A 144,179-nucleotide genomic window follows, 5' to 3' on the forward strand; every position below is an offset into this window, starting at 1 on the left:
TGTTACTATTCACTATAGCATTTAATTGTAGTGTTCTATTCTGTAAAGCTTTCATAATTTGTTCCTTAATTCTCCTGAGGAGTGGAATAGCTGGGTGATAGAGTATGAACATTTTTTAACTCTAAAGAGAACTTTCGTAATGTCTAATAAAACACTTGAACCAATTTATAACTTCTGCTCACAGAGGTTGAGAGTTCCTGAGGTTTCATATCCTCAGAAACACTTGATATTGTCAGACTCTTTCATTTTTGCTCATGTGATGGAGGTGACATGTAATCTTATTTTGGGCACGATATTTATTTACAGACTGAAGAGGGTTTTTGTTTTGTTTTGTTTTGTTTTGTTTCCAAAAGGATCTTTGAGGTCAGTGGTTCTCAAAGTGTGGTCTGGGGACGCCTGGAAGATCCCAGAGTCACCTTCAAGCCATCACTGAGCTCACAACTATGTCACAATAGCACCAAGACATTATGCGACTGTTTAGCTCTCATCTTCTCACAAGTGCGTAGCGGAGTGGCTACCTGACATGAGATACTGCAACAGATTGTGTGATGAGATCCAGCTGTCTTCAATTTAGCCAGACATTAAGGAGATCTGCAAAACATGGAAAGCAATGCCACTCTTCCAACTACTTTTCTCTTGGAAAAAATGATTATTTTTCATTCTTTGGTTCAACCACTTTATTAGACATTATCAAACTTCTCTCTAAAGTTAAAAGTGTCCATATTCTACCACGCAGTTATTCCACTCCATGGGAGAATTAAGAAACAAATTATGATAGTTTTAAATAATAGAATACTACAACTAAAAAATACGTTAACATATTGGGTTTTTATTGTTCTGATATGAATTAATAAATATTTCAGTTTTCATTTATTATGTGGTAAGTATCACTAGATAAATATATAAACAGAAACTGTTTGGGGTCCTCAGTAATGTTGAAGAGTGGAAAGAGGCCCTGTTGGAACCAAAAAGTTTGAAAGTCACTGATATAGGGCATACCCTTTTGCTGTCATTTCCCATTTAAATTAATGACAGCCGACTTTTAAAGGGTGCCTCCCTCCATGGGCCATTATTACTGCCTGAGGGTCACTTTTCCTTTGACCCTGTAAAGCGGGTGCTATGATGGGCCCCACTTGAGGGACAGTGAGCTGAGGCAGGGGGCAGCTGGGCAGCACGCCTGAGGTCAGGCACTGGGACTGGAGTCCAGCCTGGCTGCCTCCAGAGGCTCCCCTGCTTTTCACCATCACCACCATGTTTGTTCCTCCCTCTTTACCAGCTCCAGCTTTCTTCCCTTTGTCATTCTCTCAGTCAGCCATCTTGAAACCATCTACTCATCTTTGTATCACCCTCTCCTTTTTCCTTGACATGATCTGAATTTTCTTCCCAAGGCAGCAGAGAAGCGAGGGGCTCAGAGGCTGGCTTCCTGGAGCTAGAACTGCACTAAGTGTGGTCAGGCCCCAGGCTTCCAGTCAGCAGAGCTAGGAGCCAAGGGAGAGTCACAGGATAGAGGCCTGGAAACTGACACCCTCCCTCTGCCCCCAAATGGGCAGAGCTGAGAAGGAAAATATTTGCTACACAAGTTCTAGAAAGAGAGATTACGAAGGCCTAGGAATGGATTTCTTTGCCTCAGGCCAATAGGTAGGGAGGAAGTGTTAACATGAGACATCTGCCTATTAGTCATGTCTATCTCTTAATCTCTATTCCTACTCACTGACTTGCTTCATTCAGCAAATACAATGGTTTAATAAGTGGGTTGTGACTGCATAAAATGACAACTAACATTTTTTGGTGTGAAAGGACTCAGGTGCCTAGAAATGGGGCTGAAGAGGACAAGCCGACCCAGCTCGTGAAGCACTTTGTAACCTGAGTTTGGATTTTACATAAAAGGCTTTAGCAAGGGAGTTCCATGCGCAGATACGCTCTTTACAAAGATCCTCTGGCTGCAGAGTGGAGAATGGATTGAAAGGGAACAAAGTAGGAGGCAGAAAATAATGGGGCCTGGAATTACCATGGGACTAGTAGGAATGGATGAAATCAAGCGATGGAGGGGCAGGACACAAAGATCCAAATGTTTCCGGTATGCCAAGAATTTTGGCCATAGCCTCCTAACTAGATTTCTCATCACCAGGCTTTTTTCCCTCCCAATCAGCCCTGAGGATTACCACCAGGCTGAGTAAGCGTCCTTAAATACCACTTACATCTGAAACTAATATAAAATAATATTGAATATCAACTATAATTTTTTAAAAAATAGTCATGGGAATATAGAGTACAACATAGGGACAAGTATAGTCGATAAAAGTCAAATAACTATGTACAGTATCAGATGGGTAATAGACTTATTGGGGTTATTGTTTTGTGAAGTATATAAATGTCTAATCACTAAGTTGTTTTGTACACTTGAAACTAAACACACACACATATATACGTACATACATAAAATAAAATAAAACAAAATAAAATAAAAATACCACTTACCACATTGAGGAGTACCAGACAGATGACTGATTAAGTGCATTGGCTCTATAGCCAAACAGCCTGAGTTCAAATCCTACCTCAGCCACTTTACTGTGCCCAATTTCCTCATCTAAAAAATTAGAGACTGGGGAGAAGATCCAAGATGGCAGAGTAGGTAAACATGTACATGTTCCTTCCATGAACACATTAAAATTACAACTAAATTATAGAGCAATCAACCTTGAGAACCATCTAAAGTCTAGCTGAACAGAAGTTTTATAACTCAGGATATAAAGAAGTCACATGAAGACTGGTAGGAGGGGCAGAGACGTGGAACGGGCTGGCCTCAAACCTCCATGTGACAGTTGAGAATCAGGAGGGATATCTCGACCATGGAGGTTCCCCTCAGAGGAGTAAGAGACCCTAGCCCTACACCGCCCTCCCGAGTCTAAAGTACTGATTCTGGGAAGAGAAGCCCTCACAACACCTGACTGTGAAAAACAGTGGAGATTCCAACCATCTGGGTAGGGCGAAAGGCTGTGGGAAACTCAAACATACACTTACACGATCTGTGCATGGACTCTCTCTCTCCCAGACACTCACCTGGGCTTCTGTGGAGGGACAGTGACTCAGGAGGCATTGGAGGCTAAAGGGTGGTAGACTGAGGTATGTGGCTCTGGGCAAGGGCTGGAAGACAGTTGACACCTTCCTTGTATGGGATCCTTCTCCTGTGCAGCCAGCAGGCAGCCGGCAGGCAGAAGCCATCTTTCCTGTGTTGAGCCCTCCCCCCATCACGGCAAAATCTGAATCTGATTGGTCTGTTGAGCTCCGCTGGCCCACCCCTCCCAACCACCCCAATGCCAGAGGCAATTCCATGAGAGCAGCCAGCCCTGCCCACAATGCACTCTTTCTTAGAAAGCTGTTGGAGTAAACGGGCCCCAGGTGGGTGGTGACTGGCCTCGGTGTGCTCTGAGACATTTGCTGAGTCGCTCCAGGCTCAGCACTGGCACCAAACCAGAGTCTACATTAACCTGGTGACCACAACTCTTCCCACTCTAGTGACTCCCTGAACTCCCTAAGACACTGCCTCACCCAACTCATGTTCCACATGAGGCTTCATCAGTGGCTGAACCTTAAGGAAGCCAGCAGGTGGCAGCAGGCCTTGGGGTGTCCTGTTTTTTTTGCAGAGCTACCTCACGCCCCGTACTAGTGGCAGCTATCCTTGGTCCACAGTGTGGCCTCTCCCACATGCCTCCAAGTTTAGAGAGGCAGCAAACAACCACAGATCACTTTGTAGCTCTACCAGGTAGTCCCCAGCCAGCCACAGGCCGTGGATGACCTGGGCCTGCACTGGAGTCCCTCCCAAGAGGCCCCAGAAACAACATACTTGAAGGTTAGCTTCAGACCACAGCGCAGCACTACTAAATTGGCCCCACAAGTGGCATACAAAAAGGGTGGTCTCAACAGGCACCAGAGCCCACTGGGGTGGATCCCACTCAGTGGAATAAGCCTTCTGCATAGTAGCCCATAAGCTCTCAATGTGGCCAAACCCCACAGCCAATCAGCCTGAGGACCAAGGCCACCCACAGATGTGCTAATAGCAATCCAGGTTCAACTATCACAGGAGAGTACATACAACCCACACAAGCGACACTCCAGGAGGACCCAGAGCAAGTGACCAGGGAGACTGTGCCAGGACCCCACAGGGCACCTATTACATAAAGCCACCTGACCAAGACTGACAGACATAGCAGATTTACCTAATATAAAGAAACAAACACAGAAAGGCAGTCAAAATGAGGAAACAAAAAACTACACCCCGAATGAAAGAAAGAGAGAAAACTCCAGAAAGAGAACTAAGTGAAATGGAGGTAAGCAACCTACCAGAGACAGAGTTCAAAACAATGGTTATAAGGATGCTCGAGAAACTTAGTGAGAATTTCAACAGAGAGAGCAAGTATTAAAAAGGACATAGAAACAATAAAAAATGACCAGTCAAAAGGGAAGAATACAATAACTAGAAGGAATCACCAGCAGACTAAATGAAGCAGAGGACTGAATCAGCGATTTGGAAGACAAGATAGCAGAAAACATAAAAGAATCCAAAAAAATGAGGATAGTTTAAGAGACCTCTGGAACAACATCAAGCATAACAATATTCACATCATAGGGATACCAAAAGAAGAAGAGAGAAAGAAAGGGATTGAGAACCTATTTGAAGAAATAATGACTGAAAACTTCCCTAAGCTGGCGAAGGAAGTGGACATATAAGTCCATGAAGTACAGAGAGTCCTAAACAGGATGAACCCAAATAGGACCACACCTAGACACATTATAATTAAAATGGCAAAGGTTAAAGACAGAGAGAATCCTAAAAGCAGCAAGAGAAAGGCAACTAGTAACTTATAAGGAAGCCCCTATAAGATTGTCAGCTGATTTCTCAACAGAAACTTTGGAGGCCAGAAGAGACTGGCACAAAATATTCAATGTGATGAAAAGCAAGACCCACAACCAAGGGTACTCTACCCAGCAAGGCTATTATTTAAAATCAAAGGACAGATAAAGAGCTTCCCAGACAAGAAAAAGCTAAAGGAGTTCATCACCACCAAACCAGTATTATAAGGAATGTTAGAGGGACTTCTTTAAAATGGAAAAAAAAAAAGATCAAAATTATGAATAATAAAATGGCAATAGCTACATATCTATCAACAATTACTTTCAATGTAAATGAATTAAATGCTCCAATCAAAAGACATAGGAGGGCTGAATGGATAAGAAAAGAAAACTCTTACATATGCTGCCTACCAGACACTCACTTCAGATTGAAAGACACACACTGATGGAAAGTAGAGGCATGAAAAAGTTATTTCATGAAAATGGGGAAAAAAATATCTGGGGTAGCAATACTTATATCAGACAAAATAGACTTTAAAACAAAGTCTACAAGAGACAAAGAAGGACACAGTAATCCCACTTCTGGGTATTTATTGAAAGAAATCCAAAATGTTACTTCGAGGGGACATGTACATCCATATGTTCATTGCACCATTGTTTGCAACGGTCAAAATGTTGAGGCAGCCTGGGTGTCCATCAATGGAAGAATGGATAAAGAGGAGGTGGTGCATATAGACAATGGAATATTGCTCGGCTATGGAAGGGAATGGGTACTGTTCCATGCAGCAGCATGGATGGACCTGGAGAGTACTGTGCTGGGTGGATTGTCAGACAGAGAAAGACAGATGCAACGTGATTTCATTGATATGTGGAATCTAAAGAACGAAATGGACAACAGCAAAGCCAGAAATAAACTCGTAGATACAGAAAATATTTTGATTGTTGCCAGATGGGAAGAGTGTTAGGGGTGTTGGTGAAAAAAGAGGGATTACAAAGTATGAATTGGTTACTACAAAGTAGTTATGGATGGGGATGTAGGGTATAGCATAAGGAACATAGTCAATAGTATTGTAATAACTATGTATGGTGTCAGATGGGTACTAGATATGTTGGGGTGATAGATGGGAGGGGGTAGGGAGTCAGGGTGAAAAAGGTGAAGGGATTAAGAAGTACAAGTTGGTAGTTACAAAATAGTCATGGGGATGTAAAGTAAAGCACAGGGAATATAGTCAATAATATGGTAATAACTATGTATAGTGCCAGGTGGATACTAGAGTAGTCAGGGGAATCACTTCTTAAATTGTATAAATGTCTAATCACTATGCTGTACACCTGAAATTAATATAAAATAATGTTGAATTTCACCTATAATTTAAAAATTTAAAAAGGAGAAAAGGCAAAGGGGAATAAGAGGTCCAAATTTCTAAGTATAAAACAAATAAGTCATGAGGATGTCATGTACAGCATAGGGAACACAGTCAGTGATATTGTGATAGCTTAGTACTGTGTCGCATGGTTTCGGGACTGATGGTGATCACTTCTTTACGTATATAAATGTTGAATAATTGTTGTGTACCCCTGAAACTAATATAATATTGTATGTTAGCTATATTTTTAACAAAAATCTTTTTTAAAAATGAGAGACTGAAAATAGTGTTTCCATCACAGGATTGCTGTGGCATGTATTGCGTATGTCAGAGCACTTATAACATTACCTATGTGTGGTAATCCTTCTATGGAAAATTAATTACTATTATGGCATTCTTCCATTCAGAAACCTTTACTAGAAAACATCCTGTTTTCCATTTGCTAGCATTCCAAGGCCTAACTCCCTAGATCCTTCATAATGCAGGCCCACCACACTACTCAGCCTCGTTTAATTCTGTTCCCCTATATTGTCCTATAAATATACCAGATACAGCACCTTCGTGCCTTGCTCATGCCGTTTCCCTCATTTCAAATGCCTTTCTTTCCTCCATCTACCTTCCGCAATACTTCTGTCCCTGAAATGCTCATCACCACTTCTAGAAAAATGACTCCAAATGCAGTGACTGGTGACCATACCCTGTATAATCATTTCCCCCCCAAGCAGGACAGCATGTCATTCTGACCAGGAGGCTATCATTCCAAATAACTCACAAAGCCACTCATGCTCGTACCTGTCACTGCTATCTAAATGCTAAGCACTCATAGAAGGCCCAGAGCATAAACCTGTCTTTACCATGCTTCGTGGAGCACTATAAATAAAAGCCCATAAATAAAAAATAACTGTGGTGCAAGTTAACTTCTCATCGGGAATATCAGCTATGAAATATTTAGAGGCTCTCTTGGGTTATTAAACAAAACCAATGTTGTGTGTTAAAAGGAGATAGTACCAAAAATATATGAATTAACTGACCAAACTATGTTTTAGGGGAAACAAAGTCTTACCCTAAAGCATATGTATACTTTTCCACTTCACGTCCCTTTGTTTTTATGGCTTTATTGAGGAATGATGGACAAACAATAGACGGCACAAATTAAAGTGCACAACTTGGTAAATATCATGTTCTTTCACCACAAAGCATTAATAACAATCAGCACTTGTACTAGAATGCTTAAAATTCTCTTACGTGTTCCAACATGATAGTGTAATGATAAAATCCAAGTTTGTCTACACTGAGGCTTTCCACACCTATAAGTTACTAACTAATTCACCTACAAATTCCCCTTGGTTGGGAAAATGTGTTCCAGAATTTGAAATTCAGAAACAAAAAGAATTTCTTTTTTTAACGGAAAATGATAGCTTTGCATTTTAAACCAGTACACTGGAGGTACTTAATTTGCTTTGAGCTAGAAATAAAAGATTTGCTCTAAATTGGGCCGCTCCTTAACTATGGTATCTCTATAGATTGCACTCAGTTCAGTAGAAAGAGTGTGTTGAGAGACAAGAAAACTTTCCTCCATGTTCTCAGAATGGTTCACAGAGGTTAAGAGTGGGAGAGTGCATGCAAATGGCATCATGTACCACACCCTGGCAAATGTTTACTTTTTATTGACTCACTTATTCAACCAACATTTACTGAGCCCCTGCTTTTTACTGGGCTGGGCACCCCGACCCCATCAGCAGCTTACAAACTATAGGAAGTTAGCTGCTAGGGGCTGGGAAGGAACCCAGTTACCATTTACTCCACCATGATGGCCCAGTCTATATGTTTCGGTTTTTGACTCAGTTTCCCAGATTCTTCTTAACTTCTCAATATTTTCTCACTGAGAATATTCCTTCTGAAACTGAAGTATTTCCTGGAGTTCTAGCCTGCTTGGATTAGGCCCAATTGCCAACATCTTTCCCCAAGAACTGTCTCCTGAGCCCATAACTGCAGGCTAATGCCCAGTTGCGAATGGACACGTCATCCAAACCTGCCTGACGATTAAGAGCCACCTTGGGCACTTGTCAGAATTATAGATTCCTAGACCCTCAGAGACTCTGGGAGAAGGGAGGCTTTCCAGATGAGGAAAGTGAGGCTCTGAAAAGATGAAATTATAAACTCAAATCCACACATGCGAGTGCAGAGCCAGGAGCAGAACCCAGCTTTGTTCCATCCCACCTTCTTCTGCGTTATAATTAGAAAATGAGAGGGTTATAATTAGAAAATGGGGCCATATTTGCTTTAGCCCCACCCCCTGTCTTCCATCACAACCTCCTATTCCACTTCCTGGATTCAAACACTTTTTCAGTTTCAAGAATGTATCCTGGGTCACAAACTCAAATACCCACGACAGACGGAAGATCGCAGTAAATGATTGAAGCAGGACAGGTGGCAGGGCGTATGCAACATCTGCCCAGGGCAGGGACTCTGGAAAACTAGAGTCCTTCCGCGACCAGGTTACTCCGCTGCTGGTGCTACTCAGCTCCCACCAGCTGTGTCCCAGGGGGAATGTGCGCCCAGCTTCACTGAAAGATCTAGATTCTCAGGTGAAATCTCAAAATGTCACTCCCATGATGACATTATGCGACGTAACACTCCATCCGAGGGACTTGAGACAGAAAACCTGTGGCTGGCCTTGGAGAAGCAATTGCTGCGATGGGAACTGCCTATGGAGAGCGCCACGTGGCAGGAAACTGCACATGGTCTCTGGGCGCTGAGGGCTTCCGTCCTGTAACCGTGAGGAACTGAATCCTGCCAACAACGCTGTGAGCTTGGAAGAAGATCCCACGTTCAGGGAGGCCTGCAGCCCAGCAGCATCTTCATGAGTCCTCTAAGAACTTGAGCAGAGGACCCAGCCAAGCCGGGCCCAGACTCCTGAACAACAGAAATGGTGAGATAATAACTATGCATTATTTTAAGCTAGCAAGGTTGCAGTAATTGCTTTTACGGCGACAGAAAACCAATGCACCCTCCCAGGCCTGCACTTCTTCAAGAGTGCTTCCAATTCCAGAGATTCCCTCTCTCCATCTGCCATCAACATTTCTATCTCGCTGGCTGTCAAGACAGACATTAATTTGGCAAACTGATTTCTCATTCGTGATTACCTGCCCCTACTAGGGATTTTGTAAGAGAGGACTTGGAGAAGTACTGGCCAAATCAAATGTGTAAGTGATTCACAATGATGGAATTTCAGAAAATCACACAGAAAAGTAGAAGTAATTTGGTGCCCGGAGATGGTCCCAGTGGGCCTCCAGCCTTACTTTAGGTCCTTATCTAGAATAAGTCCTGCCCACAGCAAAAACCCTGAACAGTGGAACCAGAAGCCAGAGACGGCACTGCCACTTATGCAGAAGACGTACTGGGGACAGCTTCTGTTTTCTTTTCTGAAAAATAGGGGCGAGACCTCCCCTGCCTGCCTCAAAGGGCTATTGTGAGGACCATGCCCGTTGGTACATGAGTGTGAGATAAGAGGAAATATAGTATATTGGTCTCTGCCCCTGGTTACTGGCACAGAGCTCCTGAAACCCTGGTAATTTCCTGGATGATAGGAGTGTCTGTTGTTCTACTGAGGCTACTCTTAATGGGCCCCTAGATGGGGCCTAGTCACTAGGAAGACCAAGCCATGATTAGAAGCTTGGAATATTCAGCCCTACCCTCCATTCTCTTGAAAGGGGAGAAGGACTGGAAATGCAGTTAACAATTGATCCTGCCTACATGATGAAGCCTCCATAACAATCCCAATAGTATGGGGTTCAGAGAGCTTCAGGTTGGTGAACATATCCATGTGTGTACCAGGAGTGTGACACACCCCAACTCCACAGGGACAGGGGCTCCTGTGCTTGGAACCCTCCAGTCCTTGCGCTCTGTATCTCTTCATTTGTAACCTGTATCATGTCTTTTAATAAACTGGTAAATGTGTTTTCTTGAATTCTATGAGTTGCTCTAGCAAGTTAATAGAACCTGAGGAGGGGCGTGGGAACCTCCAATGTATAACCAAGTTGGAGAGAAGTTGTGGGTCACCTGAGGACCTACTGCTTGTGACTGGCATCTGAAGTGGGGGACAGTCTCAGGGTACCGAGCCCTTAACCTGTGGGATCTGACACTATTTTCAGGTAGATGGTGTCAGAATTGACTAGTTAAATTGCAGAACACCCACCTTCGGAGAGGGGAAACCCTCACATCTGGTGACCAGAAGTGTCAGAGGTTATAAATGTGACAGTCATGTAAGAATAAAGGACAGACATAGAGAGGAAAAGTCAGCTTTCTTCTACTCAATGTGAAAGCACTCTGTAAGCAATGTACATACACATACATATACATATATGTATGTATATATACATATATATTTCTTTTTTTCCCCCACAGAAATAGATTGAAGTGATGAAGTACTGTGTTTCCCAAAAATAAGACCTAGTCGTACAATCAGCTCTAATGTGTCTTTTGGTGCAAAAATTAATACAAGACCCGGTATTATATTATATTATATTATATTATATTAATTATATTAATTATATTATATATTATATTATTTATATTATACTATATTACATTACTTTATATTATATTATAGGCCTGGCCTTATATTATAGCAAAATAAGGCTGAGTCTTATATTAATTTTTGCTCCAAAAGACGCATTAGAGCTGCTTATCCGGCTAGGTCTTATTTTGGGGGAAACACAGTAACATAGATAATTTCAGCCCAAAAGACCCCGACGCACACATTCTGACTTCATCCCTGCAACTTCAGTACTGACCTTGCCCACATCTATTGTCAGGCTTCCATTTCCTTGCCACCTCTCAGTTTCAACCAGAGGCTGACATTTAACTTCTCCCAACTTCCATGCAGCTGCCAGAGGCCAGGGGAGACTGAAATGGGGCTCCTCTCACAGCCCAGCATGTGATTAACCTGGGAGGAAGAGGCCTCCAGGAAGGTTACAGATATCTGGGGAGTCCCCTGACACCAGGCCAAAAACAGCCCCATCAAACTGCCCAGGCTCTGTGCGTAGTGAGACTGAGAACACTGAATTCTGCAAACCCAAGCAGTCAAGCCCCTGAGAGTTCTAGAACTCTCTCTCACCCGCAGGGCTCCACTGTGCCCAAATCTGTATTTCAAATGGCAGAGGTGAGCTACCACTTTCCTCTGACGTCTATATGTCTTACAGTGACATCTACATTAGGCAAGTGGTTTTTATTGGAATTACATGGAGAAGAAAAAGAGTAAGAAAAAAAGGAAGAGGAGGATTTATCCTTCGGATAGTCAAACAAACAGAAAACACATAAGAAATAATGGCTTCCCACTTTAAAGCCAGGGGTTGAAGTGAAGGATCCCATGATACATTGGAGAAGTGAAAAAACCCTTCTTCTTCAACTAAACTCAATGATTAAATTACAGAATTTAATAATAACGTAGTAGTAATAGTAAAACAGCCATAGCGATCCTAAACAATCACTGAGTTTACCACATGCCTGACAATGTGCTAAATGTTTTCCACTCATTCTGTTACTCACTCCTCACAACAACCCTAAAGGGAAGGTACCATTACTGTCCCAATTTAACAGATGAAGAAACCAAGGCTTGGTGAAGTAATTTATGCAAGGTCATGCAACTAGCAAATGATAAAGCTGGCCCTTGAGGTGAGCCAGCTATGTCTGCCTCCAAAGCCTGTGTTCTTAACCCTTGTACCATCTTGCTCGCTGAAAATGGACATGCACAAAGACGCCCCCCCCCAGAAGAGCCAAGGATGCTGACCACAAATCTGCTCCTACTACAAACTCATGGTACTCCCTTCTCCCACCCTTGTTCTTCCAAGAGCCTCATCACATATGCCTGAAGCAGGGATTCTCTCCCTAGCTCCCCAAACCTTACAATGACCCTCCCCTCCTCAGAGAAAAGATAATAGGCCCCACACAATAGCTGTTAATATTAACAGTACCATCAATATCATTGCTACTTTTTTCTCTAGGTATAAAATATTAATGATATACGTAAGTCCTGAGAGAGTCCATGGACTTTAACATTTTCAGAAAGTGAAAATTCTCTTTATTGGAGACAATTTAACTAACTCAATTTCCCCTGCAGCTTGGTGCCAAACAAACAAATGGATATCATTTTAGAATCCAAGGAAGAAGTTGATAGCTTTGTCTGGAACAATTTCCGTGGGTGGCCAGAACTTGACCCTTTTATATTATTGACGTAGTTTGCAAAACCGGATTGGATTTTGATTGTTTGGCATCTTCTTTAAGGATTTAAAATTAGTAAGCAATGGAAAATGTGGAGCTAATAAGTTTACAATAGCATTGGGAAAAAAAGCATGGATTAAAAATTATCAGAAGTTTGCAAGCTGAAATTAATATTCAATGCATTGGGAGAAGGTAAAGTTTTGGCCAAAACGAGAGTGAAAGCAATCATTGGAGTAATGCAGTCTCTGTGTGGAAGAGTAGATAATCATTTAGATGGACATATGGAGGCTATCATGCATGGGAGTTTCACACAATATAATTTGGAGGTATACTGATTATAAAGAAGGAAGGGAGGAAGAAAACAAAGGAATGAGGATCAGAAGCAAGGAAAGAGGGAAAAAGGAAGAAAGGAGAGATGAAAGAGGAAAGACAAAAATGTGGACTCTAAGTTAAATCCAACATGGGCAAGTAAAACCTGTACAACAGCAACCAAAAGATTTTCCAATTCTCACTTCATGAAATCTAGATATTAAAAAATACAAAACAAAAAATATTAGATAATATATTAGAATTATTGGTATTAGAACTTGGCCTGTAGTTCAGAAAATAATAATAGGAACGTTTAAGGCCACAAGAAGGAGTGGAAGAGCATGGTAACAGAGAATATTGTTTTGGATGATATTTTTGCTATCTAGGTAAACTAAACAGAAGTTTTCCAACTTTTGCTTTTCATAATAATAGCTATTATTTATTGAGTGCCTTGTGTGCCCATCTCTGTGCTAAACACTATTTGTAATACTCTATTTGATTGAATCTTCCCAACAAGTGTACCAGATAACCGTAATTACCCTCATTCATTCATGAGAAAACTGAAAATGACAGCTCAAAGAAACATGGGTAGTAAGAGGCAGAGCTGCTCATCCGTACCAGCTCTGTGTGACTAGGTAACCTGCTCAATCATGAGCGTCATCACCACCACCACCACCACCACCACTTATAGAGCAATTTACAGAGCACCATTTTTAATCTCCACCACAACCCCTTGAGGTGCTAACAACTGTTACTCCCATTTTACAAAATGGGAAACTGAGGCTCTGAGAGGCTCAATAATGCCAAAGGTCACCTGGGTAGTAGGTTATGGAGTTGGGATATAAACTCAGACAAGCTGACTCCATGCATTAAATCACTGCATGCTTCAGTATTCTGTACATTTCAGAAATATGACTAACACTTGAAAACATCCCTGTCAATAAATGACTTTGCTCTACTGTACTATGAACATGAGAATTAGCATCAAAATCAGGTTAAATTCAGCAACAGGTCATTTAATACAAAGACCTGTTTTTTGTGTGTTACTTTCATTTTCTCACTTTGATGGAAATATGCTGTAATGAGTCAATTGTGATAAGTCACATTAATAGTCTATAGAAATAGAAATTAAAAAGTTGTTTCTTAGTCTTACTAGAGCAACAGTGAATTAACAAATTAAGAGAAATACTGTAAACAGAAAACAGTAAAGGAGGTGGCTAGAAACCCTTTCCCTCTACAGGCTTTGCAGTATATGTATCTTTGTAGACACACACAACTTGGGCTATTTATTAGGTCTTGGTAACTGACTTGTACTTCAGGTAAATTTGCCTGGCAACAAATAGGAAAAATAATCAAGTTTGAAGAGCTCAGCTTATCTCCCCTTTTCCACTCTCTTCCTACACTTTAACTTTTACAATACATTGGTTAAGTTATAGGTATTGATCTAACAACTGAGAGGTACTCTAGAAAGAACACATTTTATAAAACATGAATTAGTGAGGATAAGATAGGCTATGCTACATTAAAACATGCGCCAGTGACTTAATACCAGAAAATTTAATTTCTTTTGCACACAGACTGCTGTGTCCATTGGGCAACTCTCCAGTCTCTGTCCTTCATTTGGGGACTCAGTAATCTGGGCTACTTCCATGTATGGCTTCACTATCTGAGGACATGGCCTTCAAGCTCACAGCAGCAGAGAAAGAGAGGGAGAGGGAAAGCTGAAGAATCACACACAGGCTCTTAAATGCTTTGGTTCATAAATGGCACATGTCACTCTGCTTACGGTTCAGTGGTATTTACCACTTATGGCCCAGAGAGCGTGGAAATGCAGGAAAGCACGTGCATATCTGGTGGGTAATGAATGCCTCTGACACAAAGAATTACATACATATTTTCTTAATACTACTACTACCACTACTACTACTATTAATACTACAACTAATAATAATACTATGTATTTATCATAACCAAAGTTCATTTTTCAAGGAACAAATTTTCGGTTTTGTTCATCAGTTTCACTAAGGTGATTTTGCTTCATTTTGTTTTTATCTTTAATCTGCCGTAAACATTTCTACTCTTTAGGGTTAATTTTTGTTGTTCTTTTTATATCTTCTTGACCTGGGTACTTTATGTTTAATCTTTCTTATTTTCTAATAAAAGTTTAAGACTATAAATTTCCCTCTGAATACCACTTTGGCTACTTCCTATAATTTTGGTTTCCTTGTTGTTTACTTTCCTTATGGTTTCTCTTTTTCTAAATAGTTTGCAATTTTACTCTGACTCCCTCTTTCTCCAGATAATTATTTAGGAATGTGCTTTGTTAATTTCCAAATGTACAGGTTTTGAGTGGTTCTCTTCTGTTGCTTGTAATTTCTTTACATCGTAATCAACTAACATGTACCTCCTATATGATATCAAAAAATGTTTAACTTGTTGAAATTTCTTTGGTCTGTTTTTTTGCTATATTCATCTTACTCTCTAAAGCAAGGTATAGAATTATCTAGGGAGCTTTTACCAAAAAAAACCTATAGCTAAAGGCTTCTTCAGACTACTGAGTCAGAATCTCCAGGGACAGATCCAGGCATTATCCTTTTACCTTCCCCTTCACACCAACCACAGAAATGACTCTCACATCACTGGCTTAAGACTTCTGCTCCAACTATTTTGTAGATTTGGAGTTTGAGGAATTGGGAGTTTGGGAAAAGATTGCAGGAGGAGCAGATTGGGTATAATGGAGATGAAGAATCCTGCTTGACGATATTTAGTGTCTGTATCTTGTTCATCTTTGTATCTCACTTGTCTTTGTATGCACAATGCCTAGCACAGAGAAGGCATGAAGAACTGTGGATGATTAGATGAATCAATAGTTACCTAAGCAACTAGGAGCGTCAGAATGATAGCTAAAGGTCTGTGTAACCGATATAAAACCCTATTTCATCTTCTGAAATATCAACGCTTAAGAAAAGGTGTGACATTAACACTGTTTTTGTATCTTCTCCCCATGCACGATGTTAAGCATATAGTAAACACTTCATAAGTACATCTTAAATGTAAGTTACGAGCACGTGTATTAGTTTCCTACTGCAACTGGAACCAATTACCACAAATTTAGTGACTTAAAGCAACACAGACTTATTATCCTAGAGTTCTGGAAGTCAGAAGCTCAAAATGGGTCTCCCGGGGCTAATCAAGGTGGTGGCAGGGCTGCATTCCTTTCTGGAGGCTCTAGGAGAGAATCCCATTTTCTTGCCTTTTCCAACTTCTACCATGTTTCCCCGAAAATAAGACCTAGCTGGACAATCAACTCTAATGCATCTTTTGGAGCAAAAATTAATATAAGACCCGGTCTTATTTTACTATAATATGAGACTGGGTCTTATGTAATATATTATTATATTAATATATTAATTTTTGCTCCAAAAGACGCATTAGAGTTGATTGTCCAGCTAGGTCTTATTTTTGGGGAAACATGGTAGAAGCTGCCAAATTCCTTAGTTTGGGACTCCTTTCCATCTTCAAAGCCATCAGTGGCAGGCTTTCCTCACAATGCCATTTTTGTTTCTAACTTTTTTGCCTCTGCCTTGCTCATTTGAGGACCCTTGTGATTACATTTGGCCCATCAGATAATCCAGGATCATCTCTTTATTTGAAGGTCAGCTGATTAGCAACTTTATTTCCATCTGCAACTTTAATTTCCCTTGCCATATAACATAATATATTCACAGGTTCTGGAGATTAAGACAAATACATCTTTTGAGGGCTATTATTCTATTCTATCACAGCATGTAAGACCAAAAAAAAAAGAAGAAATTATAATGAATGGATAAAATTAAGTGGTAATATTAACAGTAATAAGATTAGAGATACATCAAGATTGGTGCATTAGACGTTAAGATTCTGGGACAAAACAGAAAAAGTCTGTATTCGATGTTATCAGCTAATTTCAAGTGTACACACACACACACACACACACACACACACACAAATATCCTGGTTAGCTGATGCCACAGCTGGAATATCACTGCGTACTTATTAGACAGACTAAACAAGAAATGAATGGCGTGTTATACAATTTTGCGGAAAATGTTCCCAAATTGTTTTCTTCCTGGTAAAGGATTATTTTCTGGTCATTCCATTCCAGCGTTCCTATCACATTCCTGGAAGATTTCTAGGAGGATGGATACATGTCTCGATATTTGCCTACCCAGCTTTAGCGGTCACTGCTGAAGGACAGTTTAGTGACAGTCCACGTGCACTCCCGAGACAGAGCCTGCTGCCCTGATTTAGAGGTGGAGGCTGCTCCATGTCGCCCTCTTGTGCAGAGGGGTAAGAGAAATCCCTCCCTGTTTCTACCCAACCTTGGCTAAAACTCCATGGAAAACATTTCTTTCCGAGAGTGAAGTTCCCCAGAGCTTTTAGAATCCACTTTTTTCATCAATGTAAATCTACTTATTGGGAAATCTCTCTAAAACATATTACACAAAAATAATCATCATACTGAGTCAATACTGAATGAGAGGTCTTAATAGCATAAAATACATTATTCATTTCCTTGCCTTGTAAAGAGAACTCTAAATGCAATTTTAACTCTTCTTCCTGGCTGGGGACCTCAGTTCTTTGACTGTTCCATAGAGTAGATAGAATACCAATTATTCTTTTGCATGTTTATGACATTTTGAAAAAGGTTTTTTTTTTCATTATTGCTGTTCTGATTTTTTTGCCTCCTTTTGCTGTCAGTGGTCATGTTTTGATTTTGAGTTTGTCAGCGTGGCTTCCCTTAGCAGCTTCCTTCCCCTTTTCATTTGCTGTGGAGACAGTAACTAGGATACCAAGCTAGTCAGAATTGTAAGTGAAACGGGGTTAAACAGGCCTATAAAGATCTCTCTTTCAAGTGAAATGTGTGAGATTTAAGGCAAAATCCGAGTGACCTTGCACACAGGACTGCCCGTTCCATCTGGAATTCGTGACTGTTTGACATCTATTTGGCTGCTTAGTAGCTATTTTTACCTCTGCTATTTTTGTTCTGAATAGGTTAGTGTGAAATAGTTGTTTTGGCAAGATGAAATATTGCTATATTTTCCAATTTGCCAAAGCCTAGAAATGGAATAACACTTCCTCAGTCCTGGGATCATGAAAAAAGAAAAAGAAAAGTCATGACCCTTTCAATGCTTGTGGCAATGTGACATGAAATTAGGACTGCAACTTAAATGTCCATTAACAGGCGAACACGCAAACGATGGCTCATCTGTATAACGAAGTAGTAAGCAGCTATGAACTATATACCCTATACACATGCTAACTGGCAAATATGTTTAGTTGTGGGGGCAGGTGCACTGATAAAAAATGCTGCTCTTCTGGTCCCCCAGGGGACAGTTCTGATATATCTCATAAGGCTGCTCAGGAGGTACCAGCAGGATTTAGAACATCACCCACTGCCCCACTCAGTAATGCATTCTTATACCTTTCTTTCCCTGCTTCATCCCCCCCCAAACCCAGTCCTTACCTGCTTCCTGTGATCACCTCCCCAAGTCCCTGCACACAGCCTTTGTCTCTGGCTTTACCTTTGAGAAAAGCGGAAAGAAAACTGTCAAAGGAGAAAATAGTGTTTATTGTGGCTGCACCCATCTTGCAACCATGAGGGGAAGACCAAGAGAATTGTAAAGAAACTGACCCAGAACCATGGCATCATAGGATGACAGAACAATCATCTACCTCTAGACATCTTACTCCATGAAAACAATAACCCTCTATTAATTCACTTGCAGTTGGGTTTTGTGTGATTTTCAGACAACAGTGCTTCTTGGAAGTATTTTCTTCAGAGCTGACAGCAGAGGAGTAAGGCATCTGAGTGGGGAAGCTTGGGGGGAAGAAAGCCAGGCTGCCTCCAGTGTACGGAGTTCGAGCTTGGAGAAGATGCTGGTTTGAGAGAAGCAGAGACAAAAGACAAAGACAGTCTTGTGGTTTCAATTCTTCTACCAGTGAATTCCTCTTTTTGCCTGAAATAGTTGACATATATAGTTTCTATCACTTGAAAACAAAAATCCTGTCTAATTTAAGTATGAGCTCATTCTTATTTTACAAAAAAAAAACAAAAACAGACAAAGAAAAAACAGTGGCTGTTTATGTTCATGTAAGCATGGAAAAAACATAAATGGATGTACTAAATGGCTATCAGTAGTTATTACCTGGGAGAGTTGGAATAGAGGGAAGAATGTATGTCTCACTTTTACTTTTACAAACTTCTTAATGTTTAAACTTGTTATAACCAGCTTGTATCATTTTTGTAACTTTAAAAGACTAAAAACTACAGAAACTGAGATTTTAAAAAAGTGTGTTGTTTTATGCTGTTACGTTTGAGCTATATGGCAATTGAAAACCAATACACATCATTACAAACCTGAGAACCACTGCTTGCAAACCACCCAACAAACCTCAGACAACCACAAGTCCCAATGCCTACATAAAACCAGTAATAATGTGCGGAGTGAGGGCCTGATGCTGGGAAGTTGTCTCCAACTGGCCTGTGACCGTGACCGCCCAACCCCCAACTCACACACACATTACTTCCATTATTTCTCCCAAAATCCACCCCAAATAAGCCCATAGTCTAAGGTAAAAACAAACAAACATAAAACAGTGTGCTTGCCATGCAAGTGCAGCTTCAAAGAAAGCTCATCCACTCAACCCTTTCCATCCCAAGGTATTTCCAGACAGAAAAATCTAGAATTTGCACAGCTCCATGAGTCTGTGTAAACATCCTGGAGTGTTGCTAAAGGAGGTAGGAAGTATGCTGAGCCAACCTAAGCACACAGGCTGATGAGAAGGAGCCAGGACCAGAGAGGATGGGGCCATGGAAAACTGATACAGCTGGCTCAGTCACAAGCCATTTGGTAGGTGAACCAAAGCACATAATCACGGGGACATGACATTCTCAGTGGAGATGGGGTCAGCAAGTGGAGCACAGACAGCTAAACGAAGACCAGGTGACAATTCTGAGTGACGCCAGCGGAACCCCAAGTGGTGGCTGGAGGGTGGCAGTAGAATAGGCTGGGGGGGTTGGAGGCAGCGTCTGACGATAGGTGAGACCCAGAATTCTGGGCAGAGATACGGAGGCAGAAATTCGGGGTATGAATAGTAAGAGTTACACATGCATACTTACTATTAATACATGCCAAGTGCTGTAACCTCACACTTCACTTAATTCTCCCAAAAACCTTGTGAAGAGGGAAGTTTTCTCATTTCCATTTCTCAAATGAAGAAACTAAGGTAGATAGAACATACATGAATTGCTCCAAGTCACAAAGCTAATTTATTAGTCAGCTAGGGCTGCCATAACACAGTAACACAGACTGGGGGATGTAAACAACAGAAATTTATTTTCTCAGCATTCTGGAGACTCGAAGTCCAAGATCAAGGGCCTGGCAGGGTTGATTTCTGGCTTGCAGAGGGTTGCCTTCTTGCTGTGTCCTTACATGGCCTTTCTTCTGTGCGCAGGTGGACAGAGAGCTCTCTGGTTTCTCTTCCTCTTCTTATAAGGACACCATCCTATCAGATTAGGACACCATCCGTATGATCTCATTTACTCTTAATTACCTTCTTAGAGGCCCTATCTCCAAATACAGTACATTGGGAATTAGGGCTACAACATATGAATGGGGGGGATGGGAGAGGAAGACAGACAGTTCAGTTCATAAAAGCTAGTTAGTAGCAAATACAGACAGCATGACTCCAGAGCCTAGTATTCTTTGCGTGTGTTTACATTTTACTGAGGCATAAGGTAAATATAGTTCAGTGAGTTTTGAATAAATGCATACATCCTTGTGATTCACACTCCTAGCAAGAACTACACAGCACTCTTAACCATTACACTCCACCAGACTATCTGAGGACAGGAGGTGATGCCACTGGTCCATTTCATGGCAGCCAGGCCTCATCCCTGGCCCTGCAGATACAAAGCTCACTTGCATCAAGACGTACTTCGGAGCTCCCTCCCACACCCAACCGCACGCGGTTCCCGCCTGCGCCAGCCCTCAGGCTCTGCTGCTCGGCTCTGGATCCCAGGAGACAGGCCCTTGCCAGCTGTGTTTCTCAGGGTATTTCTCCCCCTCCCTCTCTGCCTAAGGCAGTGTCGCTGGCATCTCCTCTGAGCCTCCAGCTCCTACCAGGCAGTCCCACCATGGTTTCCTAACAGATGACCGTACTGCCTTCTCCACTTTGGTTAAAAAAGCACTTCCTCCCAATTGATCTCCAGTTTAGAAGTAGCAGTGGCGTCTTGCTGTTGTTATTCTTTGGGTTATGTTGCCATCCATTGTTTGGCTTCTCAGCTCTTCCATCTCCTATATAAACAGTTCTCGGCATTCAATCCCAAGTTTCAAATATTCAGCATGCTTTCTCTCTTCCTGGTTACATTCTCCTAGTACACTGATATGTCATCACCTACTTGTCAGGACAGGCTCAGAAACTGGGGCGGTTCTAGGCATTAGAGGGAGCCCCTGCACAGAGACCGAAAGGTACCGGAATTGTGAGCAGTTAGCAGAGATTTCTCTAAGAGGATACCAGAGATCGTATTTACATTTGTTCTCCACTTGTTGACATCTTGTTGGTCCATCCTGTTAGTATATTAGCACTTTGCTCCAATTCATTCATTGCCCATGGCTCACCTGGATCTCTGCAAGCTCTCAAGTCTAGAGATGCTTCTATCACCTGCTTCTTCAGCTAATGTCATGACGCGAAGCTATTAATTGGATTTGTCAAACTGCCACATATATTTTTTAAAAATGTGTTTGCCCAAATGAAGTGGCAGGAGAGAAAACAGTGAGCGAAGAGGGCAAGATGGGACACTTCAACACTGACGAACCTTCAACAGCCAGTGGGTACCCTGCCAACCAGTTGGGTGTGGGAGAGGAAGCCTCTGTAGAGGCTTAAAAGAGGCAAAATGCCTGGTCAGCTCTGACTCCAGTTTACAGCAGGCTCTGGCTAACTGTAAAATCCGTACTGAGTAGATCCCCAGGATGACGGCAGAAGGACCTCCATCTGTAGTTTGGCTGCAAAACTAAGCTTTGTCTTCCAAGAGCCTTTGACTTGAGGAGGGAGAATCGGGAGGCAGACTGCACCCACTGGCTCGCTGCCCTGTATCCGGGGACTTCTCCAGAATGGCAGTGGTTGTGAGGCAAACTTCCTCTCGTCGGCTCACACCACCTAAGTAACGAGCTGTTGGCCTGTCCTGACTGCAGGAGTAGAAGCCCCATTGTCAGAGGATAAAAACCAGCTAGTTCCCACTTCTCCTTCCCTCTCTCCATGATAGATTGCTTTAGCCAGGAGAACTGTCGTGAACCAATGGGGCAGCTAATGGGAGAAATGTAACACACACACACACACACACACACACACACACACAAAATAAATAAATAAAGGATGAAAGAATCCTGTTAGTCACAGAGCTTTTCATCTGAACCACAGAACAGGCTCTCGCTCTCTGTTAGAATAATAAAATCACAGTCTTGCACTGTATCAGCTAAGGCAAACAAAAGGAGCTCCCTAGAATGCAACTCTCCGGGGCATCTGAGTCGGATTTAGTTCTCATGGGGAAAAGCATACATTCAAAGGAGAGATGGAGTAGCCTTAAGAAAGTCAAAGAAATAAATAATCTTGCTATTCAAACGAGGAAAACACAGGCTGTGGGGCAGCTCTCCTCTGTGGTTGATTCAACACCTGGTGAACACACAGCATGGTCTCTGCCCAAGCTGGAATTTTCCCACAGCAGACCAGCACCTGCAGAGGTCCAGCAGAACGCCAGGCCTGACTTTTAGACCTTGGAAAATAGGGTGAGAAGGAAGGGCTGGAGAGATATTTGATTCCAAAGGAAAATCACAGAAACCAGAAGTTATTGTAAGAGAAGGACCTCAAAGCAGGTGGCTGGAGCTATTTTAAGGGTACAGAAATACTCTTTGTGGGAAAATGTTTAGGAAAAGAAAAAATTCAGAGTGCATGAGTATCATATTATAGGAACAAAATGTTCTCCTAAATCAAAAGCCATTATGGAATTGGTTGTTTTAATATCATGTAAGCACCTAAGCAGCAGTCCTGTGAGGTAAAGAAATATGGGTTCGGTACCTCCATTTTACCATTCTTCATCCACCCCACCCCCATCTCGCTTCACTCCTGCCTTCAGCATGCCCTTTCCCCAAAGTCACCCAGGACTCAGAATTCTCTGAAAAGAAAGTGTTCCTTTAAATTATTCATAGGACAGTGCTACTGACTTCCTATCTTTCCCTTCCCAGAAGTATTTGCTATGTAAGAATTCAGTGAAAATGAGCAATGTTTGAAACAAATAATGAATCACTGCTGGTATAATTTCAGGCACTTGTAAAGATTTCATTGGGGGTGCAGGGAGTCTCTTGCCCACACCCTAAATGATACCATGTATAAAAATATTCTATAACCTTGACTTCTTTTAGAGCACTAATTCACATTGTATTGTGTGAGACCATTATTTTTAAAATGCTGACTTTCAAAAGTTGAGATCAGAACTTTCAATCAAAATAGCCATGTGAGTAAAGAAGGCCAGCAGAAAAATATTTATGAATTTATTCCAAATTTGTGTTCTCCTCCTCATGTTTGAACTTTTATTATCAATAAAGGTACGGGAGGGGCAGCCGGATGGCTCAGTTGGTTAGAGCGTGAACTCTCACCAACAAGGTTGCTGGTTCAATTCCCGCATGGAATGGTGGGCTGTGCCCCCTGCAGCTAAGATTGAAAACAACGACTGGACTTGGATGAGCTGTACCCTCCACAACTAGATTGAAGGACAATGATTTGGAGCTGATGGGCCCTGGAGAAACACTCTCTTCCCTAATATTCCCCAATAAAATTAAAAATAAAAAAATCTTTCTTTAAAAAAAATAAAAATGAAGGTATGGGAAAGTTTTTTCAATAACCAGCAAACCTTTCTAAAACCCTGTTTGATCTTGTCACGTTTCTTTTCTACCAGTGCAAAAATAATTTTGGCAGTGTTTTACCCAAATCACACTCTGGTCCCAGTAGCGATAAAATCCATCGGATGATAGTTCTATGTCCATATTTAGAATTATAATGGATTGACATTCTCATTCCTGACTGTGGTAGACTATGGCCAAACACGGCTCCAATACAACACATGTTCTTTCATGTGTTGCCACTCCTCCCATCAATAGATGGAATCTATTATACTTCCTCTCCCCTTTAACCTGGGTTCACTTTGTGACTAGCTTTCACCAGCAGAATCTGGCAGAAGTGACTCAGTGTGATTTCTAGGCTGTGGCTTTAAGAAGCCTTAGGATTTCCATTTCACCTTCTTGGGGCCCCGAGACTTCAGGTCAGGAAGTCCAAGGAGCAGTGAGGTGCCCCACCTGACAGCCAGCCCCGGACATGTGAGTGATGCCATCGTGTATCCTCCAGCCCTACTCACGACCAGCCAACACGTGTAGAGCAAAAGCAAGCCTTCCCCACTGAGCCCTGCTCAAACTGAAGATCTACAGAATCATAAGCAAATTAGTGCTTTAGGCTACTGTGTTTTGGGTTATTCGCTATATAGCAGTAGATAACCAAAACACTGATCTTATACAAAAATGCCTAAATTATATACAGCTATCCAGAATTGACACATCAAAGATGAGATACTTGACCTCAGAAAGTGTAATCTGTCTCAGTACAAAAATGTAAAGGATTAAAGTCCAAATTATGCTCTGAATCAGAGACTGCTCCTTCAACATGCATGCTTCCCTTCTTCTATGGTGGTGGTTCTCAAAGTGTGGTCCTGGACCAGCAGTATTAACAACACACAGGAACTGGTTAAAAATGCAAATTCTTGGCCTCCTACTGAAGGAGAAACTCTGGGGCTGGGGCCCAGCAATGTGTATTTCAACAAGTCTTGCAGGTGATTCTGATGCATGCTGAAGTTTGAGAACCACTGTTGTACAGCAATAAAACTTCTGATGTTTAACTGGTATGCCGGGCCTGGATAAAGACCAGGTAAGGTGGCTAGGTAAGGCAATGATGAAGTTCTGGCCAGAAGAAGTAAGCAGAAATGGGGAAAGGGCTGTTCCCATCCCTGTCCCTTTCACCTTTATGCTGGCTGGAATTCGTATATGATTGCTAGAGCCCCAGAAACTGTCTCAGACCATGACATGATCCTGGCAAATGAAACAATGCACAGCAGAGCAAGAAGATGGAAAGAGCCTGGAACACTGATGTGATGGAGCTGTCTCGTTAGCTCTGGATTAACTTCCTGACTTCCTGAACATGAGAGAAATTTCTATCTTGCTTAAGCTCCTATTTTTTTTAAAGTTCTGCCCCTCACAGTTAAATATGACCCTAACTTACACACCACTCTGACAAAGGAGTCCCCCCTCCCATCCCCTGAGACATTCTTTGATATAAGTATATTTTCTTTGCTTGTCATAGCTAACCTTTGGATTATTTCTTTAGTTCCTTATTCACTGTCTCCCTATTTGATAGGAAGCTCCATGAGGGAAGTTTTGTTTTGTGAATCAGCATCTAACACACTTCTGCCCTCACAATAGAGACTTGGTGAATATGTACTGAATTGAATGGACAGATGGAAGGACTGATGTAGGCACACCAAATTTTCTCCACACAGTCTTTCAACAATGATAAACCAACAAGTCTCAAAATCAATCTTTCTTTTAAATACTGAACATCCAGCAAAACTATCCTTCCCTCACCTCCCACCTCGGTTCCACACTTTATGAAGCAATAGTATTAATAACCAATACTTGTATATGCCTTAACATGTGCCAACGACAAATTCCAATAGAGGCCATCCTATAACATACCTAATCAGTATTCCTCAAAACTGCCAAGGTCATCACAAACAGGAAAGTCTGAGAAACTGTCACAGCCAAGAGAGCCTAAGAAGACAAGGCTACTAAGTGTAACATAGTATCCTGGATGGACTCCAAGAACAGAAAAGGATATTAGGTAAAAACTAAGGAAACCTGAGCAAACTACAGACTTTGGTTAATAATAATGTATCAATATTCGCTCATTGCTTGTAACAAATGTACTATACTAATGTAACATGTTAATAATAGGGAACCTGGGGATGGGGTTGGGTAAGGGGAGAGGATATATAAGTATATATTATAAGTATATATTCTCTGTGCTATCTGCTCATTTTTTCTGTAAATCTAATATTGTTTTAAAACTAAAGTCTACTAGTAAAAAAAATATGCCAAAGACTTACATACATTAACTCCTGTTACATATATTAATTCTCATAAAGACTGAGACAGGTACTATGAAGAGCCCTATTTTACAGATATTTGCAAAAGAGTACATTAAGGTTGGTTTCCCCAAATCCTTGAGGTTTAAAGTATACGTTTCTTCTGGATCAAAATTTATTTGATTCAGTCATTTAAATAATGTGTATTGATTACTGTGTGTCAGCCAGAGACTGAGTTTAGGTGATTCTATGAAAAGAGTCAAAATTCAGAAGGCAGAAAGGGCTTTGTATCTGTCTGCTGAAATTTAAAAGGCACAAGCAAACATTTTAGAGTGTACAATTCTAGAGTGTAGAATTTAGAGTACAATTCTAAAATGTGTCATATTTTCATGTTGACAGCACATACACTTCTCCAACTAGAAACAACTGAGCTTGACATCTAATTATCAAGACTACTTATTTAAATATGAAGCCACCGGATGGTACATATTGTGAAGAACATATATATATATGAATCTCTCTCTCTCTCTCTCTCTCTCTCTCTCTATATATATATATATATATATATATATATATATATATAGAATATAAATCATACGTCATAAGTTATAAAGCTGATTCGGGAGTGGATTTGTCTTATCCCAAGTACCAAATAGCTAAGGCTTGATATATGAGGACAATCCCTGGTCAAAGCTTGAAAGCACACCTCAAATGAGAAAAATCGCTGTCATTGCATTCCTTTCTAAAGACATTCACAGTGAAGTACCGTCATTACTACATTGGCTACCAGAACCTTAATGTTTTCATTACAGCCTACGCTGTTGACCAACACAGACTTGGCACCTTGGCTGGTCAGGCTGAGGTTCTGGCCCATGGACTTTGACCATGGAATGCCGGCAGTACTCACGATGACGCCGTACGCACAAACAGCTTGCTGACAGTTTTTTTTTTGCAAAGTCTATGACCTATGGGGTTTGACTTCCATACTCTGAACCGTAATCAGGTAGTGTACAATCTAAACATCCAGCTGAAACAGGGAGTATTTTGCATCTGTGATTTCATTGCTTCTCGTGGTTCCCCCTCAGCTGCCTCACTACTTCCTAAAAGTTCAGTGGAGGCATTAGCTCCTTCATAATGTTTTTCTTAACCTGCTCAGTGCAGGCCATTTCTAGACACTCCCATGGCACCTTATACTGACCTCACAGGATTTGTTATAAGTCAATACAATTCAACAAGTACTGAACGAATGCCCATGAGGCACTGCTCTAGGCACTTGGGAATAATCAGTGAACAAATCAAAGATGCCTGTCATTGTGAGGAAATAAACTGTAATAAATAAGTAAATTTTATAGTATGCTATACTGGTAAGTCCTATGGGAAAAAAAGGACTTACCTATACTGGTAAGTCCTATGGGAAAAAAGAAAACGTGGAGTGGAGGGTACAGAGGAAGCTTCACGATACGGTTTTAATTAGGATGGCCAAAGTAGGCTTCAGTGAGAACACGAGATTTGTGCAGACTTGAAGAGAGTGAGAGGGTTAACTATAGATCCAGAGGCTAGAACAAGAGCTAGGGCAGAGATCCTCAGACAGGAGCATGCCTGGTGAGACTAGGAAACAGAATGGAGGCCAGTGAGTGGGGAGTATGCCCCAGAAGGGAGTAGGAGGAGGAGAGAGAGGTGAAGCAGGAAACATCACAGATTATATAAGGCTTAGGGGCCAACACAGAGACTTCACCTTTTACTCTGACTGGCGTTATGCTGGGTTTTGAGGAGAGGAGAGACATGATCTGACTTATTTTTGCAAGATTCACTCAGACCACTATGTTGAGAATAGAAATGTAGGGGGGCCAAGACAGAAGCAGAAAAACCTGTTAGGAGATAATTATAGGTGAGAGTTGAGGATGCCTCAGGCTAGTGAAGTAGCAGTAAAGGAGGGCAGATGGGAGCCAGATTCTGGATTTAGAATCCTAGTGGATTGGATTTTCGGTACAACAGAGAGAGGAGAGCCAAAAATGACTCCAGGGATTTTTGTCCTGAGAACAGGACTACAATGAATTTATCATGAACTAATGTGGGGACCACCATGTAGGAAGCAGATTAAGATGTAAAAGCAGGAATTCAGAAAAGAGTATGAATTTGGTTGTCTGAAAATATTCTGTTGACACTTGCTGGTAACATGAAATAAGCACAAGGAGAGTGGGTGTCAGTGGTTTGGAAGAAAATCTGGGATTTGGCAGAGGCGCACATTTTAGAAGTGCTACACTTCTCATTTGTAACGCTTGATATCACAGACAACATTATGGGAAAAAAACAAATCAATATCTCTAAGTCAAAAAGTGATTCTGAAGCATTAGGCTCTGAACATGGAAAAGTTCTACAAATACCTTAGACAATTTGTTTACTTTTACCTTTTTATATATGGCCTGAGAATAAAATGTAATTTTAAAAACCATCTAAATAAGTCTAAATTTTTTTCAATAAATAGAAGATAACTTTAGTGATAAGAAATCACTGTGTAATAGTTTAATGGACAATTTTTTCCTAGTGACACAAAAAATACCTTTAATTGGGTATAATGAGATACAATAAACAAAATCTAATACCTACTAATCACTTATAGTGAGTCAGGGGCAGTGCTAAGTCATATACAGAGAGAGCCAAAAACATGTATACACATTTTAAGAAAGGAAAAATCTATTAAAATTATAATACTCAATATATAACAATAGCAAAAGAAGAATACAAGTCACATTTGACTTCTGCAATGACAAGAGGTGCTCAAAGTGGTTCCCATCAGGGTCCAGACACTTCTGATTACGGCAAACTACTTCATGAGCAACTTTGACCGAAGTGTCCACTTGTATACATTTTTTTGGCGCCCCCAGTACATGGAAGTTTTCATCCTCACAATAATCATATGACATAGTTCCCATTCTCCTTCCCCTCCTTTTTTAGACAAACCTCAAAACAGTAGAGAAAACCTGTCTTCTGTGTGTCTCACACAATTTCTGTACTTTGCCATTTTCTCCCCTTGGAAAAAAGTCATCAGCCTCATGTTTAAAAATTCCTCACCTTTAAGAATTTTAAGAATGAAATCTTCAGCGTGGGTCTCCCACGCCTGCTCCATGTAACTCCAAGCACAGCTGCTATCTCTCCTGCACATGGACTTCTAATTCCAGTCTTTTGTGTCCTGTTTTGGGTTTTGTTTAGTTCCCTTGTTTTAGGTCAAAAAAAAGGAATTGAAGTTGGTGCTGGGCTAATAGGATGAGTAAAACTTTATCACTGAGGCATTTACAGTCTAACAGTCTGGGCAAATACATGAATGGCTAATATATTTCATAACACGTGATGGATGCTCTGTTCTGTGTGTGCAACAAGCTCTGACAGTGAAGGGACAACTTGGGGCAAGCCCTAATGGAAAGAAAAAAGAGGGTGTTTTTTCAATTCCTTTGGCTTCAGGGCAATTCTAGTAAACATTCCTGGGCTGTAGCTAGCCACTTAGGGTGTGTTTTGATTATAGCCCTTTCATAGCTTGCAACATGTGGGCCACAAGAGCATATGCTATTGGACTAAGATGATAGGCTGTAAGCCCTAAAAACGATTCAGTTCTGGCTTCCTGGAAAAAGTATGAGAAACTCTGACACACAATTACAAAAGCATTCTACCGGTTCCACTCAAAACCACAATTACAAAAACTGTTTAGCACTGTGCCACAGAAGCGGTATTAGTAACAGTTACAGAGTGTTATATAGTAACATATTAAATAACATTTGCAGATTACAGGAATCTATGCAGGGTAATTGTACTGGGGTGTAGGGGACCGGAGGAAAAAAGGATGTACTCAGTTCTGGAAAAAGATCGGTCCAGAGAGACTGCATGAACATGGAAGAAAAAGTCACCCTGTCAAGAACCAGGGCTGGGAGCTCCAAATTCTAGCAAATTCAATTCCATTTTGCTGACATTTATAACCCTCATTCATAGTTTGAGAGTACGTTTACTAAGGGACCTGTTATTTTATGAGGATCTCGGAACTGTGAAGGGATCTGCTCCAGTGGATGAGGATGAAACAAAGTGTTTTTCCTGATCTACAGATGCAGAACCTACTGATATAAAATCTGCTTGTGCAGAATCAGCATGGACTTGTGTCTCCCTGCTAAGATCTTTTGGCAACAAGGTATTTCCTGGAAGAAGCAACAATGTAGTTAATGCAGTGTACATAAACATACACCTAATAGTCATTTTTGATAGGTCCTTCCTAAAAATGTATGTCAAATACTAAGATACTAGAATTTAGCTGACTGGACTAGATTCCTTGCTAAGAAAAGTCTACACAAAAAAAAAAAAAAAAAAAAAAAAGGACACTGGCAGTCATGACATTGAAAATTTTTTAGGGTTCTTATGCTCATTTGTTGCCTAGGGATCTGTACAGATGAAAAGATCTATTCTCTCTTTCCCTATCATCCTTATACTCCCAAACAAGTAATCTCTTTCTAAATTCCTTATAGAAGGGGGCAGGGTGAGGAAGGGACGCACGTCTAGGTGGAAGGAGCTTTTGAAAATAGACAGCATCCCTTCTCCCATTCTATCTTGGGATGTTATTGATATAAGTGTGTTGTGTGTGAAAAAGAAAAAGAAAACTTGAGGATCACTCATCAAGTATCTGAACATACAAGTCAGATCCCTTGATACAGTTAGTTTTAGCAGATACAGTAACTCTTACCTCATAAGCTAACCATGTTTTCATAGCCTTTCACTATGCAGAGATGGGCGATGCTTTTGAGGGCGTGGTTTGAACCATTGTATCCTGTACCTGAGTTTAGGCAGTAACAATTCCTGTTAGGGCATGAGTCAGCTGTGTTGTGGCTCAATATTACCAAGACAATATACATGACTGAACAACTGAACAGAGATGAGGTAAGTTTTATCCAGATGCATGTGGACCTCAGCATTAAGAGGTCCATATTTACTTACATATTGAAAGAAATGTCAGTCTTCTGAAGAAATGTGCTCTGGTACTTCTGAAATACATCCTATGAAAAACTGCATTTTGTTTTATCACAGTAAAGCATCAGTTTTTAAGCTCCAAAACACATTTAGTTGGATGCTTTAATAAACATGGGCATAAAGCCTGACGGGAATGGAGTGAGAACCTTAAGACAGTTTAAAAAAACAAGAGAATATTTTTATATTACTAATGGCTTAGATATTTGACTATTAACATGAGTATAAAAGTAGTGCAATCAAAAATGCAGAATTTGGGCAGTACTGTAAAAAAGTACGCTTGTTATCCTTAGACAGTCAAATGTCTTTACCTTCTCAGGGTTATTAATGATGTTTTCCCATGACTTCTTGGAAAATACCACTGTTTTCTTTGGGTTCTTTCCAGGTACTTTATTGAGAGGGCAGGATGGAGGCAGAGAAGAATGTTGTAAACAGTTTTATCATGGGAGGATTGGGAATGCTGACCTCAATATGCTTCTGTTCTTTCTACATAAAATTCTCAGAATTGTGGAGGAAGAAGGATGGTCAGAAAATGTAGCATTGGTCATTTGCTGATTGTTGTAGCACAATAATTCTCAAAATATATTCAACCTAAAGCCTTACCTTTATATCCTAAATCAGTGCTTATAAAACTATCTGTGGTAAGCAACCGCATTTTAAAAATTTCCAATTCATTGCAAATTTTTGTAAACTACAGTAGAAACAAATTACTAGCAAAGTAAAAAATTTTAAAGACAAAGAATACAAGATAAAAGCCCTCAAATTTTGTATTACTGGTTTCAACAGGCATAAAATACTGTGTTAAATTGCTACTGAAGTTTAGAAATGCTTATTCTCAATTTCGGTACCCACCTTGTTGCAGACGAGTAACAAACTATTACCTACTACAGTTTGAGAACAACTGCCCTAATCACACATATACACAAACACAGGACATGTACACATCACAGCACACACACAAACACATTCAACAAAGCACAGCTAAATTGCTATCCATTTAAAAAATGATTTAAATTTCTACTAAATTATCATATAGCTTTTTAAAACTCACTTTGGACGGGGGAAAAAAAGCTGAGAAAACAGATCTCCTACACACCCTCTCCCTATCCATCTAGTACCTACTCAGAGAGGCAGCCATCTAATAATCAAACCTGTCAGAAAAGCTATCGATGCCAATCCTTCCCCCTCAACCTGACTTACCTCCTGGAGTTCTCCCCTTATTCCTCACAGCTGCTGTCCTAGGGAGTCTCTCTTCTATGCAGCAGTTCCCTTTGAGATACACTGTACTATTATTGTTCAAAATAGTTGCTGCTCCTGCTTTGAGGTTCATTATACTTCCTCACCCCATTGGCTTCAGACTTGGCTATGCCTTGTGATATCCTACCCTGTGGAAGCATTTTACATCTCTGCCATATAAAACTCAGAAATGACCATGTGACTTGCTTTGGCCAAGGACATGTGTCACCGTAAGGTGGAAGCTTAAGACAGATCTGTCATCCCTCTCTCCTCAGCATGTCCCAGACAGAGGATGCTCCATTAGCCTGGGTCCCATTACAAAGGTGACGAGGAGCAGAACTATAGGATGGACATGTTGGGTGAGAAGAAATAAACTTCTGTTGTAAACCACGGAGAATTTGGTGGTGTTTGTTACTGCATTGTAGCCGAAGCTGACAGATACACCTTGTTTCCTGGATTTTCTTTTTTGGTTTACTCCCTCATTTTGGTAATACATATTTTCCAGTAGTCTCCTGAGAAAGTGTGCACGACAGGCAAAGACCTGGTGTGTCTGAAGATAACAGAATACTGGACTTGAAATCACTTCCCCTCAGAATTAGAAAGCATTAATACATTGTCTTCTAGCTTTCAATGATGCTATTAAGAAGCCCAGTGCCGTTGTCCTTCCTAGTCCTTTGTCTGGACCTTCATCCCCTCCCAGAGGCTTTTAAGTTCTTTTTTTATAACCAGTGTTCTAAAATTTCAAGGTCATATGCTTTGATGTGGGTCTTTTTCAAGAGATTTAGATATCTCTTTCAATCGTTAACGCTCATGCCTTTCGATCTTAATGCTCATATTTTTCAGATCCAGGAAAATATCTTCAATCATGTTTTTCCCTCAAGATCCTTTATTTCTTGTCTTTAAGAATTTAGTTTTATCAAAGTTACAGATGCTCATAGTTTAAAGAGTCAACAGCCTTCTCACTGAGTATTTGCCTTCCCCAGAAACAGCCACTGTGGATTTTTTTCAGCTGATGCTTTGGAACTGACCTCCGTATCTCTACACAACATGCTTTAATTGTCGTAACTTGATATTTCTGCTTTAGGCATTACTTATTGACTTTTCATTATGGAAATGCAGATTTATTCTTTTCCTTCTCTGAATGCCCACCACATACATGCTCCTTTCACTATGTACCACAGCTTTAATTAGATTAATAGAGCATTTACATTATTTGGATCTTGTATTCTAGTTAGATTTGAACCATATAACTACAATTACTTTTCCTCTTCTGCCAAACTTTTTGTTTTCCCTGGAGTTAGTAACTATTGCTGTTTTCTTTTACTCGGTTTATAAAGCACATATTACTAATCAGAAACTCTTCACCAGTTATTTCAATCTCATCTCAATACAGTCATACACATCAGACTTCCTATTTGGTTAGTCACTTGCCTGGATAGTTGGTTTCTCTTTCAAGCTTAAAAATTTCCTTAAATTCATTGGAGCACTTTCAAATGGAGGTCCTTTCTTTGCATTTCTCAAGATAGGATAGAATATATTTTAGTTAGCAGTTTATTAGCAGGATTTATAACTTTTAAATAGCCAAATGTTCTGTAGGCCTCTCTTTGTACTCTTTCCCCAGGGCTGCAAATGGATAAAACAGGTATGGCCTCTAATTCCTGAACTCTTCTGGGTTTCTGTAGGACGGATTGGCTTTCTTCTTATTGCCATCCCTTCTGCAGGCACTTAGGAATCAGCTTCCTCCATTCCGCCAAGTCAATTACCTTTCCTCTGTCCATCCATATTCTCAATGTGTGTTGAATCTCTCGGTTGCTATAGTCTCCTTTCCTGTCTTTTGTCGTTGAGGGGCTGTACTAGAATCGCATTGCCACTGTCACAAGTACCACAAACGTCATCACTTAGAACAACATAAATTTATTATCTTATAGTTCTGGAGGTCCGAAGTCCAAAATCAGTCTCTGTGGGCTAAAATCAAGGTGTTGGCAGGGCTGGCTTCCTCAGGTCATTCTGGGGAAGATCTTTGCCTTTTCTAGCTCCTAGAGGCTATCTGCATTTCTTAGCTCGGGACTTCATCTTCTACTTCAAAGCCAGCAGAGCAACACCTCCGAATTTGTGTGTGTGTGTGTGTGTGTGTGTGTGTGTGTGTGTGTGTGTGTGTCCCGCCTCCCTCTTTCCCTTACAAGAATCCTTGTGATTACACTGGACCTACACATTAATCCAGGATAATCTTCCCATCTCAAAATCCTTAACTTGATCATATTTGCATAGTCTCATTTGCCAAATAAGATAACATATTCAGAGGTTCCAAGAATTAGGACATGAAAATCTATGGAGGACCATTATTCTGTCTATTATGGGGTTTATACTTTCCTTTTTCCTTTACTGTGGGTGTCAGGAATGAGCAAAGCAAAAAGCACGTGTTCAATCATCTTGTTTGATCTGGAGCCCGAATAGTGTGAGTCCTGGTTCCAATCACTGGGACACTTAAATCTATTTCTAAAATAGATATAATGATAGTATAGGAATAATAATCAAATAACCAAATATCACTAAAACCTTCAATACATTACATGAAATTAGGACAGGTCCCAGAAATGTTTTCATAAACTCTGAGTGCCACTGTTTGGGAGAGAATCTGGCAGAGCAGAAATGGAAAGAAAATGAATACAAAATATAAAACAGAACAAAGGAGGGAGGAAAAAGCTTTGAAGGAGGGGCATATGATAAGAATATGAAATATGCTTGTCGTATTTCAGTAATATGGGTGCTACCCATGGACTAGTGGACAAGGATCAGAGACGAGACATGAAGGCAGCATCGTACAGAAAACGAGAAAGCTAAATTTAGAAGTGGAAGTTCTCAATTCAAACCCCAATTTTCAAACTTACAGTTTGATCTTGCACAAGCCAATTAGTATCTTGGTTGTACAGCTGAGGAAACTGAAACTCCAAGAGGTTATCTCAATTTAAATGAGCAGATATATATGCATGACCCAAGAGAACCATCTTATCCCATAGCAGTTGAATGTTAGTTGAATCGGAAGCATGAAAAGACACTGACTGAAAACTAGCATTATGGCCTGGGCAACAACAACATGAAAACCCAACAGCTAGAAGGAAGGCAGACTCAAAGAAAATTATCTTTTCCATTTCAAAAAGATGGCCTAGCCTGGCCACAAGAAAATGCATGGATACATACGATTGCAGATATTCTATAGAAATGCATTCCAAAAAATTGTATTGAATTCCTCCAATATGCCAAATACTATGCTAGGCACTGAGGATATAGCCATGAAGAAGGCTGATGTTATCAGAGATTACGGTCTCGTGGAGAACGAGGCAATTAAACAAATGACAAGCAAGTGTGCTAAGTGATTGATGGAAACAAAAACAGTGTAAGTACGTAAACCAGACCAAGGTGTTTAACGGGGAGGTTGGGGAGGAGCTAAATAAGATGCTCAGAGGTAACGACACAGCCTTCAGAGCTCAGCTAGAGTAGGAGCTAGTGAAGCAAAGATGAGGGTAACACTTTGGCAGAGAGCTTCAAGGAGCCTATTCGTTTGCCTAGGAGGGTAACAAGAGTTAGCCTGATTCCTGTCACCAAGGAAAGTGGCAATAGGGCTGATGTCAGAGGAAAGAGCTCGGATGACTGTGGTACTCCAGGATGACAGACATATGTGTACATGATGGAATTATGACTCTGCTTTCTTTTCAGTACAAAGTCTCTCTTCCCCTTTTCATTCTAGAACCAAGCAGTGGAGCACCTGATTAAGAATGTGGGCCCTGGAGCCAGACTGCCTGAGTTCGTAGTCTGACTCTGCCACTTACTAGCTGTAAGACCTTGGAGACATTTCTTCATCCCTCTGTGTTTCAGCTGACTCATCTATAAAATGTTCCTCATATTAGTATTTTCCTCCCTGGGTTATTATGAGGATTAAATTAGCTAATATATCAAAAGTGTTTAGAAGAGTGCCTGGCACAAAGTAAACACTCGATAAATCTTCATTTGTTACTGCTACAGGTTTTAATTGTCAACCACCGGCCTTTTTGAAATTTCTAGGAGGATAAGAGGCAAACTTTGTTTACATGACATTGTTTTCAGTCACAAGCAAGATGAGAATGCAGCTTACCATTTGGTGCTCAAAACAGAAATTAAAAGCAACCAGAATCTTGCCGATCAGTTCTTCAGTTCTGAGGTGGGGAGATCAGAAACCTTCAGTGAGGTCCTCATCTCTTTCAGGTTATGGTGGATTCCCCTTAGGCACAGGGGATTCATTCCGAGACCCTCAGTAGACGCCTAAAACCACAGATAGCACCAAGCGCTATATATATCATGTTTTTCCCTACACATACATACACCCATACATACAGGTATATCTATGATAAAGTTTAATTTATAAATTAGGCATAGGAAGAGATTAATAACTATAATAAAGTAGGACAATTACAACAAGATATTGTAATAAAGTTATGTGAATGTGGCATTATTAAGAAAAATAAGGGTTACTTGAACACAAGTACTGCAATATCGATACAGTTGATCTGATAACCAAGACGGCTACTAAGTGACTAAAGGGCAAGTGGAGGATACGGTAAGTATGGGCTGGACAAAGGGACGGTTCCCATCTGGGCAAGATGGAGCAGGACGGCGTGAGGTTTCATCACACTACTCAGAATAGCATACAATGTCAAACTTAAGAATTATTTCTGGAATTTTCCATTTAATGTTTTCAGATCATACTTGACTGTGGGTAAGTGTAACAGTGGATTACGAGGGAGAATACTATACATGGAAGTGAGACAGAGATGGCTGGGAGCATGGCCATGCTAAAATCAGACCCCACAAGAAGGCAATACTTTGGTGGAACCACCACGATTCAGGCTGCAATACAGAAACTCAGTATTTATAGACGCATCCAGAGGTGATCAGGCTGAGGGAGACCTGTTTAAATTAACCAAATGTCAGGAGATTAATATTAAACCCAGAATTTCAACTGCATTCACTCAGCAAACATTTGAGTGTGAGCTATGTACAAGACGCTATCCTAGACATTCAGGATACAGCAGCGAAAAGAGAGACACAAGTCCCTGCCCTAGAGGGGTCAGACAACAAATACAATAAGTTAGTGAAGTAGATGGCATACCAGAAAGTGATAGGTTCTATGGAGAAAAATAAAGCAGCAAAGAGAGAAAGGGAAAGCAAAGGAGCAAAGAGAGAGGTGGGGTGTAGGGTGGACAGTTTTCATCATAGTAGGGGAAGGCCTCACAGAAAATGGAGACATCTGGGCAAAGACCTGAAGAGGTGAAGAGGACACAAAAATGTCTGGATGGTCTCTTCTGAGCAGAGGGAACAGCACATGCAAAGTCCCTGAGGAGCAAGTATGTCCAAAGGGTTTGAGGATCAAAAAGGTGGCCAACAGGCCTGAGCAGAGGAGAAGGGAAGAACAGCAGAAGTGAGAGCAGAGAGGAAATGGGGTCTTGTAGGTCTAGCTGTAAGAATTGTTCCTTTTCTGAGATGGAGAGCTACTGGATAGTTTTGAACAGAACCATGGTGTGGTTGGCTTTATGTTTTAAAGGATCACTCTGGCTGCTATACTGAGAACAGAATGAAGGGTAAGTGTGGCTGATATAAAATCCTAGTCAAAGATGACAGGGGCTTCAACCAAGGTGGTATGAGTGGAGATGGAAAAAGTGGTTGTATACTTTGATACCAAAAGGGTTTGATGACACATTGGATATGGGGGTGAATGAGTTACTGAGTTGGCTTCTGCAGTGGGAATAATGGAGTTGCCATTAACTGAGAGACAAGGCTGCAGGGAAAGGTTTTTGAGGGGACAGGCAGTGAGGAGTTCAGTGTCAGACATAATAAAATGGAGAGGTCTATGAAACATCCAAGTGGAGATGCTGAAGTACCGGATATACGTACAAGTGCGGATCTGAGACTAGGGAGTTGGGAGCATACTGACCATATCTAATGCCCTAAGATTGAATGACATCACTAAGGGAGCAGGTATAGAAATAGAAGAGGTCCAAGAACAGAGTCCTGGCATTCTCCAATATTAAGCTGTCAGTGAGCAAAGGAGATTAAGAATAGTGACCAGTAGCACAAGACAAAAACCAGGAGAGTGACGTGTACTGTAACACTGAAGAAACAAGTGTAGCAAGCGAAGAAGTGCTTCAGGGAGGAAGGAACGATAACTGTGTCAAACGCTGCTGATGGGTCAAGTGAGACAAAGACAGAGCACAGGCCATTGCATTAAGTGACACGGAGAGCACCTTTGGTGACGGCAAGAGATAACTGGAGGAGATTTAACAGAAAATGAGAGAAAAGGAAGTGGGGTTGTGAATAGAGCACTGTTTCAATGATATTTACTGTAAAGACAGAAAAAATAAATGGGGCAGTAGCTAGAGAAGGAAGCGGAAAAGGGTTTTTTGGTTATTGTTTAAGATTAATTTTAAGAAGAAATATATTAATTTACATGGGAACCATAACCGGTAAACAGACCAGGAATAGTTATAACGTATCAGTGCTTTCCTCTTCTCCGTTGGAAAACTATTTGGAAAGTTCAATTCAAATCATGAGATTTTTTTCATGAGCTTTGATAACGTTAATAGCACTGATCCCCAATTTCTAAAAGTATATGGTACATAGCAGGTGCCACTCGACATTTATTTTTAGAATAAACAAGAAAAGTCACCATAGCCTTGGGGTTAGGTAGGAAAGCAAATTAAGTCATGAGAATAAGCAGGGTTCATGGAACTTGAATTTGCAGTGAGGGTGAAAACTAGGTTCAACAGCGGAAGCAAGAGAAAAATAACAGGAAAAGGAAGCCGTGGTTAGAGAAAAGTTCTCAAATATCATCTCCTTGAAAACTTTTATAATCATCTCAAGACACCCTCCCCCTTTTCTGGACCTCTCTTGCGGCACTTAATACTATGTCAAGTTACATCCATGTGCTCTTCTCTACTCTTATCTCCCCAATATTGACCATATTTTCCAATGAAAAATTAAGTCAAAAATGGGGGTATATTCTAAATCCCAGAGACAAAAAAATGGATGCCGAAAGTTTAATATTTCTAGTTCATTTCTACAGGGTATGGAGATGCTAGAGCAGAATATGTGACATTGGGAGACTAGATTTCAAAGCTGAAGTATATCCAAAATGCTTAGTAAAATAGCTTGCCCTTGCATGAATGAATGATTGAATGAATGAGTGAACAAAGTGAAGTGAAAAGAGACCAGGAAAGAAGGCAAGAATACACGATTTACTAACCGAGGCCCACTGGACCGTCACTAGAGCACAAGTGAGCAGGGGGAGTGGGCCTGCAGTCAGAAAGCACCTAGGAAGTCAGCAAAGTAACTGTAACATAAAGAGGTACAGCCTCAATGAAGGTCAGTGTGAACAGAGCGGCAGAACATGAGGAAACTTTAAAATAAAAAATGACCATATTTGGTAGGTGATAAATATAGACTAGGAGTAAATAATGCCAAGACTTTGGTATCACGTATAGGGACAGGGTAAGAAGAAGGGCAGGGAGACGCTAAACTCAAATTTACAATGTATTTGACACAAGGGTGAGATATGCAAGTAAAATCCAGTAACAGGCAACATTTTAATTAACACAATACGTATACACAGATACCAAACACTGTTCCAAGTACGCTTCCCATGAATGATCTCATTTAATTATCACAATAACACTATGACACAGGTGCTGTCATCATCTTTATTTTACAGATGGGAAAACCGAGGGACAAGAGTGAACAATTTGCCCAGTCACATAGCCATAAGTGACTGAGCCAGGATTTGAACTGGGATTTAAAAATATTAAGGAATTTATCCCGGAAACGCACAGATATTCATTATTTATTCCATAAATATTTAATGAGCACCGCTATAGTCTAAACATTGTGCTCGTGCTAGGGATGAAAGGGAAGGGGAAAAGCTGGTGGTGAATAAGATAGACATGGTCCCCACAGGCTCAGACCTTACGTAGACACTAAATAAATAATTACAGGTATGATAAATCACAAAAGGATGTTACAATTAGGTAGGAGTGGGTGACAAAAAGAATTCCAAGTGAGGGGAATGGCATGTGTAAATAACTTGAGGTGAGAGCCTACAGTAGGGGTAAAAGAGAGAAAGGAGCCTGGAAAAAATAAGATTAATATGGCTGGAGTGCAAAGCTAGGAGGACAGCTGGGGAGGCTAGGGAGAATGACAAGCCCAGGTGGTGGTGGGCCTGGTCTCCACAAGAGCTTAGACTGTTCAGTATGCAAAGGGAAGCCACCAAAAGAATTCAAGCAGGGTAGTGAATTGATCAGATTTGTGTGTGTAAAATTACGGTTGCTGCAGCATGGCAAATGTATTGGAATGAGCCAAGAGCAATTCTGTGGGATCTGGATGGTAGCTATTTGCAGTACTTCTCGCAAGAGATGAAGGTGGCTTAGACTAGAGTGGGGTGTGGAAAAGTGGTCATAGGTATGGAGAGAGGCCACAAAGTCAACTTTTAAAGGCAGACAGGTCTAGGTGATTCTGATGTGTGTCAGAGACATCTCAGGTTTCTGGCTTGAAATGAGTAGATGGATAGGATGCCCTTTACTGATCCCAGGGCTATGGGAGGAGGGTTTTGGAGGGAATATGATATACAGGTTGAGTATGACATGTCCCAGTCATCCAATGAAACTGCAGTAATGGCAGTTGCAATATGAATCTAGAGATAAGAGCAAGATCTAGGCTTGAGTTATGGGATGGCCAGTCTTTGGCAGAGTGTAAAGTAGGTACTGGAAGAGGATGAGACCACCTAGGAAAGTGTATATGGTGGGGCTCAAGGAGAGGGCTCAGTTCAGTGGAATAATTAAGAATAATTAAGAGTTGGATAAAGGAGGAGACGCTGGTTGTTAAAAAGCAACCAAAGAGGTAAGAGGAAAACTTTGATATAAGAGCAGAGGGAAGAGTCTATCTGGATGATGGTGTGCTCCACAGTGTCCAGTGCTAGACGAAAGCCTCATAAGATGATGACTGAAGCTTGTCTGGAACAAATCAGAACTGCTTCAGTCCAGTGGTAGGAACAGAAGCTCCACTGGAGAGAGTTGAGAATTGGGACATGAGAGAACGTCCACGGGGTAAGGGACAACTTAAGTCATGGATGGAGAGGGATTTAAGGAGAGAAATCTTTTTAAAGAGACGTGAGGCTTAAACATGTTTAAATCCCAAACAGGAAAGCCAGTAGAGATGGAAAGATTGAAAATAACAGAAGGAAAGGTGGATACGCTTCAGCGCAAAGTCCCTAAGAAAGAGGGAGATGATCGACCCCGAGTGCCTCGAAGGGAAAAATGAACGAGTACCACGGAGGGCAACTCTTTGTAACAGGAAGCCAATAAGGGGTGGAGTTCAGGATCGGACCGTCTCACCAGCTTCCTAAAGACAGCTTTGCTTTAAGGGACAGGAAAGAAAATCATAAAAGACCTGAGAGCCCAGGGAGAGGGCTGCAGGGTTCAACAAAGAGGAGAATGACCTCAACATCGTGGCCTCGGACGACCTCTGAGAGAGGCGTTTCAGTAGCCGCGAGGCAACAGAAGTCACACCGTCGGGTTTAGAGCCCGAGTGGGTGGTGAAGAACAGGGTGCGGGGGGTGCAAACCATTGCTGCAGAAAACGGGCCGTGAAAAGAAAGCGACAGGGCACGATGCCAGAAAAAAGGCGGCAGGTGAGGGAGGAGGGCAGAACATTTCCAAAGTGGCGAAGAGCAACCTCGGTCAGGGCAGCTCATGGCTAGGAGGCCCTGGGGGGCCGAAGATGGCCCTGGATGCCCGCGCGGCCGGGCTGGACCCCGCAAAGACGCCGCAAGCCCCGGAGCCTCCCCACCCCACCCCCGCCACCCCCAAAATAGAACAGTGTCGCCGGCGGCCGCCAGGCTTCTCAGCTGGTTCCGAGCGGGGCCGCCAGGCCAGCGCAGCGAGGAGGAAAGCCCTCCCCCGGGGCCCCGCTGCACCCACGGCCCGCGCCTACCCCGCCCTGGGGGCGTCTGCAGACCCGCTGCAGTCCTGCCTCCCCACCTCTCACGACTCCCGCGTGCGGCCGCGTCCCAGACCCTGCGGCGCGCCTTGCACGTCCCCGCAGCGTTTCAAAGTTCCCGGGCCGGCGGCCGCAGCCAGCCTAGCGCCCGCCGCTTACCGCCGCAGGGGTAGGCCCACGCGGGGGTTTCCATCGAGTCGTCGACACCCCTCGGGAATTCCCCACCCGGCCACACACCAACCCCACTTCCTCTTTCAAATTTCCGCCGCCGGGTTTTATCGGTGCAGAAGCGCGGCGGGCGTGGACCCCTCCTCCCCGCCGCGCTGGTCCCAGCCCAGCCTCGCCGTCCTACTCCTGGCGGAAGCCCTTCGCCTCGCCCGAAAGAGCCCGAAGGCCTTCGGGAAGTTCCGCCGCCAGCGCGAGGGGCGGGGCCGTTCGAGCTCCTCCGGGCCGCACTCGGCTGTTTCCGTGCGCGGCCGCTGCGCACTCGGCACTGGGCGGCGCTGGCTGGCTCCCTGGCTGCGGCTCCTCAGTCGGCGGCGGCTGCTGCTGCCTGTGGCCCGGGCGGCAGGGAGAAGCGGAGTGTTGGTGAGTGACGCGGCGGAGGTGTAGTTTGACGCGGTGTGTTACGTGGGGGAGAGAATAAAACTCCAGCGAGATCCGGGCCGCGAACGAAAGCAGTGACGGAGGAGCTTGTACCACCGGTAAGAGGAGCAGGAGGAGGAGGCAGGAGCCGGAGAGAGCCGGGGGGACGGAGGGGGGACGGGGAGGCGCCGGACACCCGCGCTCGGGGCCTTCCCCTCGCAGGAGGGGCCGCGGTAAAGATGGAGCCTCCGCCCGAGCCCCACAACATCGCCGCCGCTCGCAGCGAACAAAGAATAATGGCGGCGGACTGGAGCCAGCGGCGGCCGGGGCGGCAGCGACTCTGCCTGCAGCCAGCGGCGGCGCTCCTGGCGGGGGGCGGCGGGCCGCGGGCGGGGTGGGAGCCGGCGACCAGGGGTGTGTGCGGGCGGCGGGCCGCGGGGAGCTGGCGCCCGCGTTCCCGCCGCCGCCGCCAGGCCGGGCGGGCGGGCGCGGAGCCGGGCGCCAGGAGCCGCCCCGGGGGAGGCCGCCTGCCCGGCCCGGTCCGGCTTGGCGCTGCGGGCTCCCATGCGGTCCGCCAGGCCCCCGCCGCCCGCCTCGCCCCCGGCCCGGCCGTCCGCCCGGGCAGCGCCGCCGGGGTGCCTGCGGGGGGTGAAGGAGGAAGGAGGCGACGGCGGAGGGCAGAGGAGGGGAAGGTGCCTGCCTGCCCGGCGGCCGCCTGGTCTGCCTGCCCGCTTCGCGCGGAGGAGCGCGGCAACGCCTGACCCGCTCTTCCCCGCTCTCTCTTTGTGCAATAAAGTTCGAAAGCAAAGGTTTCCTCTCGTCCTGTATTTTATTCATGCCCTTTCCCCCGGCTCCCACCCCAGTGGGGAAACACGGTTGTTTTCTCTGCTTAGTTGAGATGATGAGGGCTCGTGCATTTTTAGATAATTTTGACTCTGTCCCTCGCCCTCTTTTTTTTTTTTTGGAAGTCAGTAGTCATGGAAATGCATTCTTTGGGGGAGGGAGGGGGGTGCTAAGAAAAACATATTTGTAATAACTTTTAAAAAACTGTTGGGATCTTGTAAAAGGGAAGCTGGTGTTTGAAAACAGTTTCGGTTTTAACCCTTTTCAATAAGGTTATCGCTGGAGATCTATCCTTCTGAAACACTTCGTTGAAACGAGTATTAGCCGATGGACTTTTTTGCTTTACATCACTTTTTCCCCCAACCTTGCTAACCGCGCGTTTGGGTCCTCGGGATTTCTCCATCCCACCTCCTACCCTGTTGCCCACATGTTGCTATCTAAACTTCAATAATATTGATGGATACTAACTGAAAATAGGCATTTAAAAGTATCCATTATTTGTCTCGCATGAAGTATTACCTGCTACCCCAGCCTGAGACTGACAACAATTTAAGCCACAAGGCTTATTTTCTTTCCCTGTTGGGAAAAAAGCCACAGCAGAAAAGGCATTGACACATTAAAGATTAAAAGATAATTTTTTTAAAGGACCTGGAATATGACCTATTTAAGTTTGTCATACCTTCTCAAGAAGTTAGAATTTCATTCTGGCCTTAGCTTGCATCCCTTCTGCCTTCTAAAGGTTTAGTATAAAACATACTTTTGGTTGCCAGATACTGAAATCTTTTACACTCACTGCACATTTCCTGATTTAAAAGTAAAGCCAAAACGGTTACTTTTAGGTGGTGCAAAAGATGAACAGGTTGTTTTAAAAATCTATCACAGTACGATACAATTGATTAATATGTACAAAGTTTGCTGTTAGGAATAAATATTGATTGGTAAAGAACTGTCTTCTGATTTTTCTGTATCCAAGTCACTTTTCCAAAACTTTTTTTTTTTGCTGTATTGCAAGTTTAAAAAAAAACAACAACCCATCACCAGTTTGTCATTGATGGAAAACGTAAGAAGATGTAATAAAGGGTTTTTCCGTAAGGCATGGGAAGATGATTTTATTTCCAAACACAGGAAATTACACTATTGATGAAGCTATACAGCACTGTTTTTCCTTAAGAAAGATTTTCTGCAAACCAGCATATGTTGAGTACATTTTTTCGTTACTGAAAATACAGAATAATAACACTGAAATTTTTTTAAAAAGTTTTCTGATGGATTTTTTTCTTCAGCCTTATCCAAAAGATCTTTTATTTTATTTATAGATTCATAATCTGTAATTCTTAGCAGTTCCAGGTAAAACTTTTCAAACTTTGTTATATTCACTAATTGAATATTCACTTGAAGCATGATATTAAATTATACTTCTATACGCTCTCAGAGATCAGTAAAAGTCAGTTAAATCTGCTTGAACTTTTATTTTTTAATGGACACCTGTATTCAGAAAGTGAATGAATCTTTAACAAATTGAAAAATGTTAGAAAATGTTTTAAATGGGATTTAAAAATCTGGTGTTACCCCTTTTGAATAATTTTTTTTTCACGGAAGAGCCTAAGGAAAATCAGAAATCTGATCCATAAAATGGCACCCTTTTTTTTTTTTGCTTTCTGAAATTCATCTTCTTGATTAGATCTCCTTAATAGAAACTTTTGTTTCTTCGTAAATAACTAGCTTTGTCTCCTAAGACACTGGGTTTTGTTTTCTGGAGTATATATGGTTACAATAAAACCAAGTATGTATCCCCCACTTCACCTCAATTTAAAATCTTTTTCCATAATAGAAAAAACTTTTCTTGTAACAATGTTTACAGTGTATCACTGAAATTTATAATTTCATTTATTCCATAAATACCTTGTCTGATACAGTTATATACACTGTTTTGTAGCAGCCTGTGACAGTCTCATATCTTCATGAACAGTGTTACTTCCAGTGATGTCTTCTTTATTGAATAGTTAGAGCTCCAATCTGAATGTATGGATATAGTGGATAGGGAATGGGGGAAAAATGCAAGGATTTTTGTTTTTCTTACTCATGTGTGAACTCATTTCAACCACAGTATCACTTGAGACAACAGTTTATGGTAATTCAAATATTTAGTTATTATTTACTGTGACAGAGAATGTAGTTAATGGAAAGAGCGTTAGGTTTGGAATCACTTGCCATTACTGTCATGTGCCTTCCCTCAAGGAATTTTGTGACTTACGGGAAATTTCTTAATCTTTCTCAGCCTCAGTTTCCTTATTTGTTAAATTAGAATAATACCACCCACTTTATATGGTTGTGAGATTATTATAAAGTACCTCCTTAGGGACTCAGTGATAGATACTCATTTTAAGTTTTATTTTAACTTCCTAGCTGTGGGACATTGGGCAGTTTCCTCAGCCATGAATGTACAGCATCTACCTCAGAAATGTGGGGATTAAATAAGTTAATACATGTAAACTATAAAAATATTTAATGCATACTAAATATCAGGCATTTCACAAGTGCTCAACAAATGTTTCCTATTAAAATTATTCATCATTAATGTTACTATGTTTAATACAGTGGAGCAGAAGCTGCAGCAAATCAAAAAATAAATTACACTGTCTTATCTCTACCCTAAAGGAAACTTATAGGGGCTCAATGACTAATAAGGCAGAATATGTCATAAGAAAGCAATCAAAGGAAAGAGAGATCATACTTGGTAAAATAATGGAAAAGGAATATTAATAGTTTTGTATTTCCAATTTTATTTTTAATAAGTAATTCACTCAGTTCATAATTCAAAACAAAAATATAGGAAAAGTCGTGTATGTGTGTGTCACCCTCACCCCAGTCACCCAAGTGTTCTTGTCCTTTCAGAGGTATTCTATCTATACACGAGCAAATATGTATGTTTTCCTACCCCCCTTTTTATACAAAAGGTATATATACTATATATACACTAGAGTGTATATATAGTATATATAGTGTATGTATACTATATACACTATAGTGTATATAAGTATAAGATATTGTATATCTTGTTTTTTTCCACTTGATTGCTTAGCAATTGGTTTGTATCAATAAAGAGCAATTGGTTTGTATCAATAAAGAGCTTTATTATTATTACTACTATTATTAATATGAGGCATTCCACCGTATGGATCTACCTATATTTATCAACCAGTTAGTGAGCTGATTTTAGTTTTGGGTCTTATATGACCTTTTAAACTAAAGGAATCTGCCATTCTGTCTTTATTTCTTAGAATGAAATGTTTCATTAAATGAGAAATAGCATTTTGTGACAGGAATTTGTTATTTGAACTGCCTCAGTTACCTTTTTTAGCTTTAGTGCATGAAAAGGGAAATAAGCTATGTAAGAATTAACTATGAAAGTGAATTTAACTCTTGTTGAGGTTCTTACAGTCCTGAACAGACTTGTACCTCCTATTACTGTTTCAGCCCAAAAAGTCTCTATATATAGTTTTTTCTCTTGTAGTCCAGTCCTTTTTTTTAAAGCAGACTATTCTCATGGGATATTATAACCCATTAATGCTGTTTAATGTACTAGCTTTCTTCTTGCATTTATTTTTTACATATTATTTGATTTTCTAATATTTTTAGTGTAATTATCAGAGTTTTATATTTGATACCTAAATAATAGTTTCACCTATATGCTTATGTACTGAGATTTTGCTGCGTAGATAACTTCCTGCCCCGAAAGTCCTTGGTCAACCAGTTGGACCAAGTTAATACTTATTTCACCTAGAGCACAAAAGAAGTTTTAGTACATCACTTTCTTTTTTTTTGGCTTTTATAAGCAGCATTGAACTGTAGTACATTTTAAATATGCATGCTGTTAATGTATTTATCTTTAAAATACACATGCTGTGAATTTTTAAGTTGATTAAACTTAGAAAGAAAATGATACATAATAATCTAGCAGCAGGCAAACTCCCTGTCTTTCAAATAACAAATCATTAATTGAAGCTGTTGTGATGTAGCTCATTCTTTGTATGCTCAAGTTGACAGTTACATATGCTAACATTTTTAATGTAAAAATATTGCTTTACTATTATTATTTTGAGGATTCACTAGTATTTTATATGAAATATTAATATGTACTGTTTTTACCTGCTCAATACTGAAATGTTTACAAAGCACTTTTTACAGATTTGGGGAGATGGAGATAGATATTTGAATTCTGTAAAGGCTGAATATTTTCCTCCTGGAACATGTCTGGGCTACCAGGGAATTAAGTGATTTCTCACAGTATGGTGGAATCAGTGAAGATCATGAACTAAAGTAACAAACTAATAATGTGAAAATGGCTGTTTGTTTTCCTCTGCCATTTAATATATGACTATATGCTAGCTCAGTCATTATATAAGAGATTAGCCCTGGTCACCTTTCTGAAGTCATAAGAAAAAAGTACGATTTTAAACTTATTCTGTGCTATCATATCTGTAAGTGTAGGTTTTTGAGACACATTTGAAACTTGGATAAGAATTAGCCATTTGTCTTTCTTCTCGTTCAAAATGCTTTTCTCCCCTTAATATATACACACTTGTCTTGTGTCCTGTTTGTTAAAATGCTTTTCTCCCTTTAATATATGCACACTCTTGTCTTGTGTCCTGTTTGTTTTGTTTTGCATTCTTCTCTTAGCTCTGTTTGAGGTGGCCCTATAAAGATAAGTTTTGTTATATGTAACCCAGAGTTTTGCTCACTTGTCTTCTAGGTTACCAAAAAGAAGGGGGAAAAAGACTAATCATTCATATTCAGGTGTTTATCCCAAGAGATAAGTAGAAGACAGTATTTTCATCTCCAGTGATGAAAAATTACCTTTATATATTTAATCAATTCTTGAGGCTAGTTACATGAATCTCAACTTGAAAAGAAAAAAAAAAAAAAACCAGTAGGACTCCTTGGAAAACTCAAATGGCTGAGTTTCTGTTTTCTCAGGGTTCACGTAAGGTAAGAAAGGAGTTTACCATAAATGAGATGGGCTGTCTGAACAAAGATGAAAAGTCCATATTAATTTTCTTACTGCCATTGGATTAATCTAGGATCTCGGAAGAATCTAACAAGGGGCAAAGGTTTGGAGTGGAAGAGGTCCGAAGAATTGATGTTGATTCCCTCCCCCCCCCCCCAAAAAAAAAGGAGAGAAGACTGACATTTGGTGGGAGAAGAGAGAATTAAGTGGAAGTTAAAATAGCTAAGTAATGACCTTGGTAGGAGTGGAGGTGGGTCTGAAAGTTGATTTATACCAGTAGTAATAGAAAATGTCTTTCCCAAAGATTAGTGAATCTTCTCTGAAAAATAAAAGATTTCTTTCTTTAATTTTTAGTGTATTCCGATTGAGCTAGTTATCTGCATGTGAGTTTCTGGTTATAATTGTATGGCAGTATAGATGTAACTAAAAATGTTTGTTGTTTAGCCAAAGCTGAATAATCATTATTTTTGAGGATTGTTATACCTATTTGTATAAGTGATTGGCAATGGGAGACTCAGAAATATTTTGTTTTTTATCAATTAAGTGAAAATATTGCTTATTCTGAACTATTTGTACTCTTAAAGTGGTATTATTTTCTTGAAAGTATCAGTAGTAGCTTTATTGTTTGCTCTGACCAGTAATACCGTGGTTTTACTTCCATTTAACAATCTAGTCATTTATCAATGAACATTTAACCATCAACTTTTTTTTACTGTTTGTGAAATATCATAAGAAAATTTATTCAGTTAGGTATTTTTACAGGTATTAAATGAAGTGTTCTAGTTGCTATAAACAATAAAGCCTGAATATGTGGCTTCTGCCCTCAAGGAACTTACAGTATAGTAGCGATGATAAAAATAGTATAAGAGAAAATGATGTATACATGGCAGTATATCAATTTTCATTATGGTCTTGAAGGGCTATAGGAGCTTAAAAACGTAATTTGGTGAGGGAAAGTTTTGTGAAAGAATTTAAACTGAATACTTTACTGGAGAACTTGGGTAGGTGTGTATTCTAGGGAGTGGCATGGACAACAAAAAATGAAGACATGAAAGTAGAATAAACCTAATAGGCTCACAAATGGTGAAGAAAGTATTACATTAACTATAAATCCACATTATAAGGCACTCCGAATGTAAGGCAGGAAGCTTTAAATTTCATTTAAGACTTGGAGGAACAATATAAACAGGAATGATACAATAAATTGGGCTAAAATATAGATTTCCTGACTCTTAATGCTCTCTCCTTCATGGTAGATTATATTGCAGTTTAAAAGTTGGATATTGTAGATTCTTTTTTAAACACTTTCATTAAAATATTCACATACCATATAGTCTACCAATTTCAAGTGTACAGTTCATTGATTTCACAAAGTTGTGCATCTATCACATCAGTTTTAGCACATTTTCATTACTCCCAAAAGAAGCCCCTCATCCCGTAGCCATCACCCCTCAATTTCTCCATGCCACCAGCACGAGGCAACCACTAAATCTACTTTCTGTCTCTATAGATTTACCTGTTCTGGACATTGCATATAAATGGACTTACACATATGGTTTTCATTGTGATAAGTTTCTCTAACTTAGCATAATGCTTTCAAGGTTCATCCATGTTGTAATATGTATCAATATTTCATCCCTTTTATTGCTAAACAATGTTCCATTTTAAGGATATACAACATTTTATCGATGAATTCATGGGCATTTGGAGTTTTGGGCTATTATGAATACTGCTGCCATGAACATACATTTATTGCACTTGTTTTCATTTCTCTTGGTTATATATACTTAGGAGTAGAATTGCTGAATTACTTGGTAACCATGTTTGACCATCTGAGGACCTGCCAGACTGTTTGCAAAAGCTACTGTACCACTTTACATTCCCACCAGCGGTGTATGAGAGTTCTGATTTCTTCACATCTTCACCAACACTTAGTATTTTTCATGATGGCCATTTTAGTGGGTGAGAGGTAGTATCTCATTGTGGTTTTGATTTGTGTCTCTCTAATTGATGTCTAGCATCTTGTATTTATCAGCCGTTTGTATGTCTCCTTTGAAGAAATGTCTGTTTGGATGCTTTGCCCATTTTTAATTGGGTTGTCTTCTTACTGTTGAGCTGTAGTTCTTATAATTCTAGATAGAAGATATATGATTTATAATATTTTTTTCCATTCTGTGGATTGTCTTTTCACTTTCTTGGTGATGTCCTTTAGGGCACAAAAGTTTTTTTAGTGTTGATGATTTTCAGTTCATGTATTTATTTTTTTGTGGTGTGTGCTTTTGGTGTCCTATATTGGACATCATAAATTCTTAATTATTGCAAACATTTTCTAAGTATCGCTGAATGCCCAGGCAAACAAAACACCATGATTTAATGAAAAATAACTAAAGCCACTAATTCATATTTGGAGTTATATCCCACCTCCTCTGGTCTTCCCTGTATTCTGTCCAGATCTATTAGTTGGAGGAACTGATGAAAAGAAGCAAAGATAAAAATCGAAAAATAACAACTTTAAGTGAAGCATTTTAATTTAAAGTACTATATTTTGAGAATCATTTATGAGAATTTATTATAATGTTTGTTGTGGGTGTAGTGCATTTCTCATAAACTGTACTGTATTTGCGTAATTCACATTTTACAAACTTTTACCATGAAGGAAGTAGTAAGTCCTTCGTTTCTTACAGTGGCTAAACTGAGCTCTAAAGAATTTAAATAATTTACTTGCTGGTAGAGCCTTTTCCCTAGGCCAGCAATAACAATAGAAGCAAGTCTTCATCACTCTTGTAGCATTATCTCTTTGTGAAGATAATTTTCAAGGTTCTAGCTTTTATTATTTTTACTAGAATTTTTGTTCCTAAACAGTCGTTAAGGTTTATAAAAGTTCACTTGAAGGACGTATTCGAGCCACAGTCTTGAAAAAATATATTGATTTCACTATCTTATTGCTCAGGTCTGCATCAGTATAATTAGCATAAATGGGCAGCTCCTGCTTTCCTTTTTTACATAATCCATTGTATTCCTAACATTTCAAAATAATTTGTGGTTTTAAATCATTGTTATTCAACACATGTTTATACTTGCCCATGTATAATACGTATTTTATGTCTCATTAGCTTGTAAGCTCATTGAGAGAAAGGTTCTTGTCTGTTGTTTTTCTTTAAGTCCCTATAGTTTTTAGCAGAACATTTACTATGCAATGGGCACAGAAAATTTGTTTGTTTAATGAATGGATTCATTCTTGCTGGGTCACAAATTTGAAAGACAAGATTAAAAACATTGTCCGTTTAGAGTTGCACAGATTAAAGAAAGCGGACACATATGCTTTAGACAATTAAAGCTTACTGAAATTACAGATTTATTTTTTAAAAGCCAAGGAAATTAGGTTCATTTTCCATAGCTTAAAAATAAGTTTTTCTACTTTGAGTTTTTATTAATGCTGATGCTTTACCAACACTTCCTGCCTCTGAAACAAGAAATAGCATGAAATTGTATTAGTCAGAATGACCTTACCAGAAGTCAGTACCAGGTTGGTAAAAAAACAGCACATCTACCTGAAAGGTTGGACTTGATGCTGATTCTTTCAGGATTAAAGATGAAGATACCTAAATTTGAAGTAAGCCTTTTATCAGAACTATACATCAAATCTTTGTTGTTGTCTGTCATCTATCAGCTTTGTGGGTTAACCATGGCTAATTTTTAAATATAGTTCCAGTATACCTTTGGTGCCTTGAACGCTTGGGGTTTTTGTAGTAAGCAAAATATAATTAAAATGATAAACATGTTGCTTAATAGTCCATTGCCAAGTACACAGAGAATTCTTCACTTTTTATAATGTTGAAGGCTGTGGTACAGCCCTGAACAGTCTTGTAAATTCCTTACAAATTTCTTAACATCTCTACTCTCTGTATGTGAAGTCAGAGCTAAAACCAGAATTCCTGTCTTATGACTCCTACTATGACATGTGCTGTCTCACTTCAGGAAAACTGAATTTTCACTCTTTTATGTCTAATTTGTAAATAATTCACCAACAATACCATTTCAAACTTAGCTCAAAACAACTGTTAAAATAAATACTGATTTTATAAACTTATTTTTTTAAAAACACTTGGACATTCATTTCCCTTTGAATAGTGATTTTTACGTAGTCCCTCAGCTTTTGTCCATTAAATGGAATAGTAAGCTATAAATATTTAAAGGGCATAACTTTTGTGGGTCCTTACAGTTTCAGCATTGAGCTAGTTTTTGAAGCAGAACTTAAAATTTGAAGACAGTTTTACTCTTTAGTCAACACAAAAATTGCTTTTCTAAAAGTAACTATATGTAGGGGATGTATAATCCTTTTTTCCTTGAAAAAATTTCTCCAAAAATCCATTTAGTAGAACTTTATGTGTAGAAGTTTATATAGGATCACTCCTTTGAAAGGCTTAAGATGTAAAAATCTGTAAACATCATATCAGGTGGATGTTTGCAAGGAAAGAATGGTTGAAGAGATGGGATAAAATGTTATCTAAAATAATGCATAGTCATGGTTGCTGCTTTGCTAAGCAACACTTTTTGTCTCTTGGTTACCAGATATGTGAAGGCTTATTTCAGAGCCATGAAGGAAAACAATGCATATAAATTTTGCCAGTACTTAAAAAAAAATAACTTTGATTTGAGAAAGCACTAAAGTTTTCTTATTGAAAGGTACTGTAGAATTAGTCACATGTTCTAGGATGGCCGTCATAAGTCATGCAATACATTTGTATAAATCAAATAACATGTTTCTAATTCACTGCTATTAAGTATTTCCTTTCAGGACAGTGTTCTTCTCATAGCACATGCTATACATTTAAAAATAATTTTACTTAGTAAGCTTAGCATTCAGATATACTAGTAATCACAAAACTGCAGTAAGTCAAAATATAAATATTGAACTTAAAGCTTTTTCTCTGAGTTGAGTTCAATAAACACATAAACCAGGTAATTTGTTTCATTAAATAACATTGAAAAGATTTCCCTTTGCTATATGCTGCCTTCTTTTTTGGTAGTACACAGTATTAACTTCATATATAACTTTTCTTACCTTTCTCTAATATCTAGACTAGAGGCTGAGGTATGGATTTATTCTGTAATTGAGAGAGAATAGACCTTGGCAAGAGCACAGAGAAAACTTCCTGAAAACTGTCAGAAATTACTTAGCTTGATAAAGACACCAGTTTGTTTTATCACATTGTCTGTCCTGTTTTCTATTTTGTTAGGGTGTGATCAGTCTAACCTAATGTGTTCTAGTTGAAATTGAGATGTGTGTTGAGGAATGTGTGTGTATATGTGTCTGTGTGTGTGTATATATATATATATATATATATATATATACACACATACATACACACATACAAGTATATATACACGTATAACATCTGAATATGCCGTTTTGCTATCTGGTTTCAGTGAAAATATGCTATATTTAATATCAAAAGACTACTTATTATTAGCGTCAGAAACCTGGAACATTGCTAAATTGCCAGCATTGATTGCATACATCTCAGTTCTGCTAGATTGGATGTGCTTGTGTGATAAAGATAAATGATACATATTAAAGATTAACAGCCCCCAAAAAATTGTAAGGGAGAAAAAGTAAAGGGAAAGAGACAATGTAACATAATTATTGGTTTATGAAAAGCTAAAATCTGTTGTATAGCACATGAACATTTTGCCACTTTCTTTAGTAAGACATGTCGAAGGTGTTAAAGAATATTAGTAAGTCTTTCAAACAGTTACAATATCCTAAAAACAAAATAACAGGTACCAAGTAACTATGTAGAAAGTATTATGTATTGCTCATAGATGTTTCTAGACATACTTCTGCAAAATATTTTTGGTAATACATTTGAGTATGACAAAATAGTTGCTTAGTTTTACAATCACGTGCCCAAATGTGCCTTTTGCTATGGTTACCCTGGAGACTTAAGACTTCTGCTTTGGTAATTTCCTTAAATCCCTGGACTTTTGAATCAGTAAGAGTTCAGAAGGAATCTGCTTGGTGTAGGTAGGGTGCGAGGGAGGTTTTATTGTTGTTGTTGTTCCTCATTTATAATTAAGGTCATTTGCATTTTAAAGATCAGCATATATTCATATGTTGTTAGTTACAAATACATTATTTCTTCTTCCGAGTCAAAATTCACAATTCATTTCTTTGAATACTTACTCTCCTAAACTGGATTAAAATGGTCATAGATTTAAGGGATTAAAAAGTAGACTAGGCTGTGTAAGAGATAGGTTTATTTTTGGTAAACATGAAATAGAATATTTAGGATTGTAAGGACTTGGTCACTTAAAGGTCAAAATATTTGAGGAAAAAGAACACAGTGAAGATTTGCATCATTCTTTCCTTTTTCGTAATGATTGTTAGCAAAACTAATGATACGGACTTGCTTTCTTGTTTGATGAACTTTACTTAGCTTGGTAGAGGCAGATAGATATGGAAATAATGCTGCCGGAAAATTGTCCCTGACTTAGTATGTAGTTTCTGTAGACGTGCTGAGTAAGTGAATTTAAATGGTACTTTAAATCAATGAGGGTTTCACTGGTCAGCTTTTATAATCTTGAAAATCTCTCCAACATCTTCCCCAGTTTTATTTTTTACACATTTCTCACCATATGATTTATTATACATTTTACTTGTGTATTTTCCCTGCTCCCACACACTAGAATATAAATTTACAAGGGCAGAGTTTTTTAAAATTATGTTTTGTTTCTTTATCCCCAGTAACTTGAACAGTGCCTGACGTACGTGCTCAGATATGATATTGTAGTTACAAATATGTATATAATGTAAACTGTTCAAATTGAAGGGATTGTTGGTTTTAGAAAAGGGAACGAGTTATTCATTCGAATTCCCTCAGGATATATTACTATATAGGGTAGAAGTAAAATCCATTGCAATATAAAAATTCTGAAACCAGTAACTTACTTTAAGAGACATCATTCTCATTTTGCCATAGTAGTTGCTTTGGAGTGACCAACATGTATTATCATTCATTCCTTGTCTCTTTGTAATCAAAATCTGACACTAGCCATTGACTCTGTCATTTCTCGTCATAATTTAAGCCTTTTCTCCTACCGTTTTTCTTATCAGAAAAGTTCTCCTTTCTCCCCATATTTATCAATACTGTATTCATCCTCAGTACCTCTTTGGCATGCATCACTCTTATTTATTGCAGAACATTCTTTTAAATGTCGTGGAAGCTCTCATTTGATACTTTGTTGGAATATTCATGTAAACTACACTTTAAACATTAAATATCTGCTGTCTTTACTATGTAAAGGGTACAAAAGTGATACAGCCCTAGTCAGAGAAATTTCTTGAAGCTTTCTGAAATGGAAAGAAAAATTAAGAAAAAGGACTATTAAACTATAATCATATAACTGTAACATTAAACTGTAATCATTAAACTATAACAATAGTTATGATAAGCAATATAATGAGTAAAAAAGACACTGTCCACCATATGAGAGAATCTTTATTGAACAATTGGTCTTGTAACACTTTAAAAAATTACTGCTAATTATCTCAAGTTGTGTTGCATTATCAAGATTTTATATATATAAATGGTAACATTTCTGTATTTGCCCAAGTTCAAGAGGCTAGATGACCTATTCTTAGTTTCTTTTACTATATTACTATGTAGTAACAGGAAATACTTCCTTTATACATTATTAAGTGGCCTATGTAATTATGTGTGTGTGGTGTATATGCATCTTGTGGTGTCACTTCCTAGGTTCAGAGCATTTAAAATAGAAAGATCTTTTAATCCATCTCCCTTGTTTTTACAGATGAGGAAATTGAAACAAAAAGTTTGGTTTGTCCAGCGAACAATTGGTGACAGATCCAGCTTTCCACCAAGTGTAGGTTCCCTTTCTCAACTACTTAATAGCAGCATTCATTGTTTGTCTCAAAATTGGGTGAATAATACTACAGAATCACTTTGTGTTTTATTTTTCATATTAAGAAGTAAAACTCCAAAGACCATTATAGCAAAATGGTATGTATCTTTCTGAACTGGTTTTAAATTTTTTGTTTTAGGAATGACACTATTTTGTAATTTGCTATAAATTCATAATTTCCAAAGGATTATGTTAATTTTTAGGGATAAATCATGAAAATCCCCAAGTGTTAAATATATCAATCCCAAATAAATTTTTAAAATTCTAAATTATTTGAAGAACAAGAATCACAAAACTATCAAGCTAATACTAGATTTTCAGTGATTTCTGAGATCTATTCGGTTTGTAATATTCCAGGCCCAATATTTATGGAACATTCTGTGTTCAGATGTACGTGATCTTTTTATTTTATAATATTGTTCAGTGTTTTTGTTTTGCATCCCCAAAAAGCATTGATTGTATAATGATTAACAATTTCCTTTCTTCAAACAACTTTGGAAACCTGCTCTATTAATTGGTCCTGTGTCTGCATACTGCACTGCTGGCTAGATTGCTGCTGGATTAATAGAAAAATATTGTACATATGATACCACACCATCTCTTCTCTCCCCACGTGAAGATCTAAGCAAAAAGAACAAAAGTTTTCAAAGTCCAAAATTAATATACCCACATCAAATGCTAGTTTAGTCTACTTGGGAGACTGCTATTTCAGTACCCTCCAGGTGAAAACCAAAGAATAATAGTGTCAGTGAGTTTCTCATCTGATAGAGATTGTTCTTCCTTAAATTATTCTCACCTTCACTTTGAGAAAGACCTGAATTTTCTGATGAAAGACAGTATTTGTACTGTTGCTCCAGTCATTGACATCTATGCAAGCTGAGTTATAAAAATGAAGAAGGCTGTCCCCTTCTCTGAAAAAAAGATCAGTAGTCTGCCTGAGTGAAATGGTAATGCAACACTGACAGTTAACATGGGGGAGGGATCCTATCCACTGTAAATATCACACTTTGTTTTTTAAAAAAAGGAATATATTATATAGTTGGGGAGGGAAGAAATATGCAAATAGCATTCCTGTTTTGAATGTGTCCTTGTAGCTATAACTCATGTTAGCTAGTGGTTTTGTTCCTTTATTATAATATATTCATAAGTAGTTTCTGAAACAAAAAGTTGTAATGATGCCCTATACCTTAAATGTTAAAAAAAAAATTAAGTATCCCAGGTGTATTAAACAAAAACAAAAGAAATATGGTCTGTACCTTAGATTGCTTTTAATTAAATGGTGGAGTGAAACTATATGGATGACAACATACGTAAAAAAAAATGTGGCTTGAAATAAAGTCTTTTAAAAACAGTTTCATATACTCTGTCTGCAAAGGAGGTATTGTGACGATAAATTTGTATTTATCTACATTAAAATGATGACTTAGGGGTGAAGATGGAGAAAAGTATAGATTTCTGCTTTCATTTGGCTTGACTCAGTACTGTCCTCTAATGGATTCATTTACTTACTAAGATTAGGTATTTTGCTTTCACATGCCGTTTTATTTCAGACCATAAGTGTGCACAACATTTAGGATACATAAACTGTTTTGTTGTTGATGTTGCTTTCTGTTATTTTCAATGTCTTAAATGTTTTAGTTTAAAAGAACAGATTGTAAGTATACAACGGGGTGAATTATCACAAGTGATAATAAAGTTATTTCATCACTTTTTAAAAAAATTAGTTATTTTTACTCTTTGGAAATGGATAACAATTTAGGCAAAATTTAAGCAAAGATAGTAATTTCATATAAAAAGTATTGAATTTAAAATATTTTGTCAATAGGTATCTCAAAATCATGATTGAAATACAGTTTTTGGTTCATAGTTTTAAAATGTTATCCATGACTTCTGGTATTAAAAGTTTTTATGTTGTATGAGTAATGCTGAATCTTTGCAGAAGAAAAAAGATTAAAACTAAAATATGTAAAAAGTAAGGCGAAAGTCATCAGACTATACACTTCTGCTAAATTTCCCTCTACTCAAAGCTACACTAAGCTTCCCAAATCTTTTTCCATGTACACACCTTTACAACGTTTTACTTGTTTTTAACATAAATTGGGGTCTATTTTCCAGTATATTTCATGACTCACCATTTCACTCGGTCTGTCTTGGAAAGCTTGATCTGTCATTACATAATAGACTTCATTCTTTTTTATTGCTTTAATTTCTTTAATGGTCTTCCTAATGATGGATACTTGTTTCCAGTGTTTTGCTGTTATTTAAAAATTCTACAGTGAATATCCTTGAATATATATATATATATCTTTGTGAACTAGTCAATAATAAGTTTCTTATTGACTAGTACTTTCTCTGTATTATAGATGTTATTCTGTTAATTATTTGTGGCAGATATTTTCTCCCTGTGCACTTGTCTTGGTGGCTTTTGCTACATGAATGTCTTAAATAATTATGTAGTCAGGTCTGTTGACCTTTGCTTTGTCATCTGTTTCATGGATTCTGTATTTCTAAATTATTTATATTCATTTCCAAAGATATTTTCGCTTCCATTTTTAGCTGTCACTTGTAAAACACTTTTCTTTTTATAGAACCCTGTAAATGATGGCAAAATGTATTAGTATGTGATACATTCTTATGGCATGTAGTAATCACATAAGGGCCCGTGACAATTTTGATTATAAATTTTCAGAGTTACAAAATAAATGTAATAAATTCTGGAAAAGCATTGGGGTTTTGTGTTATTTATGGAATCACTATAAGTAGTCCTCACTATTAATAAATTCATTTTTGACAGGAAATATGGTAGGCATGGAATGATAGCAGTAGTACACAAGAAGTAATCCTTTTCATCGTGAATTCTCTACAGATGATCGCTTCCCCAGTTACCAGAAATTTCTCTAACCTACATGTAGCTGCTGCTGCTAGGACTTGCCCTCCACTTACTTTTTCTGTGATCCAGTGCCACATGACCCAACAGACATACACTAGCCCTTCGCAAAGCAGGATCCCAAAGTAAAAAAAGATCAGCCTTTATTAACTTAATCCAGATTTGCAGTTACAAAATTGTAAAGCTGTTTTAGTGTGTGTCTGTATAGTGTGCATACTATACATAGGATGAGGAATCAGAACACTAAAGTTTTCAGTGTTTGGGGCCTCTAGTTTGGCTCTGTGACTATTTAGCCCACCTTTCTATCTTGATATCCCACAACTTGGGCTCTTGAAACTTGGGCTTATTTTGTCCTACCACCAGTAATTTCCTGTGGAAGTAGCTTATAATTTTTCCGCTGCTTCCCTGTAGTAGGAGGGGATACCCTTATAGTAGACACCATGAAGCCAGTATCTCATAAGTCCTGTCGTCAGCTCACTTACATTCTCTACCCTCTCTCCATACCTGCTTGGTACAGTTTGAAAAAATTATAACTTCGCTGTTAGCCCTCCTCCCCTTGTTAGTAGGGGTGATTCATGGAAGAGATGAATCCTTTACATCTAGATGGAGTAATCATTAGGAAGAAATAGCAAGGGAAAAGGAAGGTGGTTTTTCTTTTTTGAAGGGACTAAAACTTTTACACTCAGCAAATTTTTATAATAATTCAGCTACATTATATTTTAACTAGATTTCTGAGTGCATTTGCTAACCTAACAACCACATATACCTATTTATAACTTGAAATTTGCCTTTAAAGTCACAAAAGCACAAAGCACAGTAGTGCTTGTAACACTCTTCCATATTATTGTAGGTGACTAAATGACCATGGAATCTGGAGCAGAGAACCAGCAGAGTGGAGATGCAGCTGTAACAGAAGCTGAAAACCAGCAAATGACAGTTCAAGCCCAGCCACAGATTGCCACATTAGCCCAGGTATAAAATACATGGAATGATTCCAAGTTGTGTCTCTTCCAGGAGGAATATGTTTCAGACGAGGGAATTTAGTTTTTATTACGGAGATATACAGAGACTGAGCAGACTACCAAAATTCCTGTTACTTAGTATTTGCCTAATTTTAGGAATGATAGTATTAATTCAGTAACTTAACAAAAATGTATTGTTAAACACTAATACCCTATTTGTAGCGACATGATTCAAAGATAATTACATTTTAATTGATGGGTAGATTGTCTATTAAACTAGAGAAGAAAACCAAATATGACTGCTTTTCTCATATCACAGATTTATTTTGGGGCATGTCAATGCAGATAATCTGAAAGGCTAAGATTACATATGCTTAAACTAAAAAATAGGATAGGCAAATAAATGGGCAAACAGGTAAATTTCAAGGATAATAGTAGTTTTTGTTTCCTGTATATTTTAAATATAATTCATAATTCTTTTATTTTGACTAAAAGATTCAATCTCTACGGTTATATTCTCTCCTTTTCCTTATGTATTTTTCTGCAAATATTTTATTAACTATTTGCATATATATGAGTAAGAAAGGTGGTTGATACAAAAACCGAATGACAAACATTAACCAGCAAGGTAAGAGAGTAATCATAGTGCCTCTTTCAGATAAAGGTTCCCAGGAGAAAATAATCCTAGCAGATTCTGTGGGATGTTGAGCTTCAGCTTCCCAAAGAGTTTAGCAGTTTTCCCAGCAGTCACTGAGCAAGAATGGGACCTTGGTAAATAGACATCTTACCACATTGAGCTGAAATGGGGGTCAAAAACTGGACCTCCAGCAGGAGTATAGTCAGAAGGGGTGGGCTGCTCTATAAGATCACCAGGCCCCACCTCCAGCCCTCAGGAGTAGAAGACGCTTGGGGGTGAAGTAACTACTCAGATGAGGTGGATGCAGGAGCACAGGAGAGCCAGGACTTCATCAGGGAAACATGCACAGATAAGAATCGGGGCTCATCCCAGCGTTCGGCTCTCCGGTAAGAAGATACGCTGCCAGCCGGGATCTTGATGGTGCCAACCCTCAACATAACCTTTCTGTTGGGTCTCACTCTTCTGTCTGGCCTGGGTGTCCTCTAAGTCTGCTAAATAATGTCATTCTGGGAATTCCTTTCCCCTACTATCTTTCTCTTGTGGAATTTGTGTTCTTGATATAGGAAAGCATGTTTTCCAGAGCTTGAGCAAGTGTGACTGGGTAAAGAATTCTTTGGTAAGAAAATCATTTTTCTTTCAAATGTTGAAGGCATTGATCCATAGTCAACTTCTAGTGTTGCTGTTTGAAAAGACTAAATCCATTTCTTATTTTGTATCTCTTTAAATTATTAGGTTAATTTTTCCCCCCTCTTCTTTCTCTGTTTTTTCTAGGATCCTTGTGATCCAGATGTTATACCATGTTTCCCCGAAAAGAAGACCTAGCCGGACAGTCCGCTCTAACACGTCTTTTGGAGCAAAAATTAATATAAGACCCGATCTTATATTGTATTATATATTGTCTTATAGTAAAATAAGACCGGGTATTGTATTAATTTTTGCTCCAAAAGACATGTTAGCGATGATTGTCTGGCTAGATTTTTTCGGGTAAACATGGTAGGACTGTTTTCTCTGATTTTCTCATCTTTTTTTCTCCTGTTTTTTATCTCTGTCTTTTTGCTCTCCTTTCTCGGAGATTCTTCAACTTCACATTCCAGCCCATCTGTTGAATTTTTTTTATTTCTGCTATCATGTTTCTAACAGTTTGTTTTGTTCTCAAAAAAGTCCTTTTGTGTTTTAATAGCATCATGTTTATGTTTCACTAAGGCAGTATTTTTCTCTTATCGCTGAGAATATTAATTAGGTTTTAAGTTTTCTTCTCCCCTCATAGATTTTCCTCTGTATAGCTTTCTTTCCCTTCCATTTGTTCTGGTCTCCATCTTTCATATTAGAAGCTCTCCTTAAATGTTTAATAATTTGTAGTTGTCTGCTCAGGTTTAATAATAGGGAACCCAAAAGCTATATTGGAAACTCTGTGGATGTTTGGGACCTAACGTCTATGAGTTGTGACCTTCACTTATGGTGACTGGCGTTCCCAATGTTGGTTAGTATCTTAAGTCTTTCTTCTGACCCTGGGTGTTGGTCAGGGTCGCCAGAGAAAGCTTTAGTAATACCCTGCTTGTATGGTAAAGGCCTAGGAGCCAAGTGTGAGAAGAAGACTGGGGTTTCGTACCCCACCTTCAGCACTGCCTGGTGTTAGGCTAAGTCAAGAGACCCTCCAGAAAATAAATCTCCAGTTCTCTGTCAGCATGGGATACATAGTTGTTCTCCCACAGGAAGTTGAGGGGATCCAATTGCTTCTCAACCAGCCTTCCTCTCCTTTCATTCCACCTTCCAGGGTGTCTTAAATCCTGAGCCTCTTAAGGATTTTGTGGTGCAAAATCAGGCCTTCTCTGCGTCTGCCTCATGAGTTGGCTTTCTGAGGTCTTCCAAGTTCAATACCATTCATCCTTCTGCTTTCCAGCCTTCAAAATTCTTAATCTTTCCCATTCTCCTATGCTCATGTGATTATACCTATAAAAATAAAATCAATTTCATAAAGTTTAATTGGGGATTCAGGAAGGAGCAAAATTGCATGCACATGTTCAATTTGTCATTATTATCAATCAGTCCTCTAACACTTAAGACATATAAAAGCAGAATGACATGATATTCAAGTATTAGGAAAGCTAGTTCCCATTTACATAATATATATATTTTTTCCTAATTATAGAATTTTTTTCCCTTGCTCTCCAAGTGCTTAATACATATATCATACATTTTTGACATAATTTCCTCTCATAATTCTGATACCTGTTATTTTTTTTTTCAGTTTCTCATACTAAAAAGGTACAATAAAATTCTCAAATCCAAGATTATTGTGATTTTATCAATGAACAGAAAAAAATATCCAGCCTAACTAGTAAAGGAAGAATATCAATTTAAAATAATGATGAGATGTGTTATTTTACTTTTGGAATTTACAGAGATTTTTTTTTTTAAGTGAAAAAGAAACAATGTTGATTTTGACTATGAGAATGTGATTTTTAAAAAATTTTTATAAGAGTTTATTTCAGCCAAACTGATGATACATGCTGAGGAACAAGATCTCAAATTCTCCCAAGAATGTAAATTTTTGGATTTAAGTAGAATTGAATAAAAGGATATTGTAGCTTCTTGAAGTAAACAAATTTGAAAACCTAAATATGTAATAATGAATTTATTAAATAAATTATATAATTTTTACTATTATGTAGTCATTAAAACCATTAAAGAAGACTGTTAATGGAATGGAAAGATATTTAATGGATTCTGAAGATAAAACAGATTCCTTGATAGTGTATTATAAAAATTGAGTGTATATATGTACCTTTAAAAAACACCTAAATCTACTGCAAAAATATTAACAGTGATTATCTCTGAGTGGTAGGAATATAAATTATTTTAAAAATATTTTATATGTCTGTATTTTATAAACTTATAATGAGAGGAGTCATGTAGAATGATCAGGTTAGAAGAGGGATTAGATTATTCATTGAGTTAGCTTATTATATTTATCCTAGAGAATACTCAGAAGAGGATATAATAATTGCTTCAAATATTAGAAGAGCTTTTATATGGAATTGAGATGAGATACTCTGGATAACTTCAAATTGTGGTTCAACGTAGGGGAAAGTATCCTTGGATTTGTCAGATATTCTGATAAACCTTACAAACAGGCACTCTATGTAACACTAATGGAGGTAGTACACAGACCACATTTTAAGAACCAGGTAAAATTAAGCAAGATTTGTAGTGGCCAGAGAGAAAGTAATTAATAAAGAAGGACTCCCTAACTGTCCAAAGATGGAAACTCATGGTTTTAACCTCTTACCTTCAGTAGGGATCTTCCCCCGAAGCTTCACAGTCAAATATTTGACTGCCTGCTAAACATCTCTGCATATTCAGATGTTAGAGCAATTCTATCATCCCACCACCACAACCACCCAAAAGTTTCTCTTTTGTGTGTTCTCTTTGAGTTGACAACATAGCCTACCAATTCTCACCCAAATGTGGGTCATCTTTGATTCATCTCTCAAGTCCTTCAACCAATCATTCATAAAGCCCTTTCTGGTCTGCCTCCTGAATTTTCATTAAATCACTTCTCTCATTCCCATCCCTGCCACATCTAGTGCCTCATCTCTCTCCTTTGTAACCTCACCTTCACTACTATATAGGCTTTCTCAATTGGTCTCCTCACCTCTACTTTTTTTTTCTTCTGAAATAAATATCTTCATACTGCCACTAAAGAGATCTGTCTAAAATTTTAGCAACCTCACTGTGATATTCAGGAGTTCCAAGCCCTTCAGTGCCTTTCCCAATCTCCTCAGGATAAAATGCAAGTTCTTTCATGTGGCACATACAAGATTTTTCATGACTAGCCCATCTAGCCCCTGCCTCCCTGTTATTTCATCTCTTCCCACGTCCTGCATCCTACAGTAACACACTTAGGTGATCACTCGCTACCACGTACAGACCATGCTATTTCTCCTCGCTTCTGCCAGTGCTGCCCTCTCTGCCTGGAATTCCGTCCAAGTTGTAATAACATGCCTAACTTGTATTCTTTGTTTCAGATTCAAATTTTTCCAAGCCCACTCTCTCAGGAGGATGGGGTACCTCTCCTCAGTGTGTTCATTTTTCTCCTCACAAACCTTATTACTTCACTGAATTATATTTATTTGTGTTCTTGTCCCCATTTCTTCACACACGTACCCCAATTCTTTCCTTGAGGGCAAGGATCTATGTCTTTCTTATTTTTGTAGTTTCAGTTCAAAGTTTCTGGCACATGGGTCCCCAAGTGAGCAAATAAAATCCCTACTATCAATTGTGTACAACACAGGAACAGTAAGTACCATCTGATAGACAGGTTTGATCTAACAGCCCTTTGTACCTGGATGTTGATTCATTAAAATTGCCTTCTTTGTTCCTCAGGAAAAAATTGGTTTCTCTTATATTTTCTCACCTCTACTCCTTTATTCTTGCAAAAGGAAAATAAATCTTTAAAATATCAACTATTACCAGTTTAGTGATTTATTTGGAAGGGGGAATAGAAATTTTCAGATTATAATACCTATTACTGCTTCATCATTAAAGAAAGGTATACTTATAATTACTTTAAAATGGAAGCTGTGCTGTATATTATAAAGTGTATATTTGTTCTAGACTTACTAGCTAAGTTTTGTCCAAGTTTGGGAGAAGTTATATATTAGAACATTTGAGAGCAGTTATGTATTAGAACATATATATTTAACACACGATATTATGAAGACTTATGTTTCTTCAATTCTAGCATATCCCTTTACCTTCAGTAAATTACTTAATCTCTTTGAACACTTGACATTTCTGTCTCTACAGTGCAGATAATCCTCATTACCCAGTCTTGATTTCTTTGAAGTGCAAAATGAGAAATTGGGTATGAAAGCAGGTGGGAAAATATAAAGCAGCATACAAACAAAGTGGTAGTTAGTGTTCAGAGGAAGTCTTATGTATTTTGATATTACATTAAAATAGTATTTTGGCTTTTCTCATTTGGAAGGAGTTGAAAAGGGGCTGGGGAAGATTTGTGGTTTTTTTCTTTTTAAGAATATTAATCATTAGTTTCTTTCACAGCGATGAAGTACTTACCTAGCAGAAAGGTCATCTTTTTGCTGCTAAAACATTGCTTTACACTGAACAAGAGTGCTCCCTAGAAGGCATCTGTGATGGTAATTTTTTTCCGTGTTCGACACCATAGGTATCTATGCCAGCAGCGCATGCAACATCATCTGCTCCCACCGTCACATTAGTACAGCTACCCAATGGGCAGACAGTTCAAGTCCATGGAGTTATTCAGGCGGCCCAGCCATCAGTTATTCAGTCTCCACAAGTCCAGACAGTTCAGGTATGTGTATAAAAAGTTCTGCATCTGCTTTCATAACTGTTTATAGCCATATCGCTCTCCTTTTATTAATTATAAAAATAGAAACATATATAGTTTAGAGTTTTTATTTTACTTTATTTAGTTTTATTTTACTTTAAAGGAATATTTTGCATCTGTGTAGTCAATGTATGTAGAGGAACATACATACACGAGAATAGACGTATAAGAAAATATCTTTCTTAAGCTGTAGAAGAATAAGAATTGATTGGGGAAAATCATTAAGTACATGGGATAAAGTAGAAATGTTTGGGAGAGACTAAGACTGATATACCTCAGTTAAGGAAAATTGAGATACAAAAACAGTAACTGTAATTATTTTCTAAACGTGCAATTGGGAAAAAAACACTTGTCAAAAATTAATAACCTTACCTAAGATACTTAAATTTAGAGATCCCATAAAGCATTTGTAAAACCAGCTATGTTTAGGGTTCTAAGTTGGAGTATATAACTTTGAAATTCAGAAAGTGCACCCTACTAGTCAGGGATTATATTACACATGTTACCTTATTCTTGGGAGAGATTGTACCTTTGGGTTGGATCCAAAGGAATTAAAGGCACATAGACCTCTGAAGGTGACTGCTCTACTTAATTGTAGGGAAGACCTAGAGCAGTATACAACAGTATACATTTGCAATGAGCTTATTGAAGAAAAAGAAAAAGATTTGAACATTCATTCAAGTAGGCCATAACCCCAGCCTCCCATTTCATATTTTTTGCTTCACAGTCTTCCTGTAAGGACTTAAAAAGACTTTTCTCCGGAACTCAGGTGAGTCCTAGGTCCTAGATTTGGAGAGAACTATTTTTAGAAAGGAAGGTGAGAAATTATTCTTTATGTCTGTCCTTTACAAACATGGAATTCAGGCTTGAATAAAAAACCCTAGAGATCTTCTAGGTCTAGGCCAAACTTGTTCCTTACCTAGCCGTTAGTCTATTGCTTAATTTCCTTATATATCCTTTCTCCCCACCTCCAAATGGTTGTCCATCATTACTCTAACACTTTCAAAGGAAAGACGCTCTATCTCCTAAGGTAATCGATTTATAATTAGGAGTAATTGCTAAAAAATTCTTCCCTGTGATAAACCAGAATATGCCTTTCTATAATTTTACCTGGTGGACCCAGTTCTATCCTCAGAAACTATTTAACCAAGTTTAATTCCTGTCCTGTTGGACTACTTCCTATTCCCCCTCTCCCGCCCTCTTCCCATTTAAAAAGAAAAAGTCCAGACTAAACAATGGCCTATTTTTCCATAGCCACTTATTATATGGTATAGCTTTGATTGCTCATCACCATCTGTTTTCTCGTGGGTGACCTGTTGTGTTTTTACTGAGTATGGTAGCCAGACTGATTGATATTTGTAGAGGGGAGAAGTGCCTCCTTTGTCCTGGAAGCATTCTGTGAACATCGAAAGGACATGTTAGATTTTGTCAGCCATAATATACTATTGGGTATTGAGCTGCTGTTACCCATCTCTGCTTCATTCTGTCCTTGAGATTTTGGTTTGCTTAAACACTTAGTGGAAAAAAAGAATCTTTTCATGTGAATCATTAAATTGTATGAATTTCCATATTGAAAGATACTGGGATGGGAATTTGTTACCACGTAGGAGACAGTGTTGTCCAGGTAAAGACTAAAGAATTTAATGTTTCTGTGGAATCACACTGACTGAGTTATACTCTCCTATCCTATCAGTTGTTTCTTGTTCTCATTGACTGTTACCTTACTATTCTCCATACTATGCCATTACTCATTCCCTACTTATATCTTCTTCTTGATAATAGTGGAAAGAACCTGCTAGTCAGAAGACTAGATTCCAAACCTCACATTAATCTTTTTCTTTTTCACTTATAGTAGTAGGAGATCTATCTGTAAAGAGCACACAAAAATTACCAAATTATAGCCACAAAATTTAAGATTACAACTTTTGGTTATAATAGATGATGCTTAATTCTTTGCTGTATTCTTCATTTTAATCTTTACTTTGCAGCAATAATAATAATAATAATAATTTGGACTTAGGGGTTATACAGCCCTTAACTATAGAAATGTATTCATCTTTCTAAGAACACATTTTCCATTAAGGTGAGCTCTGCTTACAATTGAAAGCATCAATTCTACAAATAGAGACACAAGTATAGTATTTTTTCCTTTAAAGGGCCTAAACCATGGAGACTCTATTAAACTTTAATAGTCACTTCAGCTGGTTAAGAGTGATTAGCATTAATAACTAGGAACTAGTGTACATCAGAAGAGGTGATCAAGCAAGGAGAGAAATGGCCCGTCAGACTTCTATATGAGAGACTATTAGTATTCCAGAACAGCATTTCCAAAATATATAAGGTACAACTCTCAGGTGTTAGAGTAAGATATTAGGTCTCTGTTTATATTTTTTTAATCTAAGAATGTTAGAAACTAAGCTGTTTTAATATTTCATATATGGCTTGCCATTGGTGCCCTACCTTTATCCGTGTGTGTGTGTGTGTGTACATATGTATGAGTCAGATCTCACAGATTATGTGAGGAGAATCCCCCAAAACAATGGGAGTGACAGAAATGTATAGAGACTAACAGTGGCATCCCCACTTTTCATTTGTTGGTTTTGAATGCATTTTTAATACAGTGCAGTTTAAATATGTCAGACAGAGGGCTTATGGATTGTTACCTTAAACTATTACGTTCATTGCTTCAGTAAATTTTTATTGATCACATGCTATGTGCCAGTCATCCGTCTAGGCTCTTTGACTGACAGCAGTGAACAAATAATACTTCTCTATTCTCATGAAGATCACATTTAAGCAGAGACAATGAAAAAATATGTCAGGTGAGGATAAGAGTTGGGAAGGAAGTTGGTTAAAGCAGGGGAAAGGGATAGAGAATGATTTGGGGAGCAGGGAGTTCTAATTTATGTCAGGTGTTCAGGGAACGTGATGAGCCCAAGGCAGTGAAGGAGGCTAACCCATACAGGTGAAGCCGGTCCACAGGCTCGGAAGTGAGAGTATGCTTCACATATCAAAGAATAGCAAGAAGATATGGTGCAGAGAGTGAGCAAAGGGGAGAGTGATTGGAGACGAAGTTTTTGATAGAATCTTTATAATTGTAATGTGATGGGAGCAACAATAAAAATCTCTTGTACACCAGAGATTCAGTGGTTATCATGTAGCAATATGAGTTATCTAACGTAAGAATGAGTTTGTTTTTCACCTAAGCCAAGTGTTCCAAAGTTTCCACTATTTTTAATGATGACAAGCAAGGACTTGAAAGGGATTATATCACCTATTTGGGAGGAGGGGAAATTTCCTTTCTGGGAGAAAATGACATGTATGTGAGAGTAACTGCTTTTTGAAAGAAACATGTGCTATGGAGAGAACATTTTGGAAATAAAAGTTTAGAAATGTTTACGTACTTTTTTTATTAACTGCAAACAGCATAAATTTATATACTTTTAAAACCTGGAAATAGAATTTTCTAAAACTATTCAGAAGTCTTCTAGAGTTTTAATAGGTGTTGAACTTACCTGTTGAAATATGAAATTATAACACCGTTAATTAGCATACAGTAACTGAGGGCCAGGGAGATGAAAATGTACTAGGTAAATCTCATCAAAAGTTTATATGATTGATAGATGAAAATGAAAATTGTTTTATTCAGTAAGCTATCTTTAAGATTTTGTTTTCTGCTATAAATAACACTTAAAATTTACAAATAAGAAATTTGTGTGCTTATGTAAATTTTCCTTATTTATAAGGGAGATCTGCAGATCAAAACAGTTTGGCGATCATTGCTCTAGAGTTTTACTAAACTACTTGATCCAGTGACTAAAAAACTACCTAAACCATGAGTGTGAACTCGACCCAAGAAAAGTACTTTAGTTTCCAGGGAACCGCATATAATTTAAGAAAACATCTAATATTACCATTGCTTTGGTTTTCGCTGATATTTTATTTTGAAATTTCAAAAAACCTCAAAATAGGACGTTCTCCTCCCCCCCCATATAAATAGGAAGTGTGGGTTTAAAAGAAAGTTGAGAATGTAGATATAAAACTTCACAAATACAGTGGTGATTTGGCTTCCTTAAAATTTTGACTTATTTAATCTTAAGTGGCCAAAGAGAAAGACCTGTTTAAGGAACTCAGGAAGGGGCTTATGAGAGATGACAGGTGGTGAGGCATCTGTGTCAGTGAGGTGTGAGAGAAGTCTGTGATACTTAAACGGGGTATCATTTCCATAGGGTTGTTGCTAGTCTATTGAATATATATTAAACTATGATAGTTATTTGCAAAAAGGATTTTTGACATGGTTTTTGTTTGTCTAAGAAATGTGGGACCACTGAGTGGTTTTTGGCTTTGTTTTCTGGGTTTTTTTGGTAGGTAACCCGTAGAAATTGGCTTCATAGCTCTCAGTAATTACTATATAGTGGTAAATTAATTATTCTGTCTGAATTGACAAAATCTTTTATTAGATCGGGGGACAGGGGTGGTTTTTTTTCTCCTAAGAGCAATGAGCACTGAGTTTAAATCAAAATCAAAGGTTATATATAAAAAAGCAACATTAATTCATTTCATTTTGAAACTAGCCTATGGGTCGTTTATGTAGCATGTTTTAAAGATGTTTTCATGACTTTCAACTTGGGAAGAGTGTGCCTAAGACACTGTATGTCCTTAAAAGAAAGATGTAAGGATGAAGGTCAAAGAAAGAAGGCAGAAAGAACAATAAAGGAACTAATGTTCTGAGAAGTATTAATGCAGTTAAACACCTGTCACAGTACTATCCACTTTGAGTTCAGCTTTGTTATTCCTTGAAATTCTGACCTTCTACTGAGGCCTTTTCATAGCTCCTCATCATCTATGAGAAAGTCTGTGCAGACTTTGCTGAGTGGGCTACTTAAAGCAGCTACAGATCAGTGGGAAATTGTTCTGTGGGCTCCTTTGGCAGTAACTACAGCATTATTACTTTGCAGAGAATCACAGACTAAATTCAGCATGGCCCATCATTTTATCTGTCATTTCTGGATTCCTTAAGTGTTACTTGTTAAATTTTAGGTCTTTGAGACTACACTCTTACACTTTAAAGTGTTTGGATGAGGCATATTACTTTATTATAGGTATATTTTGTGAACATTATCAGATTTCCATAATTTCATTATCAAGTGAGTGCATATCTCAAAGCCCTGTCAAAACGAATGCCCATTCTCCAGAACCCCTAGGCTCAGACCACATACAGAGTACCTTTGGGATTTCTCAAGTTCCTCTGAATGTGTTTTTTCTTTTTGCCATTGCCGTAAATTGTGACCTGGAGCTAACCCACACAGACCCTTTTGCCTTGGTTAAATCTGATTCTCACTCTGACAGCGTCATGCACACCTGGTTCAGGAAAGAGCAAGAGGGTCTTAGTAGACTCGGGAAACTTGGGAGTACAGATCTGACAGAGAAGTTTGCCTAAGTGAGAGAACTTCTAGTCTAAAAATGGTCTAAAAACACCTTTGGGTTGCTGCTTCTGACAAAACTGGTTTGAGATTGGAACCAATAGAGTACTGACACTTACAAGGATGTCTAAAACTGAGACACCACGTACTGACAGTTGCTTCACTGCTTCTTAGTTTTGTGACTTGGGTACGTTATTTAACCTCTTCGTGCCTTAGTCCTTCCATCTATAAAATGGATATAGTAATTGTACTCATCCAGTAGCTAATGTTACTGTATTAGCAAGTATTAAGTAATATAACACATTTATGCTTTAGCAGAGCAACTGGCACGTAGTAAGTTGTCGGTAAATGCTAGTTAGTATTATTATCCCATGTAAAATCTTTATTCAACTTACCATCATTACTTTTCAGTCCAAGGATACTTTCCAGAAATGCAGTTGTTTACCTTGAGTGTTTGCTTAATAAAAATTGTAAAGCCACCTTTGAAGCATTCTACATGAAGCAGAGAGCTTCTTCCTAACTTGCTAGAAACAACCACCAGGAACATGGTGGGGATCACCAATCTTATTTGTACAATTGTAAATATATTCACATGTGTTCACACAGTAAAGGAAAATAGTTGTATAGTCACTATATAGACTTATGACCAAGTATTTAGTCATTTATTCTTTCCTTCATGTCAGAAACTTTATTTTACTTGGTAGTTTTTTCCTAACAAACTCTAAAAAAAACAACAGACAGGTAATATTAGTGCATTCAGAATTGATTACATGAAGTCCTAAAAGAGACTAAGCTGAATTTGGCTATCACAAAAGTTTCATTTTGACAAAATTTTTAGGTCCTCTGGCTTACAGAATAAGTAAAGAGACAAGGAAAATGATTGGTGTGGTTATTTCTCATAAAAACTAATTTTTTTAATCTAATGAATCATGTGTAAAGTTTATATATGTTCTTTTATGTTTGACTTTTTAAAATTCATAAAAATTGTATGGGAACTAAATTTGATTATCAAGATAAAGTTCTTCTTTATTTTCAGATTTCAACTATTGCAGAAAGCGAAGATTCACAGGAGTCAGTGGATAGTGTAACTGATTCCCAAAAACGAAGAGAAATTCTTTCAAGGAGGCCTTCCTACAGGTATGAAATTTAATAGTTGTTAAAAGACTTTCGAATCAGAGATGTCTGAAGACCAATTAGCTGCTCAGTTCAGGACCACATAGCTTATTAATCTTCATCTTGAGTTACTTCTCTCAAAATAAATTGAAGCTTATCATATAGAATAAGAGCACTTCTTACTCAGCACAGTCCTGGAAAAACACTGATATTTTTTTCTGCTTCTGTTTCTGTGGATTATGCCGCCTGCTGCTTTTCTGTTAAAAAGTTTGGAATACATTTGATAAGGTTGTAGCATTTTCCAGTTACGTGTCAGTTCTGAGACTATACTATTTATCTACTTAGCAACACGTTTGCAAACCATTTCCGTACCATTGTTTATTAATTTAATAGTTGTTTCAGGGTGATGTTTTGTGGGTATCCCTTAGTTTTAGGAGCACCTTACTGTAGTTTTTTTATTCATCTGTAGAAATTGCCTGGTCCATGCCTTGCCTCCAAGATGAACCAAAACCATTTTTTGTTTTTTGAATATTATTATATATTAGTTTCAGGTGTACAGCATAGTGGTTAGACATTTATATACTTTATGAAGTGATCCCCCCAATTAGTCTAGTACCCACCTGGCACTATAGTTGTTGCAACATTATTGACTATATTCTCTATGCTATACTTTACGTCCCTGTGACTATTTTGTAACCGCCAATTGGTATTTTTTAATCTCCCTTGTATCTTTTTCACCCAGCCCTCCAGACCCGCTCCCCTCTAGCAACCATCAGTTTGTTCTTTGCATTTATGAGTCTGTTTTTTGTTTGTTTGTTCATTCTGTTCTTTAGATTCCACATATAAGTGAGATCATATGGTATCTGTCTTTCTCAGTCTGACTTATTTCACTTAGCCTAATACCCTCTAGGTCTATCCATGTTGTCGCAAATGGTAAGGTTTCGTTCCTTTTTAAGGCCGAGTAATATTGCATTGTATATATGTACCATGTTTTCCCAAAAATAAGACCTAGCCGGACCATCAGCTCTAATGCATCTTTTGGAGCAAACATTAATAGAAGACCCGGTCTTATTTTAATGTAATATAAGACCAGGTGTCACATCACATCACAACACAACACAACACAACATTAACATAACATATAAAACACCAGGTCTTATATTAATGTTTGCTCCAAAAGACGCGTTAAAGCTGATGGTTCAGCTAGGTCTTATTTTCGGGGAAACACGGTACCACAATTTCTTTATCTATTGATGAGAACTTGGGTTGCTTCCATATCTTGGCTATTGTAAATCGTGCTGCAGTGAACATAAGGTGTATATATCTTTTCAAATTAGAGTTTCGGATTTTATTGGGTAAACACCCAGAAGTGGAATCACTGAGTCATAAGGTAGTTCTATTTTCAATTTTTTGAGGAACCTCCAAACTGTTTTCTTTAATGGCTGCACGAGTTTGCAGTCCCAGTAATGCACAAGGGTTCCCTTTTCTCCACATCCTTGTCAACACTTGTTATTTGTTGATGTATTGACAGTAGCTATCCTGACAAGTGTGAGGTGATGTCTCATTGTGGTTTTAGTTTGCATTTCTCTGATGAGTAGTGACGATTATTTTTTCATATGTCTATTGGCCATGTGTCTGTCTTCTTTGGAGAAATGTCCATCCAGGTCTTCGGCCTATTTTTCAGTTGGATTTTTTTCTTTCTTTTTTTTTTTCTTGGTATTTTTATGAGTTCTTTATAAATTTTGGATATTAACCCCCTATCAGATATATCATTGGTAAATATCTTCTCCTATTCAGTATGTTGTCTTTTTGTTTTGTTGATGGTTCCCTTTGCTATGTGAAAACAATTTTGATGTAGTCCCATTTGTTTTTTCGTTTGTTTCCCTTGCCCAAGTAGATGGATCAGAAAAGTATCACTAAGAACAGTGTCTGAAGAGTTTATGCCTATGTTTTCTTCTAGGAGTTTTATGGTTTTAGGTCTCACATTTAAGTCTTTAATCCATTTTGAGTTTATTCTTGTATATGGTATAAGAAGATGGTCCAGCTTCATTTTTTTGCATGTATCTGTCCAGTTTTCCCAACACCATTTATTGAATAGGCTGTCTTTACCCTAGTGTATGTGTTTTGCCTCCTTTGACATAGATTAAATGACCATATGGGCATGGGTTCATTTCTAGGCATTCTATTCTGTTCCATTGATCTATGAGTCTTTTTTTATGCCAGTACAATGCTGGTTTGATTACTGTAGCCTTGTAGTATAGTTTGATATCAGGTAGCATGATACCTCCAGTTTTCTTCTTCTTTCTCAAGATTGCTGTAGCTATTTAGGGTCTTTTGAGGTTCCATGTAAATTTTAAAATTATTTGTTCTCGTTCTGTGCAAAATGCCATAGGCATTTTGATAGGGATTGCATTGAATCTATAGATTGCTTAGGGTAGTATAAACATTTTAACCATGTTAATTCTTCCTATCCATTAACACAGTATATTCTTCCATTTATTTGTGTCTAATTCAGTTTCTTTCTTCAGTGTCTTACAGTTTTCTGAGTACAGGTCTTTTACTTCCTTGGTTAAATTTATTCCTAGCTTGTTTGTGTTTTTCTGTTTTTGTTTTTTTTTCCATGCAATTATAAATGGCATTGTTTTCTTAATTTTCTGACAGTGTATTGGTGTATAAAAGTGTAACCAATTTCTGGATATTAATTTTGTATCCCACAACTGGACTAAATTTATTTATCAGTTCTAATAGTTTTTTGGTGGGGTCTTTCAGTTTCTCTGTTATGATATATAGTATCATAACATCTGCAAACAATGACAGTTTTACTTATTCCTTTCAAACTTGGATACTTTTTATTTCTTTTTCTTGTCTGATTGCTCTGGCTGGGACTTCCAATACTGTGTTGAATAAAGGTGGTGAAAGTGGGTATCCTTGTCTTGTTCTTGATCTTAAGGAGAACGCTTTTAGCTTGTCCTCATTGAGTATGTTAGCTGTGGGTTTGTCTTATATGGCCTTTATTATGTTGAGGTATGTTCCCTCTATTCCTACTTTACTGAGAGTTTGTATCATAAATGGACACAGGATTTTGTCAAATGCTTTTTGTGCATCTATTGATAATGACTGATTTTTATCTTTTGTTTACATTGTGTATCACGCTAATTGATTTGCAGATATTAAACCAACCTTGCATCCCAGGAATGAATCCCACTTGATTGTGGTGTATATTTTTTAATGTATTGCTGAAATCGGTTTGCTTATGTTTTGTTGAGGATTTTTGTATCTATGTTCATCAGGGATATTGGCCTTTTGTTGTTGTTTGTAATGGCTTTGTCTGGTTTCAAACCATTTTATTTTTTTATATTTTTATTTTTTAATTTTTCTTAGTTTTTTAAAGATTTTATTGGAGTAGGGAAACAGGACTTTATTGGGTAACAGTGTGTACTCCCAGGACTTTTTTCCAAGTCAAGTTGTTGTCCTTTCAATCTTAGTTATGGAGGGCGCAGCTCAGCTCCAGGTCCAGTTGCCGTTGTTCGTTGCAGGGGACGCAGCCCACCATCCCTTGTGGGAGTCCAGGAGTTGAACCGGCAACCATGGGTTGAGAGCCCACAGGCCCATGTGGGAATCTAACTGGCAGACTTTGGAGTGAAGAGCACGGAGCTCCAACCACCTGAGCCATCGGGCCAGCCCCTCAAATCCATTTTTTTTATATGTAGAAATTGGCTTCATATTTAAAATCTCCAGGAAGAGCAATTTTACAAACTTTCATAAGCTTACTTAAGAGTTTAATAAACTTCAAACTTATAATATTCTTTGTTATTAGTCTAAATTATTTTATTTGTATTTTTATTTTTCAAAGCGATGGTTAATATTTTTTCCACTATCTTCACAATTGAATTAAGAATCCTAAGTGAATATCAATAAATTGATTTTGAGGTCTTAAGAAATTTTATATTACCAAGAATGTGTTGTATGCATTTATACTCATAAGTTCTTTTTTAAATATAGCTAGTTTTAGATTTTAACATTGAAGTACATCTCATGTTAGTATGTAACACATTTGATCCTGAAGCACATCCAACCAGCTATTAAGAAACAGCCATGTGGTTTGTCTGTATATAAATTCTATGCAAATCTTAGCTGTAAACCTTATAAATATGAGCTGTATGTTGAAAAAAAATCTTTTGTTTGCCTTAATTGACTTGTAGCCTATATCCCAGAAAATATCATTTTAATAATAACACCTTAATTAATAATCAAATAGAAGATGCCTGAAACCACACATATGTAGAGAAAGGGCTACTTTTTTGAAAGATGATGGTATCTTCCCTTACAGTCAAACTTCCACAGTGGGGTACCATTATTTTGTTTTAAGTTTATGAATTCTTGACACCTAGCCTATAACAAGATCTCTAATAACAAAGTCCTTACGATATGCTTGTGAGGTTGGAAAAATGGGGATTAATTGATAATGCAAGATGGGTTTTTATTGGAACAACCCAGCTTTAATTTATACCTAGAGGAAGTCCTTGAAGAGCTCTCACTTAATCTCACTTGCCTTGGTATTTTATTAGCAACTTAGCTGAAAAACATAGAAGCCATGCTTATCAAACTTGCAAATGACAAAACCTTAACAGGTAAGTATCCTAATGGATGGGAGCATAAGTACTTTTAAAGATCATAGCAGCCAAGGGAAAAAGACTGAAGTAGGATGAAACTTGAGTTTAAAATCTGTTATTTAAAGGATAGGATTCTGAGTAAATTCATTTTTAGAAGATAATTATGTTCTTTAATTATTACTGGTGGGATATAGTTGCAAAAAAAGCCTGAAAAGCTACATTGGTAAGAACCTAGAGTCTAGATTAAGGGAAGGAATTACAGTTGACCCTTTAACAATGTAGGTTTGAACTGCGGGTCCACCTATACGCAAATTTTTCCAGTGGACCCATGCAGTTTAAACCCATGTTGTTCAAGGGTCAGCTAACAGTTGGGAATCCTCATACACAGAGGTCTGACTTAAGTTATAGCAGATTTTTTCGACTGCACAGGCAGTCAGAGTCCCTCACCCTGTCGTTCAAGGGTCAATGTTAGTAATTTCGCTGCTTGGACCACATGTGGAATGGACTTTAAGAGAAAGTGAACTGTATCTCCAAGGATAAAATGACCAAGGTGGTCTGGAGCATCTGGAAACTGGAAAGAGAAGGCTAAGAATGATCACTGGCCTCATGCAAAAGAGAGATAGATTTATTTGCAGGCAGATCTAGAGTAGTCGTTTTCAAACTTTTTTTTAACCACAATCCACAATAAGATATATATCTTTACAGTTCTCTATATACCTATATACAGTTATACATATTCTTATATACATACAATTACACATTCTTATATAAATATACTTAGGTGTATGTCTGTATGTACAGATATACACATCTGTATATGTACCTTTATCTAGGCCTCTGAAGCAAAAATTCCACAAAACAGTACTTATGTGTGATGTTCGGCTATTTTTTGTTGCTTTTGTTGGTTGTAACATACTTGTTTTCATGGCTCAAATAGGGGTTTTGACCTCAGTATGAAAAACCTTGCTTTAGAAACCAGTATTACTTAAAATTTCATCCACAGATCAAACTGATAAATCTGCATCTGCCTAGAAGTGCAAATTCTTGGGCCCCTCCCCCATGCCTAATGAATTAGAATCTCGGGAAGGGAACCCAGGAGTCTGTATACCGTGCTCTTCAAGTGCTTCTTTGTAAGCTGAACGTTGAGAAACAGTGCTCCACAGCAGTGATATCCAAAAGTGTGATCTGTCCACAAACTGTTTACAATAGTTACGTTTCTCATTCACAAAGAGATAAAGAAGAGAAAATCATCCTTACAATAAGAATAGGTGTTTACTAAATGAAAACAGGCAGATATGGAAAAGAATAAGTAAAAAATCTTGGAAATGAGAAATACAAACCAGGGAATTAAAAAACAGTGACAAATCAGTAAGTGTGATAAACTAGATACAAGTAACTGATAAGAGAATTGGTGAACTGGAAGGGAACTGAGAAGGTAACTCAGAATGGAGAACAGAAATAGGTAGAAAATGTGAAAGACAGGTGAAATGTCATGGAGAATATAAATTCTTCAATAGTAGAATTTATAGAATTTCCAGAGGGGAAATTGAGAGAAAGAAAATGTTTCAAGAGATAATAGAGTATTTTTTAAAACGCCTGTAAAGGTAATTACACAGGTAAATATAAATACCAGGCTTATTGTAATTTTGCTTTGTAACTCCTCTTTTTTCCTATATTATTTGAAAGACAAATGCATAAAACAATAATTATAAATCTGTTAATGAGCAAACTGTGTATGAAGATGTAATTTGTGACGATAATATAAAGGCAGAGTTTTGATAGACTGTTAAAGCTAAGTTAGCAATTCAAACTCAATTGTTAGAAACTTAAGATGACTTAGGGTTTGTTTTTTTCCCTCTTCTGTGATTGTTATTCATTTGAAATACGATAAGGTTCACTTGTTTTGTTTGTATTCCATTTTTAGAATTTTCCCCTTCACTGGTATTTTGTTTTGAATATGTGAAACATTAACAAGGTTCCAAAAGTCACAATTGTACAAAAAATATATACACAGAAGTGCCCACCACTCATTTCTTCTTTTCTTACTTCTTTTTTTACTTTGCCACCTGACCCAGTAGAAAACTAATCTCATTAAACTGTCTTGTTTATCCTCTCTGGTTTTTTTTCTTGAACAGATGAGCAGATACATGTATATTTTCTTATGACACTTTCTTACACAAAAGTATCCATTTTTTTGATGAACCATAGTTTATTCAACCATTTTCCTGTGTGTAGGCATATAGATTGTTTCCAGTATTTTGCTGTTACAAACAGTGCTGTCATTAATAACTTTATGCATATGTATCTTTGTACTGTTGGAAGTACATCTTAAGGGTAAATTCTTAGAAGCAAGATTGCTGTGTAAACACATTTGGTTTTGTTAGATGATACCAAATTCCTTCCATTAGGGTTATGCAAATTTTATATTCCCAACAGTAGTGTATGAGTGTCTGTTTTTTTACAGCTTTGCTAACAGAACATATTGTTATACTTTCTTTATATCATCACCAATTATAGTTGAAAAGTTTAAAATCCGTTTTTGATCTTTTTTTATCCCCCTCAATTTTTAAGAGTTCTTTGTATATTGGGGATATTGGCCGTTTCTATGTAATACATATAAATATTTTCTCCTAGTATTGTTGATCATCTTTTGACTTTATTTATTTTTGGTGTTCTTTGCCATGCAAAAGGATTTCTTTTTGTCTAGTCAATTTTATTAAGCACTTCTTTACTTGTGCCTGGATTTTGAATCACAGTCTTTCTTTACATTTAAATGTGAATTTAAAGTCACATTTAAATGTAAATTTCTTTACATTTAAACTCAGAAAAATTCATCTGAGTTTATTCTAGTCCTTGTTTGGTTTCATTTTGACATAGATCTCTGGTCCTTTTTTAATTTACTCTTGTAAATTCTTTTATTTTAAACTTCTGTGGTAAGCACTAGCAGCTTTCTACCAGTTTTCTGATATTTTCCTGTTATTTGTATTTAGCCAATAAGTGTTACTTTTAATTAATATAATTTTATATTTTTCTAGGAAAATTTTGAATGACTTATCTTCTGATGCACCAGGAGTGCCAAGGATTGAAGAAGAGAAATCTGAAGAGGAGACTTCAGCACCTGCCATCACCACTGTAACGGTGCCAACTCCGATTTACCAAACTAGCAGTGGACAGTATAGTGAGTAGTAGATATTTCTGTTTTGGAAAATGAGATGAAAAACTAATGTCTGCATTCTCCTTAAAGGAATCATAAGTGCCAACTCTTTTCTCAGTCTCAACTGCCATTATTATATTTCCTTTACTGTTAAATATGCAAATTCTGTAAAAAGTACAGTAGTACCTCGGTTTTCAAACATCTTCGTTGACGAACATTTCGGTTTACGAATACCGTAAACCCAGGAGTAAATGCTTTGGTTTTTTAACACATCTCAGAAGTCTAACATGTCACACGGATCCTGAGGCCTAGGTGTTGGCTATTTTAGAACGTTTCAGAACTCGAACGGTCTTCTGGAACGGATTGCGTTCAAAAACCTAGATAACTAGACACACTGTATTTTCTTCAAGGTTTTCGGTAGGATTGTTCAAATATGTAAACTCTTTAGATGGCCCTTTGTTTTATGCAGATATTGGCTAGTTTTAGAAGTTTTTTGAACCACTACTTGAGAATTTTAGTCCTCATATAATATATGACGTTAATAGAGAACATAAGTTTTTTCAGATGAAAAAAAATCATTTTTTTATTATGTTTAAGGCCAAAATGGTGTCATTATTCATCTATTGTAACACTTCCTCTTTCCTTCTAGCATTTTAAAAATCATATTTAATGTTTCGTGATTGGGGTAGAGAGGTTTGGTTGCAGTCTACTAGTACATTCAATTATTCCTTTTAATATAAAAGGTAGTGTAGTGAATTATGATAATGGAAACGTAAGGACTGCTGAAATTAAGACCTTTTTTTTTTGCTCACAGCAAGCAAAGATTTCTTTTGCAAAATTACCAGTTTCCATTTCTGGTGATAGCTCCATCTGACACTTAGGTATCTCTACTTATCTGTCACCTAAATCTGTTATAAAGTACTTTGAGTTCCGCTTTTGTTTGATCAAAGGCATTTGTGTGAATGGTACTTTTTGTTCTTCTTCCAGGACCTTTTTGCCTCCCAAAATGCCTCACATACTGATTTCTTCATTTTGATTTGTTCATTAAATCCAGTACTGCGCATTATGTTTTCCCCTCTCCCTTCCTTAATTACAAATTAAATGTACACATTGAAACTCTTTTGCTGCATTAGTTTTCTAATGTCCTGAGGTGGCCAGTATCAGAAATATATATAAGTTTGACTCCCAAGTTAATAGTTATTCCAATTGCAGCTTAACCTTGATTTGCATAACTAATTTGCGTTCTAACTGTATTACAAACAAATTCCCCAGTCACAGGACTTTTAGCTCTCCCAAAGCTGAAACTTGATAGAGAAGGAAGGTATTTTTAACGAATCTTCTTGTCCACTCTGAAAGCTTAATAGAGTTCTGTCATCTTTTTCCTTCTTAAGTTCTTTGTTGGCAGGGATACACAGGTACTATCTATATACTTGTACGTGTGTAGTTTTTAGCTTTATAGCCAAATAATTTGAGTTATTCAAGACGTGTGTTCCAAGACATTGATGCATGACCTCTATTTTCCCCCTGCTTCAGCACGCCTAAGTGATATAGTATGCTCCTGTTAGTGACAGTGATTGCACTTAGTGCAGCGATTCGCGCTTCAACTAGAACGCATGCTTCTTAGGAAAGAAGCATATCAGAATCACAAATAACGAATTGAAGTTCAGAAAAGTAGATGTTTAATTCGGCACACTGCTCTCCTCTAGCAGCTGAAAATTGCTAGTTTTAAAAGGTTAATACTTTTAGAATTGTTAAAGCTTATTCATTATCTTTATACCTTATTCTCTGTATATATGGCCTTGATGGAACTGATTTAAAGTTATGTTCTTGTTTGTCATTAAGAATCAATATAATGACTACTTAGATATACAACAACATTTACATATTTCTTAACTTGTAAAACAAATATATGGTTGTGAAAATTCAAATGGTAGAGGTCCATAGTATTAATAAAAAGTAAAAATCATTTTCATCCCTCTCCAGTAGTAAGAGTTTGTTATATATCCTTCCATTCTTTTTCATTGTGTTTATGCATACACCTGTTATCATGTATTTTTGTGCAAGTGAGACCTACATTATTTGTATACCATAGACCAGGGGTGTCCAAACTGTGGCCCGTGGGCCAACTGCGGCCCACGATCCATTTTTTATTGGCCCTCAGCAAATTCCAAAAATATATTTAGTTTACTTAAATAAACCAGGTGAGTCAATACGTACTTCACCTTGAGTGAGTGGCCCAGCTGTTTGCGTATTTTACTGCATATGGCCCTTGGTGAAAAACGTTGAAAAAAGTTTGGACACCCCTGCCATAGATAGATATACACACATATAGTTATGTGTCTTGTGTCTTTAACAGCTACATTGTGTTTCACTGTATAAATATAACATTTATTTAAAAATTCCCCCCACACACATACTGATGAACAAACATTTAGGACATTTCTACTGTCTCAAACAATGCTCCGTGAACATTCTTATGTAGGTATTAATGTCTCACTGGGGCAGCACTGAGGTAGAAAACTATGTGTCTCATTTAGAGCTTGAATTTTTTGTTGCACTCAATAAAACTGTAACCCATTATGTTTTCCTCTTTGTTTTGGCTACTAGAATCTCAGCTAAGTTTATGTTGTTAATGTATTCTTTCCTTCTAAATTTTCTAATAGAGTTATTATATACACCCAGAGACGCTTCTTTTTCTTCTTTTTTAATGAATTTAGTTCTATTTAAAGCTATCTCAAATCCTTTTGGAATAATCAGGTATATAAATAAATATCTAGAAAAACCATGTTTGATAGCATCAGACTTTAGACTACTTTCATATGTTTATGATCTCATTTGATTTTTATAATAATGTTGTACTTACTGGCTAGGACCAGATATTTTTATTTTTACAGAAGAGTTAAGAGATTCAAGTAACAGTTTAGTGATGGAACTTGGACTAAAACACAGTTCTCCGCATAACTAGTTTTCTACGTCTTTCTTCCCTCCTTGAGCTCTTTGGTATGTAGCCGAGAAGAAAGCTCTTGAGTGTTAAATACAGTGGAATTTGCTTATTAACTGTATGAGAAGTTGTGGTTTGATTCTCTTAACCTTCTAATTCTTTCAAATTATCTGGCAGTATTAATCTCAGAATAGTTCTTACATGTTCCTTTTGTTACCTTGTCTAAAATAAGTAAAACTTACGGGATTAACTAAAGTGGATAATTTGTATACTCCTGTGCAAGTATCTTAATTTCTTCATGTATCATTTGCTAAACCAAATCATAGATTAACTGTTATTATTTCTTGAATGAAAAGTAGATAACCAATTTTCCGTATAGAGATGACTCAGGATATTAGTTACTAATATCCTGACAATTTATCCCAAATTAATTCTCTTCTAACAGACAAAAAATAATATGCTTAAGTCAGACGTGTTGACTTATTTAGTTAAAAATCCATTATGTAACTTTATATGTAATAATGTAGTTTTTAGTCCTTCTGTTTCTGGAAAACTAAAACTCTAACAGGGAGAGTGCCTAGAGAAGGATCCAACAACCTGTCTCAATGCTGGTGTCTACAGGATTGCTTCTTCTAAATACAATAATGATTTCTTTCTTTCTTTCTTTTCTTTTTCTTTTTTGTTTTTTAACATTTTCTGTGTGCTCTGCCATAAAGGTGAATTCAGTTTTTCTTAGGAAGTGAAATATCTATTAGTATGAGCCAAAGTTGATTACTTTGAAACAGATGAATGACAAGTGTGGTTAATTAATGAATAAGCAACAAAAGATCCTATATTAGAATGCTTAGATACGTAACTTAGCAATAGCAGTATTTTTTTTTCTAAGTGATGTTCTTGAGCTCTGATTTTAAACTCCATGAGAGAATATGATCATTAAGTTCCATAGGACATTTCAGTTGTTTCATTAAATGGACTTTTATAGTTTTTACATTGCTAGCAAGTTAGAGAAAAGCATGCACTACTGAACTGCTTTATTAATTATGCATTACAACAACCATTTATTGGGTGCCTATTACATGCTCATTTCAGTGCTGCCCTGCTTCCCTGAAAATAAGACCGGGTATATTTTTGCTCCAAAAGACGCATTAGGGTATATTTTCAGAGGATATTATTTTTTCATGTACAACAATCAATATTTATTCAGATACAGTCATGTCATCTTCTGGAACATCGTCATAACGTACTAAATGTGTCCGTCTGGCTGACGATCTTAACTGGAGCTTATTTTCAGGGTAGGTCTTGTTTTCAGGGAAACACAGTAAGTACATTAAAATAAAGAAGAAAAACCACATTTCCTACCTCAAGAAATTTATTTCCTAGTGGGACAGCAAATATTAAACAATTTAAATATTAGGTAGTTAATGCAAAAATAAAATACGGATCACAAAGTGATATCTCCTCTGAACCAAACAACGTCAAAAGAAATTTAATATTTTATTTATATACTTTTAAAAAAATTGTTAACAGACATTATTGTAAATTGTAACGTGGTTCATAGAGTGTATTTGTATTACATAAATTGGATGTGGATTTCCTGAGCAGAAAGTTATTTGAGTGTACCAAGTCCTTCTTGGCAGTGTTATTTGCTGTAATTCTCTTAGCTTATGTCTTACAGATTATTCTACTTTGAATTTAGTGTGTTGTAAAAGTCTTACATGGTATTATTAAACTTGTAACAAAAAAATGTGTTGGGTTTTAGTTGCCATTACCCAGGGAGGAGCAATACAACTGGCTAACAATGGTACCGACGGGGTACAGGGCCTGCAAACGTTAACCATGACCAACGCAGCCGCCACTCAGCCGGGTACGACCATTCTGCAGTACGCGCAGACCACTGACGGCCAGCAGATCCTAGTGCCCAGCAACCAGGTCGTCGTTCAAGGTAAGAGAAGTCCGAATTCATAGGTGAGTGGGGTAAATCCTTTCACATGTTACAATGTTATGAACTCAGAAAAAGTAAGTATGATATGTAGTTAATTTTTCTTCATTATAGATAATATTTTCCGTGAACTCTTCCATTATTCCCACTGGACCAAAATGTCATGGCATAAAAACAACTATTTTCAGTTTTAAAAATAAAACGTCTTTCTTTAACACTTCTAGCATTTGGTGATAGAAGAAACAGGATAGGTCAGCGAGAGACAAATTGAGAATTAGGAAAGCTCTAGATCTGGATCTAACTATAGCTCTGCCATGTGGCCCAACCTCTCTGGGCCTCATTTTCTCCCATGTGTCAAACGACAGTTGCACTAAATCACTTATGTGGAGTTTCAAAATTCCGTTTCTCTGCTTATCATTCAAAAGGAATTTACATCATCCTCATTTCTAAGATCATCTTTTAATTTCAAATGAAAGCATTATATTATGAAACACCTTTAACCAGTATGCAACTCTGCTGGTCTGTGGTGACATGTAGTGTTAAATTCTTGATTAATTATAAAAATAGCTTTTTTCTGTTTTATTTTTTTATTAATGGACTTTTTTGTTGTTGTTTTCTTCCTGTTTGTTTCAGGAATCTTTATGGATAGGAGTTAACCATTTTTCTTTGAATTTATGTGAATATTTTAAGAATACGTTTTATGCCAGACTGAAAATTTGCATGTTGAGGAAATAATGTTTCTAAAAGTATTTTCATTAATAATAGTATGTTTTGCCACTGTTAGGTAGTGACAGTTGTGCCCCTTCCTCGTGGATAATTTTTGAATAATCCTAAAACATAAACTAGAGAGAGTCACAATTTATTTAAAGGGCCCTAATGTATTTACAGAACATATTCTGTTACTAAACAAATAATATTTGAAGAAGATAATATTTTGCTTATTAATGGGAGTAAAACACCTTTTCACTTTACATGCAGGTACTCAAAAATTGTAAAGCAGGATGTCAGTGAATTTGAATTCTGAACGTCAGTTTGAAGATGGTAACATGTTTAGTATATAAATCTTTTCCACTCAAGCTACACATTTTAATTGATGTTAACAAATATGGATAATTTTATAAAAATCTTCAAATTCTTTCAGATAATGTTAGGTTTCTTATTCTTAGGAGGGCATATTATTAAGCTGTTTTTAGAAGCAGTGACTATGAAGTAGTGACTATGTTTCTTTTCATAAGTGATGATGGATCATTTAGTTAGAAGAATAAAATTTTATTTAGCTGTTATCATTTACATTAAAACAATGTTTACAATATAATTGGCATCACATGGTACACTTTTTCATACTTACATTTTGTTTCAATTAGAAATTTATAATAGTTGACCATAATGCTTTATTTTCTCTTCCATTTTGCTATTTTATGAAAAGTCATGGTCGTTTTTATGTCGTGGCAAGAGTCTACTTGAAATTTTTTAATATGAATTTACCAATATCAAAGGAAGACATTGAGGACTATATCTAGGAAGACCATCCAAGCTGTGCCCTACTTTACCTTTTAGACTTAAGGTTGGTAAGCATGTTAACAACAGAATAGAACTGCATTCCAATGAAAGATAAATGAAAAACCAGGCAGACATAGGTTAAGACCTTTTTTGACCAAGTGTCTGTACTAATAAAACATTAAATTGAGAATTATTTCTCAGTAAAACCCAAAAAGTAATGGTTCTTTCAGAACATTTTAGTCAGAATCATCTGTTCCTTTTATTCCCCTTCTAATCTGAAATGTACGTTTAGATTGATGATTGATACATGTAGACTTACCAAGTCACAATGCTTCGGTGTCTTACATCAGGCTCACCATTTTTCTTTTCAGCTGCCTCTGGAGATGTACAAACCTACCAGATCCGCACAGCGCCCACCAGCACCATTGCCCCTGGAGTCGTTATGGCGTCCTCCCCAGCACTTCCTACACAGCCTGCTGAAGAAGCGGCACGAAAGAGAGAGGTTCGCCTAATGAAGAACAGGTACGTACATTGCATTTACTTAGATTGTTGTGTCACGTACGTCTTCAGAATGTGCCAAATGTGTGTTTTTGTGTCTTTTACAGCTGCTGACAGTAAGATCTTTGTGTTCAGTTTTTTTCTGGTAGAATTGATGGCTCTTGCTAAAACTTCTTTATTTAATAAGCTACACTTATGAGATGGTTAATGGGATTATGGATCAATCTTTGATCATAGTATAGTTCTCTTTCATGCAATTTCCCCACGAGAGCTTTAGTGTACAATTTGCTGTTTTCACTAGGCTCTCACCAGCTAGCTGGCTTATTTAAAAATTGTTTCTTTTAATGAGTAGTATACAGAGGGTGCCAAAAAAAGTATACACATTTTAAGAAAGGAAAACTGTATTAAAATTTTAATACTCAATATATACCGATAACAAAAGATGAATACAAGTCATGTTTGACTTCTGCAATGACAAGAGGTGCTCAAAGTGGTTACCGTCAGCGTCCAAACACTTCTGATTGCAGCAAACTACTGCTTGAGCAATGTTGACCAAAGTATCCACTTGTATACATTTTTTTGGCATCCCCAAGATCAAGAAGATCAAGAATTTCATGTATGTATATTAAAATTACATGTTATGTTAAATTTATTTGTAGTACAGTAAGTAAATATATGATGGCCAGGCAGGCCATGTCTTAATGAATGTTACCTTCGCTTAAAATAATAGGTTTAACTCCTGAGTAACGATTCTTTGAAAATAGATTAATTCTAAAAGTAATCTTGTTATTGACAAAAATCTTAAAATAGAGTTAGTCTTCAACAATAAAAATGCTACATATCAACAATCTATGAAATGTAGGCAAAAGTAATTCTCAAAGTAAATTCATAGCTATAAATGTTCTTGTCATCAACAAACAAAACAAAATATTTTACTTATATTTACCTTAGTATTTTTATTAGCTTAGGATTTAAATATTTAGCTTAGGATTTGAATATGGAAATGACTTAAGACAAAGTGAAGAAAATGAAAATACGGTATATAAAGAAATAAAAAGTTTTAAATTAGTGAAAATATTCCTCTGCTGTTCACCCCAAGATTCTTCAAACACTATGAATAAAGTGAAAGAAACAGAGATTCAACTTAAAGATCTGGATTCAAGTCCTGATCTACCCCTTTTGCTGTGACTTCGGAAGAACATATTAATCTTTTAAACCCCAGCTTTCTCCTTTGCAAAATGGGATCCCACAACTCACCCAGAGGGTTTCTCTGTCGGTCAAATAAAATAATTCCTCCAAAAGCACTGTGTAACTATCGTGCTGTGTTGAAATGTTTGTTTTTATGCAGTTTCATGTTTCAGTTCAATAAACCTTTTTCTTGAGATCCTATTTATTAAGGGACCAATATATGCTGTATACCTAGTTTTTTTTTTAACATATTATTTTATTAGTTCTACCTACAATGAGGGAGAAGCTTATCTTCACTTTATAGAGGAGATACCCTGTTTCCCCGAAAATAAGACCTCGCTGGACCATCAGCTCTAATGCATCTTTGGAGCAAAAATTAATACAAGACCCGGTCTTATGTTATATTATATAAGACCTGGTCCTATATCACAGTAAAATAAGACCGGGTCTTGTATTAATTTTTGCTCCAAAAGACGCATTAGATCTGATGGTCCGGCTAGGTCTTATTTTTGGGGAAACGTGGTGTGGTTCAGAGAGAAATTATATATCTTGACATGATAGTTAGAAATCAATAACTGGGTAGTAGGTGTGCTCTTTTCTACTGGGGTTTCACACTTGTAAGTCCTCTTGAAGGACAGAGCGAGGAAATAGACATGTATACTACCTCATGTATGTACACATCTGTATTTTTGTATCTGCATATTGCTAAAATAAACGAGTCCATACTAAAATCTCTGACTCTGATCTGTAACCAGAGTTCATTTTAGCCTTCTTCCCCTGTGCTTATTTGTAACATCTTTCTCTGACACAAATTGGGTTTGCTATAAAGTACAATTTGTTTACATATTTGTTTAGTATACATATAAAATAGTTTCAAAATTGCTAACTTGGACCCTATAAGAAACAAATTTACCAGTTACAATACAGTATTTACGTACAGTTCATTTTGTTTCTAGCCTTAAAGTACTACTGAAAGCACTGTTTTCAAAGTTCCTTAAGTTGTTCCTTTTTTCCTCCACCCTCTTCAGTGAAGGTTATGTCATACATTTGCAGTACAGTTAGATCTGTCACCACCTTCATTCAATTTTAGGATTGCATATAGTTAACTTTACTTTTTGATGTCATGTATCTACCATCACAGTGCCATACGGAATCGTTATACCACCCTAAAAAGAATCCCTTGTGATACTCCTTGGAAGTCAGCCTCTACCCCCGCCATTGCCCCTGGAAACCACTGTTTTCTTATATTTTTGCCTTTTCCAGAATCCTATATAAATGGAATCATACAATATATAGCCTTTAGGATCTGGCTTATTTCACGTAGCAAAATGCATTTAAGATTTATTGACAGTGTTGTATGAATCAGTAATTGGTCTTATCACTGGTATTTCATTGTGTGGATGTACTGTGGTGTTCATACATTCACCTTGAAGTTGTATTGGCCATGATAGAGAGATATGGACAATGTATAATCCACTGCATCATTGAGAAAGTTTTTTTGGAAATGAGTTAAAAATAGCCCAACATTTTGAACATTGAAGAAGACAAGCCAGGAAGTACTGTGAGGCGAAGAGTAATCTAAAGAATGATAGTGGAAATGATTCAGAAGTCAGTTTGGATGATCTGTATGTGGTCAATTAGTCTAACAATATAGAGAGGATGTAGATATACTTACAAATCTGATTTCAGCCAAGGTTAATTAATCTTGTTTCCCTTCCTTTCTCCTCTCCATCATCTGAGAATTCAGTCTACAAGTGCCCATGTGAATGTTATATCTTCATGCTAGTTTAATATGATCCTATAGGTTAGTACCTCCCAACTTTGTTCCACCAAAATAAGCCCAGTTGTCCCTCGGTATCCAAGGGGGATTGGATCCAGGACCCCCGTGGATACCAAAATCTGTGGATACTCAAGTCCCTTACATAAAATGATGTATTTGCATATAACCTAAACAAATCCTCCTGTATACTTTAAATCATCTCTAACTTACTTATTAACACCTAATGCAACATACATGTGCAAAGATCTCTTCAATATCCTGCTCTAAATTCTTTCTGATGTATTCCCAAAATTGGGATTGCTGGCTCATATGGTAATTCCATTTCTAATTTTTTGAGCGATTGCCATAGTTTTCCATAGTGGCTGCCCCATTTTACATTCTTACCAACAGTGCACAAGGGTTCACATTTCCTCACATCCCCATCAACACTGATTTTCTGTTTGTTTGGGAATGTTTTATAGCTCCCATGTTAATGGCTACGAGGTGATTCTCATTGTGGTTTTGAGTTGCATTTTTCTAATGATAGATTGATATTGAGCATGTTTATGTGCTTGGTGGCCATTTGTATATCACTGGAGAAATGTTTGTGCGAATCTTTGTACCATTTTTTAACTAGGTTATTTTATTGTTGAGTTGTAAGAGTTCTTTGTATATTCTGGATTAACTCCTTATCAGATACATGATTTGCAAATATTTTCTCACATCACTTAAGGTCGCTCTTTCATTTCACTCTGTTGATTATGTCTGTGATGTGCAGAAGTTTTTAAGTTTGATGTAGCCCCATTTGCTTACATTTTGCTTTTGTTGCCTGTGCTTTTGGTGGCATAGCCAAGAAATCACTGTCAGATCCAATGTCTTGAAACTTTTCCCGTGTTTTTCTAGAAGTTTTATAGTTTTCGGTCTTAACATTTAAGTCTTTAATCCATTTAGAGTTAACTTTTGTATATTGTACAAGATAAGGGTCCAGCTTTATTCTTTTGCACGGAGATACACAGTGTTCTCAATATCATTTCTTGAAGAGACTTGTGTTAGATTTTTTTAAACGCCTTGAAATAGGTTTGTGAGATCTTTATATTTAAAGGATGTTCTTCACACTAAATTTTACCTTAATATTTTCTTAGTTACTGATATTGATAGAATTTCAAGTTTTACATGTATGATGCAAAATACTTTGATAAACAGTTATGTAATTTTTAAGTGATTGTTCAGCCCTTTCGGTTGTTTGTGGGGTTTTCATATTTAGGACCTTTTTTTAAATCAAACTTCTATGGTATATTAGGAATTTACATAATGCAATTTCCAAGTCATTCTGTCTTTTGTCAAATGCCAAATCTATAATAAAATATAAAAATCTATAAAATCTATAAAAAATATAATAAAATGTTTGTTTCTTTAAGAAATAAACATATTCCAACCCAAAATAAATGACATAGAAATGTTACATCATTTTTCCTGTGCTTTTTTGCTTATAGGGAAGCAGCACGAGAGTGTCGTAGAAAGAAGAAAGAATATGTGAAATGTTTAGAAAACAGAGTGGCAGTGCTTGAAAACCAAAACAAAACACTGATTGAGGAGCTAAAAGCACTTAAGGACCTTTACTGCCACAAATCAGATTAATTTGGGATTTAAATTTCACCTGTAATGGTGGGAAAAAGACTGGCTTGGCCACAACCAGAAAGACGAAATAAACATTTTATTTTCTAAACATTTCTTTTTTTCTATGCGCAAAACTGCCTGAAAGCAACTACAGAATTTCATTCATTTGTGCTTTTGCATTAAACTGTGAATATTCCAACACCTGCCTCCACTTCTCCCTCAAGAAATTTTCAGCGCCAGGAATCATGAAGAGACTTCTGCATTTCATCCCCCACCCTCTTCAAGAAGTAATCATTTGTTTACTTGTAAATTGATGGGGGAAATGAGGAAAAGAAAATCTTTTTTTAAATGATTTCAAGGTTTGTGCTGAGCACCTTGATTGCCTTAGGGACAGAATTACCCCAGCCTCTTGAGCTGAAGTAATGTGTGAGCCGCATGCATAAAGTAAGTAAGGTGCAATGAAGACGTGTGATTGCCAAATTGACATGTTTTCACATTTTCATTGTGGATTATGCAACATTGTTAAAAGACATACCCTCTAAAAAGGAATTTTTGTGGTGTTGAAGAAATTAGAATGAATTGGGAGTACTTTCTATGTACATTGTCTTCAATACTGAAAACTTGTCCTGGGTTCTTAAAAACACTGTATTAACTACAGCTCTTCAATAGGGCAGTTGTTGCTTCTTAGTTCAGTTCTGTATGTGTTCAACATTCTTGAATACATTAAAAGAAGTGACCAACTGAATGAAAAAAGCATGGTATTTTAATTTTAAATTGAAGAAAATGCAAGTACAAAGCTTGTTTTAATTAGTACTAAATTCTTAGTAAAAAAACGCTTTACTCAAACCATCCCTTTGAGTTACATAACAAGGTTTTTAAATAAATGTTTTTGTCATTGCCTTCAAAAATATTTATATTGTCACTCATTTACTTAAGAAGATATTTCTAATTAAACTGTTCCCATTTGCACTTACATTATACCACCAACAGGAAAGCCTTCAAGATGTTAAGTAAAGAAAGTGATATATTTGTTTATAAAATGTTGTGTTGTAGAAAAACTTATTTTAAAACTTTTCCATATTAACATACTTTAACAGAGTATCTCTAGTGAATTTTTTAATGAAAGAAATTGTAAGGATATAGTTCTAACCAGTACAGTGTTAGATGTGACAAGGAAAGTAATTTTCTTCAGATATATTTGAATGACTGCTGTACTACAGTATTTGGATTATCATTCTTGCAAAACATTGGTTTTGTTTTCTTCTAAAAAGGAGTTATGCTTTAGCTTCCCAATATGCTGCATATCCTTTGTCATTCTACAAAGGAGCTGCCTTTCTAACTCCTGGCTATAACAGCCTGTGTTTGTGTGTATCATACATTGTTTCCGGTACTGCTTTTAATTATTCATTTTATTCACTAAGCCTGGTAAATCTAAAAGTTGCCCTTTAAAAGAAAAATAAGGTGAATTTAAAAAATTGGAGACCGATGTAATGTTAGATATAATTTCTCATTTGAGAAGGTTATTTCTTTTAGAAAAGTCTAGAAAATTAATGTTTTATATTTAGTCATGTGTTTTTTTTAAAGTTTACTTTGTTGATGTGTTAAAATTTGCAGATGGGTCTTAATCATTTGGTCCATTTTGAAAAGTAAGATTTTTAATATTTGTAAATGGTTTATTTTTGTTTGTAACAAACCATTGTCTTTTTTCAAGGATGAACAGAGTTTATGAAGGAGCATCATTCTAAGAATTGAGTGATGTAGTGTATTTGGACAATTCACCAGATTCTCAAGAAGGCTTTCAAACGACTGTAAAGTTTGATGTTTGTCCTGCTGAGCTAATGGGGAAAGTCATAGCATAAAAATTAATTTGTATACCAGCACAGATATGTCATTTTCCAAAACTGGTTTGATAGAAACCAAGCAAAATCACAAATCTGTTCACCAACTAGAATTTTTTATTAATGAGTCAAAATGTCAAAAGTGAACATTCTGAATGTCATAAGCTTTATAAATGAAAATTGCCTAGTATTTAGCAAGTTATATTCTCTAAAGGTAAATGTTTTTCAAAAGTTGGGGCTTTCTGTTTAATTAGAAAGTTGGTGGTCTTCTTAGTCCCTGAGAAATCAAGGTAATCACTTCCATACTAGCTGGTTGGATTTCTATGTTATAAAGACCTGGTTCTTTGTACCTTGAGGATGATTGCACTGGGATGAAGTCAGTTACTTAATGGTGAGGTAAGAAATATATTCTGTTGCGATCTGTTTAGACCTTTGTAGAGACTTGAATATTTCGGTTTATACAGATAGAAATCATGCATCTTTTGTGTAGACTTTTTTTTTAAACAAGAATTGGGGTAAAGGTGTTTGTTTTTAAGCATGCAGCTTTGAGAATTTTTATTAAGAAAATGACATAATAAAAAAAAAATCTTGTAGCCAAGAACATATGTGGCCACATTACCAATAGTAAATTTTTTTTCTCTTCATATTGGCCAAAAGGGAATGAAAATGTCATCATAGGAATCTGTACATATGCTACTGATTTGCCTAGAAAATAGTTTGGTATCACTTTGCAAATATAGGGCCATGTGGCACTTTTATCTATAGGACAGATTAACTCTAATAAAAATGAGTGGGAGTTTATTTTTGATATATTACTCTTAGGAGTTTTCAAGCTTTGATAGTGTTTAACTGAAAAGCGGTTTAGAAAGGGCTAGATCCAATGTGTTCACGTTATTAAAAAACCGATATCTGATGTAATTTTAAGTTCATTCTTTTTCAAACTCAAGTACCATATTGGCAACCATAATACTGTCATAGGTGCTCTGTTCATTTAGATATTCTTGGGGGGAATGGCATTTGTATAATATGTGTACATATATATATATATATATATACATACAGTATATAATCTGAAGCTCTGAGAGCTCTTAAGTCAGGAATGCTGAGTATTATATAGTATATTGAGGTCAAATGAAAATTTACATTTTTGCGTGTTCTATTGCATCCCTTTGGTAGTTTCTTGGACTGCATTACTCCAGCACTCATGATTTGATTTTTGTCTTCTAATTTTCTTCCAAGCATTTTCTTTTTATTGTTAGTTTTCTTTGGCTTGATACTTCTAAATATGTTACTAGTCACTTGAAAACTCCCCTTTACCCCCAAAGTATTTGGTTTTTATGCTTTGTCTCTGGCAGCTATAACAGTGGTAAGACAGTTTTAAAGATAGCTTCTGAAAGGCGCCACTGATTTTTCAAAAATCATCCTAAGGGAGGAATTTGGTGTTTTCATTTGAGCAGGGATTTTGTCAGAAAATGTTTTGATGGCAGGTCAGCGGCAGTGCTAGTATCTGAAAGCACAATACCAGCCAGGCAGGCTGTCCGATCAGAAGTCATCTGGCTGAAGTTCATCTCTGTCTCTCAGGCCTAATCCCTACTATCATTTTGACCATTCGGGGTGACATGTGGAATCATACAAAGGCTTAGGAAGAAACAGCAGTTTGTTTAAACCAGATGCTTTTACTTACTTGAAGTGACTTCGATCTAGATTTCTTCTTTTCATCTTTAATGTTTTAAATTCTGTGAGCAGCTACAGTCAGCATAAGTTGGTCTCTTTATTTTACAGATCAAAAAGGCTGCTTCATTTTGCAGGATTAAATAAAGCTGATATCGTAAAGAGTTTGAATTAAAGTGGGTTTTAGAAACAGTGATTATACACCTTTTCAGTTATTTTCAAGAGGCTTTATTTAATTGCCTTTGTAGCCCTGAAAACTGTTGGTATATTGTTTCCCATTGATTTTAATACAAAAGCTGTATATTTATTTGGATTCTATTTACATTATATTCTTTGTAAATGTTTGGTGTAACTTGCACTTTTAAAAATGACCCAGTTTGGGTATTAGCAACTTGAGAAATTCCCTCATCAGTTGTCAACCAACTTTTTATGTCTTTCTCCTTTCTTCAAATCATGGGACTTTTTTAATGAAAACTTTTCATTGATTAAAATATTTTAGCACCTAAAGGCTAGCTTTATAGTTGTAAAAGAAAAAACACCAAGAAATTAGATTTGAGTAGCCTGATTAATAAGATGGGTCCGAACCCTTATTCTTTTTCATCATGGATAAAGATAGAAAAGTAACTCAAGTGAATATTTATTTCTAATTTTAAATGAGACTATCCTCACTCCAACATTAATGCTGTCTATATGATGCCAAGATATCCTTAATTATTGGCATCATGGAGACCACATGTAATCATTTGACTAAATTTATTTCGCTTTAAATTGGCTTTCTTAACGTCAAAGAAATGCTGCCTAACTGACTAATTTCAGATGAGGAGGGAGAAAGTGAAGTGTGCTTTAGTAAGCCGGTAGGTGAAGAGTTGTGGGATAAATTTGCTCACTCAGTTGTACAAAGCACAACTAGAACTTTTTGTTCGGTGGCTTACATACATCTTGAATACTTTCAATGTTGATATGTTGACTTTTTTAAGTTGACTGCACAGTCACTGTATGTACTAGGAACTGGTTTCCTTGACTTTCTAGAATCAATGGCCAGGAAAGGCACTAATCCCTGAGGAGTTGAACATATCATGAAGCTGAGTCAGTATGGAAGAATTTCAAATAAATCAAACAGGGTGCTGAAGTTCCATCTGTCTCATATGCTTATGATAGGTTCTTACAGATTAGTGAATGTAGTTTAAGCCTTTGTATGTGTCCTCAGGGGGCAGACAAACTTTAAGAGGGACCAGGTAACATTTGAGTGGAGGGATTATATTTCAGGTGTTTTAGCTTGAAATTTATTTTTTAAAAAAATAAAAATAGAAAAAAAAAATAGAACAAAGCCTGTGAAGCAAAACTGATATTATAAACAGGCAAAGTTTTTTTAGCACAGAGAGAAAATATTGACCTGTCTGCATTCTGGTACTGTGGGTGCAGGTCCTAGCATGGTATATAACGTGACACATTTTTAATTCTCACCAGCAAGAAAAAGGAAAATGAACAATCTTCAGGAAATGTCTTTGAAAAGGGTCAAACAGTAGGAAATTCAAATTTTACCTACTTTTTACTGGCATTATTTAATACTTGCCTACAGAAAGAAGGATAGCATTTCCAAGCTTCTGTCTGAGGAGCACCTCAGAGGTGAAAGGAAATCTGAGAGTTGAAAAATTGGTAGGGAAGGAAGAAAATCCCTGCAGATAATGATCTTATATTAGTCGGCCAAGTGAAATGATCTATCATTGTGTTTGGGAGGTTTTATTTTCTTATGTTTTTAAAATTGAATTGGTAAATGCTTTATAGACATATTTTTATCCAAGTGCCACTCCAATTTGTGTATGTAATAAAGTTATTTATATTAAAAGTGGGAAATAATTTGTCAACATTTTTCTGAGTATAGATTTATTAGGGGTGGCAGAGAAGAGTGCTAGTTAGCAGTTTTCCATGTAAATTGTCCCCGACTGATTGTCCACATGTCAGTTGTCAATCCCACCCCAGAAAAGGAATTATTTCTAACCTAGATGTATCACTTGAAACTTTTAGAAACAAAATAATCAGGGAAGTTTCTAGAGAGAAAGGTGTTTGCTTTTTTTGGTTTTACCTTGAAGATTAGAGTGACAGTACCTCCCCCCAAAACTATCAGCACAAAACAGGGTATTGATTTTTAACTCTGATGTTGCTATTGGAGTTGAATACTAAATAAAGAACTATAATGAGGGAAATACACTCTGATAAAATTCGCTACATTCTAGAAACATCCCTGTTTTGTTTTTTTTACCCAAAACTTTTTGTGCTTTATCTGTGTAAAGAGAAAAAATGTACTGAGTTACAATGCATTTAATTAACACTATGTACATACTAGCTTCTTTGTGTTCAGGACGGTAGCATTGCTTTGTATATTAAAGTGATCCTTGTGGATTTGTGGAATATTGTCATAAAGTGCTTTTTCTTACTGTAATCTTTGTGGTATCAACTGTCATAATGCCCTTTTACACACATTTATGTGCAGTCACATAAACATGCTTTTAAAAACTCTGTTTGTCTCTTTTTTGGGAATGGGATCTTGTTTTTTACTAGTACTGTTAAAACTATTTTCTTGGACTTAAGTTTATTTTGGTAAATGAGGAAAAGTTATGTTAGAATATATCACAAGCTTATGTTGCACAGCAACAGAAAACTAATTCAAACAACAAGAACATATCTTCAGTTACTTAATTTTTTACTGTTTTCCTAATTTTTAGCACAAGATTTCTTTGTTCAGTACTATTGGACAGTGCCTGACTGAAAATTTTGAGATGTTACTACCCTATTGAGACAACCAATGGGAGGCATGACCACCTGTCTCTGATGTCTTCAAATGCATGTTTGCATTGGAAGAACAGAATAGATCACTTCTCAGGTCCCCTTATAATTTTGAAGTTCTGTGGTGATATCATAAAAGGGGTGCGAACGAAGTCAGTGTGCTCTTTGCTTAATGCATAAGATTTCGATACTATTGATTCAGTTTCTGAAAATAGCAGTTACATTTATTCTAAAATACTTTTAAATTGTCATGATGTGTTTATTAAGCATGTCACACCTGCCATTGTATAATTACATGAATTTCATTCTACGAAGAGTAGCCACATAATTTATTGTACAATCATGTATTTTTTAAGAGTGATACTACATAGGGACGACAGGAGTGAACCAGGTTCTGCCTACTTGCAAGCCACCTTCAGGTGCTAGGATGGACCTCCCATAAAAGCAGAGTACTTATCTTCATGTATACTTTTGCTATCACTTGCTCATTTCACAAATATTCGTTGAGGACACACTTCCGGGCACTGTAAAGTCCCTAATGTGCTAATGCTAAAAGTCCCTTAAAAGTGCTAATACACACAGCCAAGGAAACAATTCTAACATGTTTATATGAGTACAATTTTAGCCCTGAGCTCCAGACTTAACATTTGTCATCTCCACTAGAGGGTAAAACACAGGTCCAAAACAGAACGTCTAATTTTTCCTCTAAATCTGTTCCTCAACTGTTTTTTTTTTTCCATCTTGTAGATGATGCCACTACCCACTTAACTGCTTAAGGGGGGGAAAAAAAAAACACTGCCTTTATATTATTCTTCCTCTCATTGTGCATTTTAATTTTTGCACATCTTTCTTAAATACATTGACCAAATTGGGGCTTAGAATTCTAATGCCCTAACAAATGAAGAGGAAAGATGATTTCCAGTATGAATGCTATTTTTGTTTTTGATTGAGGTGCAATTCACATAACAAAATTGACCAGTTTAAAGTGAACAATTCAATGACATCTAGTCATTCACAATGTGCTACCGCCACCTGTATCTAGTTCCAAAACATTTTCATCACTCCAGAATAAAACTGTACCCATTAAGAGTTACTCTTAATATCTCCCTCCAACCCCTGGCAACCAGCAATCTGCTATTTCTGTAGATTTATTTACCTATTCTGGATATTTTATATAAATAGAATCATGATACGTAACCTTTTGTGTCTGGGTTTTTTCACTTACAATGTTTTTGAGGTTCCTCCACGTAGCATTCGTCTACTTCATTCCTTTTTATGGCTGAGTAATACTCCATTGTGTGTGTATGTGTGAAAGAGAAAGAGATGTGCCAGTTTGCTGATTCATCTGTTAATGGCCATTCGCATTATTTCCATTTTTCAGCTATTGTGAATAATGCTGCTATGAACACTGAAGCACAAATATTTGAGTCCCTTTTCTCAATTAAAGGAACTGTGAAACTTCCTCAGCAGCTGTACCATTTGACATTCCCACTAGTGATGTATGAGGTTTCCAATTTCTCCACAGGCTGTCCAACACTTATTTTGCTTAAAAAAAAAAAAAATTATGGCCATACTCATGGGTGTTAAGTAGTAGTGTGGTTTTGACTTACAATTCCTTAATGACTAATATTTAGCATCTTTTCATGTGTGTGTTGGCCATTTGTACATCTTTGGAGAATTGTCTGTTCAATTCCTTTGCTCATTTTTTAATGAGTTTTTGTTGAATTTAATGAGTTCCTTATATATTCTGGATATTATACCCTTATCAAATAATATGATTTGCAAATATTTTCTCCCATTCTCTTAAGTTTTCACTTTCATGATAGTGTCCTCATACTTATTATTTTTTAACTTAGTTTTTTTAAATAATATGTACATTTGGAAAAAACTACAAATGGACAGCAGTAAAGTTTCTTTTGTATCGTTCTAGTGACAATCTGCATATGCATGCAAATGTAATGTATATTCTCCCTTTTTTACATAAATGGTGCTTATTCACTGAATGTGTCTTCGCAATGGTTCAATTTTAGTATATGTACATCTGCCTCTAACAGGTATGTAGTATACCATTGTATAAAAGTATCAGTTTATTTAACTGGTACCCTCTTGTGGACATTTAGATTGAAACTTTTGACTTATAGATACACACAAGTTAGTATATTTAGGATAACTGAGAAGTGGAAATTAAATATGGCTTCATATTTCGACGTTGTTTCCTAAGCATTATCAAGAATGCTAAATTAGTGCTCGCTTCGGCAGCACATATACTAAGAATGCTAAATTAATAAAAACGTTGTTTCCTAAGCATTATCAAGAATGCTAAATTAATAAAAATATGTTGGTTAGTATTTTTTATGTCACACTTCACTTTTCTTTTTTTTTAGGAAGAAAAATTAGAAGTAGCAAAACCAGTCTTAGAAAAGATTCTGAAGTAGGTAGGCCTTCCTTTACTCCGTTACAGTTTCCCCTTCTAATCTTCCTCAGAAACAGTTGTTCTCAGCAAGGAAACTTAATTTTTCAGTATGTCATCTTTGCTAGTGTTAAATTTTAACCCTTTCCTGGTTGTAGGAAGAAAAGCATAACGTTAGATTTCAGAGCAGAATGAATTTTTAAAGTGACATTTCAAAAAAAAAAGGAAAGAAATGAGGATTGCCAATGCTAAGAGAACTCAAGTCTCCAGTTTCCCAGAACAGGGCTCTATATATACTCTGCAATGTCTTGCCTCATTCTTGTTAAGAGAACTTGAAAATGCTATTTCTATCTAGGTAGAGGTTCTGGGGAGCAGCAGAATTATGACTGTTTCTCTGACACTAAATCACATGGTCTGCTTCACAAACTATTAAGTCAGGCCCTGTATCTAGGACCTCTTACTAATACGAATACACTGAAAACTGATTTTTAAAAGTACTTTAAAATTTCATTTTTGTTTTCTTGATTTAAAAATTGACAGGAAATGCTTCTATCTTTCAACCACCATAAGAGATTAAATGGAATTGATGTTGGAGGTGAATCACTTAAGTTCATGATAATTTTCTTGATGAGAGTAGGCTTTGTATTTTGATATCCCTGATACTTTATTTATCCCTTACGTTGGATAAGGAGAAATAAAGCACAGAAATTAGGCAATTTAATAAAATAACTCATCTGTAAAGGAATCTGGGTTTTTCATGAGTAATGTTTATTGAACTCCCTTGATGAAGGCACTGTGTTAACTTGAAATACAAAATACGAGATACAATCCTTGTCCCTCCAGAGTATAAATTGTATTTGCTAAGATAAAACATTCCAGACAATGTTGCTATCCTGCCCTGAAAGAGTTTTTAATCTACTGTTCAGTTAATTTGGATAAAATATTTTGATTTACTAGAATTCTGATCCTTTTGTATGAAAGAATAAATGTTCGCTAGACACTATTTGAAGATGATGCGAGGGCTTCAGGTCTTTCGTGAACAAAAGTAAGATACCCATAAGAGGTCAGCTACTTAAAAAACAACAGTGTACTTTATAGTGGTAGTCGTAATACATCTATTTTAACATAGCACCTTGGTGGCAGTATTTTAATTGGGGAAAAGGTGACTGATATCCAACTGTAAATACAGTTTTAACAGTTAAAAGAAATAGCAATGTGAGAGAATCAAGGCTTAGTACAATAGGTTTAGACTAGGTTTCTATCCTTAACTTTTTTTTTTTTCCTAGTTCACGTCCGACAGGTAATGTGCCGATGTCATAACAAGGTTCGTGGGAGGCACATCTCACGCAAAAGCGTGGACACCCCATCATCACACTTAGGAACTACAAAAGGATCTCTATCCTTAACTTGAGAATAAAATGAGCACCCTTAAAATGCAACTTACGAGATAAATTAATCCATTTAACATAAGTGAAAAATGGCGCAATTTTGTTGGCATTTAGAGTGGACACTGGCATCCTATCCAGATAGTATATTGGCTCCCCAGCCGTTCACACACACACACGCACACACTCCCCACCCCCACCCCACTTCTGAAGCACTCATTTCCCAGCCTTCTGGGAATGGTGGCTGATGGCTGAGTCCCTCTCCAGGTATTGTCTTCACCCTAAGTTTATACCCCTTGGATTCAATAAAAAACCTACACAGGGATGTAAAGTCCCGCTCCCTTGCCTTAATAATGCAGGGCCATCCCATCTCTGGATTAGCTGAGGATTTCCTGACTACATTCCAGCCCAATTTCTCCTTCTTCCCCAGACCTGCTATTTTTACTCCTTCAGAGATGTTGATTTTGAAAGTAGTCCCATTTAAACTTTCTGTACCCTAACCTCCATTTCTGAGTCCATTTCCTCAGGGAACCTGACCTGTGACAACATTTTAAACTCAAAGCCAAAAAAAAAAAAAAAAAAAAAAAAGGAGATCACTTGATTTTCACTTGGACAACCAAACAATTCCTGCTAAATTTTTCTTGCCTTTATTTTCTTCTATTAGGACAAGAAACAAAAATACCTTCAACCTTTTCTGGCAGCAATGACTGCTTGCTTCATGTGGTAGAGAATCCAAGTATCTTGAAGCTCTCCACCCCTACCCTACCCCCAAACCATTTTAATACCTATCTCCAAAGTTAGGGATATTAAAGTAAAGGAGCTGAATTCCAATTAATATATTTATTTCTAATAACATGCCTACATGGGATTGGCCTATCATTACAGTGTTGATGATGACATAGCAAGGCTTTTATTTTACTTGTTTTAAAAGACCTTCCATATTCATGGTATTTTACAGATTTGGTAAGCTATGGATATTTCTATTTCATGTGCATTTATCACAATTGGGTTGAAATGGTACATCACTGAATACTCAGAACTTTTAATTCACCTTTAGTAAAGTAAATCCACTATTTAAAATATAGTGCAGAAAATTATGCAGTGAGTATTTCCACATCCAAGATATTCATTAAAAGGTTAAGAGGGAGGAGGAGGTCTTGTTTCTAATGTTTTACAAAGCAAATTATCTCTAGTATCAAATGCCATACTGAGATTACAATATTCTCATGGTCTAAATTTGTTTAAGCTGTTGTTTAAGCTGTTACATCGTTAAAAACAAGAAATGGGGGGAGGGTGTTGGTGTGTGACTTCCTTCATAAAGTCTATCCACGATAATGATGAAACAGTGTAGCAATCGTCTAACCCAAAGATCAATGCCCTCTAAATGAAATGTATCTTTTTCATTCAACAAATATTTGGTTATGATATGCTATATACTGGGGAGGCCACAATAAAAGAGACAGAAGCATTCCTGGTCCTCAAGCAGCTTACAGTCGGGGGAATTCAAACACTGAGTAAGCAATTACAAGGACAATATGGGAGGGGCTTATACTTGGGGAGCTAACCTCTCAGAGAGGAGTGAGATTTAAAATTTATTTTAATTGTCATCCTATGCATTATAAGGATTATAAGGAGGCAGGGAAAGCCTAAGAAAGAAATATAAAAATATTTGAGAAAGGGGAAAACTGAAGGGAAAAACTACAGCTTTTGATTTGAAGAAGAGAACCTATTCATAGCACAAGATTTTAGGTGCTTTCAGAAAGTAAAACTTTATTTTTACTTATTCCTTTGTTTATATATGTAAACATGAAATTAAGCCAAAAACCATGGTATGAGACCTTAGAAAACTCACATTCTAATCTCAAAACAACCAAAAGCATTTAAGACCTACTTGGGCAGACAAAAGATTTCAAGAGCATTAACAGCTCAGGGAATGTAGGTTAAACCTGTTGTTTTATATTCAGAAAGTCAGGAAAATGGGCTAAACGTGTATCTCAAGATGTGTTTAAAATAATTTGCATGATTTAGCCTCTAAAACAAAACAAGCTCACTGCTTTGAAGAAGCCTTCATCATATCATCAGTGAAAACTGGTTATCAAGAGGGAGCAAATGGGATACAGAAATAATAAACTGAAATCTCACACTTTCCTTTAATGTCAACTGAGTTTCAGCATGAGTAAAATATGACTAAAAAGTCACAGTCATGGATCAATGTACTGCTCTGTTTAAAACTGCACATGTCCTTTGTCCCTTGAGAACCTTTGGTTAGACTCTTGTACCATAAGCCATTTCATTAAATGTGGTTAGATTCCCAGTCTGCAGCCCTGCCACTCTTAATGCCGACATTCTTACTAATTCCAGCCAACTAGAAGCCCTCCCCCTGGTTTCCCTTCTGTGCCTTGTAAATATGTACATCTTTTTCAGGATCGTAGTGAACCTTACTCACAGTAAATTGCCTCTCCAGCATTGCTAAGAAGTTGTTATCCCGTTCGTAGCGAATTCGGCAAGCTAAAAGAACCACGGACCGGTGGCTACAGAGGTGTTCCAAAGTTTGAAGAAGATCTGTGAATGTTTCTTCTAAATATATGATATCAGCTCCAAGTATCAGGTCAAATTCTCCAGGAGAAAAACTCCCCATATTTTGTCCCCAAGTCAGCTCCTTAACAACAGCTTTGGGTTGGATATGGAGAGGTAAGTTGGCTTGAACATTTGATTTAAGAAATTCTAATGCTACTTTTCGATCAGTGATAGTCACATGAGCACCTAGAATGTGGGACAGAGAGAAAGTAATGTGCACATCAGTACAACAAATAGGTAACGGGGTCGAGTTAAATGGCAGGGTGAGTATCTCTAAATATTCCACCTGAGAGGCAGGGCTACAGTACCTTAGAACAATGACCAGTAGCTCTTTCTGCACTGCCTGCTGGTAAAGTGAACCTTTAATTTGCCTCTGTGACACACCTACTGTTTGCTGAAGTTGTACCTATAAAATGCAAGGTCCGAAGGGACAACAAGCTGAGGCTCTGAATCCTGCAGGCAGAGCTGGCCCACTGCCCACGGAGGTCTACCACTATATTTCATTCATTAGGTCACAGTCTTACAGCCCGTACACCTCAGGGTAAAGTGGAATCCAAGAACGGAAAATCTGAGTGTGAATGATTATGAAGATGACAAGACACCAAAAACAGGGAAAGCTTTCTTTCTGGGTTTAAAGCTTTAAAAGGAATCGAGGAAGAGATTAATTGGCTACTAAGACATCCTAGTCCACTTCTCTTGATCCTGTTAGGAAGCGGCCGACCTATATGTATTTAAGTAATACATATAATTATTGAAAAATGGTAAACTTAGAAATTACTTGATTGTATTAAAGTACTAACTGTTAATATGTGAGATCATGTTCTCTAAATGCTGTGTCTACATACAGTGTATAAAATTAAGAAGGCAATATTTTATTAATCTGTTTCTTGTGGGTTGTTTACCATGAACTAAAAGATCTAATTTTTTTAACCAATATGTGGCAGAGGCTGAACTGGTAGTTACTCTTAACTTACCCAGATGAGGGTCAGCCCTGAAATACCTCATCTACATTGTAGTAACAATGTAATATGTGTAATCCTGTTTAATTTGGCCCTGTAAATTCTGAAATTTAAAATTATGTTTCCTTCTTTCATAAAACTATTTCTCATTTGCATCGTCCTTCACTTTGTAATCTTCATGGGTATTCCCCCTTAGGATTCCAGATCAGACAGGAAGCACCGTTTCAGTGGCAGCTTATACTGCAAGGTTTCTTATCTTGACCAGTAACATTAGGTTAGGACTGTATGTAATTCAATTTGACGTTGACAGTCCTGAGTACGATACTGTGAAAAATGTTCCAGTTGCTAAGATTTTATACGCACGGACCTATCACTTGACCATTCATCACTAGACGGCGTGCTGCCGGAGCAGCGTGAGCAGAAGTCAGTGGTACTTTCATCTCCCCTGATAACAGAAATCACACACAGCCTTTGTCTCTAGATTTCTTAGAGCTTAGACTTAGAGCTTTATCTCTGGATTTCTTCACAGCCTACAGAACACTCTTCTGGCAATACTGGAGTGATCGAGTCTTTTGCATATCATCTCAGTGTTCATCTTAATAGCTCTCCGATGTGGACCTACTCTGATGTCCGTGTCAGGAATTTCTGAGCCTACTCCTAACCTGCGGGGTGTTTGAGGAGTCATAACAGGCTTGTGATGTCAGCTGCCCATCTTCTGTAACATCCACCAGTTCTGTAAATATGCAAGTGGCTGCCATGGGACAAAGCCCCGCCCTCGAAGAGCTTACATTCAAGGGAGGAGTCAGACAATATGAGGTTTTTGAAAAGTGGACTATCCAGTGTGATACTGTGAAAATGTTCAAGGAAAAGGAAACCTAGATATCTAAGGAAAGAGACACATGAAATGTCAGAAGGGAGGTGGGCATGAGAATTTAGATTGCGTGGAGGACCTGTTTCCTTAGGTAAAGGCCTGAAGGAAGTGAGAGGAATAACTGAGCACATATCAGAGGGAAGAATATCCCTGGCAGGCAGAAGAGCAAGTGCAAAGGCCCAGAGAGGGCAGGCAAGAGGGCAGCGAGAGTGGCTGGATGGAGTGAATGAGGAATACAGTAGGCGATGAGGTCAGAGAAGCAACAGGGAGTCTGATCCCCCAGGACTCAGAGGTCTTGTTTTGTGAAGGCTTTGGCTTTTTCTGAGTGAGGTGGGACGCCACTGGAGAGTGCTGAGCAGAAGTGCTACTGACCTGACTTCGGTTTTAACATAATTTCTAGCAGTGGGGCCAGGCCACATGCAAGGAGACAGGTGAGGCGGCCACAGTGCCCCAGGTGAGGGAGGCCGGCTGCTTGCACTTTGCTGTGACCACCTCCAGGCACCCTGCACAAGCCACCTCCCAAACACAGCCCACCCACAAGTAACCACTCCCTCACTAGTCACTGACTTTGATTCCCCAAATGTCCATTCCTGTGCTGTTTTGGGGTTTCGTTTGTTTGGAGGGAGGGAGGGGTACAAAGGATGTCTTAAGTTTTTTTTAATCTATCAGTTTCCTTTCTTTGTCTCTCCTTGCAATTTTGGGAAGAAACAGATCATGTGTCTCGTAGTTTCCCACAGTCTGGATTTTGCTGATTGTACCATTTTTATAGTTTAGCATGTTCCTCTGTCCTTTGTATCTCCTATAAATTTTTTTGATTTGGATTTAATTTTTTTTAACAAGACTATTTCAGAGATGGCGGGGGAGGGGGGTGTTTTTCCGTAAGAGATATGTAATATGTGGTAGACTCTATTTTTGTGAGATGAGCAACCACGGATACTCAATGTCCAGATCCTTGATTCATCAAATTCCTTTTGCATTTGTTTGTTGAGAAACTTCTATAAGGGAAAGCTTCTTTCAATTACTATTCGGTTACTCATTGTGTATAAGAATTGTTTTTAACAGAAAAGGTAGGATAAATTTTGCTCCTCTCTCCCCTTCTGTAAGCCAGATTTCAAAATAAAGAGTTGGTTTCTAAGCATCCCCCAAAGACAACTAATTATTTTTTTTTGTTGTATCATGAACTCATGGATTAAACGTATTTGATGTATTACTGATGTTCAAATTGTCCTATCTTTTGCCAGTGGACTTTTGACACAACTCCACGTCACGCTTGATAGCTTCCTTGCTATCTGGTATGACAAGATATTCCAGGGTTATCTTATACATTTCCTGCCACAGACCTAGAAACAGCCTCTTAAGAAGTTAATTTTTTCGTTCAGTGGGAGAAATAACAGCAATCTTATATGGTGATGGGAAGGATCAGGTGGAACGTGGAGGAAAGGATACGAGAGAGAGAGAACCACTGGAGCAAAGGCAGAGATGACCGATCCAGCTGCAGGTGGGGGAAGAGGCAGTGGGGATGGGGGCGGTTACAGAACTTCTCTTCTGGTTGTTTCAGTCTTCTCAGTGAAACAAGAAGAAATGTCATCAGCTAAGAGTGAGAATGGAGGAAGAAAGACGGAGGTTTGCAGAGGAAGTAGTGAGGTTGCTCAGCAACATGAAGAGCCCCTGTGAGATTCCTGACTGTGAATTTAAAATGAGCCCCAGCAGCATGTTTCCTGCAGCCACAGTCAGCTGCACAGGTACAGGCCTGGAACAGGTAGAGAGTTGTACCTCACCTTGTTTTTAGCCTCATGAAGAAGCAGCAAGGAAGGATGTGAAGATGGTAATAAAGATGATGCTAAAATGATTGCCTGGGGATTTATGCTGGGGAAGGAGGGAAGTGAGGTAATACAGAGTTCATAAAGATGAATGGGAACTGACCCAATACAATCATGTAGCCCAACGTTATGTGTAAACAGGTGCTGTAGCCCTGGCAGCAGCTGAGGTGGGTGGGCCAGATACGGCTGCTGCAGAGAGACGCTGCCTGCCACCATCAGCCTGGGCCATAGCACACCGCTACGACGTCAGCTGCTATGGCCCCGGACATGGGCAAAGCAGGCCTGCACTGTGATGAGCCGAACAAGCTGAGGTATTGGACCAGAGGTTACCCAGCAGACCACAGCGCTCCAAGAAGAGGGCAAGGACCCTGTGGACAGAACTGGCCAGTTTCAGAAAATAGTTGGTGGTTTACTGAAGCTTGTTGACCAACTTACAAAAGAAGCAGAAAATGAGAAGATGAAGGCCAATTGTTGCTCAAATCGGAACTTGCTCAAATCTACAGCAAAGCAGAAAGAAGCCCAGCAGCTGCAACTCCAAGCACTAATAGCAGAAAAGAAAATGCAGCTCGAAAGGTATCAGGATGATTATGAAGCTCTGTGTAAAGTAGAAGCAGAGCAAAATGAATTTATTGACCACTTTATTTTTCAAAAATGAACTGAAAATTTCATTTTATAGCAGGAATGAGTGAAAAAAGAAAAACCTCTGGGCCATTCCAGTGAGTTTGACTAATGACCCAAGTATGTTATGTGGGATGGTGTGTAAGGAATGCAGCATCTTTGCAGGCAATGAAACAAATCAGGGGTGGGCGTTTCAAACGTCACTGCACATCTGCTGAACACCCAGTGACCACAGTGGCCCAGGTCTCACCTCCTGCATTCAGAAGTCTAAACTGAGCAGTTTGTGAACTTGGATCTTTTTGTTTGTTTGTTTTTGTAAATTCACAAAGCTTTGGAAGAAAAAGCAATACATTATTTAAATAAATAAAAAAAAAAAAAGGACAACACAGCCTGCTGTCACTCACTTGGTAATGGAAAAAGTGTGTGTAAACCTTTGTCCTCACTTTTGGTTTTTAGTTTTGTAAACAGTAACTTAATTTGTTAAACATTTGAGCACATATGTGCTAGAGATACAAAGACAAGCAAGATAAACCTTGCCCTCGGAGTCTCATGATAACATAGTTGTAATGCAACGTGTGAAGTAAAAATGAGGAACATGGGTGTGCCCAGGAAATTGCGAGTTCACAAAGGAGAAATTCTTTGAGAGGAGCAGAGGTCAAAGACGTCAAAAGAGGGAAATCTGACCTTCCACTTCACAGATGTGGCATCAGCCAGGAGAAAGGCGTAAAGAATGGCGTTCAAGGCAGAAGGGACAGGCCAGGAAAGGGACAGGCCTGGAGCTTCCAACAGTGCAATAGCTACGAAAACCAAAGAGGCTGAAGGGTCAGGCAAAACAAGATTGCAGAACCTTCCTAAGAAGCCTGGGATTTAGTCTTTAGGAAGTGTGTATGGGGGGGGGGGGGGAACGGCACAGGGATGTTTAAGTATGGGTAACCCATCACTTTTGCATTTCAGATGGGCCAATCTGACAGTTAGCGGGTGTTCCCTGAATTCAGGATGAAAAGCCTCGGGTTACAAAAAATGAAAATACTTGACATGAATAATGAGAATCTTTAGTGGGGTTTTTCCCCCTCTTTTTAAAAGAGTGCTTTTAAGGCTATTTTTATAATAGTTACATGACTTTTGTAACAGAAACATTTCATAATTTTCTAGTGTACTCCTCTCTTACTCCAGAACTATTTTATCTCCTATGTGGCAGGTCTGTACTAGGGCCAAGGACACACAGAATGAAGCACAGTCCCTTTGCTCAGGAACCAGGACAGACAGACAGGGAAACACCTGCCGATAATGAAATGTGACCGTGCTGGGACAGAGGTGGGGAGTATACAAAGCGCTGTAAGGCAGCAATTAATTTTGCTTTGGGGCAGGAAAGAACTCAAACAGGTAACATGAAGTGGGGCCGGGAAGCACACATCTCCCTATGGCGAGAACACTGTCTGCTGTTCTAGGCCCTCCCAGAACCACCCGGGGCCTTTTGTGACAATGGCTAACCAGCCTCTCGCTCTATGCTAGTCTTTGAAGAGCCTTATCTTGACTTTCGCAACCCCACAGATCCAGATTTCTAGAGCAGAAACAGAAATACTAGGAGAGGCAATCAACATTCACTGAGCCTTTACTTTGAGCCAGTCGATGAGCCAGGAGATTTCAACACACGATCTCATTTGATCCTCAGTGTGGAATGAATACAGTTATTTCCTCAATTTATAGGGAAACTGAAGTTCAGAAGTTAAGCAACTTGCCCAACCAAGGTCACACAGCTAGTAGGAGTTAAAAGACGTGTGAAAACCAAGTATAACTCTAAACCTATGCACTTTACCACACGAACCTGTTGCTATTCCAGCCAAAGAAGTTGTGCATGAAGCCCTAGTTCTCAGGAGGAAACAAAAGAAACCTCATTTCCCCTCCCAGTTAACCCCTCTCATAAGCAGAAGTAAGTTAGTGTCATGGAAAGAAAATAACTTGGGCTGCTGTGTCTGACAAGGCTGGTTTGAGTCTTAAGCTTCCGATGATCAGGACTTCAGAGAGTGGCTCAATCTCCCGGATTTGAAAAATGGAAAAGAAAAAGAATACCGAACACACATGGGGACGCGATCAGACTAACCCGAGGGGAACAAAAGGCAGTGCAGCAGCAAAGGCCTTACCAGTGACAAAGTGCTGTGGCTGTAGACAGAAACCAAAATCGGTTTATATATCCTTTTATCCACCACCCCTGCCCATGTTCCCCATCAAATTTTGGAAGGCAAATCTACAGAGAAAGGAATACTGGAAAAGAAATAAGTTAGGGAAAGGGCAGAAATAAGTCAGGTGTTGGCACCATCATCACTCGGGCCTTGTAGAAATGCAGGCTCTCAGGCCCTGCCCACACCTTTGGAATCAGAAACTGCATTTTACTAAGAGCCCTAAGTGACAATACTGAAGTGGTAAATATTATATGTGGAATCTTAGAAGCGGATCTGTCCTGTCATTGGCTAGTTCAAACTGTATGAGCCAGAAATTGTACAAAGGAGTCAACAACCAATTATCAAATAATAATGAGGCTTAAAAAATATGCTAGGCCAAAATAATGTCTCTATACCAAACAAAAAAATGACAATTCTTGACATTAGTCAACTTATAACTACATACTGTTAAAACAATTTTTTAATATGTCAGTACCAACTGTAGCAGGGCTGACTCTTCCTAGAAGAGAAAAACCAGCAGTTTCCTTAGCAATGAAGGAAAGAGACTGTCTGCTTTACCTACCTCACAGGGTTAAGTCCACAGAAAGGACCTAAACTATAAAAAAAAAAAAACTATGTATGTGAATAAGATAATTCTCTTTGAACTTAAAAGTAGCCTTCAGATCATATTATCTGCACCATAAAATTGAAAGGGGCAAAGCAATCTCCCATGAGAAGTATAAGTAACAGGATAAGAAAGAGAGAAGAAATTAGCCTTACTAAAGTTAGCCCATACCTCATAATAACTACAGGGCAAAGAAAAACAATCCAGTAATGGGTTTGACATCAAGAAAACAGCAAATGTACCTCTCGATGAGTCCCACTCACAAAGGAGTGAATGAATGTGTCACACTCACCCAGCAGGGCCGCCACTATGCCCACCAGCCCTGTGCCAGCACCCAGCTCCACGGCAGAGCGGCCCCTGAGCTCCACAGCTCCCATCTCCAAGTACGTGCAAAGAACGACAGCCTGAGTCAAAACACAGTGTAATTACGATTAAGGTGCTTTAGGAGCTGAAGGGGTTTAAGCTGGTAGGAAGTCATCACACAACCCTTTCCCACTTTGAATCAAGGTTCAATTCCCAGTTTAACAACACTCACAGGAACTCAGTTGTTGCTGGGAGGTAACGTCCTAGAGCAAGCACAGACACGGCATCCCAGCATCCCACAGAACAGCTGCCCCAGGCCACACCAATGCCCTGACGGGAACAGCAGTGGCCAGTGACACTGCCTACGGGAGACCGGGTCCTGCTGAATCTGGGAAGTTTAGTTTCTTATTGTCACAGCACCGCTCCACTCGAGGCTTACAAAACTCCTCTGGCAGAACTGACATAAACAGTCTTGGATTTTGCTTATGGGAATGTCCAGTTCCTGAACCAAGCTCAAGTCAGCAAGGCCACAACTTCCCCCCAAGGGAACGAGCAGCGCAACACCCGAGGCTCCTGGAGCTGTGTTCCTCCCTCCTGCATCCCTGCCAGTCATCACCCCACAGGGGCCCTCACAGTATATTATCCGGCATCAGAAGGTAAGTTTTAGCCAACGTTTGGGATGCGTGTGAGTTAGCATTTGCATACAATTCTATAAAAGCATTGTATACTGTTAACATAATTTTTAAATACAGTTTTTCATGGCCACATACTATTAGTATAACTAGCAATTCCTCTTCTTGGTGGACATTTTGGAGGCTCACCCATTCCTCACCATTATGCATCTTTATTTCTTGGTCTGGGAATACTTTTCATGTGGTATTACTAGAAGTGATATTACTGGGTTAGAATACATTGATTTTTATTCCTAAATGTTTCTAACTTCTAAGACAATGCAGACTGTAAAATTGTATCTACACCAAACATTTTCCCAACGTTAAATGAGCTGCCACTGAATCCCAGTTTGGTACTAGATTCTGAGGGCAAGTCACTGTCACAAAAAGCTGATAACCATGCAGGGAGAAGAAAAAGTGAAAAAGCAATTATAGTATCATTTTGTGACCATTACAACTATGAAAACTTAAAGAAAACACATGATCTTCACTTTGGGTTCTCTCATTTTACAATATTCTTTTTGCAATATTTTAAAAATTAAACTTAAAAATTAACTTAATGAGTGTACAAAGCAGTTAAGGTTTCCCGTCCTCCCTCTCACCTGCTGGAGAAATTACTGGCCAGTCCCTTAATTTCCCTTAGCTTTCCTTTACTCACCCTTAAAATGCAACCTACGTGGGGGGAGTTGGGGCAGGGAAGTGATTCTAATGGGTGGAAGTTTTTTTTGGAGGGGGTAGGGTGATGACAATGTTTTAAAATTGAGAGTGGTAATGGTTGCACCACTCTGAATTTACTTTTGAAAAAGCACTTACCTGTATTTATAATATACACTTAAGATAAGTGTATGGTATATGAATTATATCTCAATAAAGCTCTTTTATTTGTTTAAATAAAGATCAGCCTTGTAATCAATTGTAGATGTTTCCAGAGGCCCCCCAGGGCTTACTTACCGCGTCCCAAACCACGGCTGCGACTCCCAGCTGCCTCCAGTCCTGGTGGATGTGGATCGTGTGGTTTGCAAAGGCGAAGGTGGCAAGAGGCTTGTGGAATCGCTGCAACCCCACTACCGCGGTCTCGTCATAGGGCACCAGGGCCATTTCGACTGCGCTACCTCTCTGTTCCCCTAAACCTGTTGGGCAAAAGATGCCTGCGTGACGCTCTGGCCAGAAAATGCATTAACGATTAGGTGGCCCCACATGCTTTTTAAGTTCGTTCAACAAGTTCAAAAGAAGAGGTGGGGGGAAACTTTTGTCTAATTCCTTTTCCATGGCTCTTCGAGTTTTCTGAGAAGTGAAATTTGGCTCTGAATTCACGCTAAAGGATGTCTTTGGGCAAAAGCACCCAGAACGGTACACACTTCGCTGTTAGACCTCCGTGAATTCAGAGCCGCGTTGAGGGTGAGCGAGGCGGCGCTGCCAGCCCTGGGCCCGGGGGAAAGGCCCAGGGGCGCTTTCTCAACCGCCCAGGCCTGCAGCTGGAAGGCGCTGCAGTCCGCTGGGTACTTTCTGTTTGGGTCCTGCCTCCACCTCTCCAAAGCGGTGCGTTCGCAAGTGGCAGCCATGGACCCGATCCTGCACTTAGACTGAGTGTTAACGGCTCGATTATGCTGCCTTTTAACGCCAGCTGGATATACACGGCCGACGCAGTTCCATCTCCTAGGGACTGGAAGTGAAAAGGCACTCCTGGATTCCGAGACGCAGTCGGGCACCCACCGCTAGGAGGCCGCGCCAGAGTAGCCCACACGTGTCTCCGTCGGCCCCTCTAACGGGTCGACAGGTACGCGCTGCCGTCGCGCGGGTCCCAGAGCTCTAGGAAGCGGCGGGGCTGGGAATGGGAGAAGGGGGAGGGGTCCAAGGGTCCTTGGGGACCCCCTAACCGCGCAAGACGCCCACCCACCCCAGGAGTGACGGGATCTGTCCCGCGTAGGGCAGAGGGTGCACGCAGGCCGCCCCCGAAGCAGAGCCTGCGACCCACCGAGGCCCGAGGGGCGGCCCCACCGCTACTCACGGCTCCGGAGGAGGCGCCGGCGTGGCGCGCGCTGCGCCTTCCCCGCCCAGAGGCCGGCAGCGGAAACGACCCGCCGTAAAGGGCCGGTGGGACGGGCCCGGCCTGCCCGCGCGGGGCGGCGCCGACTGGGGGAGGGCGCGCGCGCCCCCGACGACCAGCGTTTTCGCTTTCCCCCTCCTCCCCGTCCCCGGGACAGGTGTCCCGCGAGCGCTGGGGGCGCGGCGCTGACGCACGTGCTGGGAGGGGCCGAGAGTGGGGACGTTGCGTGGGGTATCGACCCTTACCCACGTGGAGCCACGAGGCATTCAGGCTGCCAATCGGCTTCCCCTGGCGCCGAGAGCGGCGCTGGCTGGAGAGCGCGGTGCGGAGCGGCGCGCAGGTGCGCAGAGGGGTTAGGACCGGTGAAGGGGAACCACGACCTGGTACCGGCTGCGCCCTGGTACTGGGGCCGCTTATGTGTGCGCCGGTTCTCGCGCGCACGCGTTTTGTGTTTTGTACTTGTGGGCTTGCTTATTTTTAATTGTCAAGGTGGCAGTTAGCAGGTGTAGGCGAAAGCTGGCTGCGAAGAATACGTGGTCACCCCTTCGTCCTCGCATCACCAAGGCGAGGTCGGAAGCGGTGTAATTGTCCGCTTGGTGGCAATACAGTGGGGAAGTGACAAAGCCCTTCACTAGAGCGCAAACGTGGGGCCAGCACGTGGCGCCCGGGCCTGCCTGGATTGTAAAACTTGGGGGGGCGGGCGCCGGGGCGTGAGGTCGGCCCCGACCCTGACCCAGGCGGTTGCTGCAGGACTAAGGCTTAGTCTTCCTCCTCCTGGGGCTGACGGTTAGCGCCCCTGCCCTGGGCACACCCATTCTTGCCGTGAAAGCTGTTGACAGCGTGGCACCCAGGCCGCGTGCCTTTGGAAAGCGCGCGGCTGCAGTGAGCAGTCAAGAGTGGGACCACCCTGAGGGCAGCATCCTCCTTCTCTTTTTTGCTTTGAGGGTCAAAGGGGGACCTCCACCCCCTTACCCCACCCTGCCGCTGCTCTCTCTCGGTGGATCTCAGCCCCGGCTGCACGTTAGAATGAACGCGAGCGCTTTTGAACTCCTGATACCCTGCTACGGGAAAGTCTTGACGGGTGTGCGTTGGGGCCCAGCATTGGTGTTTTAGACCTTCCCTGGTGATTCCCGCCAGCGGTCACCAGCGGGAAACTCCTGGGGAAGCTCCGGCCAGGCCTGAAGCCCCCTCTCTCCTCGCCGCTGCCATCCCGCAGAGGGCGTCCCAGGCCTCTGTCTCCAACTGAAGGCTGAGGCCTGGGGGCACAAAGGTGACTGGAAGTGAACTTGGAAAGTCGCCAGTGAAGGTCTTTTCCTGTTTTGTTTTTTGTTTTTGTTTTTGCTTTGCTCAGTTTATTTTTCTTTTTATGTGATAAGAGTATTTTTGAGAGCAGCTTTAATTTCACAAATTGGACAGAAGGTACAGAGATTTCTCAGACACTCCCTGGCCACACACATGCACAGCCTCCCCCATTATCAACGTCACTCACCGGAGTGGTACATTTGTTACAGTAGATGAAACTACACTGATCCGTCATAATCACCCAAAGACCGTAGTTTACGTTAAGATCGTACTTGTACATTTTGAGTTTGGACAAATGTGTAATGACGTATCTACCATCATGTTATGCAAAACAGTTTCACTGCCCTAAAAATCCTCTGTGCTCTGCCTATTCATGCCTCTCTCCAACATAACCCCTAGCAACCACTGATCTTTTTACTTTTTCCATAGTTTTGCCTTTTCCAGAATGTCATATAATTGGAATCATACAGTTTGTAGCCTTTTCAGATTGGCTTCTTTTACTTAGTAGTATGCATTTAGGTTTTCATAGTTTGTTAGCTCATTTCTTTTTAGTACTGAATAACATACCATTGTGTGGATGTACCACAGTTTATCCATTTACCTACTAAAGAACATTTGGTTGCTTCCCAGTTTTGGCAATGATGAATAAAGCTCTTATAAACAGCCATGTGCAGGCTTTTGTGTGACCGTAAGTTTTCAACACCTTTGAGTAGATACTAAGGAGTGTGATTGCTGGATCATGTGATAGGAGTATTTTTAGTGCTGTAAGAAACAGCCAAACTGCCTTCCAAAGTGTCTGTACCATTTTGCATCCCCACCAGTAATGAACGAGAGTTTCTGTTGTTCCGCATCCTCACCAGCTTTTGGTGTTGCAATGTTTTGGATTTTGGCCACTTTAACAGGCCTGTTGTGGTATCTCATTGTTGTTTTAATGTGCATTTCCCTAGTGACTTACGATGTGGAGCATTTTTTCTCCCAGCGTTATTGAGATGTAATTCATACTGAACATTGCATTCGTTTAAGGTGTACCACATAACGATCTGATATGTGTATATTCTGCAAAATGTGAGTTAACGTTCATCACCTCACATCGTTTGTTTCCTGGTGATGAGAAGTTTTAAAATCTGTTCTCTTAGCAAATGTCAAATATCCAATCCAGCATTGTTAACTGGTGTCACCGTTCTATACATTATATCCCCAGAACTCATAACTGGAAGTCTGTACCTTTTGGTTGCCTACACTCATTGCCCTCACCTGCCACCCTCCACCTCTGGCAACTACAGATCTGCTCTCTGTTTCTATGTGTGTGGGTGTGTTTTCGTTTTTGTTTTAGATTCCTCATATAAGTGAAATCGTGCCATATTTGTCTTTCTCTTGTCTGACTCACTTCACTTAGGGTGGTGCCCTCAAGGTCATCCATGTTTTCACAAAGGGTAGGATCTTCTTTTTTATAGCTGTATAATATTCGCACGTGTGTGTGTGTGTGTGTGTGTGTGTATCACACACACATCACATTTTCTTCATCCATTCATCTGTTAATGGAACTTATGTTGTTTTCATGTCTTGGCTATTGCGAATAACACTGCAATGAATGTGGGGTTGCATATATCTCGTCAAGATAGTGATTTCATTTCCTTTGGATAGGTACCCAGAATGGTACCTTTTTTAAGGTACCTCCATACTGTTGTACCAATTTACATTCCCACGAATAGTACACAAAGATTTCCTTTTCTCCACATCCTTGCCACCACTTGTGATTGCTCATCTTTTTGATAATAGCCGTTCTAACAGGTGTGAGGTGATATCTCATTGTGGTTTTGATTTGCATTTCCCTGATGAGTAGTGATGTTGAGCACCTCTTCAGGTACCTGTGTCGTGTACCTGTTAAGCACTATTTCATGCACTGAATGGTTTGGACCATTTAAAAAATCTGACTGTTTTCTTATTGTTGAATTTTAAGAGTTCTTTTTATATTTTGGGTAGCAGTCTTTATCAGATGTGTATTTTGCAAACATTTTCTCCCAGTCTGTGGCTTGTTTTTTGTCTATTCTTTCATCAGTGCCACATATAGCTTTATAATTTTATATAGTTACTGTAGCTTTATAGTAAGTCTGAAGTCAGGTAGTGTCAGTCCTCCAACTTTATTCTTCTCATTCAATATTTTTGTGGTTGGTGGTGGTCTTCTCTTCCTTTCCTTATTTCTCTTCTAGTGTCTCCTTTCTCTCTCAACCTTCTCTGCCTCTCTGTGCTGTTTCTCCCGCTCAGCTTTCCTTCTCTAAAAACCTCTCCTCTCCTTATTTTCTCTTTCCCTCTTATTGTCCCTTTCCTTTGGAGAGTCATTCTGGGGCATAAGAAAAAATGTGTGCTTTGGAGCCAAAGAAACTGTGAAAATTTAAATTCTGTCTCTGACACTTTAATTGGGATGATCTTGAATAATCAGTAAATCTTCCTAGATCCCAGGCCCCTCATCCATGAATCCTGGCATAGAGATTCTGCACCCCCTTCCCCGGCCCTCCTCCCCATTCTCCATTTCTTCTGCTGAAATCATCCATGGGACTTTACAAAACAAAACCTACCCAACTTCTCCAGCACCCCATGCACATAGGACATTTGCCTTACAGTGTATCTAGAAAGTTGTCATTTACTTTCTGTCAGCCATAATAGACAACAATGTCCTTTAGCCCTACCAATGTTCTTATTGGTACCAATTGGCTCAGGAAGCACCAAAAAGAATATTTAGAAACATATGCAACTTGTATAGCAGTGTAGACATTTAAGTGGAGCTCCGGTTTTTTGTTTGTTTGGTTGGTTGGTTTTCGTTCTTTGTCTTTTTTAACTTCTATTTAAGTGTGCTTTTCCAGGACCCATCCGCTCCAAGTCAAGTAGTTGTTTCAGTCTAGTTGTGGAGGGCACAGCTCACAGTGGCCCACGTGGGGATCGAACTGGTAACCTTGTTAAGAGCACTGAGCTCTAACCATCTGAGCTAACTGGCCACCCACCCCCAGTGGAGCTCTGTTTTTGTCAAAATAAACCAAAACAGCCAGTGGTTCACTGTGAATACTGGAAAATAAGTTTTTAATCCTCGATTGAGTTGGGTATGTGGTAGCTTATATTATTTTAAATACCCAGTCTACCTTCTGCAGGCCTGTCCTCAGTGTCCCTTCCTGAGGAAGGGATGTCTCCCTGCCCTGTTGAAGTCAGGTGTGGCCATGTGACTCTCTGGACAATGGAATGTGAATGAAAATTATGTTTGCCGCATCTGAGCAGGAATGCGAGGTGTCTTGCACAGCTCACCTGAGGTGTCATTGCTCCTTTCTCCTGCTCAAGACCTGCATGTCCCAGATTGGGGTGCTCCCTAACGCTGCGTTGCCAGCTGGAGCAGAGCCACTGCTGACCTGTGAAATATGTGAAACATGAGTGAGAAATAAACCTCCGTTGAGGTAACCATTGAGATCTGGGGGTCGTTGCAGAATGACTCAGTAGAAGCTGACAGAACACAGGTGTGAAAGACGGAAATCTCAAATATTAGGTAGTCGTTTTTAGGATGGACGGCTTAGTTTAGCTTCTCAGTGAAGGGACTCCTTCTCTGGAGCTCTGCCAGCTCATGACTCCTTAATCGCCCTACTCCTGGACCCCCCGTGTCAGCATCAGCCTAAGACTACTGACCACTTTTATCCAGCTGTGATTCTACGACTTGAAGACAATTCTGGCAGTTTTGCTGAGCATATGAAAAAGGGTAGATTCACTCTCTGCATTATCTGTAATTCCAAAGTGTAGTGCAATTGTAATATACCGCTCTACATGTGCTTTTTCTTTTAACAAGGGGAACTGGGCTTCTTTTTCTGGCCCTCTGCTGGACCCAGACAACTAAAAACAGGACAGGTGTAGTCATCTCCTCCAGCCCAGTGGGTTCCCTGTGCACCTGCAGGCTGTCGGAGTCTTCGTGCCCACTCTGCCCCTTGCGGGGAGCAGAATTTAGGGTGGAGATAGAAGATACAGAAGCACTCCTGAAGCTTTTGGCTGATGGCTTTTTATTTTTATCCCCGTGACTGAAAGTGCCTTTTCCCAATCATATGACACCTCACCAGAGCATAATGGTAGAAGGGTGCTTATTCTGTCCCACCGTTTTCTGAAACTAGTCCATGTATGAGGTCACAGGAGAAGCAGCCACCAGGCTGGGTAAATAATTTTCTCTGCAGAACAAGTGGCTATGTTTATCTGTTGTTATTATTACCTTTATTAGTCCAACATCCGATTCCCATTTTGCTGGTAGCTATTCTCTTCTGCTAAGGGTCAGGAGCCCCGCTTCTGGAGACCAAGAGGCTAGGTCACATCCCAGCTCTGTAGCTTACTAGCTGTGAGTCTTTGTGGGTAAGATGCATTCACCTGTGCAATTTGTCCATCTATAAAAAGGGGATACTCTGCTGATTGCATTAGTAAACAAAAAAGATAGTAAACTGAGGTTAAAATGAGTTAGCGTATCTAAAGTGCTTAAAACAGTGCCTAGCACACAGAAAGGGTCATGCGGCATTTGCTCTTACTGATATATGTTTGGGGTGGGATGGACCTTCGCTCTGGCTCCAGGACCAGGCATATGTCCCAGGCCTGGCCAGTGAGTATTTCCTTCTGTCTGGCCAAGGGTGGTTCAGAAGCAGGCATATGACCAAAGTGGGGCTTACCCACCACCCATCCTGAGACTTGCTGGGACTCTCAGAGAACCAGAGAATTAGAGATGGATAGAAGCTGGAGTTCCTATCGGTTATCTGGTCCCAAGTGGGCTGGACCAGCAGAGAGTGAAGCCTGTGCAGATGCTAGTGGAGAGAGAGGCTGCCTCCTACGGTGCCATGTGACCACCTGGACCCAGCTGGCTGGGAATTTTTAGTTATTTGAGCCATTAAATTCCCTAATTAGCTTAAGCCAGTTTGCGCTGCTTTTATTGTCCCCTGCAGAAGAAATACAGTTCTGATTCATTCAGTCTGGGCTGGTCCCTTAAACAAAGGAGATATAAGGTCACATGCATGTGGAGCCATCCTCCATGGAGAAGTCAGGCTGCAGAGGACAGCCGGGGGCAGAGGAGCCAGGCTTCCTGATGGCTTGCTTGTCCTGAGCCTTTCCTGGCTACACCTGGGCTCTCAGGGCCTAGGGGATACCATGTAACCTGATAATAAATTTTCCGTTCTTGTTTAAGCCGGCTTGAATGCCCGATACATGCAACCAGAATCCCAATGGATAGTATATTTCTGTTGTTTGTTTTTAGGAAGTAATGTAGACAGAATACACATATTCTGTAAGGTCCTCATATACAATTGGGTGGTGGCTAACTTGCTATCGTATTTGCTAAACACAAATATGATCCTAATAGAGGAATGTGTGTTTGAAAGACAAGGTTCCTCTCCACTCTCACTTTCAGCCGATGACCAGAGTTAGCACAGACCTTGACCAATGCTGGTGAAATGAGAACGTGACCCCTGGCTACATCTCTCCTGTCCATTCCGGGATGAGAAGGTGGCCCCTCCCTGTCCCCCAGCACTACCGCCCTGGGAGGTCTGTCCTCTCCCCCATCCTGAGGAGGCTCGCTCCCCAAGTCCTTCCATCAGCGGCTTCTCCTTTTTCTCTTTAAACAAGTCCAAGGAGTCGGGATTCTAAGAGCGATACAGGCTTGCTGCCTATGGGTCCTCACTGCTCGCTCCTCTGCCTGCAGTCGGCCTCCTGCTCTCTGGCCCTCCTGAGATGCTCTCTCAGAGCTACTTTTGGCCAATGCCAGGTCTTGCCTCTGTCCCGGACACCACCCTTCACTATGGCATTGAACTTAGAGGCCCTTCTGTCTGGGGGGCTTCCTTCCTGGGATGTTGGGGCATTTGTCTCTGGTCTCACCACCTCCACTCTGCCTCTACTAGGAGGCTCCTCAGGCTGCTGCAGCTTCTCTGAAAGCTGGCCTTTTCTTCCTACACTCTTGCCTGCTGAGCAGCTTTACTGTAACTTCAGGTTCAAAGTATTCACAAGGACCATGTCCACACAAGTCCCATGCTCCACTCAGCAGCCACGGCAGTGCAGTGAAAGAGTAGGGAACTGGAGATCACAAGATTGGAACTTCCGTCCCAGTTCTGCTGCTCCCTAATCATGCGACCTGGGGCACGGCACTATAACTCCGTGAACTTTGGTGTCCTTACCTCTCAGTGGGGTTGGAACCAAGCTACCAGTTTCGCTCTTGGCTGTGTCCTTTCCTAGCGGTATGACCTTGACCAGTGAATCAGCATTTCTGTGCCTCATTTTCCTCATCTGCAAAATGGGGGTCTTACCATGACCCTGCCGGCTTGATGTCTGAAGGAAGGTGGTGACCACACACTCAGTGCTGAAACCAGTGCCTGGCATGCAGGAAACACACTTACTGAAAATTTGCTGTTATTTATTTCCGTACCGGTGTCTGTTGCCGCAACCATTCCTAGGATTTGTAACCTTCCTGCCTTTCAGTGCCCACACTTGTAAATCTGTTCAGTCGCTGCTCCTGTAACCCCAGGTGTCTGTGGTGACCAGAGTGTCTGCAAGGGACTGGCCCTGGAGGTCGGTGCACACCCCGAGAAGAAGCCCAGGTTTCCCCTTTACTCAGTCGTCTCCTTGACCTTCTCTGCAAGCTGAGCTGCTTGCTGGGGACAGTCTGCCTCAGACCTGAGGATGCCGAGAAGGGCTCACGTCATTTCCATGCTTCGGTTCATTTGTCTGAACTTTAAGACACGTAGTGAGTAGCAGGTCTTACTGTTTCTCCCAAATCCTTCTTTCCTCGTCTGAGGCCAGCCCTGTGTCCCCCGACTGGCCACCTGTCTCCGGTCCAGCCCCAGCGTCACACACTGGACATCATGCTGGTGGTTAGAACACCACCGCTCACCCCTGCAGCCGCCGCCTGGGTCAGCACTTGGCCTTCCCAAGTGATCACTCTGCCCCCCCAAAAGCCCCCCCCAAAAAAAGCCCACCGCCATCACTTCTCCAGCTCATGATCTTTAGAGCTGTGCGTTTCACGGGCTCCCCGTGGCCTGCAAGTTCTTTGCATCAAATTCAAAGAATTAATTTTCTTTTTCTTTATACCCTGCCTTGCTTCAGAAAATATTTAAGGCAGTATCCCATATTTGGTTTTTTGTTTGTTTGTTTTAAGATTCTCCATGATCTCACTACAAAACTAGACCTTCACACTAGTTTTAGAACCTGGACCAAATAATTAGCTCAGTTTGTTTAGGTTGTTCATTTGTTGGGTGGTGATCTCTCTAGGGGCCGTCTGCTCTGGGCCTGACACTGTTTAGCCACTGCTTAGCCACTGCTAAGCCATGGTCTGGGCCCTACTCTCGGGGTCTCAGGCTCGCCTGGGGCTCTAATCCAGAAAGTCAGTGCCTTAGTTTCCTAGGGCTGCCACAACAAAGGACCACAAATTGGGTGGCTTATCATAAAAAACAAATGTATTCTCATTCTGGCGGCTAGAAGTCTAAAATCAAGACGTTGGCAGGGTCCGGATTGACAAATGGTGGGGAGGTAGAAAGGAACTGGCTACTATTCGTACCATCTGTAGTCACGGACTGAACATGATAAGGGTGTTACCTGGGCGTCCGTTACAAGACGAGGTCTGGGTGTGCTCACTTCCCCATCAACGTTCTTATTCAGGAGAACGGTTCTCTTGTCGAAATCCAAAATTTCTTGGGTGCAAAATATATCCACAGGGTTCAGATGAGGTCAGGTATTGCTTATTCGGTACCTCAAGCCCAGAAAGATGAGTTAATTCTTGACACTGAACTTGTATCAAATTCAGCTGCTTTGCATCCAACAAGCCACAACAGGGATAAAGTTAGAAGCAAGGATATCAGAAAATTTGGGGAGGGTACCTATATGTCTGAAAAAGGAATAGTACAGCAGGCTGGTAAGATCTAAGTTGTCCAGCTATAGAAGCAGACTTATCGGATGATTCCTCAGACTTACTTGTGATACCTTAACGATGCAATAAAAGCCGTGTGTTTACTCTATTGCCGGGGTGGCTCAGGGGAAATGATTAACCATCATTAAACAAAGTTTAATGGAAACAATCAAAATTAATGTTGAAGTCATAATTTTTTATGTGTTAATAATTAATACCAAGCTGTGATAACTTTTAATTTTGCAATAAAGCTTTTTTTTAAAATAAAGCTTTATTTAAATAAAGCTTTAAATAAAAAAAAGCCATGTGTTTAAAAAATAATAATAAAATAAAATTATTGAGGACGCTAAAAAACTTTTGTGTGGGCGAATAGCTATTGATATTGATCATAGTAGAAATTTTAAGTTTTAAGAAATTAAACTGAGAACAGTAAGCTATTTGTTAATTCATTTTGAAGTAACAACCATTCCTCCATTAGGTGTTAACCTCACAATTGACATTTATAGAGCACTTCCTCCTAGAATATCAGACTATACATTCTTTTCTAGTGTACATGGAACATTCTCAAGGATAGACCATATACGTTGGGACATAAAATCAGCCTCAGCAAATGTAAGGAGATTGAAATCATACCAAGCATATTCTCTGATCACAAGGCTTTGAAATTGGAGATCAGCTGCAAAGAGAAAGCAGGAAAAACAACACGTTAACATCACAGGAGAAACACCATCATAGGTAAGGAGCCTCTGGAAAACTCCCTAGTATGGAAATGAGAGTGAAAAAGGCAAATGACCCCTTGATATTCTTAGGAAAATAGTTTTGATATCAGGAATTCCATAAAAAGGGCTCAGAGTTCCCCGGAAGCTGCAGACCATACTTTGAGAGCTGTTTGTCTATTCCTTAGCCTTCTTAGCAAACCTATCTTCTTTGGCTAAACTACTGTTATTCAGGGAATAAGTAACAAAGATACTTTTAAAACTCAGTTCCTAACACTGGCTGCAAATATAGAATATGTTGTCAATTGTTTTGTTACCTTTAACAGGCAAGCAAGTAGGCAATAGAGAGTTGGCGTTCTGGTGGGACTCTGGAGGCTTCACACTTGTTCCAACCCCAGCTCCCTCGCTTGGCTTGATGGCCTGGAGTGGGTCCCTCAGCTTCTCTCAGCCTCAGTGTCCGATCTGTAAAATGAGCAGGCTATGGGCATTTGCCTCAGAGGCTTGCTGAGAGGGTTAATTGAAATAATCTCTATAAGGAAAGACCACTTTCCCAGCTTCCTTTCAGGTAACTTGGGGCCCTGTGCCTGGGTTCTGGCCAGTAGGGTACTAGTGTAGTACCTCTGCCTAAATCCCTCTGCCCTCTGAGGGGGACAGACTGGAGGAGCTGGACCCCTGAGTCACTGGATTGTGACTCGAACAAGAAATAACCCTTTGAGATTTGGAGTTTGTTCACTGTGGAAACGTAGCCTGCCTTTCTTCACTAACACACAGGGCGGGCTCTAAGGGAGTGGCATTTGAAGGATTAGAAATGGAAAAGATCAGAAGATTAGAAGTAGGGTGGGGAAGGCAGAGGAAGGCATCTAAGCCAGGGGATCGAAAACGCAGAAGCCCCCAGGCAGAAGAGAAAAGCCATCCAGAGACCAGCCTTGAGCAAGGGGGAAGTGGCTTGAAGAGTAAATCAGGCCCCTGGCCGAAACCTTTGAAGTAACAGCTTGCACCCTGCATCACTACCAACTCCTCTGTGTGAGTCATGGTGACCCCAGGGTTGCGGCTCACTGCCCTTGAGGACACTGGTATACAACCACAGAGTTATTTTAGTCTTAAAGATATTCAAGAAGCCTAACGCCTAAGCTCAAGTTGGTGCCACAGAAGGATAGCCATGTATCACGTCTTGGTTTAACTATTCACCACCATTTTTCTTAAGTTCTCTGGCTTCTCAATGTCAACGTTTTCGTAAGACCTCGCTACCTGGAGAAAAGGACAGAAGGACTGCCCAGTACTACACTGAGGGAACGCACAGCATAAATAGCAACATTTGGATTTTTTGTTTTGCCAACGCAGTTGGGCTTGTGCTCAGCTTTGTGGCAGCCGCAGCCGAGCCTGTTCTCATTCAACGACACAGTAGAAGCAGCAGCCTGGGCAGAAGGTTGCAGGCTTGTGTTGTGTTGTGTTCTGCAATCACAGCTGTGGTTTTCAGAGGACTGCTGAATAAAATCTTTGTTGAATGAGTGATTGGATGAACGAATGCTATGATTCAGAACTGTCACACCAAATTATTACCCACCTCACTGTAAGAGTTGTTAAGTTCAAATTTCACTTATTAGACACCTTTGAGTCAATGATGCTGAAGAATTAGTAGTCGCTTTAATATTTTTGTATGTGTGTCATGAACCTGGGGTTCAGTAAGATCCGCAGGTGGAGAAGAAGGTTATTGACGGTTGACATCTGACGATTCCAAGAAAAGGGCTTTTCTGCATGTTTATTTGTGTGTGGCTATAAAAGTAGGTTTCGATTTAAGTTAGTTAGACCAAAAGCTATCATCAAAAAGAGAGCAGTAAATTATCAAATAAAAATGCGAGCCTGTCATGCAAAAATCACTCATTTACTCCCTCAGGTGACACAGGGCACGTAGAGGGCAAGTTTTCCTGATGGGATGTAAGGACATTTTCCGGATGGAAGGATGGAAGTGGAATTACATGCAGGTGAGACCTGGGGCGGGGGCGGGGGGGGTGAGGTGGAAGCAACATGGGGGAGGGGGGGTCCAGGCAGTCCTGGCCTATAGATGTCATTTGTCCCACACCAACTTGGCCCTCATGGTTTTGTTTTTTCAGTTTTGTTGTCAACCTTTAAAAGAAGGAAGATGCCAGAGAAAAATCAAGATCTCTGGCTTTCCTTGAAAATTCTGAACTTTCTGGCAAAAGGGGGTTCAAATGCCCACAAGATAGCCATAGGCTAGTGCTGAGCCAGCTCTGGCCTCTTTGGACAGTACACTGTGTCTTCCATTTGCCACAGTCTCCACTCCGCAGTATTTACCCCTCGCCAGCTTCATTCACTGGCAATACTGTTGGGGTCTTTGAGAGAGGCCCCCTCAAAACAGCATCTCTCTTTGTCTACTCTAGGTTCTAAACAAGTTGAGGAATAAAACAATGAATAAAGCTGAAAACTATCCCCCTTTATGTATTACTAGGAGAAAAGAGGTGGGTGGGCGTGACATACAAGTATCTTCAGGCAAAAGCAAGCTGACTTACCCAGATGGGTTCCAGGCGACCCTGGATCAAGGTAGGCCTCCCACGTAATTCTTCTAGCATAGAGGAGCAGCAGAGAACACGGGTCTGCTCCCAGAAGGAAAAAGGACGGATCTGAGCCATATGTCAGGAAAAAAGGCAAAAGACTGAAAACAAAGACCTGAAAGGGAATCCAAGATGTGCTGGTGACACAGACTCTAAATTCAGGAAACGAGAGAACTGGAGCACGACTGGTGACCAGCCGAGTCCTGGGGCCAGTGGCTGAGGTAGCATAATGGTTAATTGAGTGCCTAGCAGGTGCCATGCACATTTGTGCCCCTGCAAAGTAGGTGCTGTTAACTCCTCTAGAGATGAGGAAACCACGGCCCAGGGTGATTCCAAAAGGCCAGGGAAGAGATTCCAGGGCCCGTCTCACTGGCTTCCAAACCCCTCCCTTCTCCCTGCTTTTCAGCCAAGTGTGAGTGGTTTCTTCTGTCAATGTAAGAAATGTCCAAACCTGCAGAGAATTTTTATGAGTTTATTTGAGCCAAACTGACAACAATTTCCAGAAGCAAAATCTCAATGGATTGAGAAAATGCTCCAGAGAATGGCAGTTTAGCAGTTTATTTTATACATTAGGATAAAAGGAGGAGATGTAAGGAGGGTCCAATGAAATCCATTGGTGGTAGATTAAGAAGGCGGGGATAGCAAAGTGGCGCAATTTCGGGGATTGGATAAAAAATAAAATGAGGTGACACAGACTTCTTTTACACTGGTGGGTACAGGATAGTTAATAATTCACATTGACAGCACACAGAAATGGTATGCGGGGGATCTAGATAACATGAGGGGTTCTGTGGTCTCCTGCTCTAGTGCCGGAGGTTGTGCCTGAAGGGTCTGGAAAAGAAGATGACTGACATTTCAAAGGTATGTTATCTTAGATGTGAAAACATGCTAGACAGGCTCACTTAAGTTAGAGACTGACCTTTGTCAAGAGAGCTACAGGCCTAGGACGTGACTACCACCAAGACTCATTTTTAGTTAGGAATTTGTACGTTCAGACCATCCTATGTGGTTACTTTCGGTCTCTGAGTTTGTAAGGCCCACCATGCAGGCCTCCCCTGAGCTTGTCGGGTGTAGTATGTGGGCTCCTTTTCATTCCACACTTCTGTGAGAGCGGGGGCAGCCTGGGGCCGGTGTCAGCTCCATGGAAGAACTGCAGGAGTCAGGGCCCTCTGCTGGGCTGGGAAGCTGCAGCCCGCCCTACCCCTGGTGAGGAAGCATCCTGGCCTCTCCCTGCCAATAGGCTGGTTGGTTACCTCTAGCCTGTGGTGTTGTGACCTGACCTTTTCCATCCTTGGACTGTCCTACCCACTCCACAAAGCAGAGAGATGGAGAAGAGGAAGATGAAATCAACCTTCACAGACACCATGTTTGACCCTCTCTGGTCATCAGCAGTAAGTTTTCCATAAAAGCAGGAGAGCTATATGGCAGTAGAACTTTTTCTGAGGGGCCTCTTGACTCCTGGTTTAGTGGTAATGCCACCAGCAGACAAACCTAACTCACACCTGCACAGGAACATATCACTCAGTAGTACTCCAAGAGATCAACGAGTGAAAATTCCTTAAGAAGAAATGTTTTTAGAAGGGACATATGGAGAATCAAAAAGGGGATAAATATAAATCTGTATTTACAGAATCGAGTAAGGAGCAAAGAAAAGCTGAACAGAAAGAGGTGAATGCAGAAGCTTTCTCCTAAAACAGGTTTTTTTCAGAGGGTTTGGATGCCAAAAATAATTCTGATTCCACTCTCATTATGGAAGTATTCGAGGCTATAGCCACTAACTTTCATCAGAAGTAAACCCATTAGGTGGCATTGTAGACTTAGAAATGACCAAATAGAACATAGACTTTTTCAGTAGAAGTTTCAAATTTAAGACATTTTTTAGATAGTTAAAGTAACTCTAGGAGAAATGTTCTACATCATTAATGCTGAAATAAAGAGGCAAACTTTGAAGTTAGGGCATAAGCAGTCATGAAAGAAATTGCCATGGCCTAAAACAAGCGAGAAAGGAATGAACAAACATTTATTGGGCAACTACCATATGGAAAATGGCTGGTGGGCATTCTCTGGCTTAATTTTCATAGTGTTGTAAGGTAAGGGGATTATTATCCCCTTTTAATAGACCAAAACTCTCAATGCCAAAGGTCACACTGCGGACAACAGCAAGCTTCGGGTCCAAAAATAGTTCAAATCCAGGTGTCTGCCTCCAAAGCCCCTTGTCCTTGCAAATCCTGCGTGCTCCTTCAGGGGGACACCCGTGGGCCCTGGGCCTCACCTTCCCATTTCCCCCTCAAAGTTTTCCACTAAAATCTAGTGAAAGATTTTTCTTCCTTTCTCAGGGAAAGGTATTTCCACAAAAGCATTTGCTGTGAAATTTCATTGTAAAGCAATTGCCTCATAACTTTTATTTGCATATTGTTTCTTTTACTATTTCAGTTACATTTTTTACATTATCTTACATGTGCAGTTCTCTGTACAGAGACCCTACATGTTTACACAGTATAACCGCAAAGGGGAGGTCCTGACTCATCTCCTCTATGCTTCCCTTTGCTCCAACGTCCAGTCCGTCTTTGAATAAGCAGATCAGCCACTGTTTTAGAGGCTGTGTGGGGAAGACTGCCAGTAGCCAGTACTCTCATTTCTCTGGGCTTGACTTGTGTATAAAATTTGCCTCAGAGGGCACTGGGTGGTGTTTACTGAACAGCAGTTTCAAGTGTCCGTTGGTGGCGCCCCCTGGAAAGTGCTGGTTTATGCAGCCAGCTGGTCAGTGGTGGAAAAAGTCTAGCTCCCTTAGAATTGTGTAAACAACTTACCTGCTGGGACAGGCGACAACCCACTTTTCCGCAAATACCCAAGAGCACTGGGCTCCAAAGTGGGGGAGCCCGAAAGGAAACATCACTGAGCAAGAAGGAACGTTGCAACTGCCAGTTACGTACATCTTTTTAATCTTAACCTTTAAAAATTTTGAGTTTCACGTGATAGGTTTATATATATTAGTATTTTAGTAGATAGACCTTATTAGTTCATAGACATATATTGGGGAAATATTTTTTAAAATTGTTTGCCAACATGGGTGCAAAACCAAAAAAGCTTGGAGACAGTCTGCCTAGAGGAAGATAAACGAGGTGGTGGCAGTGAGAGCCTGCCCCTAAACTCCTAAAACCCAAAAGATAAACCTGAACGGCCTGGGTCACGCTATCACGAGAGGAGACCTCGCTAGAAGCAAGGTATAATGGTACCACTCCCTGCTTTTCTTCTTACCAATGAGGATGAAACCCTGTGAGGCTGCCTGAGAAGCAGATGGATTGTGACGGTCAGGACAACGTGCCCTCTCATTCCCCAAGCAGCCTCGGGCTGTGGCCCCCAGGACCCAGAGAGATTAGCCCTCCTTTCCAAAGTGAGGAGCTCTGCTGGTCAAAGAAACAAATGGCAAATGACATAAAAAGTTCCTCATTGCTTGTCCTGCATTAAATGTACATTAAAACTGTTATTCTTCAACTATCAATTACACAGATTTAAACAAATGAGTTGGCGAGGTTAGAGAAACAGGCATTCCCATATACACCCAGTGAATGTATACGTCAACTGGCTAAATCTTTCTGCATGCAATTTGAAAATACTGACCAAGTGTTTAAAAAATCTACAGATCTACCAATCCATCCCTTTCTTCTCTGGATATTTTTTAAAGGAAATAATCAAATTTGTAAATAATGGTTTAAAAACATAAAAGCTTGTTAGTCAACCACTTATTCATTCTACACACATTTATTGATGTCTTTTATGAAGCAGACTCTGCTGGATGCTGTAACACAACACAGAATAAAGTCAGTAAGGCTGTCCTCCTGCAGGTTATGAATAATTATTGCAGTGTTATTTATAATGGAAAATCAGAAACTAACAAAACGACCAACAGTTTCTTTCTGCAGCTATGAATTACTACACAGTCATTACAAATTGTATTGTGGAAGACACTGGAAAATATTCACATGAGTGAAAACAAAGCAGTTAGCAAAACAGTGTATAAAACATAAGCCAAAATCTCATGGCCTCGAGTGATCAGAGAAGGGTCACAGCTCAATCTACCATGTGAGAGAGGTCATTTAAAATGAAAAGACTTTGCTTTAGTGAGCAACAAAACAGAGCAGAACAAAAAAAAAAAAAGCATTGAGAAATAATGACCACTGTTTCTTTCTACTCCACGAATGTTTTCTGAGGATAATTCTGGGCAGAACTAGAGGAGTAGGTAACAACAGCTTTGACGGAAGATTCTGAGAGGCAGGAAGACACATCTAAGGAACTACAGCCCAACTGAAAAGAAATGCCTCATCCAATATTTAAAAAGGATGTGCAGTGTAATCGGTGAAAGATCCCTAAGAGCAATGGGCTTACTCACATAGTGTTGGTATAATCGTGCCTTGTTATAAACTTTTGAGAAGGGAATCAGCAATATCTATCAAACTTCTTAATGTCAATGCCATAACCTAGCCATTCCACCTATAGGAGTCTACCTATAGGAGTACTTATGCCTGCATTAAAAAATTTGAATAAGGAAATGAAAATTAGCCAACATATGCATAGTGGGAGTCCCACAAGCAGAGAAAAGAGAAAAAAAGGCAGAAAGAATATTGGAAGAAATAATGGCCAAAAAATATTTCCCAAATTTGATGGAAAAGATTAATCCACACACCTGAAAACTCAACAAACTCCAAGTGAGATCAACTCAAAAGCAACCCACACTGAAATACACCATAGTCAAACTGTCTAAAGCCAAAGACGAGAAGAGAATCTTGAAAACAGCGAGAGAAAAATGACACATCATGTACAAATGATCACTGGTGAAATTAACAGCTGACTTCTCATCAGAAACTATGTAGGCCAGTAGTCAGTGGGATGACATATTCAAAGTGCTGAAACAAAAAAGACGGACTCATCCATCCAGCAAAATATCCTTCAAAAATAGAGAAGACATTCAAATAAACAAATACCCAGGGGGCCAAAAAAAATGTGTACAAGTGGACACTTTGGTCAACGTTGCTCAAGCAGTAGTTCACTGTAATCAGAAGTGTCTGGACGCTGATGGTAACCACTTTGAGCACCTCTTGTCATTGCTGAAGTCAAACGTGATTTGTATTCATCTTTTGTTGTGCATATATATTGAGTATTACAATTGTAATAGTTTTTTTCTTTCTTAAATTGTGTATACATGTTTTTGGTACCCTCTGTATAAATAAAACCTGAGATAATTTATCACTACTAGACCTGCTCTATGAGAAATACTAAATGGAGTCCTTCGGGCTATATGAAAGGATGCTAGGCAGTAATTGAATTCACATAAAGAAATAAAGATGTCACCCTTGACCATACTGAGTACCAGGAATATGAAGGAAAAGACCAGACGTACCACACACTTGGGACAGGTCTACCAAAGTCTCCCAACTTCACCTTCTATGACAATATCATGCTACAGGGATGAGCATTATGCACTATGACCAAGTGAGACTTATCCCGAGACTGCAAGGTTGGTTTCATGTCCAAAAATAAATAGAATAAAGGACAAAAACATGAGCCTCTCAATACACACAGAAAAAGCATTTGACAAAATACTTTGTATTTGACACCATGAAGCATTTGACATCATTCTATAATTGAAACAACAATAACAAACCCCAACAAACTAGGATAGAAGGGAACCTCTTCACCTGATAAAGGGCATCTGTGAAAAACCCCCAGGTAACACTGTACTTAGAGCAGAACAAGGATGTTTGCTTTCATCACTTCTGTTTTATGTTGTACTAGAGTTTCCAGTCAGGGCAAGAAAAAGAAAAGGCATCCAGATTTAAAAGGAAAATGTAACACTAGCTGTATTTGCAGATGACATCATCTGATATGTAGAAAATTCTAAGGAATCTCTCTCTCTCCCTTTCTCCCTCCTCCCCCCAGACACACACATACACACACACAATTAGAACTAATTAGAACTGATAAAAAAGTTCAACAAAATTGCAGGATACTAGGTCAATATACAAAAGCCAATTGTATTTCTATACACTAGCAATAAACAATTCAAAATGAAATTGTTTTATTTACAATAGCATCAAAAAGAGTAAAGTACTTCCGGATAAATTTAACAAAAGAAGTGCAAAATTTACACACTGATTTATAGAGCCACTAATGGACCCCCCAAAAGTGGATCTAAATCATAGCCCATTTGCTATTAGAAAGTATGGGTTCAGCTTTTTTTTTTTTTTTTTTTTTTTTTTTTTGGTTTTTGAGAGCCCACTGGCCCATGTGGGAATCGAACCGGCAGCCTTCGGAGTTAGGAGCATAGAGCTCTAACCACCTGCACCACCCGGCCGGCCCCTGGGTTCAGCTTTTTGGTTTAGGAAAAAACAAAAAAATATTTGGGGAAAAAAAATGATCAAACAAATGTATCCATGTTCATTAATGTTTTTATGGGAAACAATCTGATGATACAGTAAGCCAGCCAGGTAAATCAAACAATGTAGGCATAAAGATAAATCATAAGTAAATGTCTGTGAATAGAGACAAGAATAGGCTCCATGGGGATGATTGCTTACTGAGGTGGAAGAGAAATAAAATGGGTAAAGGAATAAAAAAGAAAAAAGAAAAAAAAGGAAAGACACACAATGAGAGAAACACATTGAGAGGATATTGAAGAGTAACTCCAAGAAAAGCCGTATGCCGAATTTCAGGTTACCTTATCACCTTCCTCTTACTCTTCAAGCTTTACACTCTGGTTTCCTAATGCAATATCCAATCATACTGAATTAGACTAAAGTCTGATTTGGAGAGCTGATGACCTAATCTTGTTTTGTCTTGATGACATTTTGGGCAGAGTTAATAGATATTTCCCTTTTGGATGACTTAGCTCAACCTAAGAAATAATACCAGCATCATTTTACAAGGAAAGTCTAATTGGAATGTGAATGAAAGTACTATTGGCCAAGGACCTCTATCCCCTACTTACGTCTTATTTGAAAATTTGACCCAATTACCTGACAATCAAAGAGGAATATCTTTCATCCTGTCATTTGTTCACAGTTATGCCATCTGACTTGCATAACCGGAAGAAAGCTCGGCACTCACATTCAACCAGAATGACCACCAGTTCTCAAGACATCTGATTTGTCTCGTTGCCAAGAACAAAGTGACAACTGATTTCAAAGTGTACGTACTTATGTAAAACAAATGGGGGGGCATTTTTAAAGAAAATAGGGGATTGGAAGAGCATTTTGATGCCATCACATATTTGAAACTATATTTGAACAGTATAACCTAATTTATATTTTGTTGTGTTTGTCTATGAATTTTCCATTTAATTTAACAAATACTTTTTGAGCTCCCACTATATGAAATGGAATGAGCCAAGCAATGGAAGGATACCAAGCTGCATTAGTCAGGGAAATGGCTCTAATTCCAAGAAAGAGAACATCAGATTTCAGTGGTTTAACCCAATGGAAGATCATTTCATGCTGTTCTAGGTCAGCAAGCAACTCTCTTCCACCTGGTGATCCAGGGATTCAGCCTTCTTCTGTCTTGAGTTCCTGCCATGTTCTTCTGCTTGGCAGAATCGTCTGCCTCAAGCTGCCCAAGAGGTGAAAGAGTAAAGAAGGCATGCCCAGACCAGAAGCGACTCCCATCACTTCTACTTACATTCAACCAGTAAGAAGTTACTCGGCATGCCAGAATGTGTGATATATTGGCCATGTAGTCCCTGGCAAGACAGCACTTCCCTGAGACACCTTTACATCCAGAAAAGAAGGGGACAAGCTAGAGGTGTCTGTCATTCAGATTGTGTAAGATGTAGCTTCTACCTTCAAAGAACCTTTGTCAGAGTAGAGAAAGAAGTTCACAGGAGAGAAATGTTATGGAGGAGGTGGTATTTGAGATGACCCTCGATTGACAGGGAGAACTGCCAGATAGCTTTGGGAAGAGGGGCATTCCAGAAGGAGTGAAGGCACTAACAAAGCATGGAGGTGTGGAGGGAATGTTGAGGAACTAGTTTTCCTGGAACAAAGCTTGGCATAGGGGAGAGATTAAGCTTTAAAGGCTGTTTAGGTCACTGTTATGTAAGGCCTTGAATGTCAGGAGAAAGAGTTTGAATTCCAAGCCTCCATTATCATGATGATCATGCATTCTTAACAAAGGACCCAGAACAATGATAGCATTAACCACAGACAAGTACATAATAGAAAAGACATTCAGCATGAAGGGATTTCATTTTTCAGATGGTAACAGTAATGACAGCCTTGTAGTTGCACTCACAGGCTGTAACAGGTTTCAAACTTTCGCATTTGTTCTCATGTATCTTGATATTTACGAAATACAATCCAAACATTGCCACTTTACTCTTACTCCTTCTCCCAGGCGTATCTCACATAGTGATCTAGAGATACCAGGGGTAGCCTGACGCACTGGCACCACAAAGCCACAGTACCTCCCCGCTAGCAAGGCAGACGACCTCCCAGGGCTGTGAACTCTGAATACCGACACCAAACACTGCACAGTCCACAAACAGGAGTCCCCTCCTTCGACAGACAGTGTAGTCGTGATATTAGGGTCAACAATGGTGTGGAATTCATACCAGAAATTTAACAGACATTAATATTTGTTAAAAGCAATCCAGGTGCAAGGAGACAGGAAGGGCACAAGCAATAGCATCACAGAGGCTTAGAAAGGTAGTAACTGGACTAGAAATTACATTTTTTCTGAAGATGGTTTCCAACTCTAGTGCTCTGTGAACTGTGACTTTGTTGAATATCCCTCCAAATCAGCAGTGGTTTTAATGTACACCCAGGTAGAACATTTAAGAAATTCTGATAGCAGATGGTGTCTGACTGTTCTCATTGTGCTGATATATTAGTTGTCTTTTCTTTGGGGAACAAGGTAGGAAAGAGACAATAAACAAAATTAGATCACAGAGAGATGCTACCTTTATCTCTTCCATACAAGTCTTACTTGAGGCTCTTTGACCTGCCTTACCTGGTACTCTCTTATTTTTCAGTTTCCATTTAATATAATGCAGTTTTGCAAAGTTGTTTTTAAGCCATTGTTACCTTGGTTTAAAATAGCCTAAATAGTTATGATATAAACTAGAGTTTAGTTATACTAAGCTCTTAATATTATATTAATCTTATTTGCTTCACACAATAAGAATTATAAGCAATAATTTTCAGAACAATCAATATTTTTATAAGTTCACATGCATAACCATTTTCCCACTATAAATTAACATTTTTAAAAGATAATACTTGAAGTTGGTGAGGATATTGTGAAATGAACATTCTCATTCACTGATGCTGTTAATTTGAATAAGAACAAACTTTCTGAAAAGCAATTTGTCAAAAAATGTCAAGGGTTTAAAATGTCTATTCCATTTGTCTTGATTATATATATACACACACAAACAGAGCAAAAAGGCACTCCTTCCCCCAAAACCCAAAGTGTTAATGATGGTTATCTCTTGGTGATGGGATAATGGGCAATTTTTACTTAGGAATTATAGTTTAAAAATTTTTTTTTCCTCAGTGAGAAAGTATTATTTTTATAATTATGGTAAAAATCCCTCCCACTATTTAAGAATATCTATCAAAAATTTTAATAAAATAAGAAAATATTCATAATATGCAGTGAGAATACCATATTTTATAAAGAGTATAATATCAACTAACTATATATGTATGTGTGTATATATAAAAATATATATATAAAAATACATAACCATTCACCTAATAAATACATCTGTTTTCTAAGGCCTAAAATGAGGTACAAATGAACTCAGTCTAAAACCACATCTATCAATAAGTATTAGGATTACTGAAGTATGAATTATGGAGTATTTTTAATTTCCTAATTTATTTAACTCTTAATTTTTCAACATTGAGCTTGTATTGCTTTTATATTCAGAAAAGAAAACATAAAAATCGAATTAAAAAAATCTCTACAGAGCATGATCATGTCATTCTATTCACTGTAGGGTTTATAAATCATATCAAGTTGTCAGCTTCTTCACTTGAAAATTAAGGGGATTAGACTACATGTTCTCTAAGGTATCTCCTAGGTCTGAAAGATCCTAAGTCTATGAACCGTATAGCTGATACCTAATAAATAATTTCCAAAACAATGGACCTCCTCTATTGTAAATCCAAAAAGGCCCTGACCTTCTGGTGTCATGATATAATACTGAGAGCATGGTTTTAGCATCAAAAAAAACTTGGTGAATATTTTGACTGGGTCTCATTTTCCTCGTTTGAAAAGTGGGGGTCGTAGCACTTCTCTCAGCAGATTGAATAGAAGTTGACATGTAATAACAAATTTGAAGGCCTTCTCATGTTGGCTGGCATGGAGTGGATGCTTCATACATGATCGTTTTCTCAATAATCCAAGCTTGATCAGTGTATTTGCTTGATTGTAGTGGATTGTCCGTCGGTTTGCAGTCTTTGGATCTAAACTCCCAGGTTGAACCCTGCAGCTGGAAGTAGACGGTGACCTTTGTGAGGACTAAGCCATTTCAGCTTTGGGAAGTTGAGCGTTTTAGGTGGGACCTGAGCTCAGCAGCCTGTGCCGCCAGGTCTTCAGGGTTCTCTGGTTCTGTGCGGAAAGAACTGGGCGGCACAGGGACTGGGAGCAGGGCGGGAGGAGAAGCATGATTGCACGTTTTCCCTTCGTGCCTGCTTGCTCACCTGCTCACCAAACTTCCTCCCTCCTCCCCTTCCTTCCTTCAGGAAATATTTAACAACACAGATTTTGTGGCGGTCTCAGTGCTTGGCATCGGAATTTGACTATTAAGAGAGATATTGGGTCTGACTTTAAAGAACCTATAGTCTGGTGGGGGAGGCAGAGAGTCAAAAAAATAAAAATAAAAATCACAAAGCCACGTGATCAGCCCTGCCCACAGGGTGCATCAATGGTTCAGAGGGAGAGAACTTAGTTATCTTAGGAAGGTGTAGTGGGCTACAGGCCGTGGTGAGACAAGGTTTCCTAAGGCAATTCCTTCAAAGTAATTTTTCTTTCTGACAGAAGTAGATTTTGCTCCAGCACACAAGATGTGTTTGGTGTGGGGAAGGGAGTCCCCCATCAGGAACAACATGTGGAGATAGAATAGCGTGGCTTCTCCACTAGGAAACCTCATGGAACTGAGCTTGCCAATAGAAGTGTGTGAGATAAGGAGAGGACCGGATGCGGCTTACCACCAGATCCTGAGGGGTATAGACCGTGCTTAATTAGGAACAGCAGCTCGACCACAGAAAAACAAAACACCCCATTAAGAAATGGACAAGAGACTTGAATAGACAGTTCTCCAAAGAAGACATACGAATGACCAACAAGTATGAAAAGGTGCTGGGTTTCACTAATCACCAGGCGATGGCCATTATAAAATAATAATTATGATAATAATAATAATATGCTGGTGAAGATGTGGTAAAATTGGAATGCTTGTGTACTGCAGATAGGAATAAAAAATAGTGCAGCCACTATGGAAAACTGTATGGCAATTCCTCAAGAAATTAAAAATAGAATTACCACATGACCCAGCAATTCCTTTTCTTGGTATTTATCCAAAATAATTGAAAGCAGAATCTCAATGAGGTATTTGTACACCTATGCACATTGCAGAATTATTTGTTACATCCAAGAGGTGAGAGCAACCCAGATGTCCATCGTGGATGAATGGCTAAACAAAATATGGTAAATACATACAATGGAATATTATTCAGCCTTGAAAAGGAAAGAAATGCTGTCACATGCTACAATATGGATGAATCTTGAGGATGTTATGCTAATAATGAAATAATCCAGTCACAAGAGGGCAGATACATGGCGTGATTCCACTTATGTGAAGTATCTAAAGTTGTCAGACTCATAGAAACAGAAAGTAGAATGGTGGGACTGAGTTCCCAGGGACTGAGGGGCAGGGGGAAATGGGGAGTTGTTTAATGGGTATAGAGTCTCAGTTCTGCAAGACGAAAGAATTCCAGAGAGCTGTCACACAACGGTGTACATATGGTTAACACCAATGCACTGTACCCTAAAAAATGGTTAATATGGTGCACTTCATGTTATGTGTTTTTTACCGCAATAAAAAAAAAGAAAGAAAGAACTGGGAACAGTCTCTTAAAGGCAGTGGGCATTTTAAAGCTGGAGGGACATGGCCACACCTGCATTTTATACAACAGCCTCTGGGAAAGTATTTCATGGATTAGTGGTGAAACAGACTCCACCCTGGTGAGACCAACTGGAAGGTCTGTGATGGTCCAGATCTGGGTTGATGAGGGTGTGACAAGCTCAGAGAGAAACAGGGAAGATATGTGACAGCACATGGGAATGCAGGTGTGGGTCATTATTCCTGAGATGTGTAACCAGGGACACTGTCCCCGTGGGCAATTCTGGTCATTTTCAAGTTTGGCATGTTGTTAATATTGCCTGGAGAGATTATTTGATTCAAGAGGACTCTCTGTCAGGATTTCACATGAACTGCTTTTAGCTGTTACTCTGTAGGCCTCTGGGACAGGGTCCTCTGCAATTCCCTCTCACCCTCTTTCTCTTTTTTTCCTTTTTTCCTTTATTTTCTTTCCTCTTTTATTTATTTTTTTAATAGTAGCATTGATCCCCTTGAATGCTGTGATTCATGTTCAAAGTTGCAATTCTCCTAAAGCCAATTGGAGAGAGTCCTAATTCAGGGAATATCTCTAAAAATTTAGAACTTTCTATTCATCTCTCTTTTATCTCCACTCCATGCAATTTCCCAGCAATGATATCATTCTCCAGAAATGCATCCTGGGTGAAACCTTTTTGAATCTCCACATTTGAGAAAAACCTTTGTAGTGAATGCTTTCCTTTGTACAAATACCATTAACATGTGACTTCTGGAGAGTGTGTCACAATAAGTGGGTGAGAAGGACAAGGCCACCCTGAAATTCAGGTGCTGGGGGTCAGATAGTGTACTTTCAAGTGAGGGACTCTGTCAGGCATACGACGCTCTTGGCACAATTCAATTTTGACTCAACAAAATAACATAGTTCTTTATGTCACTGGCTGTTGGGATTACTTGTGAAATGTGGACATCATAAATGCCAAAAGCCCAGAATAATTTCTTCTAAATTCATCATGAATGACCTCTGGCAAAATAATGTTGCTTGTTAAAATCATCTTTCATATTACAATTTACAAATCATCAAATGTCTTGTTTTTGTCTTTTGGTATTTCATTTACTGCTTCCAAGTTTAGATTAAGTTAGAATTCCTCTAAAGATATCATAACTGCTTGTTTCTGTTTTCTGCTACTTTGGCTACTTAATTTATATGTTTAATTGTTAAATTTATCTAAAGTGGGTGTTTTGTGGTGTTTTTTTTTATAGTGTAAATTAAATTGGTTTTCAACATTGCTGGCATCCAGAAATAAATCTAGAAGGAGTTTTCTTCAGAAAGTCGATAATTTTCATATTTTGTAAAATGCTTAACAGTATAAATGTGAGGCAAGTTAAGTCAGAGAAAAAAATTTTTTTTCACCCCACCTCTCTCTTGGAAAATATTTGAAGTACAGTCGTCACATATGTAATTCTCTTTGAAGGTACTTTTGGATAGAATCCAGGAAAACTACCCTTTCTAAAACAGATGAATGTTTCATCTGAAAACTTGGTGCACTTAAAAAAATAATTAACTCCCAAGCATGTTTAAATGTCTATGTTAGTTACTATCGTAGAAATTATATTCAGTAGAAGTTTCATGCTGAGAAAAACCACGAAGTACATAAGATGAATGCCTTCGCTGTGATTATTCTCTTCAGGAGCTAGAAAATAACTACTTAGAAAGATTATGCATGAGGGTAATTGCTATTTAATGGAGAAAAACTAGGAGAAATAATTATAAGAGTGAAGAGATATTTCCTAACCATCTGTCATTTGAAAATAAGAAACAAAAAAAGAAAACATAGTATGTTTTTCAGAAAGACTTGGAAGTGATGCCAAAAGGCGATTCTCTGAAGGTACACCCACAAAAGAACTTTCCATGAAGACATCTGAGATTACTATATGAAAAAGGTGTTTCTAGAGCCATCACCAAGGTGTGTTTTACCTTTACGGTCAGTCACCTTTATTTGGCATTTCTACATATCCCAGTGAAGGAACACACCCAGTTGAAATGTCAGTAATGAAGGACGGATGCCAACAGAAAGACATGTCCTACCCAGAAAAAAACCCCACAAAAAGTAGCAATGGAGAAAAGCAATCTTTGAATTTCTCATTTTGTTTAATGCATTGAAGAAATATTTGTAAGCTAATAGAGGTCTATGTTTCTGAACCTATGTAGGCTTTATTCAGATAACATTTTCCTGATGTTCTCTTCTGTTGAGGTGGTATTCTTGAGCCTATAGATAGTAGCCCTGCCATATGCCTCTCAGAGCTCTCCAGCCTCGGAGGAGCTTCTGATCTAGATGCAGAGCAAGGAGAGGCCATGAATTATTCAGCGTGACTGGTTTGCCGTAGTTCAACAATTTAGGGGTTAATAACCGGATGCGACAACAATACATGTTATGAGCCGGTATGTGATTAAGGGTGTAGCTAGAAGTAATCTCTCTCTCCTCTAAATTTCCAGAGCACTTTATCTGTGCCTCTTATGGCACGTCCCCCTTTCTCTCTAATGTTACTGTTATTCCTCTCTTTTCCCCTTACTAGAGGGCAAATAACTCAAGGGCAAGCTCCAGGTCTGATTCATCTTTGATTTCCCCCACACAGAGCCTAACCTAGGCCTGCCCAGCATTGCCGCAAGTAAACTTTTGTTATTTGAATAAAATGAGAGACACAGAGAATAAGTTTGGGTGTAAAGTGAATAGGCGGGGGAGGAGCATGGTGTGTGTGAAAAGTCTCATGTTGGACAAAAATAGATTGAAAACAAGCAATAAATGTCTGAAGTGGACATTGTTTTTACCTCTGTAGCTTCCATTCATCCTTTTTGTAGTGAGAATACCTTAATATTTTTTTTGGTGGGGAGGGAACTACTGCTCCCCTATTGTGTATCCTTAGTGCAACTCTCATCAAGGCGGCCTGCCTTCCCGTGGCCTAGACAATCACACTCTCATGGAGATGGAACTCAGGCAGGACAAAGGACAGAAACCGCCAGCGACTCACCCCAGTGGTAGCCTATCCACTGGGGTAACAGACGTTATGCACTTGGTCTTCCATCCTTCGGCAGATTAAAGATGGCTGCTCATTCTTTGTTATTCCTTCCATCAAGAGGTGGAGTCTATGTCCTTTCCCTTCACTCTGGTCAGGTTCTGCAACTGCCCTGATCAATAGAATACCATGGAAGTAACTGTGCCAGTTTCAAGGCCTAGGTCTTCATAGACGGGCGGCTTCTACTTTCTGTCTCTTGAAAGGTTCACTCTTGGAGCCCTGAGCCACCATTTAAGTCCCACTACCCTGAGGCCGCCATGCTATGAGGAAGCCCAGGCTAGCCACGTGGAGAGGTCCTAGCTGTTCTAGCCATCCTGGCCCAAGTGCCCAACCTGTAAGGGAAGGAGTCTTCACAGGATTCCAGCCTCGGAAGCCATCCGACTACACTTGCCTGAGGGACCACAATGAGAACTTCTCAGATGACCCCTAAAACCACGAGAGATACCAATAAATTGTTGTTTTAATTCACTACCTTTTGACATGGTTTGTTAGGCAGCAGTCGATAACTAGGACACATCTAGAGTCCCAGTTTTTCAGAATGGTTCAGTCTTCTCCACGTTTATAACTGTAGTACCGTCTTGCTTTCCCATATCACAGTGTGGTGGCACAGACATGCTAATGTGCCCCGTCTCACTCTGCTTTTCTGTGCCTCGATTTCTCATCTGTGACATGGGATTATAAGGTTCTTTCATCAAAGTTGATATGAGGAAAAAAATGAATGAAGATGTAAAGCACTTCGAATATTGTCTACCACAAAGTAAGGGCTCAATGAGTATAGCTTTTATTATTTTTAAAAAGTGTTAACCTGTATAATAGTCCCATGACCTAGAGGAGATTGTTCAGTTTAAATAGATTAATTCAGAGTCTGCAAACTGCCGGCTTACTGTTGGCCTGCCCAGTTTAAACAAATATTTGAATAAATTGCAGCCATTTAAAACCTGAGATTTCATATGAATATCTAGAATTCTGGCTCATTTGGAAAACAGGGTGGTACCTTGGCACTGGGCCCGCACTTGTGCAAGTCACTGACTGGCTCTTGACGACCAGTGACTTCCCACATTAGATGTAATCTGTGCTCTCCAGCTCACCATGGTTCCAACACCCCCGATGCTTACGTCCACCACCTTCTTTCATGTATGTCACCTGCCTGACCTGTGGGCATTTGTAACTCAAGGAAGAAGGAAGGAAGAGAGGGAGGGAGGAAAGATGGATTCAACAAGTGGACATGTTCTGACTGTTGCTACATCAGCAAACACTTTAACAATCAAAATGCGCTGTTTGGTTAGGAGGATCAAATCAGCCTTTGTAGAACATGAACCTATTTCAGTCACTAAGACAGAACAAATGTTTGAGTTGGAGGCGTACTCTCATTGAAATGCTTACGAAATATTTCTTCTTGAATGGGAGATGCTGTCTCTCCTTAGGGAGAACCTTGGAAAAAATGTCTATGAATGTGTTTGTAAAATGAGTGTAGACCAAAATATTTTTGAAGTATTTTTTTATCAAAAGAAATAGATGCTTTTTATGGAAAATTCTTATTTAAATTACTTAGCTCTCCTTTGCAATCTTCCTTTTTCTGTG

The 144,179-nt window shown here is 39.0% G+C and overlaps 2 protein-coding genes, 2 long non-coding RNA genes and 1 pseudogene across 20 annotated transcripts; 3 read left to right on the forward strand and 2 right to left on the reverse strand.

Moving 5' to 3' along the window:
* Positions 1-5,426: 5,426 nt before the first annotated feature.
* Positions 5,427-42,602, reverse strand: LOC308498665. The gene is made up of 4 exons (XR_013993499.1): positions 42,387-42,602; positions 36,341-36,507; positions 18,256-18,313; positions 5,427-9,134 (listed from the first exon to the last, which is right to left on the reverse strand). It is a non-coding gene; the product is annotated as an uncharacterized lncRNA (long non-coding RNA).
* A 95-nt stretch (positions 42,603-42,697) lies between these two features.
* Positions 42,698-94,692, forward strand: CREB1 (cAMP responsive element binding protein 1). 10 transcript variants are annotated; one of them, XM_081051019.1, is made up of 10 exons: positions 42,723-42,931; positions 56,479-56,550; positions 60,327-60,448; positions 66,264-66,410; positions 67,174-67,215; positions 72,906-73,006; positions 80,631-80,773; positions 85,450-85,632; positions 87,501-87,651; positions 92,068-94,602. In XM_081051019.1, the coding sequence occupies exons 3-10, from the start codon at positions 60,335-60,337 to the stop codon at positions 92,210-92,212; spliced, it is 1,026 nt and encodes a 341-aa protein (XP_080907145.1). In that variant the 5' UTR covers positions 42,723-42,931; positions 56,479-56,550; positions 60,327-60,334; the 3' UTR covers positions 92,213-94,602. The 10 variants fall into 10 exon arrangements, 8 of the variants coding, with proteins under 8 accessions (XP_080907147.1, XP_080907150.1, XP_080907145.1 ...); XR_013993496.1 differs by lacking the exon at positions 56,479-56,550 and having other exon boundaries at positions 42,763-42,931; positions 92,068-92,635; positions 93,903-94,602; XR_013993495.1 differs by lacking the exons at positions 56,479-56,550; positions 67,174-67,215 and having other exon boundaries at positions 42,720-42,931; positions 92,068-92,635; positions 93,903-94,692.
* On the reverse strand, positions 60,746-115,078 carry METTL21A (methyltransferase 21A, HSPA lysine). 7 transcript variants are annotated; one of them, XR_013993497.1, is made up of 5 exons: positions 114,891-115,071; positions 113,834-114,012; positions 112,201-112,312; positions 87,449-87,637; positions 60,746-63,025 (listed from the first exon to the last, which is right to left on the reverse strand). XR_013993497.1 is itself a non-coding variant. In XM_081051029.1 (4 exons), exons 2-4 carry the CDS (start codon positions 113,978-113,980, stop codon positions 63,012-63,014), a joined length of 273 nt encoding a protein of 90 aa, XP_080907155.1. In that variant the 5' UTR covers positions 113,981-114,012; positions 114,891-115,071; the 3' UTR covers positions 60,746-63,011. The 7 variants fall into 7 exon arrangements, 6 of the variants coding, with proteins under 6 accessions (XP_080907155.1, XP_080907156.1, XP_080907154.1 ...); XM_081051029.1 differs by lacking the exon at positions 87,449-87,637; XM_081051030.1 differs by lacking the exons at positions 87,449-87,637; positions 114,891-115,071 and adding an exon at positions 114,780-114,858.
* LOC308498643 (intraflagellar transport protein 20 homolog) lies at positions 108,762-109,161 on the forward strand (annotated as a pseudogene). The gene has a single exon. The product of its transcript is annotated as an intraflagellar transport protein 20 homolog (transcript).
* Positions 115,079-124,747: 9,669 nt separating the features above from the next.
* Positions 124,748-134,596, forward strand: LOC308498644. The gene is made up of 3 exons (XR_013993498.1): positions 124,748-124,860; positions 126,736-126,823; positions 134,471-134,596. It is a non-coding gene; the product is annotated as an uncharacterized lncRNA (long non-coding RNA).
* Positions 134,597-144,179: the final 9,583 nt, after the last annotated feature.

The sequence above is a fragment of the Rhinolophus hipposideros genome (assembly GCF_964194185.1).
Source record: "Rhinolophus hipposideros genome assembly, chromosome: 6".
In the NCBI taxonomy this organism is placed as follows: domain Eukaryota; kingdom Metazoa; phylum Chordata; class Mammalia; order Chiroptera; family Rhinolophidae; genus Rhinolophus; species Rhinolophus hipposideros.

Bases quoted from the DNA above. Each gene is read 5' to 3' on its own strand.
- CREB1 (XM_081051019.1), top strand. From the start codon at position 60,335: ATGACCATGGAATCTGGAGCAGAGAACCAGCAGAGTGGAGATGCAGCT. The intron at 67,216-72,905 runs GTGAGTCCTAGG...CTTTATTTTCAG, and splicing joins GACTTTTCTCCGGAACTCAG to ATTTCAACTATTGCAGAAAG. The intron at 85,633-87,500 runs GTAAGAGAAGTC...TTTTCTTTTCAG, and splicing joins CAACCAGGTCGTCGTTCAAG to CTGCCTCTGGAGATGTACAA.
- METTL21A (XM_081051025.1), bottom strand. From the start codon at position 113,980: ATGGCCCTGGTGCCCTATGACGAGACCGCGGTAGTGGGGTTGCAGCGA. The intron at 112,313-113,833 runs GTAAGTAAGCCC...GTTTTGACTCAG, and splicing joins CAGCCGTGGTTTGGGACGCG to GCTGTCGTTCTTTGCACGTA. The intron at 105,043-112,200 runs GTGAGTGTGACA...CCCACATTCTAG, and splicing joins CATAGTGGCGGCCCTGCTGG to GTGCTCATGTGACTATCACT.